At 42.2% G+C, this 121,896-nt stretch overlaps 6 protein-coding genes and 1 long non-coding RNA gene across 9 annotated transcripts; 3 read left to right on the forward strand and 4 right to left on the reverse strand.

Annotated features, from left to right (window-relative positions):
• The first annotated feature begins 19,277 nt into the window (after positions 1–19,277).
• LOC119028398 lies at positions 19,278–21,322 on the forward strand. Its single transcript, XR_005077701.1, has 2 exons — positions 19,278–19,336; positions 21,098–21,322. It is a non-coding gene; the product is annotated as an uncharacterized LOC119028398 (long non-coding RNA).
• tmem59l (transmembrane protein 59-like) lies at positions 19,780–32,723 on the reverse strand. The gene is made up of 8 exons (XM_037114301.1): positions 32,407–32,723; positions 30,949–31,054; positions 29,518–29,612; positions 29,203–29,355; positions 23,059–23,164; positions 22,853–22,967; positions 22,604–22,721; positions 19,780–21,592 (listed from the first exon to the last, which is right to left on the reverse strand). Exons 1-8 carry the CDS (start codon positions 32,569–32,571, stop codon positions 21,434–21,436), a joined length of 1,017 nt encoding a protein of 338 aa, XP_036970196.1. The 5' UTR covers positions 32,572–32,723; the 3' UTR covers positions 19,780–21,433.
• A 163-nt stretch (positions 32,724–32,886) lies between these two features.
• Positions 32,887–45,039, forward strand: crlf1b (cytokine receptor-like factor 1b). Of its 3 annotated transcripts, XR_005077700.1 has the most exons (9): positions 32,887–34,095; positions 36,678–36,956; positions 37,044–37,173; positions 37,399–37,571; positions 39,712–39,869; positions 41,556–41,724; positions 43,070–43,255; positions 43,702–43,851; positions 44,110–45,039. XR_005077700.1 is itself a non-coding variant. In XM_037114300.1 (8 exons), exons 1-8 carry the CDS (start codon positions 34,038–34,040, stop codon positions 44,124–44,126), a joined length of 1,170 nt encoding a protein of 389 aa, XP_036970195.1. In that variant the 5' UTR covers positions 32,887–34,037; the 3' UTR covers positions 44,127–45,039. The 3 variants fall into 3 exon arrangements, 2 of the variants coding, with proteins under 2 accessions (XP_036970195.1, XP_036970194.1); XM_037114300.1 differs by lacking the exon at positions 43,702–43,851; XM_037114299.1 differs by lacking the exon at positions 43,702–43,851 and having other exon boundaries at positions 43,070–43,251.
• A 573-nt stretch (positions 45,040–45,612) lies between these two features.
• Positions 45,613–49,099, reverse strand: rex1bd (required for excision 1-B domain containing). The gene is made up of 5 exons (XM_037114305.1): positions 48,943–49,099; positions 48,354–48,436; positions 48,019–48,223; positions 46,254–46,342; positions 45,613–46,066 (listed from the first exon to the last, which is right to left on the reverse strand). The coding sequence occupies exons 1-5, from the start codon at positions 48,943–48,945 to the stop codon at positions 45,994–45,996; spliced, it is 453 nt and encodes a 150-aa protein (XP_036970200.1). The 5' UTR covers positions 48,946–49,099; the 3' UTR covers positions 45,613–45,993.
• A 2,405-nt stretch (positions 49,100–51,504) lies between these two features.
• Positions 51,505–58,393, forward strand: fam78bb (family with sequence similarity 78 member Bb). Its single transcript, XM_037114304.1, has 2 exons — positions 51,505–52,177; positions 53,461–58,393. The coding sequence occupies exons 1-2, from the start codon at positions 51,801–51,803 to the stop codon at positions 53,981–53,983; spliced, it is 900 nt and encodes a 299-aa protein (XP_036970199.1). The 5' UTR covers positions 51,505–51,800; the 3' UTR covers positions 53,984–58,393.
• On the reverse strand, positions 58,305–67,359 carry slc35a3a (solute carrier family 35 member A3a). Its single transcript, XM_037114302.1, has 8 exons — positions 66,926–67,359; positions 66,485–66,694; positions 64,549–64,703; positions 64,254–64,376; positions 61,913–62,087; positions 60,705–60,823; positions 60,412–60,545; positions 58,305–60,307 (listed from the first exon to the last, which is right to left on the reverse strand). Exons 2-8 carry the CDS (start codon positions 66,672–66,674, stop codon positions 60,217–60,219), a joined length of 987 nt encoding a protein of 328 aa, XP_036970197.1. The 5' UTR covers positions 66,675–66,694; positions 66,926–67,359; the 3' UTR covers positions 58,305–60,216.
• A 979-nt stretch (positions 67,360–68,338) lies between these two features.
• On the reverse strand, positions 68,339–114,335 carry notch2 (notch receptor 2). Its single transcript, XM_037114110.1, has 35 exons — positions 112,682–114,335; positions 100,232–100,313; positions 87,638–87,912; positions 86,720–86,927; positions 86,492–86,625; positions 85,869–85,991; positions 84,562–84,795; positions 84,000–84,155; positions 83,722–83,907; positions 83,074–83,187; positions 82,846–82,959; positions 82,419–82,652; positions 81,260–81,370; positions 80,904–81,096; positions 80,400–80,545; positions 80,182–80,295; positions 79,914–80,033; positions 79,424–79,576; positions 78,852–79,080; positions 78,566–78,767; positions 78,098–78,254; positions 77,760–77,944; positions 77,496–77,628; positions 76,960–77,211; positions 76,728–76,840; positions 75,183–75,706; positions 74,739–75,077; positions 74,471–74,616; positions 74,161–74,365; positions 73,823–73,910; positions 73,521–73,674; positions 73,124–73,443; positions 72,862–73,009; positions 72,450–72,547; positions 68,339–71,810 (listed from the first exon to the last, which is right to left on the reverse strand). Exons 1-35 carry the CDS (start codon positions 112,752–112,754, stop codon positions 70,371–70,373), a joined length of 7,503 nt encoding a protein of 2,500 aa, XP_036970005.1. The 5' UTR covers positions 112,755–114,335; the 3' UTR covers positions 68,339–70,370.
• Between the last annotated feature and the right edge of the window lie 7,561 nt (positions 114,336–121,896).

Consider the following 121,896-nt stretch of genomic DNA (forward strand, 5'->3'; position numbering starts at 1 on the left):
TTTAATGCTTTCCTGTGTCCTCTTCTGCCCGCATCTGACTGCAAAACAACACTGCTCACAGGCGCGTGTGTGTGTGTCTGCCTCACTTTCTGGTAAGCGAAGCCAAAACAGACAACACTCCTCCAGCTGGATTTCTTCTCATACAACACACGAACATATCGATGGAAAAAATGTGTATCCGTATTCGATATTTTTCTTCTTTTCCCCCCCAATTATAATATTAACCTGGCATTCAGCTGACATTCAGTACAGTTTGATTAAATGTTTATCGTATCTCTATGATGTGCACTGACTTCACAATGGGGCTGGCTTGTATTCATGAGTATCATGTGCTGTTTCCTGCAGGGAAAAGGCCAACTAACTACCTTCAGGTTTTCTGTCTTCTCCCTTACAGGGCCTCTTCAACCCCCACCCCCTATTCTTACACACAAACACACTAAATCTCTCTCTCTTACTCTCTCTCTCTCTCACACACACACACACACACACAAACGCAGGCACACATTACCGTGCACACAATCGGTATGACACACCAGAACACACACACATAGACACACACACACACACACTCACACAGGCACACACACACATTCCTACCCGCTCGGCTGAGACGGTATGTGAACAAACCACAGGCGGGGAGAGGTAGAGAAGGCCTCCACTCTTACTGATTACTGCAGGAGAGAAGAGGAGAGAGAGGAGACTGCTGCCAGCTCCTCTCACAATGACCTGCACACACACATACATGCGTACACACATGCACGTACACACACACACACACGCACACACAAGGAGAAACAATAAATCTCTCTGCTGGGTGCAGCACAACATTATGTAGCAATGCAGATAACAGAACATGCATGTTACCACGTATAAAAAAAAAAATCAGACACTCGCTCACAGAGATACAATCAGAAGAGCAGTTGATACCATTTCAGGAGACACACACACACACACACACACACACACACACACACACACACACACACACACACACACACTTTTTGTACACACGCCTTTAGTCTTAAAACAAACAGTGCGACATACATTAATGCTTTTACAGCTCCCACTCTCGGACAAACATTTACACTGGCTCCCCTTCTTCCACACCTCTCCACCCTCTTAAACTCCTGCTCTAACACCTCTGTGTTTATGAAGCCACGCTCACACACTACTGTACACAGCCATGTCGCACACTGACTCACAACCAAACACACACACAGTTTACACGCTCACAGTGTAGAGTTGTGGTGTGTGTTGCTGTGCCATCAAGTGCCGACAAATAGCATTTTTTGTAGCCGACTTTTTCAAATCTCTTTGTATGTGTAATGCTAAAAAAGACATCACTAAACACTATTTACATTATATTTAGATTAAGACAACTCATTAGAGAAAAAATATACTTTATACCACTATATTTAGAAAGTAGTATTTAAAGCGTGAAAAACACTTTTTTTTAAAAAAAAAAATAAAGGTGCAATATGCAAGAATTTTCTTTGAAAACATTAAAAAATTAACTAAAATTATCAACAGATGTGATGAAATAACAGTTCTGACGTTATGACATCTTTGAATTGCGTTGCAGAGATATCTACTGAAGCTAACATGCAATAACAATGGGGCCATTCCGATCCAAAGCTCTTGTGCTAGTTGCGTAAACACAGACACCACCCTGGTGCCGCAAGCTCCCAGTCTGGACCACTAGATGCACAGCTAAACAAGCTAACTAGCTAACAGCAGCTACAGTTAGCAGGTATTCTGGTGATATGCTGCTCTCGTGCTCTGTTCGTTTTTTAGTATTAATTTGACAGGTGGTCAAATCTACTTCTGCACCAAACATAGAAATCTTTTTCCATAACTGAATAACAAGCTGATCTCAGAGGAAAACAAGGTCCTCAGAGCACTGTTCAGAGCTGGAAAGGTGGCAGGTAAAATAATAAGAAATGTTGTCCTTTAGGGTCAGTTTGTTTATTCAGTTTATTCAGTGATGAAAACAAAGATGGTTTGTTTATTTAGTTTGTTTAGGAATTAAAATAAAATCAGTCAGTGAAGATCCTGATCCATACACATTATCCTCACTATAGAGGAGAAGCCCAGCACCACTAGTGTGGCTAAATCTCACCATTAGTTTAGCACACAAACAAATCAAGGCCCACTCAACATTTGATAAATGATGTGTGTGAAGATGAATGCCTTGCATATATCAGGTTGTGTCAAAACACTGGCTCAGTGCTCGCTGAATGGGTTCTGTTCACTGTACTGGCAAAATAACAGGTGCCAAAGTGAACACGAAAATCTCCCATGTTTGTTCTTCGATACTTGTGAGGACACTTAATGAGCTGAAGCAGTGGTTTTACAACTGGGTTCCTTGAGCGGGTTGTTGGAGTCCCCAGCAAAAGGAGGAATTCAGTATTTTAAATTTTATGACAATTTTGGAAGTTGGAAAAATAAGAAAGAAAATAAAATTCAGCGTTTTGATGGATTGCAATTACACCGATCAGCCACAAAATTAAAACCACCACAGTTATCATCTTGTTACAATGCAATGTTCTGTGAGGAAACCTTGGGTCCTGGCATTCATATGGATGCCACTTGACACACACCACCTATCCAAACACCTTTGTGGACCAAAAACACCCCTGCATGGCGATGGCACTCCCTGATGGCAGTCGACTCAGCAGGACAACACGGCAGCCCACCACAAAAACTGCTCAGGAGCAGCTTGAAGAACACAACAAACCACCCAAGGCATCGAATGAGCTTCCAAATTCTCCAGATCCCAACCAATTGAGCGGATGTGGCACGCGCTGGAACAAGTCCAATCTATGGGGGCCCCACCCCCCAACATACAGGAACCAAAGGATCTGCTACAAATGGACACCCCCACAGGTCTAATGATCAAGCCTTGACCAGTCAGAGCTGTTTGAGCTGCACAAGTGGAACCTACACGATATCAATAACATTAATAACCCTAACTTCTGAAATTAGGGGTTTGTGTTTAGGTTATTGTGTATCCACAGTGCTTATAAAAAGTGTTCCCCCCCAGGATGCTTTGCCTTTTATTGATTTTTTAAATGGAATCATGGTTAATATAATTTGGCTTTCTTGACAAAAAAATGTTTAAAAATTCTTTAATGTCAAAGTATAAAAACACTTGTACAAAGTAATGTCAAATTAATTAAAAATATATAATATGAAATTGATGAACACATAAGTATTCACCCCCTTAAAAGTGACTGACCTAGTTCAACAGAGGATCAGCCAGGAGTCTCACAATTAGTGAAACTAAGATCACCTGAGTGCAGTGAATGTGTTCCCAGTGATTGTAGTATAAAGACACCTGTATCTAAAGGTCCAGCCACTGGTTAATCAGTATTCCTGGCTACAATTACACCTCATTACATTGCATGGCAACTCCTTGAAAGGTTATTTAAAAGTACAAGTTAGGGGGTGATACAAAAACATTTCCAAGTCACTGAACATCCCCAGGGGTTCAGTTAAATCTATCATTAAGAAATGCAAGGAATATGGCACATATGTCAATCTGCTTCATAGAATGTTGGCAAAGAGAAAGTCACTGTTAAAGAGAGTTCATTAAATCTCAATTAGAGTTCAAAAAAAGGCATGTGAGAGAATCCAAGGTCAACTGGAAAGAGGTTCTTTGGTCTGATGAGACCAAATGGAGGTTCTTTGGCCATCAGACTAGATGTTATGTTTGGCAGACACCAAACACTGCACATCACCACAAACACACCGTCCCCACTGTGAACCATGGTGGTGGCAGCATCACGTTGTGGGGGTGCTTCTCGGCAGCAGGCCCTGGAAGGCTCGTAAAGGTAAAGGGTAAAATGAATGCATCAATATATATGGAAAATCCTTTAGGACAACCAGATTCAGTCTGCAAGAGACAACTTTGGAGCAGATTTATTTTCCAGCAAGACAATGGCCCGAAGCACACAGTAGAGCTACGCAGAAATGGTAAATAATAATAAAGACAACAAGGTCAATGTTCTGGAGTGGCAGATTCAAAGCCCAGACATCAATCCATTACGGAATTTGTGGCTGGACTTAAAAAAGGCTGTTCACACCCAATCCCTGTGCAACCTGACAGAGCTTGAGCAATTTTTTAAAGAAGAATGGAGTAAAATTGCAGTTCCCAGATGTGCAAGCCTGATTGAGACCTATCCACACAGACTTAGTGCTGTGATTGTGGCCAAAGGTGCTTCTACTACATACTGACTTAAACGGTGAATACTTCAATTATCTAATTGATTTTTTTAATTAACTGACATTTGTTTTTAGAATTCTGTTTTCCCTTTGATACTGAAGAATTTTTCAAAGAATTTTGTAAATGTTTTGTGTGCGTATTTTCTGTGTATTGACCGTGATTCCATTTATAAAAGCAATAAATGGGGGGAAAAGGGGACAAATACTTTAGAAGGCCAATGTATTGTGGAGTCATTTACATGACGAGCATACCCTAACCCTCACACTAACTTTAAACCTAAACCTAATTCTAATCTTACCTTCCATCAAAACAAAACGGGTGCAGGGTCAGACTTTTTGGAATAAAAAACACCTGGAGTTCGAATTTTGTTCTGACTTCCCAGTCCCGGAGGAAGCAACAGGTGACCAAATGAAACTCACTGTTTCCTTGAAACTTGAGGATTTCTCTGCATTTGAACATTGTTGGAAACATTTGAGATAATAAGTACAGTCAACAAATATGTATGAAAAATATATAATGCAGAATATCTACATTTTGTATCTTTAAAGGGGTGTAAAAATGCCAAAATGCCTCACTTTCCCAACAATCTCCTCTCAGACTCTAAACTCAAACAGGTCTCCACACAGATTGAATTACAAGAGCACACACATACACATTCTGACGTACTGCATTTCTCCGGTTTCTGGCCAAGTACATCGATGTAAAATGGACAGTAAAACGTCCTCTCAAGCATTCATGTGTCACAGTAAAACATCTGCTCCAGACAGTCAGCCACTCAGCGGCCCGATCGGCACCTTAAAAACAGAAATCCTTCTTTTGGGGGGGCTTTATGTCTCCCTGGGTTTTCCATGTCTGCGTCGGAGCTCCTTTGTAGCTGTGTGAGCTAGGTGCCAAAATCAAAGCCAGGTCCCCCTTCCTACAGGCACCGAGATCTGTCTGTCTGCCTCTCTGTTTCACTGTTTCTCCCCAACTCTAAATCTTCTTTTATCTCTGTTCTTTTCTCAGTATGTGTGTTGACAAAATAAGTCTAATTGTCTGTTAAAATAACTCTTTGAACACGAGCCATGACTTCACCTGCAGTCATGAATACAGATTGGGATTTTTCAGAGATGGAAGATTGACAGGGGAAAAAAATACCAACTTTAAGAGTTAGATGCCCGGTGTTGTCTGCAGCTGTGTTTTGTGTTGATGGGTGGAGGTAGGCTGGAGCTTGGCATCGTTCAGGGTAATGTGCCTCTGAAAAAAAAAAGAAAAAGAAAAAACCATCGCTCTCCTTGCTTTTTTATCACTCATGCATGCCGCTATTTGCATGTATATTGCAGACACAGAAATGCATATGGTTGAGAGGTTCCTAAACTCCCCAAGCCACCGTCTATCCTCTTTCTTTTTCTTTCTCTCTCCTTCACTCTGCTCCACATCGCCTCATCCGAACCATCTCAGAATCTTTGCAAAATCTCTCCAACGACATTCAGTCTTATATCTTTTTTTTCCCCTCTTTTGTCTGAGATATATTAACAAACTCCTCTTCTCCTCCTCTTCTTTCTTTGCTTTTCTTAATTTCTCTCTCTCTCAGCCTTTATCGTGAGCCTGTTCTTGTTTTATTAGCAGTCTAGAAAAGCGTGACATTTATATGAACTGCTCTTAGAGTTTCTCTTCCCTATTGTCTACCGATGGAGCTGCAGACCCCTCAGCGCCATGGCTCCACACGGGGTCAGCTCTTGCCCTCTGTCGCCATTCATAATTCTCATATCAGCCAGCTATGAAACTTCATATCTTCATATCAGCGATCCCTGCCTTTTAATAACAGGGGAAATTGCTGGTCTAAGGTAGCTGCTTAAAATGAATATTCTGGATCTACATCAGCTGGCTTCATTAAATCAGAGCGAAATAAAAGGAGTGGAAAAATATATTGTTAGCTATTGTTTTATGAAAATATTAAATCTGTAATTTACAAGTGACAGTGATGTCCCTTTTCCCCAGATACGTTGTGTCTACAGCACAAATACCATCGTCTGATTTCCTTTGCTGTTTCTCATGCGCACACAAACACACACTCTCACATGTGATGATGAGCATACTGGAGCCTCTAATGACCAACGAACATTTCCCCTCCCACTGCTAAGTCTTCTCATGAGAGCAACCTGGAAACTGAATCTGTGTGTGTGTGTGTGTGTGTGTGTGTGTGTGTGTGTGTGTGTGTGTGTGTGTGTGTGTGTGTGTGTGTGTGTGTGTGTGTGTGTGTGCCGGGCACATGCGCACATGCTGGCATTAACAGACACAGCTCCGGACTGATCTGTTTAAAGACACACCAGCCTCTCTGATTACCGTCTCCATAGCCAGCCATAAATAATAAGATTTAGCTCAATTAGCATCCTCTTGAGGTGTAAAACAAGTGGAGAGGCTGCAGTTAGCCTCCAGTAATCCACACAGCTCCTGCTCGGCCTGTTAGTGGATTACAACCCCGGGGTCACTGTTTATCCTTTACGTAAACTAGCCGCTGTGTGCAGCAGAATGGAGCCGGGCAGAGCAGACACTTCCTGGCCCGATAGCATCTGATCTCTCAGCTACTTGACGAACAACAGGACACTCCGGCTTCCACCTTCCCCCAACAGCAGTACCATCGCCGCCAATGCTCCATCCATCTTCTGGCTCTTATGCTGGATCTCTATCTCTGCTGCTCAGACACGGGGACTGGAAGGGCAATTCAATCTCAGTCATATCTGCTGAGAAATGGTGATGATGCTGCCTCAGCGGTATACCATGGGTGGTGGGCCACAGGACACGTGTGTGTAACACCACACAGGAAGTCCAAGGGGGATCACTGAAACACTGATTTCTGGCAGATTATACGCATTCATAAGTGTACTTATGGTATACTATTTAGACTTATTAGGGTTGAGCGCCCCTTTTTGTTTGAAATAGATACCCAATTGTTTCTGCAAAATCACAGATAAGTTAAAACTTTACATTTCTTTGGGTCCAATTTTCTATTTCTCTCTTATCACGACAGCATGCTTATGATTTGGTTAGGTTTAGGCAAAAAAAAAACACTTGGTTCGGGGTCAGAAAAACATTGTGCTTTAGATTAAAATACCTGTCCTGACATCTCTTTAAAAACAAACCTGGTTTTGTTGCCACAAACATAGTTGGAGATGGCCTGACTTCCCATGAAAAATATTTGGTGTGTGCTATAGTTTCACACTCACAGATTTTCTACAAATGTTAATATGGCACGTAGCCTATGACACATGCAAACCTGGGAGTATCTGTGGTTTGCAGAAATCAGTTAAGAGATACATCAGACAACGGAATCTGGATTGGTGACCTCCGATGAGTGAATCAATCCGATGAGTGAATTACGTCAGTACTGGTACCAGATACCGATATTGGATCAGGTGGTCACTAGCTCTAGAAATCAGCCTATATGTATTGACGTTATTTTCACAGTCCAATGCACCTTGGTAGTTCAGCAATGCTCAAAGTCAAATCAACGATGTGTGGTGCCCAGCTGAAATTAGCGTTGCTCTGTTCGCTGGCAGAAAATTAGTTTCACTAATTTCACAAGTCAACTCAATGCACCAGGCTAAGCAACTTTACTCTGTGCAGCACAGAAAATCCTTGTATTCAGACAAAGAAGGAAGGTAATGCAATGAACAAGAGTATCAGATGACTTCTGAGGATGCCACAAGGATGAAGTAAACGCAGAGACAGTGTTTTCAAAATGACGAGCCCTGAATCTTCATGCACTTACGTAAATGGCTTTCCAATCACACTGGTGTGCATCTTTTTCGAAAATCATGGACAGCTTCAAACCTTTGCAGGTAAAAAGGGTAGAAAACTTCACCTCAGAGGTTTGAACCCCACCTCAACCAATATGTGACAAAAACTGTACTTTTGCAGGGGGGTGATGGAATGTCTCCCAGAGAGGTGTGGTCTGTCTGTTGGTCTTTCAGGCTTCCATTTTATGGCGTGTTGGTGAGGCCGACACAGATATGGTTTCACTCCCCTTGGCAGAGCCAGGCCCTGCTGCTGACAGCAGGTTTTATTTGATGTGGACGTCCAGTGTTGGGTTTCAGAGCTGGTTTCAACATATGATCTCCATTATGAGCAGAGGAGGAACGCATGCATGCTGGTGGATGACTGGTGACTCTGGGCAGACAGGAGAAGGGGTGGGGAGGGTGGTGGGGGGGCTGGAAGAAGAGATGGAGGACGGCCAACAGATGGAGAGTGCTGTGGAGGGAGAGAGACATGTAGAAGTAGAGAGACAAATGGATCAGGTGGACGAGGTAAGGGGAGAAGATGAAATGGAAGAATGGATAAGATAAATGAATGGAATTACAAACAGGATGATGTGGAGGAATTAGTGAGAAATGTGAATGGGGTTCGGTGTAAATACAAACCCCTTTAATAGCTCTGACTCCTTCACAATTAAGCCTGTGTCACACAATACACAAGGCTTTATTACATGATTAATTAAAGATAAACAAAGAAAAGTAGTTGATTTCTCAACAGATACTTGCTTTTTTCTATTCATTTTTTTTATCATGCAGAGTTAGTTTGATTTCAGGGTCTCATTTTTGCCACAAGACAGACGATGATGACACTAATGAAATGTATATTTTCTTTAAGATATGCAGATTACAAGTCTACATCTGCCCACATGGACATCATATACCATCTGGTCGTATTTTACATAAAAGGCATGGCTATGACTGCTGCTGGTGGTATTGTTATGTTCTATATGTTGTACATTTATGCAAGCCTATGCATCATTCTTCAAGTTAATTTAGTCAATTACTGTTCATCACGTTTTCATAAAGTCATTGAGTCCATTAATTTTAAGTTGTAAACATAGCTTTCATTACAGTAATAGTTACATATGAGAGCAGTTTTCGCTTAATGGCAGTAAATTTGTGTTTTTAGTCGAAATATTACTAGTGAGATTAAAAATGAGTCATGTTTTTCATTTTCAACACTCCACTTAACGGCTCCACTGATGCTGGATTCGGCAGTCTTTGCAGCATAGGTCTTCACATTTTAGAAAAAACATAATCTGTGACACACTGCAGGCCTATACTTAATTTAAATCTCAACATTATCTCACAGAAAAACTTTATGAACCACTTGCAGTATTTTCGGAAAAAATATGAGGAGACTGCAACACATTCCCTCGCAGACAGAAATGAAATGAAAACCATCTCGGGATACAAATTGCTAATCTCATACAGCGTGCATTAGGCTTCATGAAACTTAATTATATGTTGGCACAATCTGCAAACTCATAGCCACTAAGTGCAGCCCTTCAAAAATCTGGAATCATTCAGCTAATAGATTCAAGGTGTTAGGTGGTATTTGTTTAAAGTGAGAAGGAATTAATTACACAGAAAGTCTTACATGGCACCTGCTGTGAAAGGTCAAAAAGATAAGTGACTTAACTACCGTTTTGTACAACGAATGTATTATTTCTGTGTGAGGATGTCTAATAAGCCACAGTGTAAAAAAATTATTTAAGAAATGTACGAACATCGGGGGGGATGTACGGTTGCAAAAGGGATCGGACGATGAAAGATCTAAATGAGGATCGTGATAAATGACACAGTAAGATGATCGTAGTTCATTGTCATAATTGGGATAATCGTGAATATTCTCACATGAATGACTTAAAAAAGCTGTCTAGCCTGCTGACATACAGTCACATATTGGTTTCCTGATTTGTTTTGAATTGAAGATCCCTATTTGACTTAATTAGTACTGTAACACACTATGACTTATGATATACCTATTTAATATTCTTTGTCTGATTATTTTAAGAAAAGATGTTGTGCCTCCTATTGGTGATGCAACAAAACTCTTTGTTTCCCAGCAAAATGTAAAAAGTGATTCTGGAAGCGTAAATTTAGTTTTTATTTTAAAGATTCTTTTTTTTAAAACTTTGATGATTATTGGAGCAATATTGTGATTCACAGCTATGCTGGACAGGATAAATCTCCCAATACATTTTTACATTATGCTGCGCCTAGTTCATTAAGAAAAGAAGGTCCTGGGTTCAAATCCAGGCTAGGTCCCCTTGTGTGAAGTTTGAATGAAGGTTTGCTTAAAAAAAAAAAAAATTCCCACAGTACAACTACATGCAGGTTGATTGGGGACTCACAGATCGTTGAAAAATTAATAAAAACTTAAATGAATGGAAATATACAAACACTGCCATGTCATGCATCAAATTACTGTCCAGCTAAGTGACGCGATAACTGACACAAATGGAGATGTGATGACAAAACAGTATCATGATCAGTAACTCTGGAAATCACTTCTGACAATTAGGAATTAAACCCCACACAAGCATGACCTTCAGGGCGCTACAATTTCATTCAAATGGCCGAAATTTGTTTTTAATTTCACCTCATTATGTGTGCATTTCACTTTAAAACCAGCCTGTTACTATCACAACCTTGCAAATGTAATTCCTCTATAATGGGAGTAAATTGCTTAAATGCTATACAGCCATCTTCCCTTGTGTTGATAATAACTTGGCCTAACTTTAGCACCAGTGTGTTTAATAATTTGACGGAGGAGGGGTGGAAGAAAAAAAATCATATTTATTGGATTTAACTGTTTTGGGGGCTCTCTCTCCGTCAAATTGAGCCTGCACACCATTCTATAATTCCTTCTTATCGGCCAGAGGCTTTAGTTATTTACTTTAAAATGGACTAATTTCTTATTCCAGCGGAGGGGGGACCGGCCGCTGACTTGAACAGCTGCTTCATGACCCAAAAAACTGTCAGTCTTTCCCTGGAATAAATTGTGGACCGTTCCATTGAGCGGCGCGGGGGTGGCCGAATCCGCGAGACACCACGAACCCCGCTTGAAACGTGTCCTCTTTCAGATACAGCGAAACGAACACAGTACCGGTACTATTTCAACACTTTCGGTTCTACTTGTGTGACATTCGGTGCTGTTTTGAGCCGGACTGGTCGCGCTGTTTTCCATCGCCCACCCCCGCCTCTGAGAGCAGAGATTCGTGTAGGCTCATAGTAGAATCAATTCACAGAGAGGGCAGCTTGAAACCGGCCGCTCATGCCTGTGCGCCTAGTTTGGAGAGAGTGGCGTGTCGGGCAGCTTGGAGTTTAATAGTCCGGGTAGCATCCGTGCTGTATGTACATGTCTGTCTCCCCGTGTGTACGTGCATGGCTGTAAAAGACACAGAAAGAGGGAGGAAATGTGCTCGGACTCCTGATTTGACATGTTAAAGCTCTGGTTGAATCTTCGTTTGCAGCTTTACGACAGATGTCGTGTTGAAATAAAGTTAGTGCTCCAACCATGTACGCTGTTGTGGATGTCCCCCCCACCTCCTCTGTGTGTGTGTGTGTGTGTGTGTGTGTGTGTGTGTGTGTGTGTGTGTGTGTGTAACAAAGCAACTGACAGACAGAGATGGAGACCAACCCACCAAAACTTTTCACCACGTCAAAGCAGATCTGACACAGGACAACATTCATTTTGACACTTGTCACACACAGTTGGCACGAGTCAGATGGCAGCAAAGTTGACAGGTTTGACACCTGGCTAACTCTGTGATTTGTCCATGTGCACAAAGAAAAAAAAAAGACCCATCAGATCATCGGTGGCATATTTCTTTAAAGGGGCAATATGTCAAATTAAAGAACAAATCGATAGGAATGTAACAAGGCACTCCCGGGTAGGAAACTCGCACAAGCGACTTTGCTATTATAGACTAGCTGCCAGTTTTTGGGTAAACAAGTTTCTTTAACAATTGAATCAGTTCTCCAAAACTAATGTTAGTCACAATTTTGTTATTAATGAGATGTGAAAGCATTAAATGTGGGTTTTCGATTAATTAGATGTACACATTTTGAAATAACGCAATAAAAAATTAAGCTGTTCGTGTGCTAATGTGTGAGGGGGTTTTGCTAGCTGGGGGTTTTTGTAAACAAATATCGTGATTCAGTCCGTAGGAGGCAGCATATTACTTAACTGCTGCTAACTGTAGTCGCTGTAAGCTCATTAGCTCAGTTAGCCATGCAGCTAGCAATACAGAATAGGATTTCAGAGCACTGCAGGATTGTTGGTGTTTTTATACCGCTACCACGGGAGCTTTGGAGCAGGACTAGGTGATTAGCATGTTAACTTATATTGCATCCTTATGATAACATTCGTGGTCCCTCACATTATTATTATTATTATTATTATTATTAATTTTTAATGTTTTAACTTACATATTCCTCCTTTAAATAAAGCACAACAACCATGTACTTCATTGTATCTACTTAAACTATCATTTAACTGTGGCACCTTTCATATTCAATTAATATCTTTTGAAAGGCTAATTTACACATTTCCATCAGGACCATCTCTCTTTCTTCTTTATTAAATCTTCTCCTCTCCAGGTCACTTTCCAGAGCACCGATACGTTGCGTTTTCATCACTTTCGCTGTGCCTCTTCTCTGAGATGAATTGTTCACAAATATACACTATAATAGACCGTCCAATCAATCCTCCTGATGAACTCTCCATCTTTTTCCCTTAACTGTCCCTGACTGTCGCTCCTCTCTCATTATTCTGTTCATTTCCACAGTCACACACACACACACACACACACACATATATACACATGCCTCTCTGTGTGTATTCGACTGTGTGTGTGTCAGTAGTGGTGGCTTGTTTAATGCACTGCAGGTTGGCTCCTGCAGCAGGTCTGGCTAGATAAGAGTAGCACACAGCTTTCTGCTGGGAGGGAGGGGGAGAGTGAGAGAGAGAGAGAGAGAGAGTGAGAGAGAGGAACATTGCCTCTTCACACACATAAACCATTAAATTGTAATAATGGGGCCACCAACTCTCAAACCTGGATCCATAGCGCCCCCTGTGGGCGATTGAGCGAGTGACAGCCAAAGTGACGGGGGTTCTTGTTTTTGCTGGTTGTGCTGTGTTTGTGTGCACCCCACTGCTGAACGAGGCGCTCGTGGCAATTATTTGGGGTCGATTAGCCAGAAGATGTGAAAAGATTAAGCTTGGCAGAGAGAGAAAAGGAGTGAAGATGAGGAGAGATGAGGGAGGAAAAATGAGACGAAGTTGGGGATTTTGCATGATTTTGCATTGACATGTTTTCTCGTTTTCTCCAGTGTAATTATATTCAGGAAAGTGTTGACAGAGCATTTAAATCATCATACAGAGAAAATAAACATGTTTTGGTGGCTGGTCAAACATTTCTTTGAGTGGGCTTGTGTTGGATGACAGTATTGATATGTGAGATTGTGGTTGAAGCCCTGTTCATAGAGGATGAGTTAAGTCTTTAGTTAAGGTATTCCTAATGATGAAATTATTAGCTAGTTTATCTAACCTGCTCATTACACATTTTGTTTGATAATTATTTATATGAAAAGAAATAAATGCTTTCATCCATGTCTTTGTCTTTTCTTTGTTGGTCAGTTGGTTTGTAGGCAGGATTACACAAAAACTGTTTAATTGATTTCCACGAAACTTGGACAGAGGATGGGTCTCGGCCCAAAACAGACCCCATTAACTTTTCGTGTGGATCTGATTAAGTGACTGATCCATGATTTTTCTGTCACTTTCTTTAACATAGGGCAGTGTTCGACAATCACTTTTTAAGGGAATAATTCATGGATCTCTGTGAATAAAATCAGGCATACTTATGGCCTATGAGGGAGTACAAAAGGGGACTGTAGGGCCACAACAGAGGTATGTGCTCTACTGAGAGCCATTCTAGTTTATTTCTTAGTTTCCTCTTTATCAAAAAAATATTCCCTACACATCACTTTTGAACAAGTGAAATACTGACAGCCAGCCAAAAAAGGGGGGGGGAAAGTAAACTGAAAACATAAAATGAACACAGTCAAGTCATTTGAGTCATCGTGTCTGAAGTCAAGAGTCTCAAGTGTAGTCGGGGCTCAAGTCGTTTATTTTCTGTCAAGTCGAGTTGCAAGTCATCAAAACAGTGACTCAGGTTGACTCGAGTGCACATCTGTCTGCCTACATTTGTTCAAGTTCTGTGAGACATTAAAGGGGTTGTCATAGCAATTTGCTCTCATATGGCTGTTTGTATGCGACACTTAGTTGACCCGAGTTCAGATAATTTACTTTGTTCAGAAGTTACATTTAATGCATTTCCATACCAGCCTTATATGACCTCACACATTATACCAACACAGACAGTAACGATAATAACAAAAAGTCATACTTGAGTAAAAGTAAAGATACCATGGTAACATTTTACTTTGGTAAAAGTAAAAGTCACTTATACAAAGAGTATTTATGTAAAGTATGTGATATTAAATGTACCTAAATATCAAAAGTACATGTGAAGATTAATTATACATATATTTACATGTAAAGATTTGGTGAGTAATGGAATATATATAAGGGGATTATGTAATCTGGATACCAACAAAAAGGTAACTGTACTCTGGTCTGGAGTGAAACCAAACACACATTAACACTATAGCATAATTCATCTCATTGATAATAACATTATCAGTGCATTTGTCATTGATGTAATCCAACAGTAAATGAAAGAAATGAAGTTATATTACTCTTGTTGATTTATTGGAATACATTTTTAAAATGACCCTCCCAACTCGTTCAGTATTTAATGTACACCGTAGGCCTGCCGGTTACTGGAACCAAGGTTTGTGCGACGGGTTGGCGGCCTCCCCAAAGCTTCAGTGTTGGCCGAGTTCGGAATCAGACTAAAAAAAAATCAGCTTTTTCTTATAAATAGGACCTTTCAACCCAGATTTCCTTGATGGTCATCCACACACTACGTTTGAAGCACAGACACAGCTCTCATCGGCTCATATACATCAGGTCATGTGACTTCTGTTTGTTGTCCTGCCCATAAAATCTCCGTTTGTCTTGCGTCAACAGAGAGCATCTGATAGTGGGAGATCGAGGGAGAGCGAGACAACAGGGCTCATTTGCATTCAATGAGTCAATGTATCAGTACAATCTGTTCCTACTCTTTTTCATTTTTAGCTCTTCCTCCTCCTCTTCCTCCTCCTCCTCCTCCTCCTCCACCACCATCAGTTAGAGAGACACACAGAGGAGACACCGAACCACCTTCCTCACACACCTATCAATGGAGGCCCAGCTGCTGCCGGACTCATTCACATGCAGGCAGAGCGAGAGAAGGCCGGCCCGGTCAAGTTAGTGAAGTGGCACTACAGCGGGCAATTTTTCTCTCTTTACCTAAAGTGTGTGAATGTATGGGAGGAAAAAATCAACGATCCAGCCTGTAGAACTTCCTGTGTTGGTGGCTGAAACGGAAAGATGGAGATTTAGGCCCACACAGCTCTTGAGGAATTGACGCATTTCAAAATTTTGCTCTATAAAGTTTGTTTGAACTCAGAGCTGGTCGTCCCTCAACTTCCTCCCGTGTATTCACCTGTCTACACACACGCACACACACACACTCCGGGGTTAATGGAGAGTATCAGACCTGACCAGCAGCCACACACACACACACACACACACACACGCTCCACACTGCACTTTAAATTTTCCTCCTGCCAAAACATCACAGTGTATCGTAATGTAACACCCGCTTGTAGAGAATCTTCCTCTCTTTGATTATGTGTCAGAGCTGACAACAAGGAGGCATGTTTTGATATTTCCCTCTGTCTGTCTTGTCATTCACACAGCCAGCCAGCATGTTATGCTAATTGGACACATGCACTGGAAGCTCTGGTGTGTTGCCCCCGTCGTGTGCTGTTTGATTATGTATTCATTGTATCTGGTCTGTCTTTTGATGCAATGACAGAGAAATCCGGAGCAGTTTTCTGATTTGCTTCCCTCACTTTCCCCTCTCTGTTCTTGAGCGAATCTTGTCTGAGAGGGAGCCTCTTTAAATGAGCCTAAATGACCTAATTAAATCTGTGTCAGGTAAGTGCAGATGGAACGATGTCTGGGCATGATAGTGGTGCGCTTTGCAGTAAACCTACTCTCCTGACAGACAACTGAGCCCTGAGCAACCTCAACAACTCACTGTCTGGAGGAGAACGGATGCAAATAATAGAGGATAATATACAAACTGCGTGTGTAACTGATGAGGGTGTTTTCAGCCAAAATGCATGTGCCAACTTGTAGATTTCTCTAAGTTTTCTCTCAGGCGGGAGGCTGCTTGATTTTATTCTCTCAGCAGCCGTGCCAGCAGCAGCAGAGTCTCACCTTCACTCGACGCTGCAGCTCTCGTCTGTCTGTGTCATGTTTGTGACCATTTTGTGATCCCCTCAGAAACAAAACTTTCAGATTAATCCTGTGAGTAAATGTCACCCATTATTTTTCTCGGCAGTTAGGCCCACCTCAGCTTTTTCTGCAAGCGCGTAGAGTAGACGATAAGTTACTTATTTTTCGAAATAAACTGAATTAGCAGCAAACTCTCTAGAGCTGCTGTCATCTGATGTAAAATGGGGTAAAATACAATAAAGTCACTCTTCCATGATGCACAGACTTGTGTAATTATTAAAGCTATCACTTGATGTCAAGGGAACTCTAAATAAGGCAAATCAGACCTCAGAATCATATAAATGTCACGGGCAGTAGAACCAGCAAATAAGTTTCCATCACAGTAGTTTAACAAATACTGAAACTATGCTGCCACCAAGTGGACAGAAACTTGTATTACATATTTAAGGTTAGGCGATAGGACAATGATAGACAAAAAAGAAACCAGATGACCTCTATTAAATGGTCAAAAGTATGTGGACGTACCTGTGGCCAGGGGCTGTGTGTCGTTGTTTGTGTGAAGCATACCCTCAAAGGTGTACTGTGTAGTTTTGAAGAGAAAATTCAAAGACGGAAGGGAAACATTTGCAAAATAGAGAAGGTAATAAGACAAACTGAGATATTTTGTCTTTGTCTTTCTGCTACTCATTAAACAAGAGGTAAACAATATAAAAGGTTCAGGTTATTCAGTCAAGAAAGTCAATCAACTACGATGTATTTTCTTCTGATTAAAATGTATCCCCAACACTACATAGTGCACCTTTAAAAATCCAAAGCATGGGAATCTTGTTGCACCCAGTGAGGTTTTCCCTGTGCATAAAGCGAGGTCCATAAAGAAATGTTTTGTCTCAGTTTGATGTGGAAGAGCTCGTCTGGCCTGCGCAGAGCCATGACCTCAACCCCCCACCAACACCTTTGGGGCGAAAGAGACTGCTGACTGTGAGCCTCAGAGCTTTCTAATCCCAGCAGCCAGTGAACAAACTCTTGTGCAAAGCCATCCCAGAAAAGCGGAAGTTAGTAGCAGCGTATTAAAGCCCGTGGTTTCACACAGTCACATAAAAGTGTTATCGATCAATCAAGAACCTCACGTGTCCCTGCAGCAGCGAGATGCATACATTCATTTAGGATGAATACATTTGAAACATTATGCAAATAACTACCTTTTCCTCCTCGAGGTTGAGAAAGAAGATGGCAGAGGGTGTTAAGGAATGTTTTGAATCTGTTGGTTTTAGATAGTGGGGAATCTGACGATGGTACCAGATGGCAGAGACTGTTGATGTAAAGGGTGGGAACAATCACAAAGGATGGATTCTGCTTTCTTTCTCTGCTCAGTTTCCATCGCAGCGCTGCAGACACTAACCACCTTATTGAGTACATTTTTGTGTTTGACCTTGAGAGATAAAAAGAGGAATTGAGCCCAGATGGAATTAAGGATTGATCAAACATCGTCATCGGGGTCCCTGTCAATCTGGAACTGAGAGTTTCCTAACACAAAAGAGATGCTGCTGGGTCATGTTACCATTAAATGTCGAATATTTTGAATTCTTCAGTGTTCACTTTGATATCCATCTTGGTCTCATTCTGGCATCCATTCCCTCCTTTGTCTTCTTTAGTTTTCTTCTTCTTTACTTTTTTTCTCACAGCAAACAAGCAAGTTTCACACTAAACACACGCCCCTGCAACACACACACGCTCTGGTCATGATGTATAATGTGAAATATCTATTTTGTGGTATCCTGTTTTATCATTTGTTCTTCTTCATGAAAAATGGTAAATTGTGGTGGAAAGATTGCTGAAGATCTGTACTCAAGTAGGAGTGAAGTGAAAATTCAATGTATCCTTCTGAAACACTACTCAGAGTCATAGTTACTTTTAACCATTGATGTTTAATGAATTACCAATAGCGGTATTTGATCAAAGAGGTTTCTGTTCCTGCAAATTCTCAGTTTAAATGACTTCCATTTTGTGTTTTAGTCTGAATGTCAAGGTTTTCATTGGCCCGTTTGTGATCAGATGGTATTCTATGGTTACAAAAATGTAGATGTAAGGTTTGGATATTGAGTCAAAATGCACTCAGTACTCATTTTAAAATTAACTGAGTAAATTACATGGTGTGATGCAGGCTAAAGTACAAGTTAAAGTACAGATTTTAAAAAGTACAAGTACCCCCAAAAATGACTTCAAGCTAAACTCTCACCAAAATGCAACCTAGACTTATTTGTTAATGTATATGGGTCAAACCTTCGTGTAAACACATAATCACGACGAAAGATGCACTTTTAAGATTTAATATATTTTTCTTTTCGCATCAAACGCATTTTCAATGGGAGTGCTACGGGCATCAAAATTGCTAATTTTAAAACACTAAGAAGGCTCGACACAACATGAAACTTTGCTCATAGCATCACCAGGGTCTCTACACATGAACACCTGCATTGAGAACATTGTTTGTGTACACAGAGTTTACTAAAAAGAAAGTTTTTTTACAACTCACGTTAGCATTAGCTTGTTCCGCTCGCAGCCATCCTGCCAGAAGTGTCGAGCTCAGAATGTGACGTAACATGGAGGTGAGTTAAGGTGGACCGGTCCTGAAGCTTAGTTCCGTATAAATGCACGGATAATTCATTGTTTTTCGTTAGCTAAAAACATTATTGACATTTAAGTTGAAAAAGGACCCTCATATAAGAAACAATACTAAAATAAAAAGCCGGAAAAGTCACGTGAGATATCGTGTGGATAGTTGTTGCAGGAAGACAGCAGTGGTCCACCTTAACTGTCCTCCAGGTTACAATGCGTTCTGAGATCGATACTTCTCGGCTGCCATGACGACTGGGAGCGGAACAAGCTACTGCTAAGGTGAGTTGTTCAAAAACTCTCTTTTTAGCAAATTCTCTGTACACAAACAATGTTCTCAATGCTCCTGTTCATGTGTAGAGACCCTGGTGATACTATGAGCAAAGTTTCATGTTGTGTTGAGCCTTCTTAGTGTTTTAAAATGAGAGATATTGATGCTACTGCTAAAGTGCCCGTAGCACTCTTAGTTAGACCCGAAAACAAAAATATGGTAAATCCTAAAAGTGCCTCTTTCGTCATAATTATGCGTTTACACAAAGGTTTGACTCATATACATTCACAAAAAAAGCCTAGGTTGCATTTTGGCAAGTGTTTTGCTTTAATTACATGACATTTGAGTAGTTTGAAATTAGTTACTTCCTCCCCAGTTAAACTTCAGAAAATACTCATAGTTTGTGAATGATTGTTATTATAAAGTGACAAGAAAAACACACATAACTATCTGATTTATTTACAATGAAAACACTTTATTTCATCATGTTGTAAGTATCATTTCATTGAAAATAAACAGACCAGTAAAAAGGAAACAATACGGTTTTAAAGTCATATCATATTCCTTATGATACACCGTCAGCTTGAACCAGCACAGATATTGATTGAATGGCTTTTTAATTGAGAGTCCTTCGTGTAAATCGTGAGGACGCTCGTCATTCATCGTTACACATTCTATTCAAGGTTTTACAGTAAATAGTCAACACAAAAAATCACAAGTCTACAGCGGAGGCTTGCCAAATGGCTGGCATGTCGGGCGGTTAGGATAAACTATCGAAGCGTCACTTGCATGCACGGTTTATTGTCTACATAGCCTGGATGAAAAGAGAGCATTACGGCACATCGAAAGCACTGAGAGGAAAACGGAAAAAATCTTCTCTACGACTGTGCAACTCTGCTCGATAACAAGGGTCTATGTTAAAAGCTTTTGCATTACACATTGTTACAGAGGTTATCCTTCAGTGTGTGCTCCTAGGACATACAAAATAGTCAGCTATTAGAAAGCACATGGCACATATAACAGCTAAGAACTCTTGGAGGAATATAAGAGCAATAATATGAGAATTATAATAATAATAATAATAATAATAATACAGTAATAGGTGCAGTCTTCTCTGTGTGTCTCTTTCAGATCTGTGTTGAGACGTATTTTACATTTGTATGATGAATAAACGGTGCATGGCACTTCAGTAACACTATTTGACTCATGTCGATGATGCTGAATAAATAGAGCAGGAAATAAATAAGGGTTTTCATTACAGTTTTCAATCCAGTTCCAGTTTTGAATCTGTCGGTTTGCTCCCTACAAATGCACGTGTGCACGCACATATCCGAACACACACAGACAGAACACACTGTTTCAGATTTTTGAGTGAGTAGCACGTCTTTGATTTGATTTCCACTGTGAGGGGAGAACATGATTTTGAATCTCTGGACCGTTTTATGACACAGCTTTCACTAAACAGCTCATAATGCTGATTGTGTAAACAGATCATAAACTGTGAGCTGCAGTATCTGTTTCCTGCAGCGCTCACAGGCCACCTTCCACTCATCTTCCCCTCCTCTCTCTCTCTGTCATGCTCTTTTTACGCCTTTTTTTCTCGCTCTCAGCAACCCATCAATTAATCCAAACTCCCCGCGAGAACGAGGCAAAATTAAATCTAAAATGAATCTCAGTGTTTGTCTTCTCTCGTCCACGCCTGACATGAAATACGACACGAGAGCTCTCAGCTGTAATCCATCCTCTCTCTCTTTCTCTCTCTCCCTCTCCAGCGTGGCCCAGAGACAAGAGCACTGACTGATTATCAATGAGAAATGAGCAGGCTGATCATTGAGGAAAAAGAAATACTGAGGATGGACTTGGAGAAATGTGGACTGTACAAGTAAATGACGTGCCAGTAAACCAACAAGACCAAGCTGGATGTTTCAGTATGGTAATTTGAAATAACAGGAGGGTGCCATGCTCTTAAAAATATGTTTTAAAAAATTTCTGGCGACTGATTGAGTCCCTGTGATGTGTTTGTTTCACCCCTTTCACCATCGGGCCAAGGATTTCAGACATGGTTACCCTGGGAAACAAGACAGCAGCTCATCCCAGTGGTCTCCCCTCTAAACACAGGTTTTGTTGAGGTCAACTTTCACCGGCAGCGGCCCGGCCTCCTGACTCTCCTCTGATTGTTTCACGGTGACGGCGATCACAGGGCTCAGGTGGTACGGGTTGACTTTCTGGGCATTATCCAGGAACTCTTTATCTCCGTTGATGCTCAGCTGAGGAGACACAGGAAGAAGAAGAAAGACGTGAAAAAAACATCAGGTTCACTCACATTACTGCACCCCATCTTGTCACGACTTGTCACTCAGATTCGGCTGCAAGAAACAATTAAGTCAGACACATCGCAATGTGTGTACAGAACAGTGTTGTTAAGTAGCGCATTACTGTAATCACATTACACGTAAGCAATAATGTAACACGTTATTGCTGCTAAATTCAGCAATCAAATTACAGTCATTAATCTGGGAACCAGGGGAAACAGTCGTGCCACCCCGGAGCAATCATGTTCAAAAAACATGTTTTTCAAAAATGATTGCGCCCTCTAGGTTGCCCTTCCACTGGACAAATTGTGATGTGCTGCATGCATGTGGTGCCCTTTTTACTGCCCCCCCGGCCTCTCAAGCCTCCTGAGTCCCCCAATGCTTGTGTTACATAAGCCTTGCAATTATCTGCACAATGGGCGAAAAGGAAAAAATCATTACACGTGCCTTTTCACGCACACTCGACAGGAAACTCCTCACCTCGCCATGAAAATTCAACACAACGCCCGCGGAGAGGCTCTCCAGCCTGGTCGGTCTTGCTGGACTACTCGACTGTGAAACCACAGTCTAGTGAGCGAGTGACCCAACCAAGTCCTCCAAGTGTACGTCCTTCTTGTGGTAGGGCTCATAGGCGGTCATTAATAAGGCTTCATGTTATATTCTTTACTGCCAATTACAGGCGATGTTGTGAAGTAGCACAAGCGCAATGTAACGAGTACAGCAGCAAGTGTCTTTCTGCAGGGAGCTAACAACTAAAATGTTCCAATAATTTTTCAAGGTAATGAGTTATTTGTACATTTTTTTTTTGTTTAGGAGTAACGACCCCGACCCTGTTACTGGCAGCTACAGTAATGACAGGGTTTTAATTTGGTATGCTGCATCACCCTTGGATTTGTCAGTGAAACTTACCAACTCGATTTTTATCCCCCCTCGTGCATGTATTTGTTTACTTCTCCGTGTGTTTACCTGCGTCTTGATGTGCTGCTCCGGCGCGGTGACAAGGCTGGCACAGCTGAGCCACAACATGACCATGATTGACAGGAAGAGACAGGCCGCCAAGATCCACCGCGGAAGGCCCGAACGTCTGGAGAACGAAAGAGTCGAACACAAAAAGAAAGAGATAAGAGTTCGGAGAGGAGAGCAGAGAGAGGTAGAAATATATAGAAACATTTTATGGGGAAAAGTTCCCTTAATAACTCATAAGCTCCAGCTCACCTTGACATGCAGCCGAGGAAGTCGTGCTCAGCCGTGGGGTCGTCCGCGTGCTGGACCGGGTGCTTCCCTTTGCCGCCTGTTTTGGATGCTCCCCTCTCGCCATGCCCCCTCACACCTGCAGGACGAGGCAACGTTGCAGCATAACACACAAATACATGTGTGATTGTGCAGTAGGTGTGTGTGTGTGTGTCGTGTAAATGTTTCACCATGGGGTCTCTGGGTGTGAGAGTGGACCTGAGGCCAGGGTTTGTCTGCCACGTTGGATCGAGGGGCCTGAAGCTCGGGCAGGGAGTACTCCATCTCCGGCTGGCTCTGAGGAGAGACAGATGACAACAAAGACACTCAGCCACAGTGGCAGCAATTACACCACAGCACAACTGACAGCGAAGGATCTGTTTGAGACTGTGAGGTGAGAATAGTTAGATGCACCACAGCAACTGAATAAAAAAGAATCTAAAATAATCAAGTAATCCGACAAAATTTTCTGTAAGAAGTCTTTGAACAGAGAGTCGAAAAAATTATTGACGTGCATATTAACCCCATGGAAAATAAATGCCCCTAGTGTGTGAAGGTCTTCAGACTTACTGGAAGTTATATTTTGATACCTTTTGTCATATTTAAACAAAGCCTAACTAGCTGTTTCCCACCTTTCTTCCAGAGTTTTTCTAAGATAGGTGAATCACTTCTAGCTTCATACCGAGACTACAGACGTGTGATTAAAAGACACTGCAGTTCTCATATATAGCAGATTTAAATGTAACACCCAGCAGACAGTATCTCAATATTACATCAAGATCAACGTTAATACTGGACGAGCTGACCTGATCTTAAGCCGTGACACTTAGTGCTTCAACTTTTGACGCCTCAAATAAGCTTAAATCAAAAAATCTCTCTTTGTTTGCTCTGCTTCACTGAAAGGTCAGAGGTCAGGATCTGCCAACATCTACAGCCTTGGAGCTGGAACGGAGTGAGCCTTTTTCTCAAGCTGTAGCATATCAGATCATGTCGGGGTGGCTTTCATGTTTATGTTTTTTTTATCAGCTCAAGATTTTTTTTTCTGCTATTAAAGTAAGAATGCTGCAAAACCATCTAAATCTAACTTTACTCTGTTGTCCAGCATAAAAAGAATACACTAATACAGAATACACTAATGGAAGTGATTGTTACATCTCGTTTTGAGCATTCAGTTTGTTGTATAACTTCATCAAACTTCATTGAAGCTAATGGTTTCCATCCTTTGTTCTTTCCTGCTCAATACGTCTCTCTCAGGATCATTCTCACCCACTCCAATCGGTTTAGTTAAATCTTTTGAACTGGTACTGAACTAAGCTGAAAGATGGCTTTTAAAACAAACACACACACACACACACACACACACACACACACACACACAGCCTGCTGTCAGTATTTGTACTGTTGTGTGTTTCATTATGTGCACAGTGTTTCTGGTTCCCCGGAGAACTCATTAAAAGAGGATTTTGGTTCCCCGCTGCTGACCCAACCCTCCGGTACAACAGCATTTGTAGCCGGTTGTTACAATACTACTGCTGGCCTCAGCAATCACACACACACACACACACACACACACACACACACACACACACACACACACACACATTCAGAGGAGTATCATGCCAGTATTTATCAAATCTGACACTTAGTGGCTCTATGAACTTCTTCACTATATCAAACAATCTAAATAACTTCTGGTTTCATTCACTCTCATTACTTTACTCAGGAAATGATTGATCCCTTTTCTACTGATGACTGATGACTAGTGGACTGTGGAGACATGGCTGGTTAGTTTGCTTCCCAAAACACTTCACAATCCTTTGAACACAGAGAATTTTTTTTCTCTCACAAACAGTTTGTTAGCCCTAGCGAGCAATGTTTTCTGACAGAGTGCATTAAAACCAGATGCAGCGCCAGTGTAAAAGGTTCAGGGGGACGAGGGGAGAGATGTGAGGGGGTTGGCTGTCATTGGCTGCAGACTGAAGAGATCTAACCATCAATGAGTGGAGCCTGATCTGCATCTGTCATGCATTATGAGAGGGAGTGCAAAACGTGCTCTGACTTACAAAGAGAGAGAGAGAGAAAGTTGTTGTTGTCTGTTTTGTAAAATAACTTTGACCCTCAGTATTACAAACACTATGTTGGGTCTACAAGACCTCTTACATGTCTGTGTGCTTTAACTCTAATTAATGATCAACCAATGAGGCCAATGTGGTCCATCTGGCAAATATAGAGTGTAAACTGGACTAATAGTGTTGAATTCATTAATTAAATCTGAACTTTAATTACAGCACCCCCATGTGGTCAGATAAGGCCAGACTCTGAAAAGTCATGGGAAACAGAAAGTGTACACAAATCATGTGTGAATGTGTCAGGAGGGTCACAACTCAAACATGATGGTGGGTCCTGGGCGCATAGCAGGCACCGACCATAATGCACTTTTAAGATGCAAACTGTATTATGATGTAAAGTTCCTTTAATTGACTGACTTCCTGGGCAGGAGGTGTCACTTGATTATGCCCAGGTCATGGAAAACAATAATTAGTGATCCTACATATGCAAAGAACATTTTTTGAACTCACAAAAAATAAACCAGCATTTAGCATTATCACAATTTAAAACTAGGTTAACTCAACTTAAAAATGTGTTTTTAATGTTTTTTACAAGAAACAGTGAACCTTAGGGCGCGAAGGTCAAATCTGGTGATATTCTGTTTTTTTTTGTTTTTTTTTATGGTCAACAAATCTAATAAAAAGAACAAAAGACAAATTGGTGTTATTTTGTACATCCTGACAGACTAGTTTGATTTTTCATTTCCCCTGATTTTACTGTTTTTTATCGCTGCATGTCATTCTGCCATGTGCACCGAATGTGTTTGACTAACATAAGGTACAAACTTAAGTGCCCGGCTTTGGGAAACCACTGGGCCTTATTTGAAAGTAAAATATATTGACATAAAAGAAACGTCAAAGCTTTGTGTCTTCAGGACGGACTTGCTGAGAGCAACAGACAGAGCAGGCAGAAAGAAAGAAAGAAAGAAAGAAGGCGAAGATGGAGAGGAATTTGTTTACATTAACAACATTAAAGAACATTACCAGCCTTATCATACATGCATGTAATAATCATGTGTAAGTAAGTTAATGTCTTTTTCTTGTGCCTGGATGAGTAAACTAAGCTGAGAAAATACACTGACTGCGTTCTCAGTGCAGCATCATAACTCAAAGCCACAGTCGATTCTACACTGTTATTCCTCCGGTTCTCTCTGTTCTCCTCTGGGTTTTTGTTTCTTTCAAAATTGGTACGGGCAGAATGACTAATGCAATTGTCAAGAAGAAATCGGCTAGCGACTCCTTTCGCTGCATTCAGCCTTATGCCGAGTTCAATTTGTTCCGCGGGGCCGGCTTCGCTAACACAACCACAGCTCAGTCGGAGGAAGTCTTTAATCGACTCACTTGATCCGAGCGCTCTCACACTGTCGCGCTATCATGGGCTGATTGGTCAAAATAACAAGGGGGTGGTGAGAAGGGAATGATTGAGGTAAAAGGCTGTGTTTTACCGATATTTCCTCATGATTACAAGCGTTCTTTATTCCTTCCTTCCTGGAGAGTGACTTGACTCCAGCCTTATAATCAGAGCTAACTGCTCCCACTGACTGGCAACTGGCAGCTCTCTGATTGCTTTTGTGACGCTTGAGGCTGCATACAACTTAGTCATTCTCACAACTTGACATCACACAGGACCCAGATGGATGTAGTGTATAGACAGCCCATTATGGCATCCACGCAATTTATATTGCAGGCAGTGTCGGTTTGTCCCCCCTCCCCCACCGCTGCTGCTGTCCCTCAACTTCACTGGACTTTTTCTGTTGTTTCAACATTCAGAGAGTCAATCTGTCAAGTCGGTGGCGGTTTGCCAGCTGCCCACTAAACACAGGCCTGATAGTCTTCTCACAGCCCCGTGGAGCCTGGCTTTCCCCTTGCAGCTTCAGCCCGCGTGTCACCGCCATAAAGAGCAAACATCCATCACCGGGTCCTAAAGAAAACGCTGGTAATTTCATGTTCTGCGGCTGCTGCAGCTCTATATGAGGTCAGTGTGCACACAACTCTGTGAATTTCAGCATATATAAGACTGCTGTGTTAAACAGAAGCCCTTCTGTATGGGTTGGGGTGCGTAAATACTATCATTTCCCATCGAGCCCTTTAATTATGGAGCTAAAAATGTCATCAAAGTCACATACAAACGGGAAAACCCCTGACGAGGACGCAGGTTTCTGACCAGATTTTTATATTCAGAGGATATGGTTGGGTAGTCCGGTGGTTAGACAGATTCAATCTTATAATAACTTTAATGTATAGGTGGTTTGGCATTAGCGATACATTCAGAAAGCCCTATGAGACCACACACTTCTGCAAAGGCTCCAGAAATTTGCCATTTCAGCACCGGAAAATGTGAAGAAATGTTTAATTTGGACCCAGATCTGCATGTAAATATACCCTGAGGGACAGATAATCACCGGAGACTGAAGTAAAGGATCATTAGTAGTGAAAATCTTCAACAAACAGACAAACCAACAGGACTTAAATATAACCTCTGTGGTGGCAGGAACAATAAGTCTGTCAGCTCTACTCGGTTCAGTCGTTTAAAACTCCATAAATAACCCCTGAATACTTATTTGTCGCAGCCAGATCTTTATTCTACAGCGCGGTCCACCACTCTCTTTTAAATCTTGCAGCGTGTTTTCTGTCCTGAGGCAGGTTTACCACAGCCGGGCCCTGCCGCTTATCAAAAATGCATGGTGCTGAGGCCGTGTGACATAATTTAAAAGGACATTTATAAACAATTAAAGTGCCCGAAAGAACAAATTCAACCACCTCGTCCCCACCCCTGCTGCGTGCCCTTGCTCACTCAACCTTCACAGATGCACTGGTTCTAAAATGGGCTGTGAGTTGTTTTGGCAGCCCACCAAGCTCTACAGCACCGTATAGCGGAGGATATATTTCACTATGTGAACAGGAAGCAGAGGATGGCTCCACCAATAATCTATAAAGGTCTACTGGGTTGCTTTTAACCTCCGGTTCAAAACACACCAAATGAAAAAAGCTTTGTAGATATTACTGCTATCATTTTCCAACCGTCATGACTCAGTGGGCCATTACGATATAATGTACGAGGGGAGTTCGTTTATGGAGATTTCAGGGTTCATTTATCTGCCGCGAAGCACTTAAAGATCCAACTCTGTTGTCAGTGCAAACATTCAGAATGATGAGGAGAAATTCAGCAGCTAAAATAAAAGAGGCTCATTCATACATATTAGACAAAAAGCATAAAGAAGTGCACACATTTATGTTTTCTTGTTTCTCTTTGCTTTCGCTCACTGATAAGATTTAGTATGAAGTGTGCTGGATGGAATTAAGTTTCAACCAAAACAAGAAAGAGGACTCATTTTGAAATTGGACAAGCTGACTTTGCTGCTGGGTTTTCTGTCCTGTCAGCTTGTTTTCTTGAGTTGTTGGTAATTAAATTTGGGGACAACCCAGATAAGTCCATCTATATCAATTCAGCCACAGGAACATAGTTTTTCTTCTAGTAAACAGACTGCTGCAGCCAGAAACACAGAAACACATCACGTCTGGCAAAGTTAAAAAGTTTTAGGAACAGTGTTTATGTTTATACACAATCATGAAAACTGTCAGTACAGCTCAGAAACTTTTAAGAATGATTAACCATTTATGTAGAAACATACATAATATGTCACCCCTGCTGTCAGAGGACTTTTGCTAAGTGTTGTGTGAGGAGGGTGAAACTGGTAATACTGCTCGGAGCCAGACCCTCTGGAGGAATAACCACCCCGGATCTATAGCGGATTCTGCTCCAACCCAGAGCTGTTTACCGACGGAAGAAGCTCACAGATTACTTTTCAACTTTTTGGATTAAAAAGTTGATTTATCTTTATCAATCCTGCTTATCAACCTGACTGCAGAAGTGAAACGTGGAGGTGACCTCCATTGTCGGGTGTTTATGTTCTGTAATGGTGACTATCAACTGCAGCTGCAGGGGAAATGTACTTTACTACACAGACAATATTACAGAGAGGAGAGAAGGAAAGAAAAGAGAGAACTGGAGTCTCTGGTGAGTGCTGACTTTAGTGAAAGTTGAGCTGAATTTAAAAACACACCTTTGCGATTGCCCGCTAACATTAGCTTATGGTTAAGCAGCAAAGTTATCCAGTTATCTTGAATAAATTTCTCTGGTATGAAAATCATCGATCAGATCGCAGATACAGGCTCTTTGTAAAGCAACATCTGCCTGTTCTCTACAAGCATTTGATTAGGTCTTACCTGAAAAACGACAACCTTGCCATCATCAGCCTGCAGGTAGAAGGTCCAGGTGGAGGAGATGAAGCTCTGAGCAGAGCTGACAATGTCGTTGCACCAACTGGACACGGCCTCCATCACAGAGGGGGGTTTAGGGCGGAGAGTCATGGCCCTGAGCTGAGGAAGAAGAGAGACAAGATGAAGTATTGACTTTGCGTCAGTACACTTGCTCTCTTAGTAGCACCATTAATATTCAGACACTCTCCTCAGAGGGTTTGGCCCTTATATCTGTTTTTGCAGTGTTTGAGTGTGCAGCCATTGACTGCACAGCTTTCTCACCTTCCTCCTCTTGATCTCAGGTTCAGAGGGTTGGCTGGCACAGCCGGTGCAGCAGGCCTCCTGCTCCAGCAGCTTGATGTATGCCTCCTGGCAGGCTGGAGAGAGAGAGAGAGAGAGAGAGAGAGAGAGAGAGAGAGAGAGAGAGAGAGAGAGAGAGAGGGACAGTGGTGAAGCATGAAAGAAGAAGTGTGATGGTAAGAGAAGAAGAAAAGGTTGAGAGAGCAAATGGAGGAGTGAAGAGAAAAGAAGAACAAAAGCCAGTGGGCACGCAGCCCTTCAGTCAGCTGGGTGGGAGACAAGAAGAAATAAATCAGGTGCAGGCTATCTATGTGGGAAGAAAGATAAAGATGCAAGAGAGGTGTATCTGTCGGCCCCTGTGGAGATGATTCACTCCACGTTGCAGTTATTGAAACTGGGGGCGATGGGGCATCTGCTGTCTGGTCGGCAAATCACATCATTGATTTCCAATACAGCAATTCAAACAGGGCGAGCAGCCTTAAACACCCAGAAAATACCCACTGAGCCTGCCAGCATTTAGGAAACTGCAATATTTAGCAGTGCTGCATCCGACATCTTAATGTTTGAGAGGTGCGGGTCTAGACATCACAGCCGCCTCTGAAAACCAAAACCGTGCACTGTTTGTTCATGCACATTTAAAAGTACATATATATTGCAGTTTTCATTTGAAGGTGCATATAATTGGACAACATGCAACATTTTGACTTGTGGTTGTTCCCTGTGAATATGAGTTACAAACAACAATTATTTTCATAATTGACTGATTAATTGTTTAGTTTATAAAATGTCCAAATAGTGTGAGAAAATGCTCGTCTCAAATTTTCCAGAGAACAAATTGACGTCTTCACATTGCTTCATTTTTCCAATCAACAGTCCAAAACCATTAGATTGTTCATTTACTGTCAAAAAAGACAAATAATAACATAATAAAGGCAATTTCCTACTTTTAAGAAGCTGCAAAAAGCAAATGTTTGACATTATTACTGCCTGAGAAAAGACTGAAATTATTAGTGTATTACAAAGCACTTATGTTGTTTAAGAAAAAGTAAAGAGATGTCAGTCTGTAAACCCACGTGTGAACTCAATGTAGCTCCTGTCTACTTTTGTTTACAAATCTTTTTTTTTATAATTCCCCCTGAATTTATCTTATATTCTGTCAAACTTCAGCTCAGAGGAGACCGCAGTGTATTTACCTTCATGACATTTACTTTCCTGTCTTGTCAAAATGAGACAAATCAAGTAGAAATGACTGAAATAAGAAGTTTAACCTGCGCGCTAAGAGGATTCACTCCGCTGCCACTCATTTTTTTTTTTTACACAAGATTGAACCCTCAGTAGCCTAAAAACAGCAAAACTGTAAGAGCGGCTAAGTCACTCCTGCAGTCCTGGAGACAGATTGACACTCTGACTCACCTCCCTGACACTCCTCCCTGCTGGTGTTGAAGCCGGCGTTGCCATTGACGAACTGGCAGATGGAGTAGAGGCGACAGCCACGGTGACAGGCGTTCATTATGGAGTCCTAGCAGCCAGCCAGCCAGACAGACAGACAGACAGACAGACAGACAGAAGAGGAGAGAAGAGAAGAGGCAAAATTAGAGACGACTCCTGCACTCTTGGATAAACTCACCAGATCCTTGTTAGAAAATATGACAGAGGTGGTTTCACGGCGTCTCTTAATGACACGCTGCAGCTGTTTGTCTTACAGCCTGTCATAAACAGATGATAAGAAGCTTTTGGAAAAACTGGTGGTAATGAGACAGGAGCTTTAAACTTGGGCTGGAGGATGAGCTGGTGGGACATGAAGATGCACATTACTGGACTTCCTCCTGTCATAATGCCTCAGCTGTTGGTTTGGAAGTGGGGGAACAGCGCCCTCTGATGACCTCTCGGGGAACAGGAGAGACAAAGCGATCCTCTGACCGCGACCGTGAGCGCTTTATTACATCTTTGTCATCATCCTCACTGCGTTTCGCTTGTTTATCCACAGCAGGCACGGGCGGCTGTTTATCCCACACCGCGGACCTGCGCCTTGTAGTTAGAAAGGCGACTGCTTATCCAGCGTCTCCAGGCGGCGATGAACTCGGCGTTTATGCACAAGCAGCCCGTTTTTCAAGCCCAATGTTAAAAAAAAACAAAAAACAGGTGACTGTGATCCTCTCTGCAGCTCTGCTCCTGCTGCCCTGCAGGACGCCTGAACCACACCTGAAGGCAGCAGAGGAGGAGGAGGAGGAAGAGGAGGAGGAGGATGGAGGAAAAACATCAGACAGTGGAGATCTAAAGCACAGAAACTCCTGCTGCGATTCACAGCCATCACAGATTGAGTCTGGCCTTGAGTCAGCAGAGAGCTGCTGTGTAAACTGTCAACAGAGGGCAGATAATTGCTTCATGGTTCACAATAGTCCCCCACTGGTCCTCCATAGGCTGCGTGCGCTATACGTCTGGCCTGGCCGATCTTAATTGCATGATTACGATTAAGACATGATCAATTACTGGCGCAGTTCACTGCAAGCACGCCTGGATGCTGCTCACTTCTTGGACGAGTCTTCGGGGCTCAGAAGAAAATGAGCTGCATCCATTTTTCGGCCTAATTATGCGCCGGAGCATCCGAGACGAGGATGCAGCGGAAAAATCGGAGCGAGCGTCATTACGCGCGGATCTAAGCGCGTCCTGTCCGTCGTTTCTCCTGTAAAAACAGATTCCTCTTCGAGGCTGAATATGTTGTGCAAGTCTGAGCATCGTCTCAGGCGCTGAAATGTCGGACAGTAGCGGGATGTAGCTGTCATAATACGCTCTCTGCAGAGGCAGCCTGCGCTACGGCACACACACACACACACACACACACACACGCACACACACACAGGGATAACTTACTTTAGCAGGGCTTTTGTTTTTGATGGTGAGCTGGCATTGCTTTTTGCAGTAATTGATGTCGCCCAGTTGGTTGTCAAACAGATCCGAGGAAGCCGCTGCGAGTCCGGCGAGAAGCACCGAGAGCAGGGCCGACAAGCCGCACATCCTGCCGCCGAGCCGGAGCATCTCAAACCCGGGAGGAGAGGAGAAGAGAGCAGAGGAGAGACGAGCTTCGAGCAGCACTGAGCTCCTTTAGCGGCGGCGCTGCTGCTGCTGCTGGTGGTGATGGGTGGAGGTGGTAGGTGCTGCTGCTGCTGCCTCAGCCCGGATCCTGTCTGCTCCGCTGCTGCTGCTGCTGCTGCTGCTTGCCGTGGCGTCACACGCATCATCATCATCATCATCATCACGCACAGGCTGTCTCCCCCCCCAAACACACACACACACACACACAGCCTGCGGAGCAGCCCTCACTGCAGTGCACACTGAGGCAGGGATGATGACATTCATAAAAAGGTGTTAGAGAGTTATCAGGGCCGAGCTGCGGGAGGCAGATGTCCCGCACCGAGCTGGCAGATGGAGCGATTGTTCAAGTATCGACACTTCACACACGATCGATGTCACAGTTGATCAGCTTAATGTAAATATCCTGAGGGCCACAGCATCTATCAGCTGAGGAGGGGGAACAAAACGGCTAAAGAAATGTCATGACTGTTTGCCCGGTGGTTTATTTGTGATGCACTCAGTAACTTGTGTTGAAATGATGATTATAATTGAGGAATATTGCTCAGTTTTTAATAGTTGAGCTTAAAGGGGCTCAGTGTAGTTTTGGAGAAAGAATTGTAATTTTTACATTATTAATGTAAATATTACAAGGTGATGACACAAAACTCATACATATTTATCTTTTCCATAACTGAATAAACAAGCTGTTCTCGGGGGAAAGTAAGGTCCCACACTGATTTATCTGTGATTGGACAATAGCATGCAATAATATCTGTCAGGCTCTAATAATTAGAGAAGAGACAAATAATAAAATGGGTATAACTTAAGAAAAGGTATTTAAAGGTGCACTATGTAGTTTTTGGGGAAATTCAAGTGACTATTTACAACAGTAATAAGGTAATAATACAAAGAGAGAAATAGTTATATGACATATCTACACATAAACAAGCTGTTCTCAAGGGGAAAAAAGTCCCTAGATCACTGTTTGAAACTAGAGAGGTGGAAACTTAGTAAAGTCCTGCAAACATACTAAAAAATGAAAGTGTGTTTTCCTAGGAGGACAGTTAGATTTTGATAACTTCTCTCTCTTTCTCTTTGTCTCTTCTGCTGTGTGTGTGTGTGTGTGTGTGTGTGTGTGTGTGTGTGTGTGTGTGTGTGTGTGTGTGTGTGTGTGTGTGTGTGTGTGTGTGTGTGTGTTTAGACAGGGAGGGGACGTGTTGAGGAGCACTAATGGCTCGTGGCTGTGTGGGAAAACAAAGGAGGAGCAAACAGCGTGAGCCCGAGAACAGCAGCAGCAGAGTCAGTCTGGAGTTTAAAAGGGAGCAAAGCTCCTGTTTCACTCAGTTTCCTCCTTCTGAGGAGCCGCTGGAGAGCGAAGCTGCTCCAACAGGGACAAAGACAGAGAGGGAGGACATAAAGCTGACAGAACCATGTTCTCCTTCACGTTTCTCCTCCTCCTTGTTCCACATGTGTTGCTGTCCTCGAGACGTGAGTACCAAACTTTAGTCGACAGACAGACAGACAGACAGATATCCAGCTGTAGGTCTTCACGTTTCTAAAGATTATGTCAGTGTTTTAGACTGAGCTTCTGTACGGAGGCTTCAAACAAACAAAAACAATTCACCATATCAAACTGTTGCGGTTGTTTAATGTAATAACTTAACTCTTCTTCCCCTGCCCAGGTGTCATTATCACCCCACCTATAATAATTATACCAGGTAACCACAGCAGGTAGATTTTCAAGTTTAAGCTCCGGTGTTTTTATATACACAGGTCATTTATACAGGGAATCAACAGAGAAAGTGTATTTGGATGTAATAACTGAATGGGAATGTAATTTATTTTTTAAATACAAGAGTTTAAAAAACAAAACTAGTGTTGAGTCCTTCGTGCTACTTACCCAGAAAAAACAGAACAATCTGACATTAACGCAAAAAATTTTTAAGACCGATATCACCATTATATGTTTTAAAAAATCATATCCACAGATCAGCCATGCATATTTTTTTTAAGTATTAATATTTGCAGTCATGAGTGTGTATGTTGTGCTATCTGTAGTGTTTGTACTTTTATGAACTTTTGTTGTACTTTGGGAGAAGCCAAAGGAACATTTCCCCTTAGGTGGTCAATAAAGTTAATCTAATCTAATCTAATCTAATATTAGCAGTCAGCTTGTGTATCAGCCAGACTAATTTAGCAGTCTTTCTCTAATAACAATCAAGTATTGCTCAAAAGGAACTGCTATGTCCAGAAAAATAGAGGAGGCATAGCTTACATGATAGCAAGAAGTATTGGAAAAATCTCTGAAGGATGACAAATATATAAATATACATAGTGGTATGTGTCCTTGTTTATCTCAACCACAATGCTTATATATGTAGGAAACATTTGATAAGATTGAACTGTAACCAATTAGTGAAATATCAATAAAAAAAACACAACATAATTGTAGCATTTTCCCTTAAAGTAAATCTAGATGCTGTGATGCCACATTAATGTGAGAGAAATCATTAGATGTGATTGTGTACCTAATGGGGGATTACGCTGAGAACAAGCCTATTAGACATGGTGGTGATGCAGCTGATGAGACAAATTGAAATAAACCGTGTACATCGGCGCTGTCGCATGAAAGAACTCCAAGACTGAGGAAACGATCTGCGAGTAGCCTTGTTATAGGTGATGGAAAGAGACACATGTATCGCTCCTCTGGCATGTCAATACAGTTTTCTTCTACTCTGCATCTGTCTCCGTGTTGGATGGATCCAGTGAGGCTGGAGACGGCGCAGTGGCACATATGTTGGAAAGCTTGTCCGCCGCCCACTTGGAGCAGGCACGCTTAATAAACCTCCACACATTAACCCCTCGTATCTGTGCGAAGAAGCAGCCCAGTGGTAACATTCAGACACACTGCGGAGGGTTTCCCAGGGGCATCAATCATAAAGGCAAACCTAAAGTCTAAGAGAGGTCGAGGTATGGAAAAGCATTCAAGGATTTTAACCGACAAACCAGGGTGACCTTTCTGACTGATCCCACCAAGGCTCCATAAATCCACTTCATTACTGGGTCATAAATATGTGCAGAGGCTCTGTTGTGCTGCAGTGCTGCTGCTGCTGCTGCTGCTGCTGCTGTACCCCTCTTCCTCCTCCTCCTCCTCCTCCTCCTCCTCCTCCTCCTCACACAAGTTTTCTTACAGTTGGCTAGAAATGTGGACACACTGCAATCTTTTTTTTTTTTTTTTTTTTGAAAGTAGTGTGTTTAAACGCTGAACAGCCATACAGGATACGATAAGTGTTATTGAGCGGAGTCTAATTAATGAGAGGTGGGAGGGAGCTGAAAGCCTAATGTTTGAATGAAAATGATGGTTGTCAATGTTTTGATCTATTGGATACCTTGGAAATGGTTTACTGCTGCAACCCCGCATGAAACATATAACACAATAACTACGCTGGTGGCAAAAAAAAAAAAAAAAAACATTTTCATCCGACAAAAACACTTAATTGATTTTTTTTTTTACAATTGATCAATTAAGTAATCGGTCAGGCAAGATATGCATATTTGCAACCTAAAATCTCTTAAATGTGACCAACTTGCAGCTTTTCCTAGTTTGATGTTTTTGTAAAATTAATATCTCATATATCCTATAATGTTTTTGGACATCCAGTTGAACACAGCAAGTCACTACCTTCAACCCTGGGGTTAGGGGTCATTAGTAAATAGATTATTAGTAATCATTGAGACTGATAACTGATACGTCTGCTACTCACCTACAATAATGTGATAACTTTGGTGACTTTGCAGATTCTGAGTATTCAGTGTTGATGAGCTGGTGTGGGCCAGGCATTGAGTGTAACCACAGACAGAGGATGCTCCATTAGATTAATAAATTGGCTCTCTGACACAAAAAACACCAATACCAACATTCAGAGAAATGCAGTGTATTGGCCTTGATAATCAGCCAGGCCGGTAATCAGTGTATCCTTATCAGGTGTCCTGTGTTGATGAATTCTTCTTTCTGAAGAAAAGTAAAAGCACATTAAAATGTTTTTCTTGTGCATGTGTAACCCTCCCAGATGTCGCAGTGATCTCCCCTCAGGATCCCGTCCTGCGCATCGGCTCCAGCCTGACAGCCACCTGCACGCTGAGCCCCGAGCTCGGCCTCCACTCCAGCTCTTTGTACTGGACCCTGAACGGCCTGCGCCTGTCCAGCAGCAGCTACAGGGTGCTGAGCCCTGACACCGTGAGCGTCACCCTGAGCAACCTGGATGGCTCCCAGCAGCAGTCTGGAGACAACCTGGTGTGCCATGGAGCTGATGGCCACGTCCTGGCCGGTTCGTGTCTCTACGTGGGCAGTAAGTGGAGGCTTCTCCGTCTCTTCAACAGAATTTGTATTGTTTCATTATAATTTTTCTCTCTATAAATGTGTGCGTGCTCTCCAGTGCCTCCAGAAAAGCCAGTTAATTTATCGTGTTGGTCCCGCAACACGAAGGACCTGAGCTGCAGGTGGACCCCGGGGGGCCGTGGTGAGACCCACATCCGAACCACATACACCCTCAAGTACAAATTGAGGTGAGCGCCCCAGACCTGCTGCAGCTCACAGGTGATCACCTCGTCCAACACCGCTCAGGTAGACTAGCAACAAACGCTTCAGCGCATTAGTTAATCATCTGAGACACGTGCTCAGCTCAGAGGCTGCAGTCTGTCGTGTCTCGTGTGGAAACAGTTGAAGATGAACATTCGGTGTTTTCAGAGACGAGCGTCAGAGGTTATTTTGGTCGCTGTGTTTCTGTCCAGGTGGTACGGGACAGAGAGGGAGTGTGAAGACGACGTCACAGGGAAGCAGCGGTACTCCTGCCACATCCCCCGCAACCTGGCTCTCTTCACCCCGTATGAGATCTGGGTGGAGGCAGCCAATCAGCTGGGCTCTGCCACCTCTGACATCACCACCCTGGACATCCTCGATGTAGGTGGGTTGAATGAAACTCAAGTATTACCTTCTGTCCTGTCCACGCATTTCTTGTCTTGTCCTTGTCTTTTTCTTTTGCTTTCCTTTCCTCTTCTTTTTCAATGTCCTTTCGTGTCCCATCCTGCCTTTCCTTTTACTTTACTTTCCTTCCTTTCCTTTTCTGATCTGCCCTTTCCTTTAGTTTTACTACCTTTACCTCCATTCCTTTCCTCTCCTCTTTATTCATAGTTTCCTCTCCTCACCTGTCTTTCCTTCCTTTTTACCCAGTTCCTTTCCTTTCCTTTTCTGACATGTCCTTTTATTTCCTCTCCTTTCTTAATTTGCGTTCCTTAATTTCCATGTCCTTTCCTTTAGTTCTCTCCTCTCGTCTCCTCTCCTCAACTTTTGTTTGTCTGTAGATCTCCTACATATGGCGAACACACGTCTCTGGAGGAGAGGGGATTTATTTTTATGGTTTGTTCCCTCCAGCCCGCTGCTGTAACAACATTATAGGTTCAGGCTGAAACTCTCAAAGATAAACTGTTTTGCTATTAAAGTTAACCGCACTTCAGATGCCTCTCAGGTTAAAGAGACCTATAGCAGGTATTCCTGAGTGCTAACGTAATATAGCAGTGTCGCGGCCACAGTTTGAAAGCCGTGTTTGTCGTCCGTCCCTGAGCTTCCTCTCCCTCCATCAATCCTTGCTGCACACTGAAGAACCAATAAGTTGCTGTGCGTGTGCTGGAGGAGGAACGTTGTCGTATGATATGCATTGCACTGCCTCAATAACAGACACTACACGCTCACAGAGTATTTTTCCCTGCTCTCTCGAGCTGAATGTGACAGCACAAATAAAGTACATCACGCAGCAGCCATGGATGCTGTCTGAAGGTTACCAGCGGGAAACTCTTTTACAAGACATTTAATAAGCTCCTTTCTTTGCCTCTCGTGCTGCCGTCCCCTTTATCTTTCCCTTTGTCTTCCCCTCCTTCAAAGCACTTGATCTGTTTTATACTTACTGAGGAAGAACAGACTGAACTTGAACAAAGCCCGTCTGCATGGGAGGAGAATGTTATTTGTCAGGCGAATTTTTTTAGACAATCAAATGAAAAGCAATTATATGAAACTGCACAAAACAATTTCTGATAACGTTTTTTATGGGTCAGGACATTTCATGGTAAATAAGTGGTAATAGTTTAAATGAATCTCACCTAACTCACCAAAAAATATTGAAAATTACCCTCAATATTATTTAGTATTAATATCCTGCCATTGTCCAGACCCTCAGCAGGTCACTTACATAAAGTGAGCTGTGCAGCTTCACTTACAACTAGTTTCTGTAACTGTTAGTAGTAAATAGTAAATTTAAGTAATTAAATGATAATTTTGTATTTTATTTTATTACCACACATAGTTATCATATGGAGATACTTAAATGATTAGGAATACTAATATATGCATCTCATAATGTAAACTTTAAACAAACTAACATTTTAGAAGAACAGTTCCACAGTTGGACTGATCCGACCTGCAGTCGTTGAGCAGAAACTAGCTGGAAGTTTCCTGGAATTTAAATGATCAGCTGTTTATTAATGGCCTCTTGGAAAATAGCAGAATATGATTATTATTAAATCATGTCGGAGTAATTTTCAATACATTTTGAGGTAATTATCCTGGTGATTGGGCGGGTCATTCCAAGGATAACCACATTTCTCTGCACTTTTCAAAGTACCAGCTTGACTTGGATTACATTAATTTACTGACTGGCCTTTTTTGGTTTTTATTCACTGCTTTCAGAAAATTAATGTCCTTTTAGAGAGAAGAATGAATTAAGTCCAAAAAATAAAACTTGATAATAATTTTGAAAAAAATGTTGACTTTCTTGCTTTCCTTCAAATGAGGAATTTAAATTAAGAATTCTTTAACAAAAAAAAAAAAAAAAACATTAAGAAACACATGAGTAAATATAAAAGACTGATTGAAGCAGATGTCATCCTCACAGAATGATGTCATTTGATGTTTGTCTTTCCTCAGTGTTACAGTGTTCACTGTTGGTTTCATTTTTCTCTTAAGGTCAAACCTCTTTGCATTCTGTGTCACTGCCACACAAACTTTACATCTGCTGCATATAACTTCTTAAACACTTGTCCTTGTCCGTGCAGTGACTACAGACCCTCCTGCCAACGTGCAGGTGAATCGTGTTGGCCACCTCGAGGACCAGCTGACGGTCCGCTGGGCGAGCCCCCCCGAGCTCAAGGACGTCCTGTTTCAGGCCAAATACCAGATCCGCTACAGACTGGAGGACAGCACTGAATGGAAGGTGATCCACACACACACACACACACACACACACACACACACACACACACACACACACACACACACACACACACACACACAAACCTGCAGACTAACACGCTTCCTCTGCAGCTATGACACCTCTGAGACAGCTGTGGAAGTATTTGAGGTGCAGTGCTGAAGCTGCTCCTGCTGCAGCTGTCGCCTCTTGAATATAAAGCAAATATCACTTGTGTAAAAGCCTCGACTGGTGCTTTTGAGTCTTTGCTGGCAAATTTTTTGAAAGCTGGTTTTGATCCAAATGTGCAGTAGTGGAGCAGTTCAGAGACAACAGTCCTTCAAACTGCTTCTTTGAGGTTTTCTGCCCACAGGGTCCTACTATGTTTTCTCTGCTGTGCAGGTGAACACCATGTCTCTTTTAAATGAGAGGACTGAGTAAATAATGTTGGAATATGTTTAAAGCCACATTCACAATTAAATCAAAACAAAGTTTAAAATACTAAGAGTGAGAAAAGACGCTGTAAATATTTCGCTTTCGTTGAAGTAAACGAGAACTGACCCTCTCACCAGTGTTAATTTTGGCAGCCATTTTAGATTTAGTCATAATTTTTAACCTGTTTTCTTTTTAAAGAAGCAATGTGTAAGATAAGGCCAACATTTAAGGTTAGAACATTCACAAAATAAACTAACATCATAAACAGCATGTGAAGACACAACAGTGTTTAGGTTAAGTCAAAGATGTCTATGTATTGTATTGTAGAGATGAAGTTAGCATGCTAACCAGCTAGCCTTGGTCTGTTATTGCCTTGTAAAAGCACTTTGACAAACTCCAGGACCACTAGCACCACAGCTAACTGAGACATTAGCTAATGGTAGCTAACTAGAGCTAACGATAATGAGCAAAGAGCAGCAGTTGTTGGTTGCTTTATGTATTTGTAATTACATTTGAATTCTGGCCATATTCTACAAACTACACCTTTAAACTAATTGAATTTGGCTAAGCTATACTAAACATTTCGCTCTGTAAACACTTTTACTTGTGTTGTGTCCAGATTCCTTACTCTAGTTGGATAATTTTAGCCTTGACTCTTCCATCACCTTCTGCATGTGTCACTCACAAGCTTTGGCGCTAGCATACCGACGTTAGCTAACACATTAACTCAGACACTGTTAACATGGATGCCAGGTTCAATCAATCATTATGTTGCTAAAAGAAGCAGAAACACTTTTTTTTTCCGAGAAAAAAACAAGACAAACTACGTTCCAGCCAGGTTAATGTAGCTTGCTAGGAAATTAGCTACAAGTTGACATAGCTGACTGCCCACTAACACTGACTTAAAGTTAGCAAATATATGTTTGGTTAATATTAGGACTAAAAGTTGGCTAACTTTTTGTGGTATTAAGAGCAGGATGGTTCAAGACTCCCTTTACTGCATACCATGATGTTTCCTTTCTACCGAATTATAAATCAAACATGTCCATAAATCTCTTTTTTTATGTTGAAGCAATCATGTAGCTTATTTGGGACAGCATCACCTTGGATTCTGGGAATCTGCACCAGAAAGTTGAGGGAATTTTCAAAATGTTCCAAAATATAAAATATGTGTTTTCCAGCTCATCAACTTCCTGTATTTGTCATGTAAAAAGATCGTTGCCGCACATTTTTCATCCCAGTTTTCGTTAACAGTCTTAACACTGCCTCTCATAGGTGGTGGATGACGTAGGTAACCAGACGTCATGTAGGCTGGCAGGCCTCCAGCCCGGGACTGTTTATTTCGTCCAGGTGAGGTGTAATCCAGTGGGCATCTACGGCTCTAGAAAGGCCGGCATCTGGAGTGACTGGAGCCACCCGGCCGCCGCCTCCACACCAGGAAGTGGTGAGTTCTTTGCCATGAGAGTTTATAGAAGACTATGAACAAAGCAGTGCCTGTCTCTTCTGCTCATTCAATACAAAAAACATCAAATGTTTAAAGGCAGAACTGTCTGTCCTTTCAGTGGCTTTTAAAATGTTTTCCAACTGTCTGTGATGCCCACAAATCTTTCTAATAATCAACCTTTCATCGGCAATTAAAGCCAGAAAAGCAACGTCGTTATCCCTGTTTCAACATCCTGAACGAGCAGATCCAAACCGCATGTGACCCAGGAGGAACCAAACATCAATAGGCTACATACCTTGATAGAGATCTCCCAGCAGAGGATTAGAGGGAGCTGCAGAGAGCCAGGGGGACATTTGATAGATTTTGGATGTCGGCTTCAAAGATTGATCAAGCTAAAAAGCTGGTTGTCTTGTCCGCAGCACACACAGGGCCTATAAAGTTTGAGTGGAAGCAGGTTTGGGAGCAGGAGGAGCAGATAATGAGTTACACTGGTCGTGCGGTACTTACCCTCTACGGAGGGAGGAAGTCGTTATCGGGCTCTGTTGTTCGCCATGAAGAAATGGTTGTCGTAGACTTTCAGTAGCTCGTCTTCTTCAGAAAGATCAGTGTGGTACATCACCTCCACGTTAAAATTAGAAACATTTCTCTTTAAATCAAAGTGTTTATATTTGTTTTGCAAAATTAAGCAACATTTAACATCACAAATGTTCACTGAACAACAAGATAAACTTACTTTAGAACAATACCTAAAAGTAACAATTTAGAGTTTAATCGAAAATTTTAATTTCTATCTCCTCGACCAATTCCTGATTTTTGCTATGTCTGACCCATTTACACACCAAAACGTGTGAATATTGGGCCCAGGTTTAAAAAAAAAATCCCAAATTCCTATTTAATTAATTTACTAATATTAATCTGCTCATGATTTCCAGAGAGATCTGGATACTCATAAGAAATAAAATAACAAAAAATATGATTATTAAATCATGTAAAATTATAAAAACAGCAATATAGATAAATCAGTTAAAAGCAATTATATCTGCAGCTCTGTATTTTTGAGTATAAGTGTATCTGTTTTATTGTATTTTTATCTTTTTTCTTTTTTTTTTTTCTCTGTGAAAACGCTGACTGCATGAAAAAGTCACAAACATGTCAATCCTATTTGTGCTGACACAACACATGGTGAGCATCCACACACCACCTTGTACCAGCACTTGTCCCGACTATAACCTTGATGCTGTTCTCTCCTCCTCCCTCCCCTCTCTTACCTCTACCTTTCCTCCTTCACACTCTCTCCTATCTCCTCCTCCTCCTCCTCTTCAACCCCCTCCCTCCCTTTTTCCAGAGCGGCTGCAGAGTGGCTCCTGTGATCCGAAGCCCGGCGAGCAGAACTCCACCCTGCGGCGGGAACTCAAGCAGTTCTTCGGCTGGGTCCGCAAGCATGCGTCCGGCTGCAGCGGCATGTCGATCAAACTGTACGACCAGTGGAGGGTGTGGCTGCAGAAAACGCACCGAACGCGCAACCAGGTAGGTAAGCAGAAGCAGAATCTCTCCCTCTCTCTCTCTTTATCTGTCTCTCTCTGTCTCTGTTTTCATTATCTCCGCTAAGCCACTCTCACAAACACAAACAGCAACTGCTGCATTAAAGTCCTGAGCTGAATTTCTGACCCTGCCTTTGTTATGCCATGTGGTCAGCATTTTTTTTTTTATTTTCTTTTCTACAAACACACAGAGGACTGATCTGTCTCGAACTGGCTCTGGGAAGTTTCAGTCCAGACTTTATGATCAGGTAAAATGTGTGGTTTTGCCTTTACTGGCCCAGAAGTGAAGGCATAAAAGCAGATATGCACTCAGATTTTATTACATATTTTAACGATGGAGACGACGACCACAACAAAGAGAGGCCAACATGTAAATGCAATCAACAGCCCCGCTGTAATGTGCTCCTTTTGTGTTCTGTTTTTCTCATGGCGTGAGGAGCCCCCTTCTCGAAAATAACTCAGGCCAAATGGCAGAGCCGGAGCCCCGGCATCGTCTGAGCGAGAGCAGCCACATCCTCCTCTGCTCGGCCCTCGAACTCACAGAAACCCTCACTCCACCTGACTCGATCAGTTCAGCAGTCTCCAGGTTTTTGTGCCTCATAGGGCACACGCTGTCTCCTGAATAATGTCTTTGTTCACAAACTGTGACAGGCTCCCATTGATTACCCTGAGAGGTACGGGAGCAGTACCTCAAGAATAAGAAAGAGATGATGCAAAAGGAAGAAAAGAGGGGGGACGAGATTACTGTGACAGCCAGACAGAGAAATGATCCTGATGATTGTAAATTACATGGTATCTCCTGCTGAATTATCCCAGTATGAACCATCTGCTTTTGTCTTTTCAGATTCTGCAAGACGATAATTCATAGCAGCACCGCCCAGCACCACTGTGGTGTTTTAATTCAAGAACAGCATCAAGAAACGCTGACAGTTAACTGGCCCCGAGGGCCCCGGCTGTGCGAGAGGTCCAACGCCCTCAGCCTGACTGCAGTTCTTGGTCACAGTCTTGAGTTTAAAGGGCCCGGGTGGAAGATAAGTGAGACAATGCAGCCTTTTTCTGCCTTTATCCGCTGACTGTTAGATCTGTTTGCACACATACGAAGGGCCTCAGTGACTGCACCTTTATTGTAGGGCAAGAAGAGTTATTGTAACAGAATGTACAAAACAACCCTGACCCTCCTGTTCCAGGTTAAGACATGTTTTGTTGTGAAACTGTGGACTCTGCATGACATTACAGGGTTATGATTGTTATGTGTCTCCACATCCATAACTATTGGAAATAGCTCTGTGTAGGGCTGCAACTATTGACTGCTTTCTTATATTGGATTACAACGGACACAATTTGTCTTAAAAATAGAATAAATGCAACTCAGAATCTCTCCAAAACTGCCTTCAACTTTTAACCCCCTCTTTTGACATCGTCTTCTGAGTTTTCATTTTGTTGGTTTCTTTGTGAAGTGTCTTTGAGTATTATGAAAAGTGCTATATAAGTTAAATGTATTATTATTATTATTATCATTGTTATTATTATTAACCCTGTCCACATGGTGAGGGTGCTGAGTGACACTTTCGGACGTCCCCCAGGAACATCTTTTAACCATCTGTTTACCTGTTATTTTAAATGTAGACCAACCAACCAGAGTACACAGCACATATAAGTTTAACAATAAGCGGTAAAGATTGACCGAGGTACATCCAGGTACTACACTGTTATTGGATCACAGGTTGGGACTTACGAAGGGTCAATTAAATGATTGTTTCATCAATAAAATGTCAAAAAAAAAAAAAAAAAATAGTGAAAAACACACAATCACTTCTGAAATACTAGGCTGACACCTTCAGATATTTTGTTTAGTCTGATCAGAATCCAAAGATATTCAATTCACGAGGGCATAAATCCAAAGAAGCAAAATAAACTAGAACCAATTAATGTTTGGCATTAGGTAACAATGAATAAATGAAACACTTCTCAAACAAAACTGGCAAATGGCAGATCATTTCTTCTTTCGATCTATTACTCTATTGTTTCAGCTCTTGTTCAGTGAAACCCAATAATAAGCTGTTAGAATGCAGTAATCCTGCACCATACATGCAGTTAAATCTGAGAGTCCTGAACTGCAGCAGCGTTGGTTGTGTAGCAGTGATTGAAAATCTATAACATACGGCTCACTTTGTGTAACTTGTATATGACTGTCCCGAGTCTTTGTTTGAAGACGCTTTTATATTGTTTTTATAACTGCATATTTAAAGAATGTTTTTTTTTTTTTTTTTAAATCTAAGTTAAATTCTTCTACAGTACCAATAATTCCTCTAACAAATACTGTGTATAATGTATAAAACATTAAAACTTGTGTCTGAAAGTCTCTTTTATTAAAAAATACGATTCATTGAATGAACAAAGATTGCTGGATAAGCTTTCAAGAAATTATTTACACAAGTCTTCACAGCATAAAAAAACAAAAGGAAATAAAGATGGTTTCTTGTTTTTTTGCTGATACACACATTAACTGAAACGCATGGCTGCAGATGGAAACACACACAGAGCCACAATGTGAAAAGCCCCCTGGGTGGAATAAGACTGCAGCAGCGAGCAGGGTGGGGCCGCAGGGGGATCAATAAGTGCAGCCCGAGGAGTCCAAGATGGAAGTTGCAGCAGAGTGGAGTTGATCTGTCAGCGCGGCTGTCTGGTGATGTGAGAGGGCGGCTGCAGGTCTCGTGGGAGCCACCTGTCAATCAGACTCCTCAGAGTCATACTTAAAGTCCTGCATGATCTCACTCAGAGCCTCTTTGTTCTTGATGATTCTAGACAAGGAAGGAGCCCAGAAAACATAACAAATTAGTGATGACGTGACAGGTTTAACAAACGAAGGCTGTTAAATGAGGAGGAGACAGGAAGTTCTGCAGCAGACAGCAGGCGGATGGTGAGTGAGTGGATGGGTCAGCAGGGAGTTCACGCAGTAAACTGAGGGGAGGTAATAGCTGCTCTTACTCTTGCTTGATCTCCTGAATCTTTTCTTGACAGTCTTCCTCCTCCGGGTGATCCTGGGCCCGCTGCCTGGCCAGCTGCAGCTTGGCTGTCTGTTGAGAAGGCACATCAGATACGATTTATGCAAACCATTCATCAGTGGAGGATGGAGACGAGACAGACGATGAACTCTAAGATAATAGGAGCTTTATGACGTTACTGGCAGAGAGGAAGTTAAGTAAATCTTATAAAAAAGGGAGTGTATTTATATATAAAGTGCTGCACATCACCTCTGAACACCAGATGTGACTGTTCAAGAATGTGTGAAGCACTGAAGCGTCAGCATTTTAACACCAGGCTCATTCAAACCATGACGAACATCACAGACAGACTGCAGCTTTCATGAGAGCAGACTGCATCGTCACCGAATGATTTTCATTGAACTGATATTAGTGTTTGTTGTGCAACTGGCAAAAAAAGCAGCAAATGATCAGTATTGTGGACTGTTTCCACTCATAAAGGGTGTTTGTTTAAAACATTTACGACTTGAGCTGCCTGAATAAAATGTCCCTTGGTCCCCAACATAAAAGTGGTAAAAACAAACTGTGCTTGCACAAAAACGCTGCCTCCTTGTGGTGAAACAGAGCAGCTGCATCAAATGACATATTCATGGAAATCAGGTTGAAAACATCATTGACAAACAAAAGGCATTCTTGTGAGATTATGAACCAAAACTGATATTTAGTCATACAGTAAAAAAAAAACATTGATTTATTTAATTTGTTTTAATTAATGAATACACTGGTCATATCAACCATGCATATAACAAAAGAAATCAATCGGAAATTAGGAATATCATACTCCTTTAAAGGATGATTTGAGTAATTGTGATTTGGACCCGAGTCAACTCACTGTTTTGTAACTCGATACGACGCGTCGTTGTCTTGAGATATGATGACTAGAATGTCTAGTTTCATGTTTTCGTGAAGGTTTTCGTCAACTGGCCGTCAGTATGTCACTTTATAGATCAGTAAAGTTTCTGTTTGATGACATTTGCTTCCTTAAATCTCAATAAACCAATTAAAAATGTCAATGTTATACTTTTTGAACAAGTCAAAAACAAATTGGTCAATAAGATTATTTGACTGGCACCAATACATTTTCTTTTCTCTAAATGAAGTTTGCACACTGTAGGTAAAACTATTTCACTTAAGTCTCATGTCTGCCTCTGAATTTAGCTATTCATTTACTTGGCTGGATTTGACTGTTTTCTTCTGTCATCTTTTAAAATCTATGTCTCATTTATGGAAAGTCTTATTCGGTTTTTTATATACTTTATCAGTCTCAAAGAAATTGCTTGGGCTAAAGACTGCTCAAAATTTCAGCAACATTAGAATTAAAAAGCAAAAACACGATAGAGAAATTACTCAAAACATGTAAAAAGGAGTACATGCCGACATCAGACAACTAAAAATAAGATACATTTTGTGAAATAAGTAAATTATAATCAAACAAAAACAGAAAAGGTAGAATATGTAATAATACTGAGAAGTAATAGAAGGTAATAAAGTGTATGATATAAAGAATATTGCACCTGGCAATGTAAAAGTATATCTGCACATGATATTCAATTTCATATTGCATATTATATTGTAAATACAGTATTATATTACCGTTTTACCAATTTACTGTTACAGCATATACACATTTTTTGGTTATAAAAACATTCCTTATGAAACTGAAATCTTGTGGCCTCCATATAAAAGATGCACAGAGAGGGTTTACATACCAGCTCAAGTTTCTGCTTCTCTTTGCTCTGCAGCTTTTCTATGTGCTCAGAGAGGTCTGGCCTGTCGAAGTCGTGGTGCAGCTTCCCCTTGATCTGCAGCACTTCATTGGAGATGCCAACGAAGGCCTGAGTTATCTCGTGGACCAGCTGCCTGTAGTGGTCGAAGTCATAGTGGGGCCCTGTCCTCAAGTACGCCTCGTGCCCTCTGGAGGCAGCAAAAACATCAAACAACGAATGTGCCGCATGATAACATGTCTCTGTGTCTGGAAATCAAGAAAATTGATCCCTGGAGGAAATAACAGTGACAATGTGTAGAAGAGCATATAGAGACTTACTCTTCAAAGAGCTTATAGGTCTCCACCCGCTCAGTCTGAAGGTGATAAAACCTCTGGATCAGGGCTTTAAAGTCTGTAGGGACCTACAGGAGGGAAATCACACTGGACAAATTTAATACACATCTAGTGATGAATGATATTGAGAGACAGAATAATGAATCCTTCCAAGACAGATTGCTGCTATTATAATTGCTGTGGTTCAAATCAAACGTGTGAAAATAAATATAGTTGGGCTGAATGTTATGAAATGTTTGCACATATCATGACTTCATTGCCTTTTTGTCTTTGAACACACTAAGCAGTTTGTTGCTGTTAGAGCTCCCAGAACCTTCATGTTCTGACTTGACTAGCTGTTTTCAGAGTTTATCAAGAGGAAATAATACAAAGGCTTATTACATCAACAATCTGATTTAACTGAAATAAAGTCTCAGCTACCAGACAGCTCGCTGACTGACTGACTGGTTAAAACACCTCAACTTCAGCATCAGTAGCCAAGTTACCATTAGCTTAGCTTAGCTTAGCACGTGTAGAAGTGCTAGTTTTAAGGCTCTCAGACGTTAAACTGTTGTATAAAATGTCAGATACTCACCATGATAACCTGCCGGGGAATTGTGTCGCTGAGTTCCAATAGTTTATAACAGAGACATGTTATTATTCTGTGAACTCAGGACGTTATCTCTCCGCAGTGTGTGTGAATCAGCAGCCTGCCTGCCCTGCTACCCGGAAGTGACGACGCTGCGCTGTGTGAACCTTTGGATTTCAAAATAAAGGTTATCGTGTACTGTAACAACAGACTTCCACTGTTCCTTCTGTAGCTTCCATTGACAAGAGACAGACTGTCTTGTTTAATGAATGCAGTTTAGACACAACTCTGTGTTAGATTAAATGTTTGTGTGTTTGTTAGTGCTATGTGTAATAACATTTCCTGTGTGCAACAGTTTACCAAGATTAACCCAGAGCACCTTGAATGTTAAAGGGATAGTTCGTGTTTTCTGTATACAACATGCACTTGAACTGATATAGATCTTTTTAGGTGAGCCTTGTGTTAGGTGCTTAAATTTAGCTTTGCATCTGGGCACTGTTCACTGCAGTACAAAGCTGAGCATCTGGGCTGGAGCAGCTCTCTACTTCTCCAAACGGAAGCTGCGCTGATCGGTGATTACGGTAGGGAACAGATTGACTACAGATGTGTACTTTATATGACCCCACTTCAAAAAACACAAATTATCCCTTTAAAAGAGACATATAATGCTCATTTTCAGGATCATAATTTCATTTTGGGTTATTACTACAATAGCTTTACATGCTTTAATGCTCAAAGTTTTCTCAAACTGTCAAGTGCTGCAACACTTTTGTTCTCCTCCGTCTGAAATACTCTGTATTAGCTTCCGTCTCTTTAAGGCTCCTCTTTGGATCTGATTAGTCAGCTCACACATGTCTAACCCAGCACTACTAACACCAAAAGAGTTACTTTGCTAAGTAAATTCTTACAAACAGTATCTGAATGGTAACATGTTACAACGAATAGCCTGTAAACACTAAATAATATGAATTTGTGAAGTAACAAGTAACTAAATGTATCAAATAAAGTGGAGAGGAATAATAAAGAAGCAGACAAAGGAAATCAAGTAAAGCCCCTTAAAATTGCACTTAACACTTGGGAACAGTACTTGAGTAAATTCTTCTTACATTCATTTCATCACTCACTGCTCAAAAATGTTTCTACTGCAAATAAATATGGGTCCCGCATATCAGTCTTTAGTCTCCTTGATTTCTAATTGTTGGTATCAGCCCTGATGAAGCCATATCGGTAGACCGGTAGTGAATGCATTGTAATTTTGCATTGTCATTTAAAGTACTTTTAAGTGAAAATGGCTTATCTAATTAAAAATATGCAATTTAAGCTCAAGGGGGGGATATTCCAACCACAAAAGTTTACATGAACAGAGAAATTGACAATATATCTGATGAAACATAAAACCATCAGACGAAAGCAGAAAAATATTCATAATGATCAGAGAAATTTCATCAAAAATATCAAATAAAATGCTGATGTATCAGAATAAAAACATACTCGTGTTACTGAGGAGGAGCTGCTGCTGACTTATCTTCTATTGACGGTTTTATTTTGAAAAAGTGACATAAAGCCTCCAACAGCTGACTGACACACTGACCAATCAAACGTTTCTCTTACACAATTAGGAAGCAACACATCTTTTATTTCTGATGTGGCACTAGAAAAAAAAAGAAAGAAATGCATTGACAACAGTTTTGAGATTGATGTTTTTTTTTCATAAGCGCAACATATGACGTAAACACCTCCACAGTAAAACACCTGAGATAATGTGCTCAGACTACCTGTTGCTGACACCCCCACCTCCCCCTCCCCCCCTTTCCACTGGAGCCCTGATCCGTCTGCTTTGTGTTTATGCGATTAGAGAAGCGTTATTCCAATATGGAGGAAGGGGGTCGTGGAGCTACTACTGTGCAGACGCGGGCACTCCTACGCCTTCGGTCTCCCTCCGCCGCTCATTGGTCCGTTCAGCATCTTCAGCACCACGCAGGCTGAACAGCGACACACGGCCGCGCAGCTCTCACCAGATGAGGATGCCGAGCGGCGGACACTGCCCTCCACGGTGACAGTCACACTTGTTTTCTTTTTTCTTTTCTTTTTTCTTTAATTTGATTTGTTTTTGTTTTTGTTTTTTAGCCATGTTGGGATCGTTTCACTGGGTTTTTGCAGATGTTGACAGTCGGTTTATTTACAGCTGACTGTCTCCATCGCTTTGATCGGTAATCGCCTCCCTGTGTCGTCTAACTCTGCGAGAGGAAGCTGTTTTTCTTTTCTTTTTTTTCTTTTTTTTTTTTGAATCTTTCTCCCATCACAGATGCTCAGACTCCGAGGTCGTGTTGGTTTCACCGGGTCTCCCTCCCGTCGAGTCGACAGGCATGACGGGCAGTAACGCCGCCGCTCGGGTTACAGGCAGCGGCAGCATCTCATGTCCAGTGCCGCGTCAACAAGCCTCGCCGCCCGACCACCTGGTCCCCCTGCCGGCGCCCCGGTGTCCGCCGGTCCCCGGACGCCTCTTGTGACATGACAGCTCGGGGAAGGAAGAAGAGGATCAAGGGTTACAGGCGAGGGTTCCTGCAGGAATCCTTGAGGAGAGGGCGCACGGAAGCGGACAGTGAGGATACGGTCATATCAGAAATTCATGTGATACTTTATTAAATCCCTGCCGGGCGATTTGTCTTGTGGCTTGGAGCCTCCAGAGGGGTCAGAGGCCGGGACATGAGCAGGGCGGCCGCCTGCTGACACAGAGGGACTGAACCTGGACCCTGGGAACCCCCCTCCTCCCTCCCACCCACCTCACTCACTCAAGCCTTATTGTGATTGTGATCGGGGCCTACAGAGTGGTAGCACCCACCTTTGCCTTACAGCTTCATCTGATGCACGGCCTCATAGTGTTGGTACTGGTCGAGTCCCGGTCAGCAGCGCTGCTCCCCAGGCCTGTCGGGCTCTCCTGGCTGCTCCTGACCATCACCTTCACCTGCACAGCCATGGGCTGCATCCAGAGCATAGCCTGTAACAAGTCGCGCATCAAGCGGGAGAACATCGTGGTGTACGACCTATCGGCCACCATAGACCACTGCCCGACTGTCATCGAGGAGAACTCGCCCATCGTGCTCCGGTACAAGACGCCCTACTTCAAAGCCTCGGCGCGGATTGTGATGCCCCCAATCCCGCGCAATGAGACATGGGTGGTGGGCTGGATCCAGGCGTGCACCCAGATGGAATTCTACAACACCTATGGAGACGTCGGCATGTGAGTTCACACCTCTGTCACCTGCGTCCCCGTCACACCCCTGTGACGTGCTGTCAGATGCAAACTATTTTATTATTATTATTATTATTATTATTATTTTCATAAAAAGCGTGCGTGTCGGTGCGTGAGGGTTTTGGATGCATGCGCGCACACTCGGTGTAATAACATGTTCCACGCAGAGGAGCATTTGTGCACGCAGCAGGTTAACTGTGCTTCATTCAGACGCCCACCGACAGATTCTGTTCCTGTGACTTTGGCACCCAAATAGAAAAAAGCTGCTATTAAAAGGAGCTAAACAACAGTTGATGCTCTCACACTCTGAGACATGTCCTCCCCCAACCACACACACACACACACACACACACACACACACACACACACACACACACACACACACGTATGTTATCTGGAGGGCATATGTGAGGGGGTGTTTAATCCTGGAGTGGGTGGGTGTAGGGGTGAGAGGATATGGGGGGCTTAGGGTGGCTTGTCACTAGATTTGGTCATGTAAGCACAACAAATAGATGGAAGAGGGCCACCAGATGACAGAAACTGTCGGGGGCCCAACAAAGAGATGATGTTAATCCGCTGACACACTGAACCACTAGATATCACGTACAGCCGGCTGTCACTTGCCCATGTCTGGATACGATTGTCGAAGCCTTCACATGAGACGGTCTTGTTGCTTCTGTTGTTGTCCTGGTACACAAAAAAAAAAAAAAGCTGAACTTCCAAATTCAGTGTCGGCTCATATGTTTGTAAAACGGTCAAAAACCGGTGAAAAAAAACTACAACTTGGCTTCTCTCATCTCCCTGATGTGACAAAAATGACAGCCACATACAGTAAAATGCAGCATTTCTCCACATTTGGAGTTAAAACTTAAAAAACAGCTGCATCGTTTTCTGTGTAGCCACTAATCAATGCACTAGTCTATGTGAAAGGGATCTCTTTTGATGTCAGGACTAATTACCTTCAATTAACAGCTGACAAACTCAGAAAAAGATTATTGCTCATCCAAGCAATGAGACCCAACACTTGACTGATGTGTGAGAATGTACCTGCAGTTTATGTTGCTACAAACTGACTGATGGGGGCTTTAATAGTTGAGGACATTTTTTATTTTATATTTACTGACACTAGTTCCTCCAAGCAGTGGAAGGATCACCCATAACTGCTACCCAGTGATCCACCCTGGGAACTCGTTGATATGGTGTGCTCAAGGGAACACAGTTACCAAGAATTCTCTATTGTTTCCAGTCTCACGCTGTCTGTCTCCTCTCAGGTCGAGCTGGGAGCTGCCCCAGCTTCGAGAGGGTCTGGTGAGGGCCATCAGCGACTCAGATGGCGTGAGCTACCCCTGGTACGGAAACACCACCGAGACCGTCACCATTGTGGGCCCCACCTCCAAGCCATCCCGCTTCATCGTTAGCATGAACGACAATTTCTACCCCAGCGTCACCTGGGCTGTGCCCGTCAGTGAATCCAACACGCCCCTGCTGACTAACATCAAAAGGGACCAGAGTTTCACCACCTGGCTGGTGGCGCTCAACACCACGTCCAGGGAAAAGATCCTGCTCCACACCATCAAGTGGAGGATGAGGGTCGACATCGCCGTGGACCCGTCCCTGCCTCTGGGCTCCAGGGCCAGGCTGGTGGGCCGGGTGCACCAGGACCAGCCGCGGGTGCTGACCCGCATGGAGCCCATCCCTCCCAACGCCATGGGAAGGCCCAACGCCAACGACGCCCAGGTTCTGATGTGGAGGCCGAGGAGAGGACCTCCGCTTGTCGTCATACCGCCCAAGTAGAGCGCTGAGGGCATCGGATTGGCCGTTTGTTACACCACATCCGAGCGCGGCGAAACGGCCAAGGAGACAATCAGACGCGATAAAGAAACAACAAAAATGAAGATCTATAAGCAGGCCGGGGCTTGAACTGTCACTGGCACAAATCAGAGTCTTTTAGTGTGTAAAATCTTGAGGGGACAACTGCCTTAATTCCCCACCGCTGCCTTTGACGATCCAGAAAGTATGTTGGTCTCTCCTTCTGGTGCTGTTGAGCTGTCCAGGCCTGCACACTCCAGACCGGCATGAATGAGCAAAAGCTAACTCTGATGCTGGGATGTAACTCAAACCTGTACTGTAGCTTACTCAGGCCCAGAAAGAAAACGATCAAGCCTAAACACAGACCCTGTTAAAAAAAAAAAAAAAAAGGTTCTTCAGCCTTAACGACGACGTCGTACCGGCCTGCTCTGTACTGTGCAGTGAAGTGCTGATGTGTAAGAGTGTCACCGAGGAAAAGGTGTTAGTGTTTATGTGTCATACAGGTCGGACAAGTTTATTGATGACGGACAGAGATAAGTAGAATATCAGCCGAGGTGTCAGGGGATGGTGCGCTTTTGGAGACGGTGTGAGTGCGGGTGTGCAGCCATGTGTGTATGTGTTTTCTATAATGGAGCCCCAGGGTTGGGTCCGGGCTTGCTGCTTTGTCACACCAGACTGCCTCACACACAAACGCTCACACTGACACACACGCTGACACACACACTGACACACACACTGACACACACACCAGGGTCCTCATTCGTGACAACAGAAAACATTTGTCAACATACACGCATACTCAGAGCTGCTTTTTCTTTTTTTTTTTTCCGAACATATCACATGAAAAATGTTGAAATCACAGCTTGGACTTGGTGTCGCGATTTGTGCAGCGAGAAGAATTTTAAATGAAGCCCTGCGGCAGGATTTTTTTTTTTTTTTTTGAAAAACACAAATGGCCAGTTCATCCAAGCTGCAGAGCTTCTCGCTCCCTGCCTTTTGAAAGCCAGTGATGCCTGTGTTGATGACAGCCTTCTGCAGTGAAAACAGGATTTTGTGATTCCCAAGTTCCATCTGATCAGACATGTGAGGCGGAGACACAAGGTTACTTTATTTTGCAAGTTATGAAAGGAGTCTGTCTTTGGTTTGTCCTCTGCAAGTGAGACAATACATAGTTATTCAGTCAGTATATGTTGTTTAAGGACACAGATTATCGTGAGAGATGTCTATATTTACGCAAGAAGACTTAAAGGGTAACTACACCAATTTTACACATTCAAGTGTGTTTACAGGTCTTGGGGAGTACTGCTATATATGTAAAAGTAGTATGAAGCCTTTTGTGGCTCCAGAGGAAGCAGCATTTCAACAGTGATGTCACTCAGTGGCTCAGTTGCATTGTGGGTAATGAAGGAAGCAGAATGCGTCGAAGACAAAAGGTGACCTGCAGTATCAATTTTTATCCTTTAAACTTTCCACAATGAGTCCAACTTCTTTGAAGGAGTGGTGCCTACATTACCCACAATGCAACTTTGCCACTAAGTGACATCACTAGTCGCAATATTTCAGATGACATGCAGCTTCCTCTGGAGCCAGGACAGGTATCATGTTCGTGTTTGCAGCAGTACTCCCCATGATCTGTAGACACACTTTAATGTGTACAATTGTGAAGTTACCCTTTAAAAAAAAACAGTTTACCTTGACTACAAAAAATAGAGCTTCTCACTCACTTCTAGCAGTATTCAGTATCTACGATTGAGATGTCTGACTCCAAGTTTGAGGTGAATGAAATATCTTCAGTGATCACAGCTTTGAAACTCAACAACAGCTCTGAAAGGCTCACTACGTACACCTGAGTGTGATGGGAATAACTTTTTGCAGGTATTTGGTCAATACCCAAAATTTGAACTAGAAGATTAGGAGGCTAATAGCCAAAGTTACTATGATTCATCCTCTCAACACCATGGATATCTGAGCCAGATCACATGACCGCCCATCCAGTAGTCGTTGTGATGTTTAACTAAAAAGCGAAAATGTAAAGCTCATGTTCGAGGAATTACCCAAATGAAAATCCAAGCTGATTATCGTGACATATTTTAACTTTGTAAAAGGAAACTACAGCTCCTATGATATTGGATATTGCACTTGGTCCTTACTGAAATTACAATAATATTTCAAATAATTGTTCAACCCTACCAGGAAACATCTGGGACACGCTGAAATACATTTTCAAATACTTTTTCAAAGCACTGAAGCACTGAAATGACATTTCCTTCACCCACATCACACTGAATGGATAAATCAAAGGGACAGACATCTGAAAACCTGAACTGAAACAATCTGCGTGCCTCAAATCAGATAGAAGTGGGAAAAAAAGCACATTTTTGTAATTAGGTGAACTGAACTTTTAAAGATCGGTGCAGCATTTGGTTCACACAGACACACGCTATCTTGTGCCATTCCGATCTTTTATAAAGTGTGTTTTTATGAAGATTCACGACTGACGAAGGTGAAAAACAAACAAACAAACAAACAAACAAAAACAAAAAACAGGGTGCAGCTTACAGAACATCTCACAGTCGCGTCGAATCTGAAAACGTTGCTTACTGTTTTTCCCAGGCGGGGTCTACAACAACGCCGTGTTTCTGTCGGTGCACACTCAGCGAGCCGGTGAAATAGATCAGGCTGAAGTGCTGAGCTGGCCGAGAGGAGACAGAGATGAAGAGAGGCGGAGGATGTAACCACCTTATCTCACCCATGCTGCTCATTACTCCTGGTGCAAACCGAACGAGCCTTCTCGCGCAAACACACACACACACACACACACACACACACACACACACACACACACACACACACACCTCACTTAGAACGACACTAAAGCCGCGATCATCCGAAGGAGCGCCCTGCCTCATCGTATACTGTAGACGGCGTGGACATTAAATATTTCAACCACATGCTCGTTGTAGCCGCGACACAGGAGCAAGTTAGCGAGGCGAACAAACATCTGAGAGCTCACGTCGACAATCGAGGGAAACATCTAGAGCAGCACTTTAACCCGGAGAATCAAAGTAGGTGATCTTTGCGATGGAGGCTTTTATAGGGTGAAACTTTTTCCACACGTTGCCCCGATTGAAAACAAAGCGAAAAGTGAAAAAATTACATTCATATTCGACCACGAGGTCACACGGCGATCAGTCTGTGTGTATCAGGGCCTCAAGTGTCTTTTACAGTAACAGATGTGCCTGAGGACTCCAGGCTGGAGCGCCACACGGCCTCCTTCGTGAGGAGCGTGACTCGTGAATTGCTGATTGACTGGAGTCTGATGCAGTTGTTTGTTTAACATGACTGGGTTATAAAAAATAAAAATAAAAAAAGAAGAAGAAAAAGAGAAAAAAAAGGTGTTTTAAAGTGTTACAATACGAAGGACATGGAACTCTGGCGTGTTGCAGTCCTTCCTCTCAGACTGTCTGGCTTTTGCATGCAGTGTTTTTAAAACTCATTAAAAACAAATGCCAAAAATATCAACGTGTGAATTTATTCATGTAGCTCGCAGTTCACATGCCAAGTTTTAAATTAGACGAGGTCGACTTGTAAATTTGCAAAGACTTATATAGGATCAGACACCAGGGGAGAAGACTTGAGATGCCTTTTCATCAGTTCTAGGCCTGTAACGATAATGACGTCATCGACTTACACATAACTTTATCAACTTATCAATGAACATATATGACCTGTAGCCAAGATGATGCCATAACAACTAGCAGGGATTTCGCTACCATTATAAGTATTTTCTTCACATTTCATTTATTGTTGTCTTGTTTGTTTTGTGAGGACTGATTTTATTTATTTATTTTTTTTACAATCCAGTGTCTGAATATTATTTATTGCTCTTTGAAATGGTGTACTTACACTATTATGCTAAGAACTATCACGTCTCAGTGGCATGAAATGGTTTTTCAAATGGCAGTAATATAATTTTTCGGAATCATTAAGTTCGTCTAACAAAGACAGTCCAAGTTATAAATGTGTTGTGTGTCTTAGTGCAGAAAGAAAAAAAATCTGGGAGGAAACACACTGTGAATAAAACACAATAAACACATTCAGAAAATTCAAGGAAACATGTTTCTTTTTATAAAAGATTCACATATTGGTAATTCAAATAATAAAGTTATTAATTATACCCGCTTTATCCCAAGAAAAAGAAAAATAGTAGTTCCAGGAGAAAATAAATCGTACAATCCAAGGTTTACTTTGTGTGTAAATAATGCCTCACAGATGTCTGATGTCATTAGTTTATAATAGGGATGCACGATTATTTCAGTATCAACCGAAGAAGGCTTTAAAGGAGCACTATGTTTATAGGCACATTAAAAAAAGGTGCAAACAGAAACAGACCCCTTGATTCCCAGAGTAGCCCAAATTATCTGGTATTGTGAAGTTTTCATCCTCAAGCTGTACCTGTGAGTCAGATGTTAACAGTTTTGTGTGTAATCATTAGAGAACAACTGGTGCGTATTTGTTTTTATTATTGGTGTTTTTTTGTTTAAAAAGACCAGTTGGCCTGTTGGAGGTCCAACAGTTCAAGAACATTGCTCAAAACAAGTTGAAGTGCCCCTTTAAAAATTATACAGCAGCATTAGTTGGAACAAACACACACTGTGACAACGTAGTTTTACAGTTTAACATCTAGAAAATAACTGTATGTCTGCATCTGAATATGAATTCACAGAGAGGCTTGATGTTTTCTGCAATTAGGTGGAAAAAATGTGTACTTTTATCGGCATCGGTCATCGGCCAAAATGAGTTGGGAAATGCTGTCTTAAATTCAGATATTTTGCATCCCTAGTATCAACAATTCAGTCGGTTCAGACTTAGCTGGGCCGCGTTCAGTGATTTTTGATTGCTTCACCACAAAATCAACAGAAGATATCGTTACACGAGCACAGGTCATGGATGTTGGTAATCAGTGGCTTTGAAAAGTCATGTAAACTTCCTAATGAATGAATAAGTTAAACAGACAATTCATTGAGAGTTACAGATCACAAATTGAAACGGTATGCTATCATTTACATCCAAGGTTAACGGAAATTTCAAGTTGTACAAAAATCATCTCCCCCCCGACATAATCAAACCGTCCTGACGATTAACTCTTGTTACAGCCCAGAACGGTATTTTCTACACCCAGGTTACTGTCGAACATTATCAAGCATTAAACTCCACCAGACGCAGACAGACCGGACTCGCACGGTGAAACAAGTTCTGCCTCTGAGATGCGCGGTATATGTTATCAAAGACATCCCGGCGACTATATGCTGCCTGGCAACAGAGGCTGTTTCCAAAAATAGCTGAATGGAACCCAACATGAGAGCCGTAATTAAGGAGACAATGTGAGTTACGGTCACTTCGTCTACCATAGTCTGAAGGCTGTAAGTGCATCGAAATGTTGGGGGGGTTTTTGTCCTGTGTTGTGCCTCCCGTGCAGCCCAGGCCTCTTAAGCTGTGTACAAACCCGCCTCTGCAGCAGACTGTAACCCCAACTGGGGCCTCAAACTAACCTTGATTATTTGCCCGTTCTGGCTTGTGGTATTGTACACAGCTTTAGAGTAAACAACTGCTCGACGGCCTCGTTTCAGGGAGGAAAAAATTGCCTAAAATGTGCTTTCAGAGCTTTATGTGGGACAAGAAGGAGCCTCGATACTGCAGCTCCGACTACGTACGACAAATTTTGAAGGATCCCTGCCTGTCTGCGCCTTTAATCCTTTAATCCTTTAGTGTATAGGTGTGATTGATGTGGCAGTAACAGTAACTGGCAGTCAAACAGGTACTTAATCAACACAATCAGTCGGTCCTGTCGAGAATCTCTCTCCACATGTGGAGGTGCGGCAGCCAGGATTATCTCTACAGCGGTAGTTATAAACAGTTTCTCTTCTCACTGCTTCTCTCGTCAGCTGAGGCACTTCTGGTGTGTGAGGCCCGTCACAGCGTTGTGCTTGCTTTTCCTTTTCACCCTCTTTCCGCCCTTCCTCTGTTCACAACCTGCTTACCTCCTCTCTTCCTCTCCTCTGCCGTGTCTCCTTCTTTTTTGTGATCACAATATATGATAAAGACCTTTCCCCTTCTTTTCCTCCAGCCCTCTGTCCTCCTTTCCCCCCCCCTCCACGTCTTGACGCTTCAACAGGACCTCCCGTTGAGCTGCTGCTGTAGTGTCAGCCGCGAGAGTCCTATGCCCTGCTGGGGTTGGGGGCCGGCTTCCCTTCGTAGCCGTACAGGAAAGTGGCCGCGATGACCAAAACGGCCCCCAGGAAGAAAACGCTGTGGATGACACGCAGACAACACTGTCAGCTTGAGAAAATGTGATTATGAGGGAGAAAAACAAAGATTTAGATGGAAGGAGAGGTAGTGACAGATTTCTCTACCCAGTGGGGTCGAAGTCCTGCAGCCAGAAGTAGGATATGAGGGTTGACAGGATGATGGAGAGCGATGTAGCAAAGCCCTTGAGGATGTTGTCTGCATACTTGATGACCGCTGCTATGACCAGACCACCCAGCGCCTGGAGAAACAAACACAGGGACACAGATGTACGAAGGCATGACCTGTACGGGCCGACAGAGAGTCTGATCCACAAAATACAGAGTCTGTTACCCCAAAGGCTTCATAATATATTTGACAGAAACACATATAAAATCCCTGGCAGCGGAGCGAGCGTCACCTGCAGCGCCACGACCGCCCAGGTGACCGTGTTGTATCCCTGGAACATCCCCGACTCCTTCACCCTCTCTCCGTCGTAGGCCAGCATCCCGAAGAGGCCAAACACCAGGCCGAACATCCCTGAAGCACACACAGAGTAATTAAGTTTGATCAAAATATCAATAAAAACTGTTACTTCAGCGAAAGAGATACATTCAGGTGGCTCCAAAATGACTTGTCCTTAGAGGCAAATTCAATGTAAAATGAATAGAAAGATATAAGTGTAATATAAGGCGTTAACCGTCTGCTTGGTTTAACTTTCTATTTAGTTTACGGACTCAATCTTCTCATCTAACTCTTGGCAAGAAACCAAAATAGTGAACCATTCCTTTAATATCTTGCCACAGCATGTACGTCGACCTTAGCGTTTTCCTCCCCTTCCTTCCTAAAAACGCTGTCATTCACAATTTCATTTCCAATCTACAGTATGTAATTGCTGTGCAAAATGCCTATTCAATCTTTCAAGGTGACGTCTTTACATTTCTTCGCTCATCAAATGCCTGAAAAGACTACATCATCAAAATTCTCGCTTTATTTGCTTCATTTCATATTTTCTTTCTTTCACTTTCACAACTACTAACAACAAAAACAACGAAAATGATCACGCTGCATTTCCCTCCCCGCTCCTGCTGCAGATCGAGGTTCCAACATTTAATGCAGGTGAAAAAAGGCTCCAAGCTCACACCGGGAATCACAAGAGACTTAACACATGCCTCACACGCTCCGCGGTAAAAATAAACTAGACAGGAACATTCATCTTAACAGAAACATATCGGAGGTAAAAAAGCCCAGCTGGCTCTCTGCGCAGGGAAGAAAGGAAACAGACACACACACACACACACACACACACACACACACACACACACACACACACACACACACACACACACACACACACACACACACACACACACACACACACACACACACACACACACACACACACACACACACACACACAAGCTCGCCTCAGAAACAACGATGCAGAGCCTTTTTCAAATCTGTTTTCAACAACTCCTCTCAACATTATTCCTCTGTGGATGGAGGAGTATTGATCGAAATGAAACTTCAACATTTCTTTTCAGTGTATTGAATTCTATTTCGCATGTAAGAACAGCTGTTATTGTTCAAGACTGCCTGGAATGAGTCGGCTGATCCTTGAAAACTGACCTAGCTGGATGTTGCGGACCCAGACGCTCTGCTTGCTCTCCTTTAAGATCTTCTCAAAGTAGACACCGGCGAACCCGCTGGAGCAGCACGCCACCAGAACCGCTGTTACACCGACAAACTGGGAGCCCGCAGAGAGGGCCTCCTTCTCCGAGGCCGCTGGGGACTCAGAGGGCCACTGCAAACACAAGAGAAACACTTGAACCACGATTAAATGTAAGGCCGAAAGTTAAGAGAAGGTCTTATCAACAGCAAATCTGCAAAGCGACAAATTACTAATGCACAAAATACAAATTAAAGAAGTAAGATGTAACATGTTGATTAGTGAGCTTTAGAGGTGGTGATGGGAAAATTTAGCTACCTGTGGACAGAACCGGTCTAGCTGTTCTCCTCGGTTTCCATTCTTTATACTAGGCTAACCCTCTGCCAGATGTAGCCTAATATCTAAAAGGTCTCATATTGTAGAAAATTAAGATTTCCATCCCTCTTTTGATTGTACAGCAGGTCCAGGTGCAATATAAATACTGTGAAAGTATCAAAAAAAAAAAATCCACACAACCCATGAGCCCTTTTGTGAAAGCACAACTATACAGTTGTGCTTTCACAAACATCTCTACTTGCTGCTGGCTGTAACACATGCAACTTCCAGAAGACAAAACATCTAAATCTCACAGTTTAAAACACAAGTTTTCAGTACAAACATAGTAAGCCAGGCTATCTTAGAAAACTCACTTATCGTTTTTCGCTTGAGGGACAACAACTGTAATCTGATCCTCAGCACAGCTGAGAGGTGCTTGGCTTGTTTACTAGATATAACAGTATGCACAGTCAACGGATTCAGTGTCGACAGCAAGTGTCCGACATCGCGTCACGTCAGATGCTCGCACGGCACACAAGTTTAGGACACAAGGAGGGTTAATAGAGGTGCCGCAGCAGTGAGCAGATTGAGAAAAATCATTTGAAGCATGTTAACATTTTCCAGAAGACACCCAAAATAAAAGTATGTTGAAAATGAAACCTTTAAAAGTACAGATGTGAGAGTGATATCAGCTTGAAATAGGAAATAGCATTATACAGAATACACAACCAGTGTGTCAATATAAAGGGATGCAAAACAGAATGTGTAGACACCAACTGTCCTACAAAACAGCTCCTGTGAAAAAAAACTTTTTGTTTTATGCTTTCTGGATGAAATTTAACATCTAATTGAAGAACAAATATGTACATATTAAGGCCTCAGCTCTCTGTGATGGTCAACAATCGCTCTTACATCTCTCTGAATCGACGGTGCAGAGCGCCTGAAATTCAAACAAAGGAATCTTCACAACTTTGCCAAGCTGTAAGAACGCTGCAGAGCTCGAGTCTCTGCGTTTTGTGCTGCAGTAAGCAGGAAAAATAGATGATGATGATCTCTGGTTGTGCAAAGTGAAAAAAAAAAAAAATATTGTAGCTTCTGCAGTTTTTTATGCTTTGGTGAAGATTTGAAAAAAGTTAACAAACCCTTTGAACAAGATGCTGTTTGCCTTCCACCTCCGATACCTACGCCAAAACAAACCCTGCTGAGCGAGAACTAACAGCGCGAACCTCGAAGACGAACGGTGAAAATGAGAAATTGCATCAATGCAGAACAGGCCAATTATTTCTCGACAGATTCACGCTGGCTTTTTAGCACATTTATATGTTTTTGGTTTTTTTTGGTGGGTGTTTGCAAACAGAATAGCTTCAATAGGTGTGTCCTCACATGGTTTCATGGATGAACTAATGTCACATTCCTGCACACAAGCAGGTTTCACAGTATGGAGTCAATATTTCTATCCATCTGATCTTTTTACGAAGGTGTTTCCTCTCCTCCCCCTCCTCCTCCTCCTCCTCTTCCATTGTGCTTCTGTCTGAGCGCTCAGCCAATATAAAGATCACATCCGGTGTAATACCAACTGACAGGCATTCTCTTTGTTTTGCCAAGAAGGAGGAGGTGATAGCAAAACAGTCAACACTTCGTCATTCATCAGCACAACCCTCGTAACCACTGGTAGCCGATATTTATCCAGCGCTCCACTTCAGGCCTCATTATGTTGTTATATTTATTCAACCTTCTGAGAACTCCCAGTGAGGTGTCTCTTCTTTTTCCGGCCACGAGAGGAAATTAAAGATCACACAATAATCAAAACTAAGCATTTACAATACAAAGCAGACAATTAGACGCCTACAGAATTGGGCACAATCCCTTTCTTTCATTTTTAGTATGAACCACGGAGAGGATGTTCTGCAGCCGGTTTTCTGGAGGAGGTGAACAATGTGTGAGTTTTCATTTTCTCCAAGCAGCAAACATGAAGCTGTACTGGACCTGCACGAGAGCCACTCCAGCCATCAGGATCAGCAGCGAGAGCCACTGGTAGACGCCCAGCCTGCGACCCAGCATCGACACGGAGAACAGGGCCGTGGTCAGGATCTTCAGCTGGTACGTAACCTAATGGAGACAAAATGGGAAAACTGTAAATAATCCATGAACGAGCGAGGAGGATGTGCTAATCGAGAAGTGTCTCCGAAAGACGCGTCGCCTCCAGTGTGAGTCACACTGAGTCAAGCAGTTTCACAACTGCCTCACACGGCCTCCCAACCCCACCCGCCCTCTGCTGTACCTGGTAGGTGGCTGCATCCAGGTTGGACAAGGCGACGTACAGCAGGTTGTTCTGCAGCGTGTAGATCCCCGAGGGGATCGCCAGCTTCAGCGTTTCTATGGGTTTGTTGGCAATTTCCTGACGCAGGACGCTGTTCAGAGCTCGCATGCTGTAACCTGAGGAGAAGAAAAAGATCTTTTCAGACCACAATCAGCAGGCCAAACTCTTCGTTAGATAACAGGTTCCAGGTGAAACAGTAAACCCGATTTTAGCTTCGGGCATTATCACAGCTGTGACCTAAAAAAGGAGCTCCCCCTGAAATAATGTTCTCCGTTTCTTTTTTGGCTTCAGCTTGACAAGATGACCTCGACAAACCTGATTTCTCAGTGAGGGGAGCTTCTCCAGCTACTGTATGAGGGCTATTTTTAGTCAGGCAGATATTAATTATTGATTAGCAATACTTTTTTTGAAACCATAAATGTGTCTGTAGCATGTTCAGTACCAAATGTGAATCATTTTACTTATTCTTTGTTTGTTTGTGTTTTGGATTTAAATCAGTGTTGTACAAATTATGGTCTGTATTTTATTTAAATTCTTGAGTTGCTGCTTATGTTTTGACAACTTTGAACATTTGCGAGAACTCTCAATATTTTTATACATTCGCCTTCCAGTACCATGGTCCATATTTGTGGAACAGCCTCCCAGAGGACCTGACAGCCTGGTTTTATTCTATTTATCTATTCACTTACTATTCATTTATTTATTCAATTATTTTGTTTTACCTTGTTTTACTTGATTTATAATTTACTTATTTATCTTATCAATTACTTAGTTAATTAATTAATTAGTGAAATACATCAATGATAGCGTTTCCTCAGTTCCACAATACCTGTTGTTAGTGCCCTGTTTTATTTATTACCATTTATTAATTAAGTATTACTCCCTCTTATTTTACTTATTGTATTTTAAGTAGCTGGATATGTGTGAGTGTGAATGTGTGTGTGTGTTGTTTTCATTGCTGCTGTTGTAACTCTGTAAAGCACTTTGTGCTACATTGCGATGTATGAAAAGTGCTCTATAAATAAAGTCTGATTGATTGATTGACTGATTGATTGCTATACTTTTATTTCATGCAATACTGTTGCTGTGCACATATTTTACTTTTTGTTTACTTTCTGGGCATTGATCAGAATGCAGAAAGAGCAAAAAAACTTCGGCACTATTGTCTTCAAACAAAAGGTTTCTATCTAAAATAACAAATAATTAATGAAATATATACTGGATCACAGAAAAACACACACTGACTGTTGCATCAGTGTAAAGGTAAAAATAGTTAATGTGTGGGTGTGCGGTCTTTGAATAGGGAGTGCTCAGGTGAACTTACGATAAACAAGGTGTGGCCAAGAGTGAAGAAGAGCTGATGAGTGATCAGGTGTGAAAAAAACAAAAGACGTAGGAATCTTTATATAACTTTACAATCCATTTATATTTTATCATCCTGTGAGTCCGTACTGTAATTTTACTCTGAACATCATAGGTTGTTTGAGGAGATTTTCCACAAACTGATGGTTTAAGGATGGAGAGGGTTGAATGCTGTAAAGATTTAAAGCCCCTTCGGGCATATTTGTGATTTGTGATGTTGGACATTCAGAATGACATTACTTGACTAGACAGTGTCATACTCAAGTCAAGTCATCAGTTAAGTAAAAAGACACAATCAAAAACAAATTTGCGAATGCTGAATGATCGTTTCTCATGCTTTAGAGGAAAAACACAAGCTGGCTCAAGCTTCTCAAATGTGACGTTTGGCTGCTTTTTCTCTGTTTAACATTGACGTTAATGTTTTACAGTATTGGACTGATGGTTCAACAACAGCAATCACAACACAGAATTAATGTGTGATGGCCATGAATCCTAATTTTTCTGGACAGTTTACGGTGTGTTCAGGTGCACTCACTGTGCTCCTTGAAGACGAGCATCACACAGGTGAGGATCTTCATCACCTCAGCCACCACCACGGCTGAGGAGGCCAGGTACCGCGGGCCCTCGGCCTGCAGGGTGCGGGAGTACCGCATGGTGAGCACCAGGGAGGTAGTCTGGAACACCAGCACGCCCAGAGAGAGGTACTTCAGCCGGGACGAGGCCATGGCCAGGGGTCGGTGGGAGGCTGGAGACAGAGGAGGGGGAGAGAGTTCGATGTAAATACACAGTGGAGGCAGTTAGAAGCGTTGCTAGGAGGTAAACACAGACAAAGACAGAGCTGCTGGGGAGGACTTAAAGTGGCTAAACAGGTTTTTACTCACACACACACACACACACACACACACACACACACACACACACACACACAGACACACAGACACACAGGTGAGAGGAGAGGTCGCTGACAGGCTCTCACCTTTCTGCCGTTTCTTCACTGGCGCTTCAACAGCAACTTCTCTCACGTAGTTGTTCGTCTGTATATAAAACGACCCCCCTCGTTAGTGTTCAAACCTCGGGGCTCGTCTGCTCCCAGCTGCTCTCTGTCAGGCAGACAGACCAGGTAGTGGAGACTCAACCCAGCTGTCAAAACAGCCGCACTTCAAGTCCTGGCGTCCATTGACCCGCACCGGATATCGCCCGTCCGCTCAGAGCTGCACATTATCTGGTCCGGGTCTCCGCGGCGACGGTCCCGTCATGTAGAGCCATCACGGTTTAACTCACGGCCAGAGGAAAGGGTCATTTACACCGAGAGAAGTCTACAGCAGGAAACAAATCTCATACATGCAGAATCCGGGTTGACTTCCGTGTACAGACTTCTTCCTCGTGTTGCGTCACGGCTTCCTGCGTGAACCAGCGCCCCCTGCCGGACCGGAAACGAACTGCACCCTCACACTGACAGACTGCAGACTGATGGAATCTAATTAAGCAGTCACACAAATATTTATTAATTTATGGCTAAATTGAAACCTGATAATTATTTTCAGTGAAAACGTAAAATTGGCCCCTCTGTAGGCACAAGTCAGACAAAGCATCTGTTTCAACTAATTCAACAAAAACAGGATTTAGAGGTTGCAAGATGTAAGCATTTCAGTTGAAAACATTTGAAACTTGCAATATGTAATAACTGGCCAGCTGTTGATGTCATTTTAAAAAAGGGGGGTTAGCATATCACTAAAAGCTGCTATTAGCTAGTGGTTTCTATACATTACTGTAGTAATGTATATATTCTTAATTGTTATTAGTTATTGTTAACAATATCTTTACAGCGTGCAACCCTGATACCCAAAAAGTTGGGTTCTTCTTACTTTACGTCTTCCAGGCATCAAATTTATGACTGTATTTTTACAGGATTTAAAGGATTTGTGCCTCACTGCATTCTGTTTAGTTTACACTTGACCCAGTGTCTCCAACTTTTTTCATTAACAACAGAACCTTGTCTGTGATGTTAACAGTGTTGAATGGGCACATTTGAATCACTCACCCACACACATTCCTTTAATTTTTCAATTCTGAAGGATATGAAATTATAGGACAGATACCACTGACTTTGGTGATTTGTTATTAACAAGAAGTTGATTATTGGCGTTATTTTCCAGTGAACTTATGTTCAGTACTGAATTCCCCCTGTAATCACAATGAAATCTATTAAAAGAATCAAGTTGCTATCCTGAACCTTTTATTTATACTTTGAAATAAAGTTGACTCCAGCATCTGTTACCATTTGCCACATTCAAACTGTGAAACAATTACTATTTAGCATTTCAAACACCGACATTGAGTCTGACCCTGTTGACAATATTTATATAAAAAAAAGACATGAGTGCAAAAATCTATGAAGATCTGGGCTTTATTTCAGTAAGCACATTTGGCTGATAATTTGGTTTTTCTGCAACAGACAACTTATTTTATCATCAGTTTTAGTTCTACCTTATACAAACATTGTGAACACTACTTCATATGGCATGTATATTATCATCATAGGCTATTTGGTTAACAGAGAAAAGTACAACAACAACAAAAAACATTTTATATTCACAACATGGAGAAATTGCCTCGCAAATGAACGGGATCTGACGTGCTCAAATTCTTAACAGAAAAATGTTGACTGACACCTTGATGTACAGCACTTGTGTTTTGTGAAGAACAGAGAAAACGTAAAAGGGAATATGGCTGAAATATGAAAATATCTGCAGTAGTAATTTAAACCAAAACAATGTTTCTTGGTAACTGATGTGTGTGCTGTCAAAAGTCTTTAATACACCACAACACAAACTAAAAAGAGGGTAACAACTGACCAAAAAAGTGGTCATAATGAACATTTTTGGCAGGAGAAAAAATAAATTTGGTCTTAGAGACAGTGATGCTCCGTTTTGAAGTGTCAAAAATAAACCAGCGAATGATTGTCTGTGTTCACAGAACAGTAACACAAAGCTATGATCAACATCATCTTTAAGAAAAAAGACCAAAAAAAAATACTTTATCAAACCTCACTCACCTCCTGACTTGGTTTATGAATCATGACAATTAAAAAAAAAGGTGCACAGATACACTGATTGTAGTCAAGCAAAAAAGGCAAAACTGGTTAAATGATTTTGGAAAAGAAAATATAGAGGCGGCTTAGAAAAGGTAGAAACATGCACCTCTGTAACATTCAGAATCATTGAAGTGCCAACAGAATTCATATAAAAAAACATTAAAATGTCAACACATCTTTGCCAAACGGAGCTCAGTAATAACAAGCAGAATGTGCTGTAAGTCTATGTACATTTCATCATACAACATATTAAACTAATGTATGTATTTGCATAAAGTTCGTCAAGCTTCTGAATGAATCCCTCAACAACACATGAATAATAGTGGTGAGACGTAACTGCATCGGATTTGGTATTAAATCGACTCTTCTGTGTTTCTGTAACAGCACCTACCTATGACAGGAGTAATACGCTGTGTTCTCACTGCACTGACAATGTGCAAGTAAAAACTCCATTTATTGAACGTTCCATGTGTGTTTGATAGGAAACACTTATAACTCAGGTTTAATCAATGCAGTGAATACATTTAACCCTTAGTAACAAGATACATCTGTGTGCCTTACTGAATCATCTGTAATTCTCTTGTCTTTCTAGTCACGCAACAGTATTTTTTATAAAATTCCCCCTTTAGCACATTAAAAATGCAGAAGTAAAAAAAAACAAAAAAGGCAACTAGGTAGTTTTGAATTAAAGCATTGACTGAATATGACCCATCATATTAAAAAAAGTAGAGTGAATGGTTTTCGACGAGGAGTTAGTATTAGGCTTATCACGTTAAACAATAAAAACAAGGGTAGCATAAAGCAGAGCTAAACAACATCCTCCAAAATCAGACAATATCAATGTGGAGCGTCCTCTCAGTGTCCATCTCAGCAGTCTGTTTTCTGATGCAATACCAGCTGGCTGCCATCTGCTTGGCACTTCCTTGATGATCCCTCAATAAACAGTTTGTGTTCAGGCGCCAGAGGACGAAAAGAAAAAGTCTGGACTTGGCCGGCAGAGAGCAGAGGAGGCTCAGCTGGGATTGAAGGCACAACATGGAAAACTGATTGTAACTTGTGACAGATGACTAATTCCACGTTTTTTGGTATTGAGAACTTTTTGCTTTCTAGGTGATAATACTCAACAACGTTTTAGAAACTATACACAGTTTTCTTAAGTGCAAAGAGGAGGAGAGAACATGAAAAGGGGAGGTGACCGATTAATATAATGAAGAACAAACAAAGAGAGTTAACAAGAGAAGTGAGAAAAGCATCGTGAGAGTCACTTTGTGTTACTTAACTACACAGAACCCCAAAGTCAGATTGTTCATGCTTTCCTTGGGCCGGCCTACGCAAACACCTGCATGTTTCCGAGCTGAGGCTGTTGAGAGGCCTGCTGCATCTGCTGCGACTGCTGCTGCAGCTGCACCTGCTCTGGAATGTGTGTGTGGTGTGAGGATGGCAGTGCATGGTGTGGGTTGCCCAGAGGGGTAGGGCTGGTGGTGACATCAGACCAGTCCGAGTTGGAGTGTGGCGAAGATGACGACCAAGGGTCTGGGGACTCGGGCGAAGGAGTGAGATATGGGTGCTCGCTGGGTGGATGGGCAGAGTTGCCGGGGGTGGTGCCCTCTGAGCCGGCGGTGGTGTAACTGTGCTGGGAAGGCGGCGTGGGGTATTTATCCACGGGGCTCTGCATAGGTGGATAGGAGGGCAGCTGCCGAGACTGACCCTCGATCCCACTGTGGCCTCCGTGGCTGACGGTGTGAGCGTGCTGCAAGGTGTGGGGGAGCCCATGCGCCATGCCCATCTGCTCCGACATCTGGTACATCATACTCTGGGAGCAGTGCAGGTGGCCTGGGCCCTGCTGGGAGTGAGCCTGATTCTGCCCCTGGGACTGTGTGACCTGGACCTGCCCCGGTTGAGGCTGCTTCAGCATGGCCTGGCCTCCTCCAGGCGCCATCATCTGGAATGTGACGATGGGCGGGAGCTGCTCTCTGCTCATGGTGACGTTCATGGGAGTCAGCATCGGCCCCTGGCCGTGGTGTTGGCCCATGCCAGGGTGAGAGCCCCCCATCTGGTGCGGTACGAGGTTAAACAGGTGGCTGCCGTAGCCATGCTTGGTCATGCCCACCCAGCTCTGCTGCTGCCCCAGCATGTGGCTGACGGGGGGCAGCATAGGTCTGGAGGTGGGGCTGCTGAGAAGGGGAGGGGAGTTTGCTGTTGTGGAGACAGCGGCGGACACGTCGCCTGTGTACGAGTGCGGCGACTCCAGGGAGTCAACAGGTGACATGGTGACAGAGCTCTCCGGAAGTCCTCCTGCTGCCTTCACGCCGTTAGCACTCCCTCCTCCTGCACCCCCTCCATTTCCTCCTCCCACTCCAGCAACCACGCTTGGCGCCTCTCCTCCAGCGGGCTTCTTTCTTCTCTTCGCTTTCATGTCTTTAAGCTCTTTAGCTCCCCCGCCAACACCTCCCACCTTTGCTCCACCTCCGCCACGCCTGCTCTTCTTTCCTTGCGGCCCGGGGCGCATGCCGATGAAGCCTGCTCCGTTGGCCCCACACATAACAGAGTTTCCCCCACCCATGTGGTTAGGCCCGTTGTGTGGACTGTGAACCAAGTTGTACTGGTCCAGCAGGCGCACTATGTCATGATGCATACGCTCTTGAGCCGTGTCGCGGGGCAGTCGATCCAGGTGATCAGTGATGTCACGGTTGGAGTAGTGGTCGAGGAGAACTTGAGCTGCCTCGAAGCTGCCCTCTCTGGCTGCGAGGAACAGTGGCGTCTCCTCCTGAAGGACACACAGAAAATGATAAATATGTGTTGCGCACAATGTCATAAAATACAAAATCAATATTCACATATTGGAAACTTTTAAATCTTTTACAGTTTAGTTCAGAACAGTAACTTACAAGTAGAATGTACCTATACTTACGACTGATTTTGTTTTTAGTAGTACTATAATCTGTACATGTTAAAATATTTGTAGTTAACTTGGTTTATCTTTCTGCATTGGCCAGACGTGCAGACCAACTTAGGCTTGACAGAGAAGTATATAAAGACTGAGCTGGAAGCAGTGTGCTTGCAAGTGTCTAAACTAATCCTATGGATAAACAATAGAGGGGTGGTTTGAGAAGAGTCTGTCGACATTTTGATAGGACTTGTGTATTTAAGAAACTGAAAATAAAACTGATGGGTTTATTTTACGTAGATTAAATACTACTTTTTACAGATATTTGTAAAGCTTTTATCATTTTGTAATGACTGAATATAACTTTTATTTGAGACGTTTTCTACTGAGGTACTTTAAATTGTATAACTGGGATACCACTGCTCATTCATGATAAGCAAAAAAAAAGACTAACTAAAAAGAAAACTAAGGAACAAAGGAACACTTTGAAGTAGCACAAGTGAAAACACAAGAACAAACCTTATTGTCTTGCATGTCACGGTTAGCTCCATTCTTCAAAAGGACAAGAGTTGCTTCGACATTATTAACTGCAGCTGCCCAGTGCAGAGCAGATTTGCCTAAAACGGTGAAACAGTGAGAAGAGACAAAAAAAAAAACCCCATGAGATCCAGAAATAAATTATTACAATTATCTCCAATATTTTCTTGTATTAATCAAATCTCTTAAAGGTTGATGTTTTATTATCCAAGCAGACTAACATGAACGCTTCAGATTGGCATAGAAGTTTGTCCTGCTTAAATACTAGCATGATTCCTCATACGAAAACTGCAGTTTCAATATACTGTAATGAGAATAACTGTGCACATAACTTACTCAAATGCATACATCAGACATCCATTAAAACAATAAGACAATTGACAGGTTTGCTGACCATGGTCGTCTACAGCGTTGATGTCAGCATGGCAGTGGATCAGCTCCTCCACCATCCCCTCAACGGCAAGCCTGGCTGCCAGGATCAGTGGAGTGGTGCCGTCGTTCATGCGGGAGTCCAGTTCTGTTGCACGATTCCGGATCAGAATCTGAGAGAAGAACACAGACGGATTACAGGTGATGAATACATGACAGACTTTGTTCATGACTACAGTTAAAGCAGTGGCTAATAAAAAACTGTTTTGGCTGATCTATTGTCTCACCTGGAAGACTCCCTGCGCATCAGCTGCCACTGCAGCATGCAGCGGAGTTCTCCCCATGTTGTCGTGGGCGTTGGGATCGGCTCCGGCATCCAGCAGTCTCTTGGCAGCATCAGCCCTGGCGTAGCGGGCAGCCAAGTGAAGCGCCGTTTCTCCCGTACGGTCGGTCTGAGCCAACAGAGAAGCACCTTGAGAGATCAGGTCTGAAATGACACTCGGTCCTGGTTCATCTCCTCCACTCTCCTCCTCCTCTTCCCCGTGCAGGCTGCAGTCGGGGCCTCCACCATTACGCAGCGACGCCAACATCAGTGGGGTGAAACCATCTGAGGGAGAAATTCATTATTTGACAAATGAATGATAATCAGTCAGCTCTAGAGATTAAGAAGTGCATTTTTCTCACCAGGACCCTTGACGTTAACATCCAAGCAGTCAGTGTCCAGGTCGGCCTGTGGGGGAGTGAGGGTGATGTCAGCGGCCTTTCGATGCTGCAGCGTCCACTCCCTTCGGTCAACACCTCCGTCCATAGCAATGGGCAGCAAGGGCTTGTCTTCGGTCTATAAAAAAGTAGCAGAACTTGACAGAACATTCGCAACAACCAAAAACCTTTCCTCCACACATTCCCTGCCCAATATAATTTAAACGACTACCATCCTTTAGCTTTGTTGAGACAAGTCTTTTCTTTTTTATTCTCAGTTCCCTTACTCTGGGTTTCTTGGATGGGACCTCATCTTCCAGCCATCTTTGACTCTGTCCTCCATCAATCATGGCTCCATCCTGGGTCTTGAAATTCCTAATAGAAGAAAAACATGTTTAGACAAGAATGACATTTTGTTCTGCTTATATTTATCCAAGACACAGGATGCATGCTATGTTCCAGCTCTGCTTCACATTCAATCAAACACCAGTATTGATTTCTGGGAGCTAGCCAGTACAACCACAGCTTTCTACTGATGCAATTGAGCTGTTTCAGGTTTTTGACAAAGGTTTCCTTACAGTAGCAGTGCAGTCTGATTTTGATTTAATGTTTTCCATCCACTCACTTCATGTCAAAGTCATCCTGTCCCACAGGCTCTCTCCTCTTGTCATTTTTATTGGCCAGGAAGCCATCAGGAAGCCACAGGACACCATGCTTATGCTTCCTCTTGGCTGCAAGCATCCCCAGAACCAGGATAAGGAGAATAATAACCACTGCCAATCCGACCAGGTATGGTAAAACCTGTGTATGTGGATCAATGCGCGCCTGACCTGGAGGACACAAGACAAGTCTGAGTACCAGCGTTTTTTTTCTTTGATTTTGGTTTTTACCTCTAAACAAACCAGTTAAATTGCACTAACTGCTGAACCACTTACTACTGTTGACAGATACGAGAGGGTATGGCAGTTCAGCCTTGATGTGTGCTGCAGCAATGAAGGACGCAGCCTCGTCAGTGCTGGAGAAACATTCGACAGAACTCAGGGAACATTCGCGGTTATCGATTTCCAGGTGCACCACAGATCTGTGCAGACAAACATATAAAAATAGAAAACAGTTAATGTCGCACAGTTGATTGGTGATTCATTTGAAGCTACCAATTATTATCTGAGAGCTTGTGAGTATGCCATCATGAACTATCCTTACCCAATAACCTCCCTCTCCAGCTCCCTCTTGCTTCTGCTCCTCTGTCCATGGCGTCCAAACTCCTCCACCCCAAAGTAAGGGTACACCATTAGCTTTTTGTTTTCATCCCGCTTAACCTGCAGGTTAGTGTGCAACAGGGCTCCCAGTGAGCGCAAGAAACCCCTTATGTCTCCAAGTAGCTCCTTAGGCTGCAGCCGGACCACTATCACCAGAGTGCCAGTGATCTTATTGGCTGGAGTGTCACCAGAACAGTCCAAGCCGTCCCAGCCACATTCCTCCGTATAGCAGCTCCGGTCACAGATGCCGTCACCGTAGTGGTCTGCGCAGTACCTGTCATACCTGAAAAAACACAGTAAAACTTTTGAGTGATGTGGCTTCAAAACATGTTTGGACTTTGTAGGTAACTGCAAATGCAGTGACAAAATATAGACAAGGGTTACGTACTTGCAGGGACTTAAGTCTTGACATTCAAAGCCATCAAAGAGGCACCCAGGGTTGTCGCATTCCTTATCACATTGTCTGTTCTTAAAGCGATCCCAGCAGGGGATACTGGCGGTGCAGTTTTCCCATGGCTTCTGCCAGTTGAGCGAGCAGTCTCCTCCATCCCACTGACATTCATGGTTGTTACACTGATCGTCACACACTCTATCCTGCGAATGCTGCCCACACTGAAGATACGGACAGCTTGGAGGGCCAGATGAGGGTAGTTTGTTCTCACAGTAACGTCCAGTGAAGTGTGGGGGGCAGTGGCAGCTGAACTGGTACGGCTTGGATTGGTCGCAGGTTCCTCCATTTTGGCAGGGCCACGGACACCTCAGTTGATTCTCACAGTGTGCCCCACTGAAGCCTGGCTGGCAATGGCAGTACAGGTGGCCAGCTGTGGACACCACGCAGCGCCCGCTGTTCTGGCATCGTAGCTTTTCACAACTGTAGCCTTCTATGTCGCCACAGTTTAACCCAGTAAAGCCCTATAAAAACACAAAATGTGTGATAACAATATATTTTTAAAGTAATGCTGGAGTACACATGTGTAGCCAATAAAACTGCATCTGAAGTAAAAAACTAACTATCTTAACTAATGTATGTTTAGGATCTCCTACAGATCTGCTGCTATGTCTACTATACCTGAGCCATGGTGTGGCCTTCTGAAGCAAGCATGAGAGTAAAAGAGGGAGCAAGAGGTTAGTGGAGAGACAAACAAGTACTTAGTGAGAAAAGACTAATGTTGAAGTATGAGAGCAAAGGAAAGGAAAACTCTGCCACCTGTCATCTCTCAACATCTTCTAAAGTCACTCAGTTTATTTATATACAATAAATTCTCACTGTGATCATACAGATGAATGAGACTGATCCATTATTCTCTAAGTCTATAGTGATTATGAAGCGTCAGTAACACACTAATGATGTAGTTTGTTGAGGATGTTTTTGGGCTTTATGGATCTTAACATGTTTTTTATGTAATTCATTAAAAAAAGATGATTAAACATTTAACATAATTTGTAGTAATCTGTGTTCCTCATTTTCCTAAGTTAAAGTTCACTGTTTAAAAGTCGAATCTGGAGGATTGGATAACTAATCAATTGATTAGTAAGAATATAACTGGAAAAGGGCAGATTAATACAGAATGATGATGCAGAATGATAAGCAACAATATGTAACTTTTTCACCTCCAAATAACAGCTTTTTTTCCCCAGACAAACTTTGCATCTGGTTCATAATGTAAACTTGAAATTTGAGGTAAAAATCTAAACAAAAAACATGCAGTTCATGGCATGCCAATGTGAAAAACCGAAGAGCACAGAGCTGTTAATACAGGCCTTGATGTAAATCAAAGTATAATGTTATACAGCTTATGAACGGATTAAGAGAGCACATAGAAAAAAAAAAGAATAAAGCATGTTTGCATTGAGAAATTAAATGAAAACCTTTTTTCAAAGCAAGCACAAATTCATTAGAAAACGCTGAAACCATGTTATCCAAGAAACTTACAGATACACAGGAGCAGGTGTAGCCATGAACTGAGCTCATGTTCATAGAGCAGACGCCACCGTTGTGGCACGGCTTCGACAGACACAGATCCACCATGGACTCACAATGGCGACCTGGAGAAACAAGAAAGTTATACAAAAAGAGAAAATAATTATGAGCCTTGCTGCTTTTCTAACACAAAAAATAGCTAACTATTGTGCAGCTGTGTCCCTTTGAGCAACTACAAACATACCTGTGTATCCAAGGCGACAGCGACACTGGTAATCGTTGACCAGCTGCACACAGTCGAGGCTGCCGGGAGCATAACAGGGCGCCGAGAGGCACTCGTTGAGATCCCCCTCACAGTGTTCTCCAACGAATCCTGGGGGGCAGGAGCATGTGTAGCGGCCCACACCGTCCACGCACTGTCCTCCATTCAGACAGCGAGGTTCCCAGGAGCCTTGCTTGGGTGCGCAGTCATCATCGTTCACTTCACACTGGATTCCTACAGAGCAGAGAACAGATGGATATCACTGAATGTGTCCAGTAAAGTTGTACACTGTTTTCAGGATAGCATCTTATCAGCTCTAAATATAATTTTTTAGAGGCACCCTGGAGGTATTCATATGAGTATATACGATACAATTATTATACATCCAACATTTCTTCCCCACAATGTGAACCACTGGTGGCCGTTTGCGCCAACTAATAGGAAGAGGTTTAAAGGTGCTTTACGAATGTTTACAGGTAATGTTTTAACGTTCTTCCTCCTGTGTTTGGCAGACTTACCGTGTGTTCCAGGTGGGCAGGCGCAGGTGAAGCGGTTGATAAGGTTGATGCAGGTACCTCCATGGAGGCAGGGCTTAGAGTGGCATTCATCAACATCGTACTCACAGTTCACCCCCTGATAGCCTGGTTTGCACTGGAGCAATGAAAAGAGAAATACAGGTTAGCTCATTGTGTAATACATGACAGATTTAAACTTACAAACTATGCACGCATACATCAACAACAAACATACACACACACACAAACAGCTGAGGATTTACTTACTTTACACTCGTATGTGCCCTGATAGCCCTTGCATGTAGCTCCATTGCGGCAAGGGTTTGACTTGCACTCGTCGACCATCTCATCACAGTAGCTCCCTGTGTATCCTGGCTGGCACTCGCACTTGTGGGAATTACCCACATTCACACACCGCCCAGCGTTCTTACACACACTTTCAACTTCCAGACCTACAGTAATTTGGTAGAGGAGTCAAGTATATGAGAGTAAACATACAGTTACTGCGCATTTAAAGATTCTGTCTGATCCTTTCCTCTTGTGTTGACTTATCTGCCCTTCCTCTAATTACAGTTAATGTGTTGTTGCTTGGTGAGATAGCTCACCTGCTCTAGCAGCAAAGTCCTGGCAGGACATGTTGGGTACATCGCAGTAAAGTCCCGTCCATCCCACTGTACAGTGGCAGGTCCAGGAGGTCGCTGCTGTCTGAGAGCAAGAGCCGCCATTGTGACAGCGCACCTGGCTACACAGGTTCACAAAGTTCTGAATACAAAAGATGAAAAGGAGGGAGAATCAGTATTGGCTGCAAATGTTACACAGACACCAGAATAATACCAAATCTAGCCATGCTAATGAGTTCGATACACCCACTTTCTTATCGAGATCGTCAAGTTGGTCAAGCTTTCTTCAGTGTGTGAGTATTCAGCTTTGCATATGCAAATAATTTCTTCTACTTAAATCAATTTGTAATTATTTAAAAAAATGTAATTCCATATATCTGAAAATCTGTACAGCATACAACAACCTCTATACTTATACTCCAGATACTTTAGTAGTTTTAAAAGTTTGTTTACCTGGCAGTTCAGTCCATTGTATCCTACAGGGCAGGTGCAGCGGTAGGTTCCCAGGCCATCAGTGCAGGTGCCTCCGTTCTTACAGGGCTGAGAATCACACTCATTCTGCTCATACTCACAGAACGTCCCGTAAAAACCAGGACGGCAACGGCACGAGAAAGTGTTGATGTCGTCAATGCAAGTGCCATTATTAAGACAAGAGCTGTGGGGAAGTAGATGAAGAGAGAAGTGAATAATCTGTATCTCAGTTTACGCATGATAATAAAATGCCGGTTTTCAGGCTCACCTCTCGGTACATTCAAGGATGTTGTGTTCACACAGGATTCCATCAAAGCCTGGTCGGCATTCACACACAAAGCTGTTGACATAGTCCCGGCAGATGGCACCATTCCTGCAGGGCTGGCTGGCACACTCGTCTACTTCAGTCTCACAGCGCTCCCCTTCGAAACCTGGGCGGCAGTCGCAGGAGAAGCTCCCAACATCGTCCACACATGAGCCTCCATTCAGACATGGGTCTACAGGAGGGGAAGAGAGAGGCATGAGAGGCTGTCCGTGAACAAACATACTATGTAAATAGCAGTCAGCATTATCAGTGAGTAATCCACTAGCAGTCTGGCTGAAACAGATACAGGTATTGTTGAAGCACCTTCCAAGTTTTCCTTGGAATGTACAGGCTTAAACCCATGTGTAACTCAATATCTCAGGAAGTTTCAGTGCTGCTTTCTAATGGCATATCGCCAGACAAAAAATATGACATAGGAGTCATAATACACAGCCGATATACATTCAGAGATGCAGGAATCACTGGGTGCATAGATCCTTCAATAAAGTGACTGAATAAATCTAAATGAAACTCACTGGGTGAGCAGTCGTCGATGTCTGTCTGACAGTTGTGTCCGCTGTATCCCTGCTGACATTTACACGTGTAGCTGCCCTGGCTATTAATGCAGCGACCGTTATTTTTGCAAGGGTTCTTTTTGCATTCATTCACATCCTCACTGCAGCGTGGACCTGCACAATTGTGAACAAACAGATATTAGCATCAAATTAGCAGTGATACATAATAACATAATAATGACTTTATTCTCAGGCATTCTGTCTCATATCTCACATTAAAACTGCAGCAATTTAATTACAACTATTAAATTAATCAGAAACTATTTTGATAGTTGAGTAAATTGCTTTGAGTTACTTTTTAAGAAAACAAAGTCGAAAATCTCCAATTTCAGCTTCTTACATATGAATGTTTTGTGGTTACTTTCATTCACTATGACAGTAAACTGAACATATTTGGGTTGTTGTTGCAGCCCTTAATCACATACTCATAAACTCAGACACACATACATACCTTGCCAGCCAGCGGGACACCGACAGGTGTAAGAGGTGTAGTCTGCAGTCGGGCGACACACTCCTCCCCTCTCACATGGATGAGAGGCACAGGGAACCTGTTCCACCTCACAGTGCTTACCTGTTTTGACATGACACAGACAGTGAATAATGATAATGATGAAACAGCAAGTGAATCAAATTCTTTGCCAAAATGATATCCAGCTGCTATGACTGTTTCTGCATGCTGACAAGTGGATGTTAGTGTAATGGAAAGTGATCTCACTAACCTGTGAATGGTGGACTACACTGGCAGCTGTAACTGTTGACCAAGTCTATACAGATACCCTGGTTCAGACAGGGTCCGGACGCGCACTCGTCTATGTTCTTCTCACAGTTTACTCCTGATTAGAGAGGAGAGGATATTCAAATATTTATTTTAAAATTCAATGTTAGTTCATCTATTGATTGCCATGTAATGCTATGCTGAACAAATAATAATAATTACCTCTGAATCCAGGTAGACAAACACAGGTGTAGCCATTATATCGGTCCAAACAGCTGCCACCATTCTGGCACGGATTGGACAAGCACTCATTCTTTTCCTGCTCACAGTGTTGTCCCACCCAGCCGGCCTCACACTCACAATGATACCTTTACACAAAAGAAAGGCAAGCACAGGTTTAAATGTGGAATTAGCTGCATGGTAATAATAACAGCAGGACGTTTCCAGCATCCATTCCAGCGGTTGTAGCTTGGATTATTAAATTATGAAAATCCAGTTCTGCTGATGCGGCAGTTTTCAATGTTTTGCATCTGGAAGAAATTTCCCTACTGCAGGAGGCCTTCGCTTAAAAGAGAGCAACATGGGAAAAGGTATTTTGCTGTCTTCTCTAATGTTACTTCACCTTATGGATCTTCTAAATTCCCACTAACACTATATAGCCGGTATATGTTAACCCATATTTATGGATGGACCATGGAACATGAGTGGCAAAAAAAGACAACATACCCGTGTTGCTGTTCGATGCATTCTCCATGCACACAAGGCTGAGGAGCACAGTGGTCGGTCCCGGAGAGGCACAGAGGGCCATGGGTGGTGGGCGGGCACAAACAGTGGAACCCATTGACTTTGTCCACACAGGTTCCCCCGCTCATACACGGGTTTGAGTTACACTCGTTGATCTGCACGTCACATTTAACCCCTTTTGGAGAGTAATTCAGATTCATTCAGGATTTATTGTAAAACTTGTGTTCAGTGACAGAATCAAATCTTGGGCTGTATTGCTATACATTTTTATTCATTTGATCCTGCCTCATTTCTGGAACATTTTACAACATTACAATGTTGACTTTAATGGGTCATACCTGTATATCCTGGGGCGCACACACATTTGTACTCGTTAATGCCATCCTGGCACTCTCCGTACTCACAGGGGTTGCTGGCACAGTCATCTTCATTGATCTCACAGTTAACTCCTGTGTGGAAGTGGAAAAAACACAATGACAAACTCGTACAAAGGAGCAATAGTCAAGTCATGTTGTTTCTCATTTTATGTGGCTGTGTAATTTTCCTTGGATATAAAAGTAACACAGCTGGTCACACCCCCTTAAAGCTGAAGTGAGTGATGTGTTGCATCTAATAACTTACAAAATGTGGCAGTTAACAAATCCTACACCAGAGGGAGTAAGACTCCACAAAAAAGGAGACTAAGACTCAAGTAGGACATAAAGCCAGAACTAACAAGAACAACATTAGTGGCACAAATGTTAAAGTCGGAGAAGAGAGAGAGAGCGGAAACTGAAAACTAGACAGAACAGAGAGAACGAGGTACATCGGAGAAGTGAAAGTCAGGTCATAAAACCAGAAACTGAGAACTGACAGGGTGATGCCACTTTTGGTTGAGTGAGGACAGTACAGACTTCAGTGCCAGGCCTCAGGGTGGTACAGCGTACCGAACTGAGCATGCTAATCCACAGAGCAACGTGGGGCAGCACCGCTTAACCCAGACTTGTGACTTCTACTCACACAAACATGCACACACACACACAGAGTGCCTTATAGGTATACAGGAAGCTCTAAATGTGGGGGATGGAGGACTTAACATTGATTTCAAGCAGTTACCGCCACTCTTAAACTTTTAAAGCTGCCACCAGAATCAATCATGAAAAAATAAATCAAAATCAGAAATGCGTTAATGTGACTGAGGTGATTATCTAGAATGGCTCACATTTAGATTCTTTCAAAATAAAATTATGCTTCAGTGAAAAGTGTTGGAGGAATGAAAACTTGTAAATGTTTCCTGTTTATAGCTCAGGCTGTATGGTTACTATAGCAACCAGACATTGAGCAGAGCAGAGCTTTGTTTAAAACACCATAAAACAAGTGGCAGCAACATCATTTTGGAAGAGAAAGTGGCTGAAAACCCCCTTCTAAGAGGCTCTGAATAAAAATGGGTGGGAGAGTACTGGCTTGTCAGACAGATGAGAGACGTCTTACTATTCAGGAAATGTATGTTGTACTAACCTGTGGTTCCCGGTGGGCAGTTGCACTGGTAGGCATTGACTAGGTCAATGCAGCGCCCTCGGTTCTGACAGGGGTTGCTGTGGCACTCCTGGACCTGGATATTACAGATGGAGCCTGTGTATCCAGCATGGCACTCACAGGAGAAGGTGGCGATGCCATCTTTACACAAACCATGGTGGCACGGCTCTGGTACACAGTCGTTGATGTTTTCCTCACAGAGCGGACCAGCGAAGCCTGGGGAATGACATTTCTTCTTAGAAAAATAAAGTCTTACGCAAGCGATAATTTTCTGGGTCAAATAGGGATTAATGTGAAGCAATCGACATTTCCCTTGTCTTAATTTTGAATTCGCAGTCCAGGCATGACAAATTAGATTATGGAAAATGTGGCTTTTACTTCAAGTTAACATTTAGTAATTTCCTTTTACCTTCAGCACATTCACAATCATATCCATTGGGTCGGTCGATACACTTGGCCCCATTTAAACAGGGTGTGCTGGAACACTCATCTATGTCTATCTGGCACATTTCACCACTGAAGCCTGAAAACAAAAAACACAACACAATGAACAAACACATTTATTAAAAGACCATTTTTCTTGGAGAGAGAATCAATCAGAAAAATACTTAAATTACATAGCTTTAAGGATACCTACCTGCTGGACATTCGCAGACAAAGCGGCTGACTTGGTCCAGACATTTACCCTGGTTCAAACAGGGCGAGCTGCTACACTCGTTCATCTCTATCTCACAGTGAGTCCCAGCGAATCCTTCATGCATGACAAGAAACAAGTTTTTTAAATAATTTCTTCCTTTCTCGAAAATTACAGAGTTCAATCCCCTTTCATTGGCACTTCTATTAAGTTTCGTCTTCAACACTAGTAATATCAGTTGCCTCCACCAAAAAAAGTTGTTTTTAGTCCTCTATGCAGAATATATACAGATGAAAAAACAGTGACATATTTTAATGGTAATAATAAGGCAATGGTTCAACGAATTACCAACTTTTAACTGCATAACTTTCCAACATATATTCTCCCGTGAACTACAGCATTTCTTTAAATCAAAAAATAATAGCATATGTACGTGTGAGTGCAAACATTTTTTTCTATTTCTAATAAAACTATTGAGATGGGTGTGTTGCCTTGGTGACTATCCAAACTTATCAATTCAACCTCTCCCTGTCTGCAGAAGACAACATCTCAACTGCTTTGAAAATTAACTTAATAAGGAACTTGTCTAAATTTTCTTATTTATTTATTTTTTTATGCAAGATTATTTCTAAGTCCTTGAGAAATTTATACCGGGCATGCAGATGCAGGTGTAGTCCCCAATACGGTCTAGACATGTGCCATCGTTCTGGCAGGGGCTGGAGGCACACTCGTTGACATCTTGCTCACAGCGTGGCCCAGAGTAACCTCTAGCACAGTTACAGGTGAAGGAGCCATCAGTGTTCACACACTGACCACCGTGCTCGCAGGGGTTGGTACCTGATGACGAAGAGGAAAGAGGTGTGAGTAAAAGCAGAACAGATCAGATGCCTGGCACAGATACATGTTATGTGTGTGTTCTGCTTTCTCACCAATGCTGCATTCGTCTCTGTCGATGTTGCAGGTGTTGCCTACATATCCAGGTGGGCAATTGCAGTTGAACATGCCGCTGATGGGGTTGGTGTCACACTGAGAGCCCTCTCGACACGGGTTACTGATGCAGGCATCGTCTCTATGGCAAAGCAGACCTGAAAAGAATACCACATTGACAAGGAATGAGTAAAATGTTTTGAATAAAAGATCTGAAAACAAAAACATCCCACACAGGGTTCTGCTGAGGTCAGAGAAAAGTAAACTGAAATGCATATTTGCTGCTGGGGAGAGGATAATTAAGGTGAGGCTTAATCCAAATCCAAGAATGTGTCAGTAATCAGCAGGAAATTCAAATCTACTCTGAGGTATGATTAGTGTTTCTGACTGTTTGACATGGATCACATCAAGTTCCTTTTTCTCAACTGTTTTCCAGATTTGCTTTCAGATATTGACAATTTCACAATATCTAACATTATATCTTGTAATGCAGTTATCAACGTTATGCAATTCAAGTATTTGGTGTAAAAAATATCTGCATGTGGTTTGTCAATACTGGCTTACCCGTCTTTCCAAGGGGGCAAAGGCAGACAAATGACGCGACGCGGTCGATACAGGTGGAGCCGGGGCTGCATGCTGCTGTGGCGCAGTCGTCAATGTTCTCAGAGCAGTCGGCCCCGCTCCAGCCATTGACACACACACACTGATAGCTGCCGATCAGGTTACTGCAGGTGCCTCCATTCTGGCAAGTGTTTGGCTGTAGGCGACACTCATTGACATCTTCTGTGCAGTGCTGGCCTGTGGAGAGGCAAGGAGGTGGACAGGAAGAGAAGGGAAACAATGAAGCAAATAATGTTAGCAGTCAATGCAGCAAAGTCAAGGTGTAACCTTGTGAGTTTTAGGTCGAAAAATACAAATAAAGACCCATATTTGAGATCTTTTTAATATGTTTTTAAAAACTGTGTTTCAGCTTCACATTGCCTTTGGTTGCCCTGGTTGGATTAGTGCTATATAAACTCAGACAGGCTCTAGGAAACTGATGTATGACTGTTTGCTTTGTCAACAGAAAGCTTGGGGATGCCAAGTGTGTTAGCACAGACACACCTTGTGTGAAGTAAAGGCCTTTATATGAGGAAACAGTACCGAGGAATAATAGGAAGTGTGATATCAAAGCAGACAACATGAAAGCATGCAAGTTTTTATCAGTGATCACAGCACACGCATTTACACATCACTGCTCAAATGGCACTCTCAACTGCTCAACTGAAAAAGTCAAGATTTGAAGAAAGTTATTTTCCAGTGATGTGGCTAGATTGTCAAGAAAGTGAAAATGTAAAGACACAAACATGAAATGAAAATGGAACATTCAACAAAAAATTCTTAAAACAGAGCTTTGTTTTAGAAACAGCAGGCATGCAAACTACTTTTAAAAACTGCTTCCAGAAAAAATACATACAAAATATTGCAACGGCCAAGTTCTGACTGACATTGGCACTCTCATTTATCACAATGAGGCCAGTCCACAGACATGGTGGGTGGTCATCCAGCAAAAACTTTAACATGGCTCAAATTCTAACTTCTAACAGCTTACAGCCATCCAACAAAACACTCCGGTGCCCAATCAAATAATCAAAAATGTATTTCCTGGTAGATTACTTTGAAATGTGAACAGCTTATTTCTTTTTATCTTTCAATCGTCATCATCGCCCACTATGAGAAAATGTCTACAACTCACAATACTGCTTTTCTAATGCTTTGTTTCAACATGGCTTTAAGGCCCTGAGGCACACACTGTACATGACAAACACCTGTGCGAGTGCAACCGTAGTCACAGGAGCACTTAAACACAATCTTAAACACAAATCACTTACCAGTCCACTCTGGAGGGCACTGGCAGTTGTAGGTGTTTACTCCATCCATACAAGTTCCTCCATTGGCACACTGATGACCGGGACAGTCGTCTATGTTGTTCTCACAGTTGGTCCCGTTGAAACCTGGCACAAATGAAAGAGAGAGACATTCACTTTATCATTATGTGTCCAGTGGAGAGGACATGCACCCAAATGCAACAGCTGTGGTATTATATTCTCTGGTGTACATAATATGACATGTCGTGGTAGTGTATAAACAGCAGCTGTATGTGACTGCGTGTTTGTTGTGTCTACTCTTAAAGTGTATCAGACTGACAGCGCACTTTGAGTAACACAAAACAGCCAACAGGATCAGATTGTTTGCACCTCAAACAACTTAATGTAACAATACAGAAGCTCAAAGCTACATTGATTTCTACACTGAATACTACTCAGTCTGCAATCCATTTTTGTCTTCCTACGTTCAAATCCCTTTTTTTAAATTGTTTCAGTCTCTCACCCAGAACCAACACGGTCCATGTCTATGTTGGAGTAGTTTTAGTTTACTTTTTCTCTGGTTCATATTCAGCTTTTAAGAAAGAGTGATACAAGTTTAGTTTTTTTAGAATTTGAAACCCTCCTACCTGGAAGGCAGTGGCACGAGTAGCTGCTTTCAGAGGTCTGGTGGCAGGTGCCCCCATTTAGGCACGGTGAAGGTGAGCAAGGGATGTAAGAGCTTTCACAGTGTCTGCCAGTAAACCCAGGGGCACAGTTACACCTGTAACAATGACAGAGTCCATTTCATGTCATTCAGTCATTACATTAAACAGCTGATCCAACAGATCTTTGCTTGTCAAAATCTTGATTCTCACTTGTAAGAGCCAGGGGTGTTGACGCATACTCCCTCATTCTGGCATATAAAGGGTGTGGCAGCACATTCATTTGTGTCATTAAGGCACCGAGGACCTGTGTAGCCAGGTGGACAGGAACACGTGTAGCTGCCACCAGACAGAGAGCTACACGTTCCACCGTTGGCACAGGGACTGGATAGACAGCTGTCCTCCTGCTCACACCGCAGCCCTGGGAGTGAACACAAAGTGGAGTTACAGTGTGCTACAGTGCTGTGACTATCACATATCCATGTGAGCATCTATGTAGAACCATGGCTTAGACACTTGAGGAAAATGCATTTGCAACACTTCTCGTAACATGTTGTGTCTTATCCTGTGATATCTTTGGGACAAACTGGAATGTTTCTAAGTTGCGCGGACTTCTAAATCTGATATTTTAATAAAAAAAATTTTTTTCAATTTTTCTACTTGAAACCAATTTTCAATACCCGAGGACTTAATCTCATCAGCATCAGTGAGCCAAATAAGCATGCAGTATGCTTGCTGTGCTAAGATCGAACAGTGACTGGCTTTCTTGAGGCATGCAAGAAAAACAGTAGGTTCAGGAACCAATATTGAAGTCAAGGTATCGGCATCAGCGCTGTCATCAATACATTATTTTCAATACACAGCCCTAGATACGCTCCTATCAGCCTAAAAGCAGGACCAAAAATTAACCATGGTGGAGATAATAACAGGCTTCTCAAATGGCTTAAAATTATCTGCTATCACAGTGTTGTAAAAACCATTTTGTAACAACACGGAAAAACAGTTACGCTACAACAAACTTTAAATTTGCATTCAGGATGTTTAAAAATATTTTAGTGCTCTGACAATAAACAAAGACAGCTATCATTTCCCTTGTGGCAAACTCCTACGAGATGATTAAACAGTACTCACCTGTCCATCCTCTGGTACACTCGCACTTGTACTTGTCAAGTGACAGGAGGGTGCAGACGCCGTTGTTGGCACAGGGGTTGTTGGGATAACACGTGGAGTTCTGGGGAGTTTGGCAGTGCTGGCCGGTGTAGCCGAGAGGGCAGGTGCAGCTGGCGCTGCCAGGTACAGGTACTCCAGCTAACATGGAAACAGAGCAGTTCCCTCCATTCTGGCAAAAGCCAGGATGACACGGGTCCTTATGGTGGCAGTACTCTCCCAGGAAGCCTGGTGCACACCTGGACACACCCAACAGAACACAGAAATCAATGATGGAGCATTCAAAGCACACACACAAGGATTTAAATTTAATCACTGCTCAATGCAGACAATAAACTGAAAGATGAGTTAAGCAAAAAGACAAAAGTTTGTGTATGTGCTTGACAGGAATGCAAACAAATGAAACAATAGAATGGGTTTCTGTCAGGTGCACGTAACGCACCACATCAGACAACAGCACTGATAGCAGACACAACAGCATCTGCACACCAATGGATGGAGGTGTTTGATGTGTGTGCCATCGTACACATGGAAACATCAAAGAAATAAGTGAAACAGTACAGGTAAACACGACTGTCAAATACACAGTCTTTCCATTGCTGCACAATGCTCAGCAAACAATCGTATGTGGGAGACCAAATCCCTACATAGGACTATGAGCAAAACATGTGGTTGTGAATAGAGAAATTACTTTTAATTACTCAAACCTTAAACGATATGGCAAATTATTTAGCAAAGTATTAATTTAGTGCTTTATCCAAAGCCTCACACAAACAATACACACTGTTAAAACCAGACCAGAACCAAACAACGAATCTTAAGATAACAGGTCCAAACTGTTAACCCTAATCCTAAACTGTTAAACACTGTAAGAGAAAAGGGGGAAGTTAGGCTTTGTGTGAGGGTTAAACTGGGGTCAGCAATGGCAAAGAAGAAGCTAAAAAGTGGAAGGATGTGAGATGGAGTCATCTGGAAGTTGTTGACTGAATACTGGCAGAAACTAAAAAACAAGTGGAAAGCACCAGCAATTATTTGTCCTAACAGATGAAAAATACTCCTGCCAACAGATAAATAATGATTCAGTGTTTATAAATGTGTCCACAATTTAAGGAGAGCAACCTTTTTCGAGGAACTGTTCTCAAAATCCTGTTAAGTGTATGACTAAAAGACTTATCTATTGTGTTTTGACCACATTTAGACTACAAATTGTTTCTGCGTAAGTGTGCCTTTTCCCTCTGCTTATTCATCACCCGTTCCTTTCGATCTCTCATGTCTCATGTCAGTAAAGTGATTCAGCTGTATGCCGAGCAGTGGGAAGGAAATTACAATATTACACAATATGTTCACCAGGGATCCTATCAGAGACGTCGATCCCTTCATCGCTTTCTATTCCTCTGTATTTCGTGGTCCCTCCCACTTTCACTCACCACTTCTCTGTGTGACAGTGTTTGGTCAGAGGTATTATTCTGTTACCGAGCAAAAATGGTACTTGACAGGTGATTTCATGTCTACGCTATTTTGATCAGCTGTCTGTTGCATTGTGTGTGTGTGTGTGTGTGTGTGTGTGTGTGTGTGTGTGTGTGTGTGTGTGTGTGTGTGTAGGGCACATGGCAGACACACTGTCTGGGGACTGTGGGCGACAGAGCGACCTGCTGCCTCTTACACAGGCCTCTAAACCGGCCTCCCTGGAGGGGCTCAGGTAACATAATGGGAGAGTAGATATACGACACACAGTAACTAACACACACAAGCACAGACAGATTAATACCCTCATTCATAACCATACAAATGTGAAAAAAAGAAAAGGATTCTCATTTCACTAATAAGGAGGCCTCTAGGATGTAAAAACATACAAGGGAAGAATCAGAGATCGGAGTCATGAGCCATATAAAACTGAGATGAAACAGAGAGGTGAGAATTATCTGAAATCCAGCCTCACGCTTCCTAAAATGTATTTATTATTGGCTACCACACCCCAGAGCAGCTTGAAGATATTAGGTTGTGAGCGCATGGGAAAGTAGGAGAGTCATGAATCATGCCAGGCAGTAGTCTCACAGATCAATCACATCTGTGAGACGTGTGACTCATCGAATGTCTTTTCAAATATGATAAACAACATCTGGGACAGACTCCCACACTGACTAACATATTTGTTTCTCAAATATTAAGTGTGTCAAATGCATTGGCATGTGTACAAAAACAAAAAACTATTAATCAACACCATAAAAATAAGGATATATGACTTTTATAGATGTCCATTTGTTGAGACATGGTGTGACAGAAAGCATTTTACTATAGTCAAGCTTAAAGGATAGGTCTGAAAATATAACATCTTGTTGACAACAATGCCACTAATAATAGTATGTGAAGCCAAACCCCTGATATTGTATTCCATAGACAACAAATGCACCATAATCCTTTAGACTGATCAACTAATGCCACAAAAAGACTAAAAACGCACAGAAACAAAAACATAGAATATTGTGAGCCTCATCTTGTCAATACATTTTTTTTCTCACTGAAATATTCTCTAAAACTACTAGTACTCCTAGTGTTGGTAAACAGATAAGCCAGATGGCAGATTACTGATGTACAATCTTCAAAGAAGAGGCAGACTACATTTCAGATTAGACATGGCCACCCTTCCTTTTCTCCGTGTCTATATCAGCATGTCTGCAGCGCACACCCCCAAAACACATGCCTTTAAACAAACACACACACATAAATACACAAACACAAAGACGTCCCTCCCCACTCTAAACACAAACACAGCTTGGCCATGATATCACAACAAGACGGCCGGCTGTCCTGGGAGTTAGGACTGCTCTTTTTTCTCCTGGATGACCTCTACGCCCCCTCTCATGGAGTAATGACATGGCCTTCTGCCCTGTGACATACATCACATTAGCAGGCTGTCACACAAAGAACACCGTGTCCAGGTTAATGCCAGGTTTACGTTTCACTGGGAACATTTCACACATTTTCACTGTTAAAACTATGTGGAATACGAGACACATTTTTCAAAGTCAAGTATAGCCACTTCAGTGAAAGAGAGGAAATTTGAAACTTGTGCTTTGTTGTGATGTTTAGCCTGATTACAAGTGCTTTTGAGCTAGTCTAAAACAACTTTTGCTTTAGCCTCAATGTGCAAGAAAAAGATGTAAAGGATATCGTAATTTTGAGTTTTTATGCAACCCTCCACCACTCTTGAAGAATTATTTCCTATTTTTGACATTTTTTTGTTAAAACTCCAAAGTGCTGACAGGAAAGATGCATAGTAATCTCTTTTAAATTCAACTGCTGCCATCTAACCCGTGTTGACAGGACCACATGCCATGGCGTCAGGAAACGATACCACCCTGTCCTTCAGGTTTCACTGGCAGATAGAGAGCTCATTATTAGCCTCTGGCTGTACACTCGAGCCCGAGGCAAACAGACAAGGCTGTGCATGATTCGCATTAATGTAAGGGAGTGGTGTCTCGCTGAGGAAGAGATAACTTACCACACAAGTCTATTGCTGAATACAACACTAACACATAAGCAATGCAAATCATTTGACACTAAACAACTTTTGCACAAGAACACCTTCACACAGACAAACTCAGATCTACTTTCATGAACAACGCAGAAGGGAGAGCTTTCTGCAACTAAATTCATCTATGGGATTCTTTGTTTTGCTCCACGAGGACTTTTTTTCCTCCTCTTTTCTCCATCCCTCTCTTACTCCGTGCAATTTCCTGCAGCCCTTCTTTCCCTCTCTTTCTCACTCCTCCACCTCTCATTTCTAACCCACTCTCTAGGTGTCAGGTTTCTACAGCTGGTTCACATTAGCGCCCCCATCTCACGCACACCCCTCCTTCTCCTTTTCTTTCTCTCTCTCTCTCTCTGCACCCCTTCTCTCCTTCGGTCTCTCCCTCCGCCTCCTCCTCTACCTCATGCTGACCTCTGCCTGTCCAGGCTGGCCGTGGGGGCTTCAGAGAGCAGAGAGGGGTGGGTTGATTCTCACTCAGTCATGTAATGTCTCCAACCTCCTTCATTCCTAATTCCTATGTCCCAAGCTCCCCTTTTCTCCCATTCTCCTCCCATCCCCGAACGCTAATTCCCCTTTTCTTTTGTGCTAATTCTCTCCTCCTACCTTTCCACCTTCCTCTCCTAAACCACAACCCCACCACCTCCTCCTCCTGCAGTCACTATTCTAGTCTCAGCGATGCTTAATAACTCCATCATGCTCTCTCCCTGCGGCCATCACAGAGAAAACGGTGTGAGAGAGAAAGAAGGGGAGCATAAACCAGCTCACATTTCAATCCCTGGATCATTCCCTGACTTGGCTAGAGCATAGGTGGCCTATTCAGTGTACTGTAGTCTTGTGTGTGCGTACACAGACATCACAAGTCAGTGCAGAACATGGTACCAGCTTTGCTTTTAATTTGGTTGCAGAGATAAATCTGGATCTAAGGAATGCACAGCTTACACAGAATTTGTAACTGGAAGATGCCTGATGGATCTTTTTAGGAAAAGTGAGTTGCACAAAATGTACATGTTAGATGGCAGGGCAAAAATCTAATCTATCATCTAATCAATTAATCATCTAATTATTGCAGATCTATTAAGATGGTATACTTAATATTTAAGGACCTGCTGCCACTCAGACACTTCCTGCAGCTCCCATATGACCCCAAAAAAATAATCCAGAGAAGAGGACTCAAGTTTTAAAAATGTGATATGATTGGAGGAATTGTCACAACGATGTCGCTCATGTATGGCAGGTGTATGCAAAATCCTATACAAAATACTGATATGTATACAGACATTGTACTACTGAGGTGTTACAGTCATACCAAAGCCAGACGTGACACAAACAGGAAAACACTCGGTCAACACCAAAGGTGAATGGTGGAGGCAGTTTGAGGAGCTCCCGAGACAGGTTTGAGTGTACTTATTTTTTGAATGGGGAAGTACTACAGTGTGTGACCTTATCTGTTCTACTTCTACTCAGGAAATGCCACACTTAATGTTTTGAAACCATTGTGTGCTACTGCACACAAAAGGATTGGAGCTTCAGTTGACTTGCAGAGGAACTGATGCTGTAAGCAATAATATTACACCCAGAGCAAGCTTCAATTCACGTCCCAAGATGGACAAGAATTTAACTTAAACAAAGGTAAAGGAGTGAAGAAAGAGATCAACAGCGATGCATTTATGGGAAGCTAACTAATGACTAGCCAAATGAACATGTCTGTGAAGGGGTGAATGCTGACTTGTGTTGTTAAGCGTTTTGAGTGGTTTGCAAGACTAGACAACATTTCCATTTAATTGCAATCTCCATTGCCATTTTCAATATCTGTCATAAGTGATCAATCATAAACAGTATGTGCTAAATACAGACAGCTGTGACAAGTTTCTTTGTAACACCATTGCCTCAACTCCAGAACTAAACGTAGCAGCAGCGAGCTTATGGCAGTTTGAGGCTATCAGTCCAATCACAGAATGATAGTCATTTTTCTGTGTACTGCCACAGTGTAAATGTAGTGTGTGGATATGTCTGGCAATGGAAGTCCCATTTAGGCCAAGGAGGAGAGGCCTTTTCTACACTGGAAAAATAAAATGCGCCTAAACTTAGATGTAAGGTTTCAGTCATGGGCTCTGTTTGAGGGAAGGAAACTATGCATCTATAGCTTATTAATCCGTAGTACCAACGTAGTTATAATGGGTTGGAGAGTTTTTTTGCCCACTCCCCAGTCTTTTTTTTTTTTTTCTTTTTCACAAAGATGAACTAGCAGCAAAAATGACATCACAGCGTAGGCGGGCAGAGGGAGGTGTGAGAGTGATGTCAATGTTGGAAAGAAAGACGTAAAGGAGAAAAAAAGAAAGAGGAAGCTGAAGAGAGCGCTGCGAGGTGGAAGTAAAAGCAAGAAATGTAACGAGAGAGCGAGACATACAGAGGAAACCAGGCAGTCAGACTGAGAAGCATCAGCGTAGTCTGAATAAAGGAGTCCAGAGCAGGGTGGAGTCCAAAAGAGGGACATGTGGTAAAATCTCAGACTGTATTTAAAAACATGTTCAAAAAGACTCATCTGAGTGGCTGTGGTGAACAGCACAGGACTCATTTTCTCTCTGAGTGCTTCATCTGCTTGTTTTTCTATGTTGTTCTGTCATTATCCAGCTTCTGTGGTTGTTTAAAGTGGAATCTCCAACAATAGGTCTGACTGCCTATAAAAGTTCCATATCTAGATCTATGCTAAGCATAGTCCACCACTGACTGATTTAGTAATTTGTAACAAAAACAAATATCATCTCTTCTGTACTTAAAGTGTCACTTAATCACTGATTGACTAATGTATTGCTGCAGCCCACCCAAGGAGGTTTACTTCCAGCTATTTTTTTTCCTTTTTTTCTCTTTGGCATTTATTCTGTGAAATGGCACACAAACAAGAGGCACATTACAGGACAAGGAATATTTGCATCGTTTTGATGTATGTCAGTAACCCTGTTTCCATAAAGCATTTTAATCAATTCTTCAATTTGAAGAATAATGAAGCAGAAATTTTATGGAAACGACAAAATTCAAAAAAGCTTGCCCTCATTCGAAAAAAGTTTATTAACTTGCTTGAGGTGTTTTATTGTCTTTTGCGAATCAGTCTCTTGGTTTGTTTACCATTAGCCTCTGTTTACTTTCTCATCCACATGTGATGTACCTACATAACCAACACTGCATCATCCTTATGACGAACTTTCAAAACTTAGGGTTTTTTGCTCAAAATATGACGGAAACAAGACTACTGATAACTGAATAACAACAAAGAGGTTTAGTTCAGCCAAATGAAGATGAAGCTCACACTGGTCTGATCATCAGTGTAGTACATCAGTGCATCTACATATTATGTGTAACCTTATGACAAAACTGAGGTACTTTGGTCCAACACCATATTCAATGTGTGACAGAGAGCCACTTGTCACCTTACTGTATGTGGGTTTATGGTCTGGTTGCTACATTCCCCACTGTTTTGTAAGGCTTCCTCTTTCCGAGGGCCTGTTTGAGTCTTTAGGCAGCCTGATGTGCATCTGTATGTTTCGTTTATTTGACCAAGTTTGTTTGTTTGCTTGTTTTTTTGTGACCCTATCTTTTATCATGGTGATCCCAGTGACCCATGACAGCAGCCCATGTTGACCACATCTAATCTAGTGAGTTGCTGAAATTAGACAATTGACTGAAAATTGACTGTTTTAGTTTTTTGATCTTTTCTTTGACTTATCAAGCAAATGCTAGATAATTCACATGCTGGTTACAGCACTGATTAACTTTTAGGCTGTTAGTCAAACACAAGGAGCAAGCTGAAGACAATACTGTGGGCTATGGTACATCGTGATCAAATTAAACAAGTTGCTAATCGAAACGCTTGATAAATCCAACCATCCTTAGTTGAAGCCATGATTGCCACTGATGAACAGCCTGCTTGACTCATCATTTGGGCCATTCAAAACACACACAAAATATCTCCACCTTCCAGATATTGAACCTTACATGGTAAGTGAACTTCAGACCCCACTGTACCACCATATGAACTCGCCCCAGGCTACAGGTGCCCCGGATTCTCCGGAGACACACATGCAGACAGAGTAAATACACAGACATAAAGACAAAGAAACTCTTATCATTGTGGTTCCGGTCTCAACCACATCTACAGTGCTGTTAGCTTGGCTGCGGGAAGAAGATACGTCTTTGGCGAGTATGAGCGGGAAATCACTGCTGAGGGTTCTCCTACTCTAGTGTTTGTTGACTTTACTTTGGATCATATGCCTCACCCAGTTCTGAGTGTGTGTATATGTGCACCTGAGAGCATGGGTGTCTGACTGCTGTGGAGGAGTACAAGTGTGACTGATATTTTTTTTTGCCTTTATCTTTGTTTCTTCCTCCCTCTGCCTTGTCTTAACATTGCAAGGCAGCTGGATTCACAAGATTTCGTGACCATTTGATCTGGAAAAGTCCATCCTGCCAGGCTTTAGGCCACACTCTTGTAGTTAAACCACATTGTCCTATGAGGAACAACTAACGGCTTCATGTGTGATTTAGATGTGACGATCACTGAGAGAAGGGACTGTATGTTTGAAAACAACAATGGTGGCTTCTCAAGAGGTTAGTGTAGCTGCTATACCACAAGTTACATCAGAACTCAGGCTTATATTTCATGGAAAGAAGAGCACAAAATGGCACTGAAGCGTTTCCTTAATGGAAAAATGTTTTTTCTTGACTTGCTTCAGTAAGAGTTCGATATACCATTTGGCATGGCTATTGGTAGTGCTCTCCTCCTGTGGAACTATTTGGTTTGAAGTTAGCCTGTGATAGACAGTAATAGCGGGATGGTTTATCCAAACACCTGCCAATTCAACTTTCAAAGTGCCAGCCCAGTTTCTATGGAAGGCTTACCAGATGTTTCTGTGTGTAATAAACCACCTGGCATATCAGGTTAGTCTACTTTCCTAACATGTCTCTTACCTAGAGGCATGAGACTGCGTGAAGAGAGAGCTTTTTGTGAGTTAACAATTCAACAGAAAGTGGTTAAGACTGATAGACAACAGCAACCAGAGCAAAAGATCTTCAACAATGCTCTGCAAACACAAAGAAAGAGATGGGAGATGGAGCAGGTATGGCTATAATAAAGGCAAAAAGGATGAAGACCTCAACAATAACAGGGTTGTGGAAAAAGGATTAAGATGCCTGGTGAGTTGTGTCCAGAGGCATCTAAAACCCTGAAGCCGAGGGAGGGACAGAGGCATGGATGGATGAGTGACAGTTTGATGAAGGAGGCATAGCAAGAGGGAAATTACACTCCTCTCTCTGCTCTGCTTCTCCCTCATCTCCCTCCCCCCGTTCACTGCTCTCTCATCATTAGTAAGGAGTTGTGCTCTGAGCTATTCCTCCTCCAATTACCTGAAAAAAAGACATCCTCTTTACTTTTGGCCCTTTCTCTTGTTCTGTCTGCCCTGCAGGCAAATTCTACCTGTCAGATCAAACAAGCAGCAGGTCTGCACAACACAGTAACCCTGTCCCCTCATGCTTAAGAAAACTTTTTTTTTTTTTATAAATACAAAAGCCATGACAGTGACTGCAAGAGGAAAAAAAGAGTGAGCAAAAAAAGAGGGATTGTTGGTGAGGGAGAGTTAATCAGTTTGCACCATGGCTCAACAGCAGACAAAGAGATCTTGTTCTGGGGATAAAATAGAGCTCAGACAACCTAACGTGTGTAGCCTCACTCTAGATTGGACTGCTCAGGTAATAACTCGGTGAGTCAGACGCCATGTTAGTGTCAGGAGTCCTCTGTGGCCCACAAACAAGACCATTGTTTCTGCAGTCTTATCCGATAGCTCATCAGAAAATATCTATGAATCCCTTCAGCAATGATCTAAGTCACAATCACCTAGCAGGCAAACTTGTGACTTACACAAATCCACACAGAGTCACACTCACAATACACACCTTTCTCACACCCTGATAACTTGCAGTGTCACCGGTTAGACGGCTTCTCTGTACCCTGCCCTGCTAGTCAACCTCTCCCAGGCACTTTAATTCTCTTCAGTAACATTCTTTGTGTCACAAATGAGACACAGAGCCCACATTTTCAAAGTTTTTTCAGATAAGTTTTTTCTACAAATGCCATTGTTTAAGTCTAAGCTACTTTCATGTATCTAAGCCCCCATCTATCAAAAGTATTCCTTTTTTCTTTGTTTTATAATTTCCCTTGTCCCTTTCTGTCCCTCTTAAATGAACAATGCAGCAAAGCAAAGTCAAATAGTCTCTTAAAAAGAACTGAAAAAATTAAAACAGAGACTTAGTTTTCTAGATTTTCCAGGATGTATGGGAACTTCGCAGAGGAGACACCGGAGGCAAGTTGATGAATGACAACATGCTTGAAGCTCAGTCCGTTGCCAATCATAACACAGCCTTGTCTCCACTGTGGATCTGTTTCATTACAGATATCAAACAGAAACACTACAGACACTCAGTTGTAAGAATGTATGAACATAAACTGTGAAAAGTTAGCAAGGTGATGACATTTGCTTTCCGTTCGCAGAACTTAAAAAAAGATTGTAATGGTAAACTAGTGATACATTCAAATGTCTTGGCACAGCTGTCCAAAGTGGTTGCCCTTAAGTGATAAGCCTGTCATATTAATCGTCTGTTTAATTACAGTAACTCGCAGTCCGACCACAGACGTGATCCATGTGACATAATTTGGCTGGTCCGAGCCAAACGTCCAAAGTGACTGTTTACTCACAGCCGGCAGCCTTTAACACACTGCAGAGACTAATAAACACATAATTTGATTTTTACACAATGAGCCTTTTGACCAGCAGCAGAGTGCAGACACAACCAGACAAGCCAGACAGAGGCAAGTGCTGCTATTTGTGTGCGCATGTGTGTGTATCAGAGTGTGCATGTGTTCATGTTTGCTTGTGGACAGCAGGAAAAACTGACTAACTGGTTAATCAGTCTAACAGTAGGCCTGCGCTCTGTCAGCTGACTATTCTAAACCAAGAGACTCCTCTCTGTGTGTCCTCAGGCTAACAGGCTTTTTTTTATCATCAATATCATCATCTACTTCTGAGAAAAAATACAGACTCAGTGGTCACGAATGGAGACAGTTTGGCTGAGCAAGAGCAAGACTACATACAAGAGAAATCTTATGATTCCAGTATGTACATGTATAGTTCACTTGGACAAAAAGACAAAAACAGCATGTGTCATGCATTTCACTGCTGCAAGTGATTTGAATGTTAATTAAGAGACAAATGACATTAAGTATCGGCATAAATCCCTGTTCTGCTGGTACTGTAAGCCCTGATGCTGGCTGTGATCTTTTGGTCTGGGCCTGTTGTTTGAAAATCATCTAATCAAGACAATCCAACTGTGTTTCCTCCAACTGAGAATTATTTCCAAAATTAAAAACTGCCTATCTTGAGCTGTCCTTGACAAGGTCAACCCAGCCTGTTTTCATCACGTCTTTATTAATGGCCTAACGTGCACAGTCATCACCCACACCACACTAGTTCATAATGCAGCTCCCACACTTCACTGAAGGGCAGTCCACACCATGAAGGATAACTATAACAATAACAACATCCTTACTAACGAATGATAATGTTCTGTAAACGTGGCGCCAAGCAAGCCCTGCCCGGTCCGGATGTGAAGGCAGCTTGAGAAAGTGGATACTGATGCCTTGTAACTGAAGGATATGATTTTCCAAAACTCTTTCCAGTTTGGGAGACTACTTTTGTATGAGTCAAAATCAATTATCCTGGCACTGGTCAAAGAGAACATCAGTAAAGACATAAAAAACCTTCAGTGGCCACAATAGTGCCTAAAGATATCTTCACCACTGTCATTTTTGTTAGGGTTGTGATGTTGACTCAGCCAAAAGCAGAGTTTTAAAACAACGTTTTAAAACAATATATATTTATAGCTATTGTTATTGTTCTTGGTGCAGACAGCCCTAACTACACAAGATACACAAAGATGACATCACATCCAATCTGGTGGTATTTGGTAGTCTGTATGGTTAAGATCTGACTTCTCTGTCTGTACTAATAAAACCACTGATTCAGACCAATAACTGACCTTCAATTAGACAAGAGAAAGTCAAACACTGATTAGGGAATGTTGCTTTCTCCGTACCTTTTTAGGGAAGTAGAACAGTGTTGAAATTCCTAAAGCTCTGGGAACAGACACACGCTCTGATTCACATCACATTTGGTGAAATATGATCAGGTTCATGAACCAGCTACGGTGTGTTTTCGTTGGGAATTTGGCTCGGGAGTGGCGACGCAATTATAAAGATAGCTCAGTCTTAATTACAAACTAGGCTAAGCTGTCAAAAAGTGGAAGGCATAGATCAAACAGGCCACTGCTCTCCTACACTGCAGCACTTTTCCTCAACGGTCTGATTGCACCACCGGTAGTAGAAGAGACTCCCTTGCAGGTTATTTCAAGTTTCCACAACAACATGGCATGGGCCCAGAAACCCAACATGTGTGGTAATAGTGATATCCCTACTTGTCATTTTGATTCAATCAACCAAGTTTCATATTGTTTTTTCTCATCAAATACACTTAATAGCTAATTTTCTCAAGTAATAAAAATGTCTTGTCACTGTCATGACATCCCCAAGCAACAACAAATTAGCAGTAAAATATGTTGGCAACACTAAAAGCTATCAATTCTATAGCAACAAGAGAGTAAGTAAAAAAACCCACAAAATGTCCTAAATAACATCTTGGAGGTGGAAGTGTGTGTGTTGGTATTGTTCCCAGTACTGGTGTACTTTGTCAGACAGAGCATTCTTTTATTCCCTCTTCCGTGCCTCAGTAAAACCTCATGGTCCCGTGGACAGGCTGGGGTTGATCTAAAAACCCTATTTCTGTACTAGCTTTCACATCCAACAATCCTCTTAAGAGCCATTTCTATTGCCGTGTTCTCATTTTTGTTAGCAGTGCTGTGGTGACAGCGTGAGATACACTAAGAAGCCTGTGTGTTGGGTAACAGACCCAGCAAGTCAATCTTACCTGCAGTATTCGGTACCGTTGCTGAAGGTCAGACACGTCGCGTTGTTAACACAAGGCGCCTTATCATCCATACACTGCAGGGCTGCAAGAAACAAGAGACCCGTTAGAGAGAGGACAATCAGAAAGGCACTTTATCTGCAACATGTTGAGTATGAATACTGGTAATACTTTAAATGTGACAAGCTCATTAAATAATGTAAGTGGTATTGTTATCAAACCCAATGAATCCATTCAACACAGATTCATAAATGTTTCTCCTCCATGAATTATAATCTAGACAACAAAACAAAACAAAACAAAACACAAGGAGGCATTACACCTAGTGTGAAGAGGTAGCCCCCAACTCACAATCAGTTAAACAAAAGGATCAATATTAAGCACTGCAACCCACTTCCAATGTAACAACCAAAACTTAGACCAGCGGGGATACATGTAAAACAAATACCAGAATTTACCTGCTGCCACCACTGCCGTAAAACAATTAGAGAGTTAATACTGTACACTAATGAAAAACATAAGTATGAATACTATATTCTTCTCCTATTCTTCTTACCATCATATGTAGCTTTTGACTTGCTGTGTCTAGACACAGACACCATGACGATGATGGCCTGCATCATGTGCCACAAACTTAAAATACGATCTGTATGTATATCAAAGACACAACCAGTTTAAATGAATTGGCACTACTCAAAATTCATTCAGAGTTTACCCAAGATTATTAGTTAGCAGATTTGGCAATATCTCCCACACATACACTCCCCACCCCTCTGAGGCAACCCCTCCACATAGTCTACAAGTTTCTTCTCCTTATAGAGATAATGCAGAAGGGTTGCCACCTATCCAGCCAATGAAGAGCCAGCCAGAAATCAGCCAGTGGTCACAGGGCAGCCGGATGAGCAGGCAGACAGAAATGAGCCTATATGAGGACAACAAAGCCTAACTATCTCCCCGCCAATGAAATACTCATAACCACACACATAAGCTATTGTATGGCCTTCAAGCCACCAGAGACACGTGGCTCAAGTGGTCTTCACGCACACCATGCTGGCCCAACATGCCGAACAACAGTGTGGTGTTGTCAGTCATAATTTATCAATATGATAGGGTAGGTAAATGAAATACTACACTGTTAAGGGTGTGTGATTAATCAAGTAAGACTGTAAACAAAATGCTGGCAGTAGTTGCACATTTTGTTACATTTATAGTCTCACATGTTCACAAGTTATTATGCAAGGTACCCCAACACTACAGAACAGAGTTCTCTATACAATACTGAGGGTAGGTCAGATGATTTCAAAGAAACGCCAACAATGTCTTCACAAAACAGTCATTGCATTACAGGAAGTGCGCTCAGAAATGGTGTTACTTCCTGCCCCTAGATTAATCACAGTGTCACTCAAGTTGAGTTCCTGCAAAGACACACTTAATAACCCTACTTGATATGATTTTGTAGTGTAAGAAGTTGGGACACACATTGTTCAGGGTCCAGTCTCTGAGCTGCCCTGGTCATAGAGCATGGGCAAACTAATGCTTTAGAGTCGGGTTGACAGACATAGTCCATTAGACATGGGGATACCATACATAAACCACTGTGAAATTCATAATCCCAACAAGCACGCACATGGAGCATGCCTCCAAGTGCACAACTGCACAGACATCTACTGAAATAAAGTACGAGTTGATAGTAGACTACAGCTGCAGTACAAGAGACCACAGAAAAAATACTGAGCTATTTTGGGACTTTTTCTCTACTGAGCAGACATACATGCACACTGGCTGCAATTCAACATATGAAAATCCTACACATACACTAAAACAACGCAGAGAGCTTGAAATCCATACATTTGGTTATGATCAAGTTTAAATGGAAATTTAATGCAAAATCTTGTAAAATCAGCTTTTGAATCTATAAGAAAAGGAGCACAAACGTGATCAAATCTGAGCAATAGACTGCAGGGTACGGCCTGTGTGGCACAGATACATCGGCAAGCAAACAATTGCAAAAGACGGTGAGGGGTAAAGGAGAGCTGGGAAAACTAAGGCAGAAAACACAAGAAGTAAAAGAATGAAGGCAAGAGAGCAGAGAGGGGGAAAAGCTGCTCTCATCCCTCGACTGGTTTGACGAGCTTCCCATGCAGGCTGTCTCAATGCCAGACGCAATGATCTTACCAGATTTGGAACAGCCTGCCTCCTATTACGCCATTTTAACACACAAATACACACACCAATCACCCAGTGATTTACAGGTCAGCAATTCCCTAACTGAAAGTTTGGAAAAGCTTTCAGCAATCCTTCTCTCGGAAGTAAAATAAACTAAATGTTCACACACATTCAAATAACTGCTGCATTGTGATCTACATTCATATCACCAGCATTGTATCCTTTCTACCTGGCTGTTCTCACACTTCACCATCAATGAGGCATGGACAGGAAAATTTCCCAGGAATGACGGCCGTGATAAGAGCCAATCAACAAAGTCAACAGTGAAACCGCAGGCAGAGCTGAGAAGAAACAAAGAAGTGACTACTTATGACTATTATTCCCGATTAAAACATTCCTTTTCTCACTCACTGGCACTTGTGTGTGTGTTGTGTGTGTATGTGTGTGAGAGAGAGAGAAAGAGCGCACAGGTTATGGGGGGGATGTTAAAGTAGAGAACAAAAGGGGGAGATTTATGGTGTCTGCAGTCTGGTGGGACTGGGAGGAGGGCTGTGTGTGATCCCTGCTGATAGAGACTGATCTGTAACAATTCCATTATGCAGAAAGTGAAAACAGAGAATCTACATATACACAGATGTCAAAGCACGTTTCTTTTTTGAATACAATGAAAACTCAAGTGTTCCAGTGTCAGTATGTAGATGAAGTGGAAGGAAATCTTTTACTTTGTTGCTGCATGGAAAATGAGCAAGAGAGGTCAACATTTAACCGGTCTGAACTGACATTAGGTATACTTACATGCCTTTTAATTTGCTGCAGCTGAGAAGCTGATTAACTATCTAGCCTGCAAACTAACCTGAGTGAGTGTTGTTTAGTCACTCTTTCAACAAGGTGTTTATTCATCTTAGTCAAGGAAGAGAACACTGCTGTTACTAATTCATACAAAATCTGATTGTGTGGATACCCAACTAAAACTAGCGGTCGCCATAAAGAAACCACAAATCATTTCAGATTTACAGAGCAGACACATAGCAGACAAAATAATAATTGCAGTTTAGACTTTAAAAGGTGTAAATTATAAGAAATAACCAGAATTCAAAGGTAACTCCAAACATATAAGGTGAAGCATAAATTCTTACTGCTGTTTGCTATACTGGATTTGATATTCATTGCTGTAGCTATTTTTGGCTGGAGCAACTAGCAAGTAGCTCATTTAGATGTGGGGCTAAGTGGGCCTATTAGCTGAAGGAGTACGCCCACGGAAGAATGGTGGGGTGAATGTAACCGCAAAGTCCGTCTTCCTTGTTGCATGTCAGCCCCATACCATCATCACACCCCCTGACCACATCACCACAGGCAACCCATGGATCAGAGTTGAGTTAATTAAAAAGTGAGAGAAAATGTCTGCGCACGCTAATGTGGGAAGCAGAAGTGAATGCCATGATTACATGATAACATTGCGAGACACTGTCTAGTTTCCAGTGTTTTTTGCATATTGAGAAAAGGCAGGCCTGTCATCGTTTGTGACACAGCTGGCTTGCATTATCATCATCAGTGTGACTGAGAATGACACCAGTTAGTCTGTCAAAGTTTAAAAGCAGACTACCCTATCGAAATGCACTGAGTGTTCCCACAGAGTGTCTTGCAATGTGAAAACCTGGAAATCATCACAAGATGCATGTTTTTCTCTTTAATATCATTACAGAACCACTTGTGGAAAAATACAGATCTGAATTACATCTTTAAAATACAGTTCAAGCTCTCTGCAGTTGTTTTAACAATACTAGTGGCATTTCTTTGTTGATGGTGGTGCCAGACTGTCAGTCAATCCCCCCTATTTGGTTAAATATCTCAACCTCTACTTAAAGAATTGGTGCCAAATTTCACATTCAGTTTTTGGACAGAAGAGGAAACTTTCATCTGTTGTGCTTTTAAAGTAGGACCATCGTAAGATCCAACTTGTTTTACAAATAACACAGAATATCTGCAAAACTAATCCATCAGCCTCTGCCACACATTAAGTGCAGTGCTGATAATCAAATGTTAGCATGCTAACACCCTGAATGGCAAACATCAACATGGTCACATTTTTATTTACCTCCCTTTAGCATGCTGACTCAAAGCACCACAGTTTTCTTTCTAAATACAGCCTCACAGAAACAACAAAAGCAACCCATGTGCATAAACAGCAGCTAAGTTGTTTTTTTTTTTTTCTCTCCATTTAACTTTTCACTTTCAGTTACTAGAGGCATTTACTGAGCTGCCCCCTGTGCAAATGAATCTTGGTTTTTGTAAACTGCGGTAAACTGCACCAACCACAGCTACTTTTAGATACATGGTAACACAAATTCCAGATTAAAAGAAGCTTATACCGAAGTCCTCTTTCAAAATCTGGGTACTTTTCTGTGAGAATCTGTAAAAACTGAAAACGCTAATATATGCGAGTGAAGTCTAAGTGAACAGAAAGCAGAAATCACTGCCTTTAAATGGCGTAGACAGGAAAAAAAAGTTAAAGGGGGAGCTGAGATGCTCAGCTGGCATAACGCTGGTTCCTCCCTCAGCGCTCGCCACTGCTTTGTCACAGACACCACGGCGGGTCCCTCGAGGGATCCAGCCATGTCATGAGAAGAAAGAAAGACTGTCAAAGAGGGAGAAAGCGGGAGGGAGAGAGATAGACGGGCTTTGAGCTAATAGCTGAGGATTGAGATGAGGAAGTAATTACGAAACTACAGACAAAGACTGCACACGAATGGGTGTCCCTGAGCCCTGGCACACATCCATACAGCAGAGGGCAGGAAGTTGTTCGCGCTGAGTGAGGAAGTAACCCCATTTCCTGGAATTGCTGCACAAGCTTCTCGATCCACCAGGCCAAGCAGTCGTCATGGTAACTTGCAATAAAATACCCTTAGCTCAGCATGGAAGGAGGGAGACGAGGCTCAAACTAAACACCATTACCCTGAGGGAAGCTTTACTGGCCCACACAAACAGCAGAGGAACCAAGCAGACAAACCGAACAGGGGCTTTAAGGGCTGTAGTCTCGCAGGTCAGTTTCAGTTTAAAGGGTGGTGACATACTGTAAGACACAGATCACTGACAACAGATGCAGCAGAAGCACATGATTACTTGGGATGTCCCGAGCTCATCTCCTGGATAGGTTTAGGGTTAGGACCATGTATACACATAAAGGATATAAAGCTATAAATGCTTAAAATCATATTAAAATGAAGAACAAAGTCTTGAGCTCTAATCACCGGCCAACATCCCAACTGAGACCGTCGCCTCGCTATTGTAATTACTTGGAAATGCTGCGAGTTGAGTTTCATCTCAAACCGAGCACTGGCCTGTTGGCTCAGTATGTGTATGTCTGTATGTGTTGGAGGAGGAAAGAGACAGACAGACAGAAACATGGAGAGCAGGCCAGACAGGGCAAACGTGGGGACTTTCCCTTGCTCATGCTTATCTTTTTTTTATCATGATTAAAAAAACAACGGGAGTGGACTGTTCAGTGACATTTACATAGTTTTTAGATGATTTAAACTGTGGTCTTCAAGTATTTTCAGCACAACTTTAATTACTTGAGCCTGTGAAAGGCTGTGTCTATGTGTATATTCTTATAAAATATGTAAATTACAGACATATCTGGTGATATTGAGAGGGGTAACCATGGACAATTTTAATAATTATCCCTGCATTATCTTTATGTTTTTTGAATATATTAGGAATTCAGAAGCACCAAGAAGTCTGAATGTATTTAAGTTCTCACGTTGTGGTAAGATTTTGTCAAAATCTGACTTGTGAACTGTGATGAACAACAATGACCAACGACAACAATGATTCAAGCAGTGGAATATCATGTCTCAATATGAGGTTTATTTTTATCATACTGAGAAACATGGGCGGTTAACCATTACAAATTATTCCACTGGTATAGTTTGGCTGGACATATAGACTTCTCTCCCCTTGTATTTTTACTATACAAGCTTTTCCTTTTTAATCAGAGCAGAGGCTTAAATACAAAAGGTTAATTAGTGAGTGACAAAAAGCGGGAATCAACTATAGCCTGACCATAGCCGATGTCTTTCCATTTACAATTTTTATTGTTAAACTCTATGTTTTAACCATATTTTCTTGTGTTTAGGGTTGCAGCAATACATCATGGTACAAAACTGACGGTTATCATTCTATGTACTTTTGCTTATCCAAGGTATTGAATTCTATTGTGTCTATGTTACTTAAAATACATATATTTTATGATTTTATTTGTCTGTCAGGACCTCACATTCTGTGAAATTATAATAAAGTGTATTGTCAAACCAAGCCGGATTTCATTCCTTTAAGGGTTTAACTGTGATGGTAATAGTAATCATTATGTAATATTACGTATCGTTATACCGCTAAATCGTGATGGTTATCTTACCATGAAAATCTCATACCATTGCAACCCTACCTGTGTCACACCTAAAGTCAGTATGCAAAGGTAACCCAACACTGTTCGCCACACAGTCTTTACTTCGGCAGGCTGGCCAGGTATATTAACAGCTGCCAAAGTATATTTTGAGAACCATTTGAGCACTTTGTACTAATACAACTGCCATCGATTAACTAGTGGACAATCTGCCCTTGCTCTTCCCCTCCTATCTACTGTCATTGTGATGTGACGTCTAATTGTTGCGATGTGGTTCAGTGCACGTTGATTTGATCGCCCGCCACCATAGGTGCACAGACATTCTCTGGGAAACACTGCCCAATACTGCTTGGTTATTATTTTACTGTTATCAACATCACTACAAGAAAAAGTTTAAATTTGAATTTGCAAATATTTGTTTTTACATTTAAAAATTATCAAATTAATTCAAATCAACATCCATGTCCTGTAATAAGACTGATTATATATCACACATTACAACTGGCTGTTAAACATAGGACTACATAATTACAGCGACCCATTACAAAGCGGTTTCCCTTCTCCTCCTCCTCCTCCTCCTCCTCCTCCTCCTCCTCCTCCTCCTCCTCCTCCTCGATGTGCCCTGCCTCTTGGTTCATTACTCCATGCACCCTGCCTGAATGTCTCCAGGATTACGGGGCTGTGTTGGCCAAGGAATGCAGGCAGCAGTAATTCCCTGTTAATTTGCTAACCTGTTCAACAGTGCAGACACAACGCTCTGTAATCCCCTCGACCTTCACAGCCACAAACACCACCTCCTATAGTAACAGTGCATGTGGTTCACACAGGGCATGCACCTTGCTTCATTCACATTTTGACTGGTATTTATTTAATGCCTGAGGATCAAAGTCACACAGAGCAAGTGGCACTGTATTAGCATGGTGAAGCTAAATGGTAACAGATCCATGCCTTTGACTTTCACCTTGCCTGCTATGCATTTCAACTTCAAGACCTTAATCACCGTAGGTCTATAAGTTTACGTCTATTCTAAGCCACCGTGGCTGCAGAGACACATGCACTGTGTGTGTGAAGGGAAATACAGACTCATGCATCTGGAGCAAAGCCCCAAAGACTTGTGCAGTTCTACACATTATTTACTACTCTCTCCCATTACAACCAACAAGTATAGGACCAAAACAGATGTGGAGGCCTGGCTTTTTACTACACTACTAATCAAAAGGGTGGAGAAGGCTGAACTGATTCTAACCTGAAACATGAACACACTGAAGCAATGTGGGGGAGAAAAGATGAAATAAAGAAATCAAAGAGAAATGTGTCACAGAGAAGATGTTTTATGCCACATTAATACCACAGCCACAAGGCAGTGGGAAGAGCTGGTGGCCAGTTAATAATGCAGTGTTGTGGGCAGCTCAATAAATATCTTTGTCTTCTGTGCATGGGGCGAAGCATGGTGTAGATAAATCACATTTCACACCAGGCAGACTCCAGCTTGGGTCAGATGCAAGTTAACCATGGGCGGCACAATTGCCGGCCTTTGTTGGTTTGCATCCACAACGCAATACATACACACACACGCAAATAGATACACACACGCATATCAGCTGTCTACTGTTTGCACTGGGGAAATATATGCAACCATCCACATGCCCACACCTTTGGGGTAGCACTATGTCGTGTGCCACAAAGATGGCACCTACGCTTCCTGAAGAATCAGACTGACATTCAGCTGGACTGTAGCACAGTATCAGCTGTGTTCCTGCATCAACACAGAGCGGCGTCATTGACCTCGCACTTGTTCTCTTCGGAAGAAGACAGACAATTTAGAATTGTCTTTAGCAATGTTTCCAGCTAACTTGGTAAAACAAACCACAGGAACTTATTGAAAAATGCCAATGGTGTGTTGTTATAGGTAGTTGTGGACAGAACTTAGTAACAAACACTACGTTTGCTTGATGTTAGAAATTGGTGTCTGTATATTGGGACATTGGCAGTTGTGGCCTAATCGAACTATAACTATAGCTCGACTGAAGTGTGCATGGAAACACTGTCTCAGGAATAGCACGTTTGGCTGCTGCGTGCAACGTTGTGATTATAATAAATGGTTCAACTGCACCTTCACAGTGGGGAGGTCATTGGTGCCGCCAACAATATTTTGTTCCTGTTGGGCATCAGGTAAAACTGTTCATCCCCAACTCAGCTGCAACACACTGAATTGACTGGCTTTGCATCTATGATCATACAAGTGACAGGGTACAAAGCATCATTTTTAATGCTCAGCAGATTGCTGCTCTTTTGTGATCCAGTCTCATGTACTAGCTGTATGTCTAAAGCTGACTCAGTTCAAAATTTACAAAAAAAAAAAAAAACTGGTCCAGACCGCAAGATGCAGACATTTCCACAAGTTTTGTTGGCAAATGATTTTCAGATGTTGCAAACAAGAAATAGTAAAAAAAAAGAAGAAAAAAAAAAAAAAAAGAAACCCACAGTGAATTGGTAAAAAAAACAAAAACCTGCAGGCTAAAGGCACCTTTTGCAAAATGGGTAAACCTCAAACTTTCATCACATCATTAAGGTAAACAACACCTTCTTTAATGCCATCCTGTCTTATAGAAAACCACTTGTTCCTTGCACACATCACAAACTGTGATCACAGCTGCTCATGGAGGACTACCCTAACCCTTCCAACGCAGTATGGTTGACTGATGGCTGACATCAACTTCTGACCCCAGTGCCATCATAATAAAATGATTCAAAAGGTGCCCCACCAGCTAGCGCAAATAAACAGCGTAGCCCCTCTGTGTTGCCATAAGGCAGGAGTTGTTGCCGTTGGTGACATGTGGTAGAGAAAATGGAGGGAAGATACTTACTGCTCACTGCACTAACCTTATGTATCCGTGTTCATTTCATGATGTTCTTAATAAACAAGCTCAGTTTGGCAAATCCAAGACACTCAGTTACATTGGTGACAGCAGTTTTTCTGTCTTGCACATTGCTGTTAATGCATGTCTTTCATTCGCACCATTGTTATTTGCGTTACCTTCATCAGTACAGCTAGCAGTGAGCGGTAAACTAATGCCTTACAGAGACTCAGAGGGGACACACTACCTCAAATTCAGAAACACATTGTGACAGACCCCAACCAGGGGCACCTGCTAAATTCTACTAAAATATGCAAGCGGCTGGTAGATTTGCTTCACTCAACAGCCAACAAAAATAATGCTAATTTATAAAGTGGCAGGTTCAAGTTTAAACATTCACTACTAGTCATTTGATTTTGCACTTGACTACTTGAAAGTTGACCATGAGCTGTAAAAAGTAAGTGTGAGGATGGAGAGAGGAGTGAAAAGAAACCCAAGGTGCACAAATTGTGTGTGTGAGTGTGAGAGAGAGAGAGAGAGAGAAAGAGAGAGAGAGAGAGAGAGAGAGAGAGAGAGAGAGAGAGAGAGAGAGAGAGAGAGAGAGAGAGAGAGAGAGAGAGAGAGAGAGAGAGAGAGAGAGAGAGAGAGAGGCTGAACAGAGAGGGAGGAATGTCAAACACCAACAACATTCCACTGCCTCTCCTTGCACTGCCTGCAGCACTTTTACATTGTCTTTTCTCCTTTTGTGCAACTTCTCTGTTCACAAGTCACCTATAGTCCATGACAAAACTTATGGAAGAAAAGCAGGGCGCCTTGTATCAACTCAGAGCTAAAAAGGCAAGAGAAAACATGTGAGATTAAATCAATTTCACTGCATGGCCACCCTCATGAAAAAGGCCCAACAGACTACAGGCAAGAGGATATGTCTTATTTCTCAGCGCAGCAAACCAATATAGCTGGGAAAAAAGCATTGGGTGGGAATTGTGTTTTATGCTGAGAAACATAAATCAGCGAATGCAGCTAGATCAATCAAATCAAATTGATGAATAAGTATGGCACCATACAAACTCAGTTTTCACCACCGAACCTCCATTAAAGATGTGTTGATTAAACATGTATATCATTTCCTCAACACAGGTATCCAAGAGTGTTAACTCAACTTTTGCAGAAAGGCTTTAACATAATTTTAGATTATAGCGCAAATTATATCACAATGTTACAGAGAAACAAACCGATGCACAATGGCTGTCAAACATCTTTTCACATGTGCTTTTCTATATTCTGGCATATTTAGTTTTATCTCAAGCATAAACTCTTTGTACACAACACTAAAAGAAACACATAAAGCAAATGAGACTCTGAAATCAATAAAGTCTGTGATTTCTGGAAATTACTGTGATCTTTTTAGGCCTCTAGCAGGCAATCTGGTGGTCTAATTGACCTTTAGCAGTCAATGCTCTACTTCTCTTTTAGGTGCCATGTGGTAGTCTAAACCAGTGTCCCAAAGTACTTTTACTATTTCTGCAGTGTCTATGAAACAACATTTCATTCTTCACTGTGAGCTGACCCCTGACATAAAGTCTTATTTTAAGACCTGTTATTAGACTCTAATTAGTGCTTAATTGAAGACAGATGCACCAGAAGGTAAACCAGTCATCCCTTTGTTCGCTGTGTTAAACACATGTACACAGCTAACATTTTTATGACAACTGCAGACGATCTGAGTAATTAACATTTTTTCCCAACCTAATCTAGGTAATTTATCATAAATGGGGCTGCATGCAAAATGTAAATCATACTGTTATCAATATAATAGATACAGTGTTTGTAAAATCAGTCACAATTGATGGAAAGGATTTTGCATCACAATTTTTAGATTTCCCTGAAAAAAATATATTAAAATCCTGATGATGTGACGGGGTCTAAACTAAACAAACATGTTTTCTTACCTCTGGTGAACAAGATTTGTGGGTCAGGGCATCTGTGCAGCACTACAGTACTACATTAAAATGCAGTTTTGGCACACATTTCACCTTGCAATTTGGCTATTGCGATTGCAGTGATATCACAAAAGACTGTGCAGTCCTAATCACAAACAATTTCTGAGTCTTTACACCAATCCCAACTTAATGATTTCACATTCTAGAGCATTTACAGAGTGTGACCCAAACTTCTGAAGCGCAGGGTGGTCAAAAAACCTGTAACCCGCAGTTTTACACAAGGGTAGGATCTTGTTATAGGGAAAAACAAGTTTGCTTCCAATTAAAACTCTTTAACCATAACTATGCTAGTGGATGTTTGGCTGGAAAATGCGCATTTCATCCCTCCCTTCATCATTGTCAGCTCTCTTAATTCAACAGGGCAGCCTTAACATAGTTAAGTGTCCATTTTGAATTCTTTCTCTTGCTCTCGCAGTTCAACATCTGGGCAGCGGTGCGACCAAGCTGTGATAGTGGTGGGCCATGATAATCATATTGAACTAATCTGATATTACACACATATGTTGGGAAGGTTGTGTACAGTTTTCGTGGACTTATGTTGGTGTGCAAATCTATTGCTGCATTTTAAACTATGTGGTTATGAACCAGTAGTTTTGACTACTATAGATCCAATAACACTGATAACACAAGACATAAAAATACAGCACAATAACAAAAGTAAATGTGAGTATATCAGTTTCATCCACAGCCTCTATATGGACGTCACAGTGATATCAAACTAACGTTAGCTAGCTATGTTTGGGTAAAAAAATGCCGCACCAGTTTCTGTCTTAAACACAAGAAACGAAACAATAACCATGAATGTGGGTTAAATATTCTTTCTATCCGGCTAAAGTCACTTGTTAGAAGAGGGGTTTGCTTTTTCAGGTAACATTTACAAAAGACACACACCTAGCTAGTCGGACACAGACGGTGTGTGTGTAGAGACAGAGAGAGAAGATGCGGAGGCATCAAAACGTGACAAGTTATGAATTATCAAGGGTGGAAAAAAAAAGATGTAGATTCTCTGTAATGATAACAAACTTACCCAGGGAGAGGTGAATGAAGCAGAAGACGAAGACTAGTGGTTTGCCCGAGGAGAAACCGGGGATCTGCTCCATATTTTCTGTAAAATCCACATAAGGTCGCCAAACCGAAGTGAAGTTTGCCTCCCGGGACGGTTACTTCTCAAAAAAGTCTCGCTGGAAATGACTCACACACACAGAGACACAACTGAGCTACGTGTAGAGCCGAATTATAGTAACACGCTAATTTAAATTTTTTTTTTCTACATGTGTCCCAAAAGCTGCTCTGTTCGAAACCGATTAAAACAACATAATTTAAGTCGTAGCAGAGACACACGGCGGCGAAAAAAAGTCCTCAGCCCTGAACGCTCACCACTCACTGAAGTCAGAGCGGAGACGCAGAAAAACATATCCTTCCGCCGAAGTCAGCGGGGATCTATGGTCCGACTGAAAAGATGGTTAAAAACTTTCTTTTAAAAGCGTATATCTACGTTGCATTTGTTTGTGACCGCGTAAAAAAATAAACACCCCTCAACACAGTTGTTAATTTGAGCCTAGACTGGACATTTAAACACTCCGGGAGTTAAAGTTTTCTTTCTCTGTGTCGCCGCGGCGGAGGAATTTTTTTTCTCATTTTTCTACTTCTCGGAGCCTGGTATGACTAAAAATTAACCCTTCAATGATGTTTCTTTTTTTTCTTCTTCTTCTTTCTCCTGCCATTTTTATTTACGATATTTTACACCCACCCTTTTTTTTTTCTCGTGTCCATAAAGGTAGACTGTGTTCCGGGGCTCAGGTACACAGCGTCAAGTTTACAGGTAACATATGAGCACGAGAATGTAGACTTTGTAGTGGGAGACAAAAAGGAGGGTAAAGAGCATCCACCCCATACATACAGTACATACATGTGCATGTTTTGCTTCATTGAAGAACACTACCATGCTAATGTGTATCACGAAATGAAATGGAGGTGCGTAAATCAAGGCACGTTTCTCCTGCTTCAGTTTGTCAGTGTTGGTGCAGTGTGTTTACCTGCAGGTTACAGTCTAGTCACCACTTTCTCAGGTGAAACAGTCATGCAGTTCTCAAGGTAGAATATGTAGCTGTAAGAATATTGTGGTGTCTGGATCGTTAATGCCCTTAATATATTAGATTGTTTTTGCTGTTAGAAGAGTGCAGTTTTCTTAAGAGACAGACTACAATGATGTAATTTTTTTCCACAACAAAAAATATTCCCACATCTTGCAAAACAATCAACTTTTGGCTTTTGTTTTTTTTAATCTTTTTGTTATCATCAAAAATGACGATTTACTAGCAATATTATTTTAAGCAAAACTGTCAAACTTTTTTTTCTCTCTTTTATTATTATAAATGAATATCACTGTCTTGTTTGTTGTTTTTTTTCTTCTTTTTTTACTGTTTATTGTTAAAAACAAAAAAAGAAGTCAATAAAAGACATAAGCGTGTGCTCTGGGAAATCATAGCTGGAATTTTTCTCAAAGTTCTTGATTTTGAGAAAACTAGATTGGCACTCCGTAGAGCACAGTCCTCGTTCGCGCTTCTTTGCCAGCCACCTATGTACATCTTATTTTTCTCATGAACATCGTGCATTATTCCCTGAGAAAATGTCAGAATATGCCCTATATCATAATGTTAAATAGAGCGAGAAAAAAATCTTGATCCGCACCAAAAACGAACAGGGTCTGTTTTGGGCTGAGACCCATCCTCCATCCAAGTTTCATGGAAATCCATCCAGTGTTTTTTTGTGTAATCCTGCTGACAAGCCAACCGACAAGCGGACATGAGTGGACACAGTTATTCATCCTTTTTTAATCGCATCAATGGTTTATTTTTTCTGGAGAGCAAAGTCATCTTAAGCACACACATCTAAACCACAATGCTGCCCTTTAAACTCCCCCACTCTTAAAAACTGTTAGTGACCACAGTAATCCCAAACTAATTATCCCTTATCAGCCAGAGTGATCCAGGTGTAAATCACTGGCTCATCACAACAACAAGACCACGTCTCATCCCAGTGATTTGTTTGTCTTTACACCCCGTTAGAGAAACACTGCCGAGCCTCCTGCTGCTGCGACCGGCCCTCTGTCCTCAATTCAACCCGGCTGAAAAGCCTGGAAATGGGGGGAGCAAATTGATCTCCTCGGGGGGCCGTACTGACAGTGCTTTTGTTGCTGTGGCCAATGTCATGCTCTTGCTCTCCATGCGTGGTTGGGTGTCAGGTGCTGGCACCACAACAAACGCTGGCCAGGCATTTGGTCAGATGCTGTTTTTGTTGATAAAACACGTCTTGTGTTTGCTTATTCTTCTTATCTATCACCAAAACATATAAATCCCGTGACACAGATGTGCCGCTTTCTGAGCTGTCCCTGCCTTTCTGTCACATGACTGTAAAGTTATTATTCAATTCTGGATTTCTCCTACTTCACTGTGATAATCTCTTATTTCACAGTTAAGAGCAGCGGTCATGTGAGCCGGCAGTAATGTGATATAAATCACATCAGAGTATCACTTTGTCGTCAGCACTGTTTGCCTAATGATGTCACTCCAGATGTGGGCTTCTATTGTTTTGGGAAGCATGGGGTGAGAAAGGGTGTGGATCCGCCTCGTGAGCAGAAAACGCAGATTAGTTCCTCTTTGCTTGTGCGCAGATGAAAGATTTCTACCACAGACGTCTAGCACAGTTTCAAAGAAGAAAAAATAAAGCATCTGGAAGCAGAGTGTTGGGAAAGCTCAGGCTCACTGAGGCTTTAAATCCCTTTGAATCATGTTTGTATGAAATGTTCTCCAACTTGAGATCTCTTGTTTCAGGCGACAAAACATCCCAAGTTTCCCAGATAACAAAAGTAGATTGCATAACAGTTTCAGCACACATAAAAAAAATCACTTTTATTGGCGGTCAACAAACCGTTGAAAGGAAATTAAAAGGTGAATCAGGAGTATTTTGTACTTCAGGTAATAAAACGCAGCCCGGATCAGAGCCATCGACCTTTGCCATGCTGGTGGGGGCGCCACTTTCATCACCGTTGAGGCTCTTCACACCGATTTGGAGTTCATCAGTCAGGGTGACTCCAGCTGTCTGCCAGTAGATTTATACTGCAGAACACGGCGTTCACAGGGCAGATAGTAATGAGTGATTACACTCATGACAGTGTGTGAGTTCTTGTGCACCCCCCCCCCCCCCTTAACCATAAACACGCCTTCTTTCCCCAACGTGATAGCCATGGGAAACCAAATCAGCGCCTGTCATTTAAGAAGTCACCCGGCCTTTACGTTCTAGGATGGCAGTATGAAGTGTATATATGATGCCGTTCTATAATTAGTAGTCGCGAGGTCTGAGGCAACTGATTTGCTCGCATAAACTGTTGTGCATAACTGAAGCAGATCTTGTTCACCGGGTGTGGATGCTTCTATGACACTTTATTCTTATAATTACACTTTTTGCACCGGTGCAACGCGAGTGTGCGCCTCACCGGGATCAGGTTTAGGTTACATTGTTGACGCATTCACTAACCTCAAGCATCGGGTGTGAAGTTTTGGTGCCCTCCGTGCCCTCGTCTGGACTTCTGCACATGTTGTGCCGGAAGCGTCGTCTGTCTAATGTCGTCTTTACTGTGTAAGAGGATCTGGGGCAGAGGAAGCTAAAGGGGGTATATTTAGGGTTGATTATCACCTCCTTTCTCACTGTCCTGTTTTGACTGCAGCCCAAGCTCTGTAAACAGCCTAAAAGACCTGTGGATATATTAAGGGCCGGTTTGAATTAAATCAGGGGAGATGGTGTTGCTCCTGCTCTGTGGACGTGAGCAAGTAAGACTTAAGAGCATATCAGATCAGCAGAGTTTCAGATCTCCTTGACACAAGCGGGGGAAAGTTTAGCCACTAGAGCGGGGTCATCAAGATGAGAAGCCACATGCTGTCTACTTTACAGAGAAGATACGTCGGTATCCAAGTATTTAATCACAGTAAATCATTTTCCTGTGTGAACTCGAGGTTATATGAGCCAAATGTCAACAGCGGGGCAGATAATGCGCACATAAATTTGAGAAGTACACAAATCAGCACTAAATCAATGTAATCATTTACTTGGCTGGACAGAGAGAGTAAACATACCTGCGCAAGTAATTTTTTAACCAGGCTGTGTTTTATTATAAAACATACAGCTGCAGAATGGTCATAGCTCAGAAGTGTCATTTCATAGTGTAATCATTGCATGTAATCTGAACTGATTTACTGTGTCCTTACAGTCCATTAACATTACACTGAGGTTGTCATTCGCGGCTGCATTATTTGATTGATTGTGAGGTGATGGATCACCCTGTAAACGCCCGTCGCTTGGCCAACAGCGTCACGTTGCAGACCAGATGTAAAAATTTTGCAGCCTCCATGATGAAAGTAGGGCTTTTGTGTGTGCGTTCGTGTGAGAAACCAAGATAGCATGTGTGATCGAACATGTGCGTCATGACGTTCCACAGTGGTTGAAGGTGGAGAGTCAGCGAGTGCGAGGGCCCGATGTGACCAAGCGTGATGTGGGCAGAGACCTCACCTCAGGGGGGCCCCTGAGTAGGTGAAAAGGGGAGTTGGCAGAGAGGTGACGAAACAGGTGATGAAGGAAAGGTGTGAGGAGGAGGAGGAGGAGGGTTGTGTGCATGTGAACAAATCCTGTAAGGTGACCTGGTGCTCTGGCAGTGCCAGGTGGACAGGAATGTGCTGTTGTGTGTGGATGGGATCCTCCCTTGAGCGCCCCTGCCTGCCCACCGTCACCCCACACTAGCAGGCTATTTATATTGCACTGTGGGAAAATAACAGCCACGGCAGTGTCATCTGGGTTCTGTAAGGTTTATACTCTCCACCCACACACACACACGCACACACACATACACACACACAAATACATAACACTACCACACTTCCCAGCTCCCTCAGTCGCAAACAACTTAAGGCCAAATTAAATCATATGGCATACAAACCATAAGCACAGGCATTATCACTGCTTGTGCTCTCAATTATCCTCAGGCCCCCCTACAACAGGATTCAGCTGTGTTCATACCTCAATCAATGGTTTTGATTTGCCTTTGATTTACTGAATTGATTTATTTATGCACAGGAGCAAGTTGCAAAGCCAGAAACACAAGGCAAGGCCACAGTTTACCATGCCTTCAAGTAATACTGTGGCTGATGAGGACAGGATTTTAAATGAATAAATATGGACATTCATTCATGCATGCAAAATTCTGATTTGCAGAGAACAAATATTCTTCAGTCGTCTGAAAAGTGCGCCTTTAGGCTGAGTATGGTTCTAAATTCCGTTGTAGGGAGAAAACTAAGATAAAGTTGTAAATGAATAGATATAGAGGAATGTAAACATGCTGCGAGTCAGACAGATTAAACACTTGTCGCATCCCCCAAAAAATGTTGCCACAAAAGACCAATTGAAATCACATTTTGAGTTATCTCTATAGTTTGGTCTTAATTTAATAGTTCTAACCCATAGTTCAGTAAGGAAATCATAGATAGTATGATGAATGTCATTTAAGGGGGGGGGACTTTTTTGGCCACTGCACCTTTGCATTGGGTGAGATTTAACCGAAATGATCATAAGACTGTCATGACTTAATTATTTTGCAATCACAAGGATGTTTTTATGGTGAAAAAACACAAAAACAAAAACTAAATCTAGATAGGACAGTTGTGGTTGTTGTTAACTGCTTTAAGGGTGGAGGTATGTTTGAATGGTGGGAGTTGGGGGGACCTGAGGTTAACACCATGACCTCCGGCCAACTCCCACCCAAGGTTGCCTCAATCATTCGCTACACATATGGGAAGGGACCAACATTGGAGTACAGATATATGCGCACGAATGAACCTGTGCGTGCATGGACTGCAACACATAAACACCCACAAATACTGACACGCACATTTAGACCCTCTGTCATCATGGTCCGGTTCCTGAGCTCCAAGGGTGCTATAGGTCAAAGTAATCTGCCACAGTCCAATATGTTTACCCCACATACGGGATGGGAATGCCAGGGACATGATGGATGATAGTCAAGGATCTTAAACCACAGGATGTTTAGTTTTATTTTGTCATTAACGAAGATATACTTTATGTAACTGAAACTGTAGCCATGGAGTCAACAGACCCTCCCATCAAATGTAAATTGTGAAACTTGTTATGCCCATTTTCAGTTCCATAGGTCCATTTTGGGTCACTCTTACTAGAATACATTTACATGCTTTAAGGCTCTAGAAAGTTGTCTGTGTCTGAAATTCCTGAGCCAGCCCTGCTCACAACAACAGACAAGCTGTGCCAAATCAATTCTTACGTGCCAAACTAGCTGCCAGGCATAAATTATACAAATAATGCACGTTTAGAGGAAGGAAACAGAGAGAAGGAACAGTGTTTGATAGTGACTGTACCTGAGACAGCTTCTGCTGGGGAACAACAACACCTCATGGACAAAGCACACGCAGGACTGCAGCACACTGCAACACTGTAACTGGTAGTAATGATGGCAGTGTGTTTAATTATGATTGTAGTTACATTTGCAAATACTTATTTCAGACAGTGGTGTGTGATTGTCTTTTGCAGCATAGCATTTCTTGGCTATGTTTTTATATCGCTATATGGAGTGGGGCATTTTAAGCATATTTGAACGCAGGGGGTGATGTGCCCCCCTGACATATGATTACAGCCCTGTTTGTAACATGCTTACCCAAATTCAATGAAACATGGACATGTCAGGAACAAATTCTCCACCTGTTTTTAGTCCAACATCACCCGGTGATCGATCTGTACAACATCTCTCCCGGGTCGAGCCTCTTCCAGTAATTGCTTTGCATTTTCTCCACGCTCAATTCATAACATGTGTGCAGAGAGTGTTTTTCTCCGCATATTTGTGTGTTTCACTCACACGCTGGAAGTCGCTGAGGGTGTAAAGTGAGTGTGCTCGGCATATCTTCCAGGGTTAATTGTATCATAAATTCACAAGCTGCTAAAAGACAGGCATGGCTGGAATTCACACTTGAGCCCTCGCTTTCTCACAGACACAACTCAGCATTGTGTGTGTGTGTGTGTGTTTGTGTCAGATATGACACTATTAATAAACCAACAATGTTATCTGCTTGAAGAAATGGAGAGATAAATAGGCAATGCTGGCAAGTGAGAGTGAGGAATTTAGCCCTGACTGTTCATTACATTTAGATACTAATCTGGGACATTCAGAGACCTTGAATAACTACAGTTAAATACTTCACAGGTGTGATGTGACCCAGACACTGACTCACGTCTCTGTTCAAAGCCAGCGTGACATACTTTAATGTGTGCGAATGACTCTTATTTTCTCTGGTTTTCTCTCACATTTCTCTCTTCCCACTCTATATCCTGTTTTTGTGTGTGGCATTGTTGTCTTACACACCTAAAAGGCAACTGTAGCACCCAGTATGATATGTGGGTATATTTCAGCAGTCGTGGGAAAAAAAATAGAATTTATAACATCAGTTTTATGACAGCTAAAGGTCTGCTCTTCTTTAAATAGACTCGTGCTGTATTATGACGGCGAGGTGTGAGGGGTCATCATTGGTCTACGATGAGGTGATAAAGAGCATGCGAAGTGCAGAGCGGGTCCAGGCCCGCAGAAAACACTCCACACAGACCCCCCCTGTGAGAAGTTGCCAGTTCCCAGGACCCGGTGTGTACGTTTGGGGGGCAATAACTCACCAGGTCCCTTGACTTCCTCTTTCGGCCTTCTGCGTTTTATGACCCCTCTCCTCTGCCATACAGCTGCTGTCTCCGCAGCTTCCCTTTGCCCTGATTGGATTAGAGGGAAGAGGATGAGGGAGGAGAGACAGGGGAACCAGCTGGGATGAGGTAGGAAGCAGGTTTGATACGAGATGGAACAGGTTTTTAGCGTTGAGACAGTAGAGATGACAAGTTTCCCAACAACAACTTCCCTGAGGCCACATCTCACTCTGCCTTCCCACCAAACTAAAGCACATACCGTGGGGAATCAGTGGTTTGATAATCACGTTGAATTACTGGTTGGTTTTCATTTTATGTACTATTTCTATATAATGACAGACAGAAATGAGAACAGGGCTTCAGAGGTTCTTTTTCTTTTCAAAGCCCTGTTCTTTCAAATCTGGAAGATAAATATTCCAAATTGTCTTTTGAATTTATTTTGAATTGTAATCAAAAGCCTCCACACTTAAATCGCTGGGCCAAAGATTGACCATGTAAAAAGCTGTGATCATCACAATATAGTCAACAGGCTGAAACTGCATTTTCAGTGGGCTGCATAACAAGGAGTTAAACATAGACAGAAAGTTTTTGGGGCGTACCAACCTGGCCAGTGATTTGTATTGGACTGAAAAGGCACCGTCTTCACTTCTGATGTCTCATTCTATTTTTAAATCTCTGGAACGGCCTCACAGATCCGCTAGCATGGTTTTACTAAGTAAACTAAGGTTGCCAACTGTTAGAATCTCTCTCTAAAGTTACACACAGTTTGTTGATAATAAGCATGTATAGTTTTGAATGTTATATGGACAGTGTTCTGTGCATTTACAGTTTTAAGGTGAAACTTGTGCTTGAGCAACCCATTGTACTGGGTGAGATTAACCTAGTATTTCATCTGTGCTACACTGATCCAAAGAGTGTTAATATTAGCTTTTAAAACATTGATGTTAGTGTGTTGCTTAAATTGTCTGAGTGTTTTTTTTTTCTTTTCCTTTTTTCTTTTCTGTGACATCCTGTCACAGATCTACTAGGGGGAGTAGATAGGGTTGTCAAAGTGCAGTGAGTCAGACGTCTCACAAACATGTCTACAGTGTCGCCTCTCATTAATGACATCATATCTATACTGAAGTTCAGTGGGCACGCTGTGGAACCATCAATGAATTTGCATCCGAGCAAGTCATCTGCTTAAGTGTCGAAGTGACTGAAACTCTCCTGCCCGGTCTGAATTTGCATGCTCGACTGTTCTGCTGACTGTGAGACGAAGTGGCTGATGGGTGAAGGTCAAGGTCAAGGTCACGCTGTTTTAATGTCCTGTTTCTTTAAGATTACACAAGACTCCGGAGAAGTCGAGTGTGGGTGTACAATCTTGCGGTTGTTTTTTTCGTGTCTGTGACAGGAAATTTAATCAAGATAGGGTAATATGAGTTGGCAACAGCCACAGGTTTCTTTTGTTGTTGAAAAACTGATAGACGCGTCGACGGCACT

This window comes from Acanthopagrus latus, chromosome 11 (genome assembly GCF_904848185.1).
Source record: "Acanthopagrus latus isolate v.2019 chromosome 11, fAcaLat1.1, whole genome shotgun sequence".
Taxonomy (NCBI): domain Eukaryota; kingdom Metazoa; phylum Chordata; class Actinopteri; order Spariformes; family Sparidae; genus Acanthopagrus; species Acanthopagrus latus.

What these genes read in the sequence shown, in the direction of transcription:
- tmem59l (XM_037114301.1), bottom strand. Translation starts at nt 32,571, where the DNA reads ATGCTCCGGCTCGGCGGCAGGATGTGCGGCTTGTCGGCCCTGCTCTCG. An exon ending in CAGGGAGGAGTGTCAGGGAG is followed by an intron (nt 29,613 to 30,948) that starts GTGAGTCAGAGT and finishes CTCTCTCTCCAG; the next exon opens with CCTGCCAGGAGGCATACATC. An exon ending in GCAAGGTTGTCGTTTTTCAG is followed by an intron (nt 23,165 to 29,202) that starts GTAAGACCTAAT and finishes GTCTCTCCTCAG; the next exon opens with AGCCAGCCGGAGATGGAGTA.
- crlf1b (XM_037114299.1), top strand. Translation starts at nt 34,038, where the DNA reads ATGTTCTCCTTCACGTTTCTCCTCCTCCTTGTTCCACATGTGTTGCTG. An exon ending in ACCCTCAAGTACAAATTGAG is followed by an intron (nt 37,174 to 37,398) that starts GTGAGCGCCCCA and finishes GTTTCTGTCCAG; the next exon opens with GTGGTACGGGACAGAGAGGG. An exon ending in CCTGGACATCCTCGATGTAG is followed by an intron (nt 37,572 to 39,711) that starts GTGGGTTGAATG and finishes TTGTCCGTGCAG; the next exon opens with TGACTACAGACCCTCCTGCC.
- rex1bd (XM_037114305.1), bottom strand. An exon ending in ACCTATAAGCTCTTTGAAGA is followed by an intron (nt 48,224 to 48,353) that starts GTAAGTCTCTAT and finishes TGCTGCCTCCAG; the next exon opens with AGGGCACGAGGCGTACTTGA. An exon ending in ATTCAGGAGATCAAGCAAGA is followed by an intron (nt 46,067 to 46,253) that starts GTAAGAGCAGCT and finishes TTCCTTGTCTAG; the next exon opens with AATCATCAAGAACAAAGAGG.
- fam78bb (XM_037114304.1), top strand. Translation starts at nt 51,801, where the DNA reads ATGCACGGCCTCATAGTGTTGGTACTGGTCGAGTCCCGGTCAGCAGCG. An exon ending in ACCTATGGAGACGTCGGCAT is followed by an intron (nt 52,178 to 53,460) that starts GTGAGTTCACAC and finishes GTCTCCTCTCAG; the next exon opens with GTCGAGCTGGGAGCTGCCCC.
- slc35a3a (XM_037114302.1), bottom strand. Translation starts at nt 66,674, where the DNA reads ATGGCCTCGTCCCGGCTGAAGTACCTCTCTCTGGGCGTGCTGGTGTTC. An exon ending in GCTCGTCTTCAAGGAGCACA is followed by an intron (nt 64,704 to 66,484) that starts GTGAGTGCACCT and finishes TCTTCTCCTCAG; the next exon opens with GTTACAGCATGCGAGCTCTG. An exon ending in CTGGAGTGGCTCTCGTGCAG is followed by an intron (nt 62,088 to 64,253) that starts GTCCAGTACAGC and finishes TTGTGTTTGCAG; the next exon opens with TGGCCCTCTGAGTCCCCAGC.
- notch2 (XM_037114110.1), bottom strand. Translation starts at nt 112,754, where the DNA reads ATGGAGCAGATCCCCGGTTTCTCCTCGGGCAAACCACTAGTCTTCGTC. An exon ending in CACCTGCATCTGCATGCCCG is followed by an intron (nt 83,188 to 83,721) that starts GTATAAATTTCT and finishes TCATGCATGAAG; the next exon opens with GATTCGCTGGGACTCACTGT. An exon ending in ACACCTGCTCCTGTGTATCT is followed by an intron (nt 75,707 to 76,727) that starts GTAAGTTTCTTG and finishes GTGTTTTTATAG; the next exon opens with GGCTTTACTGGGTTAAACTG.